Genomic DNA, 140,635 nt, shown 5'->3' with positions numbered 1-140,635 from the left:
GCCTGTGGTACTTGATTCCAAGATCTCAGCATCATGACCTGAGCTGAAGGCAGACGCTTAACCGATTGAGCCACCTAGGTGTCCCCCTCCTTTTTTTAAAAAAAATTATTGAAAATTGCTTGACAGATTACTAAGCAGGTCTGTTTTGTGATTTTTTTTTTTAAGATTTTATATTTATTTATTTATTTGACAGAGATCACAAGTAGGCAGAGGCAGGCAGAGAGAGAGGAGGAAGCAGGCTCCCTGCTGAGCAGAGAGCCTGATATGGGGCTCGATCCCAAGATCCTGGGATCATGACCCGAGCCAAATGCAGAGGCTTTAACCCACTGAGCCACCCAGGTGCCCCTGTTTTTTTTTTTTTTAATCTACTCAATCTCCCTGCATTTAATTGATAAAAAAATTGAGGTTGAGAGAAGTGAAATGACTTTGTAGGCTTTACAGTGAGTTAGTGAATGACACGAAGCTAAAACTCAAATTTTCGGACTCCTTTGACAATAACTGTGCCGGTCACCTGTTGGTGCCGTGTTTCACAAGTGGCTCTCTAGAGCAGGGTGGAGAAACCTCGATTTGTAGAATTTGTCAGTTTCTGGGGAGTAAAGACTTTCACCATGGCTGATTTCAAGCTCCCTGCCTGAAGTTGTTGAACATGAAGAGTTGGTTCCAGCAGGCTGCAGAGTCCCTGCTTTCCGCTTTTTCTTACAGGTTTGTAACACGGGTGGTCCCAGCCCCTCAGAAAGTAGCTGTTGTCAGAACGTGCTGAATTCTGGCAATGAAATGATGCACAAGGCTATAGATAAAAATCCCAAAGGAAGGATCTGCTGAAAATAGGACAAGATGGAAGACTTGTGTGAAGAGAGAGGGCTGTTCATTGTCATGTGTTGGAACCCAACGCCAGTGATAGCCCCCACAAAGAGGAGTTAATGAACCAGAAATACAAGTCCTTGGCAACTCCACTCTGTAACTTCTCTGATTTATTGCAGGTAAAATTAATTCTTCCTTCCTAGGAGTTCTCGTCTATCTCTACTCAGTAGCTTTTTTATTTTTAGAATTTCCTGAAAAATATATCCAAACTCCCTAGCTTGGCGGAGAGACCTCTTACCAAGGGAAGTTTCAAAGAAGGTGGGGTAGACTATAGGAAGAACCCAGGCTCTGGGGCTTGAGCAACTCTGGCTTCAATTCCTGCCCCACTGCTAAGTGCTGTGAAGTCTCAGGCTGGTGTCATAGCCTCTTAGCCTCAATTTCTTCCTTCTTAGATACCTTCCTGGTAAGGTTGACACAAGGGTAAAATAACATAAGGCATGTCGGGTGCCTAACTCGCCATCTGGCACGTGTTACAGATACGAGAAATACCTGTTCTCTTTTTTTATAGGTGACACATTGCCTGCCTGTTCAAATTGCCTTTCTATTTTTAAGAGCTTGCTTTCCTAGGAATGGATTAGTTCATTTACTCAGTTTCCTAACATATATTTGGAGACAGGACCCAATCTCTGGTTCCCTTGTCTTTACCAATGAGCGGTTTTGTAGAACTAGGACAGAGTTAAGCACTTGGGCTCAGGGTTCAGGGAGGCAAGGTAAGACCCAGTGAAAGGTGTTCTTAAATAAAGACCAAAGGGCTAAGGGGTGATAATGAGAAGCCTATTCATGGTGACATCTCACTGAAGGAAAGCTGTAACTGTGAACCATACTAGTGCCCCCACTAAGGGCTGGGTATTTGACCTACAGCCTGAAACCCTTTTACCTTCACATGAACCCCTTGGAGGTAGAACTATCTCCATTTTGCTGATGAGAAAACTCATCTTCAGAGAACTGCACACATTTACCCTATAATATTCCTTGTGCACCTGCCACGTGCCAGGCACCGTTTTGGGCATTATAGAGGCCATAGACCAAACAGACAATCCCCACCCTCCTGGAGCTGACATTAACAAGACAACAAACCAGATAAAGTAAACCATGGTTATGTTAAGTGGTGCTTAGTGCCCTGGAGAAAAAGAAAGCAGAGCAGGAGTAGGGGATGGAGGGGAGGCTGCAGTTTGATTTAAGGTGATCAGGGGAGGTCTCCTGGAGAAGGTGAACCAAGGAGGCCTGGTCAGGGAGTGGGCCGTGTGGGTAACTAGTTCAGAAACTCACTGAGATTACCAGGAAGTGACCTAGGGCACTGGAATCACTGTGGTCAGGCTCAAAAGCCAGTAGTCTTATTTATCAGGTCTCTTTTTCAAGAAACAGTACTGCAGGGGCACCTGGGTGGCTCAGTGGGTTAAGTGTCTGCCTTCAGCTCAGGTCATGATCTCAGGGTCCTGGGATCGAGTCCCGCATTCGGCTCCCTACTGATCGGGGAGCCTGCTTCCCCCTCTCCCTCTGCTGCTCCCCCTGCTTGCACTCTCTCTCCTTCTCTCACTCTCTGTCTGTCAAATAAATAAATTCTTTAAAAAAAAACAAGCCCAAAAAGAAACAGTACTGCTGCCCTCCAAGCAGGGTGTGTGTGTGTGTGTGTGTGTGCGCGCGAGTGTGTGCGTACGCACGCATGCATGCATGCATGTATGTATGAATGTGTTACATTTCCCTGGGCTGATCCTATCTGGACCCAAGATTCCCTACTGACACCTTCTAGAGGCTGAGGCCTCCCACAGTTGATTTTCATGGAAACTTGGCAACTTCCTAGTTGCCCTGCCCCAGCCCGGCTCCACATTCCTATGGCTTTATTTGTGTGCCTTGGAGCCCTGCCAGGGCTGGGCCTGGGACAGGTTGCCATGGTGATCTCCCACACTTTCCAGATAGAACTTCTCAAGGATGTTGCCCTTGGGCCTGAAATAGTTAGGGCCTGCTCTCAGCCCACAGCAGGATGAACTTTGGCCTGGTGAATCGAATTAGGAAACTGGACCCTAGGTGACAAAGCCTTCTGGGGAGCGTACCACAGCCCCCCACCCTTTAGAATTGGGAGTGGCTTTCCTTGGGTTACAGGACAGCTCCTCCCAGCTGTCACATGCCAGTTGTTCTCATCAGAGGCCGCCACTGAGAGCCCTGCTGAAACAGAATGGTTTTTTTTTTTTTTTTAAAGATTTTATTTATTTGACAGGCAGAGATCACAAGTAGGCAGATAGGCAGGGGGGTGGGGAAGCAGGCTCCCCACTGAGCAGAGAGCCAGATGCGGCAGAGGCTTAACCCACTGAGCCACCCAGGCACCCCTGAAACGGAATGTTTTTTAAGAGCTCAGCTTCGGGGCACCTGGGTGGCTCAGTGGGTTAAAGCCTCTGCCTTCAGCTCAGGTCATGATCCCAGGGTCCTGGGATTGAGCCCCGCATCAGGCTCTCTGCTCGGCGGGGAGCCTGCTTCCCCCACTCTCTCTCTGCCTGCCTCCCTGCCTACTTGTGATCTCTGTCTGTCAAATAAATAAATAAAATCTTAAAAAAAAAAAGAGCTCAGCTTCACTGAGGACAGTTTGCACATGACAAAATGCACCCATTTCAAGCGTACAGTTTGATGAGTTTTGACAGTGTATACACACGGGGAAGGACCACTGTGATCAAGTTATGAAACTTTTCCATCAACCCCCCAAAGTTTCTTCCTGATGCTTTGCAGTCATCCCCCCTCCCCCAGACCCCCTCCTTCAGGCTTCCTCGCCCACCTCTGGCCCCCGGCCCCTGCTGATCCCTCATCTGTCCCCACAGATCACTTTTGCCTTTTCTAGAAGTTCATATAAATGGGCGCATCTGGCATGTATACTTTTGGGGTGGCCTTCTTTTCTCTGTATGATGTTTCTGAGCTTCTCAGCCTGGCCCTTCGTTCCTTTCCATTGCCGGTTCCATTGTGTGGAGTGACTGTAGTCTGTCCTTTCTCTTGTCGGTAGGCGTTTAGGTTATTCTCAGATTTTGGTTACTACAAATCAAGTTGCTATGTACATTTGTGTATAAGTCCTTGTGGGCACATATCCTCTCATTTCTCTTGGGTAACACTCTGAGTGGAAGGGCGGGGTCACATGGTAGTAGAGGAATGCTTCGCTTTTTTAAAAGTTGCCAAACTGCATGTTTAGAGGCAGACCTGGGGGCAGCTGGGTTTTGCTGCTCAAGGGACTGGAACAACCTATGGCTCCCGAGTAGAATGTAGAAGGCATGCCCAGGCAGCAGGAGGGAGAGTGGGTCCTTTATCTGTAACTCACCTGCTTACTTAGGGAAGTCCATGGACACCTACTGGGAGGTAGCTGAGAACAGGCTAAGAGTCAGACAGGGAAGTGGCCACACAAAGTAACATCTGAAGACAATGGGATGACTGGGTGAAGGGAGATAGTGGGGACTTTAGAAAGATGTGGTAGAGGGAGGGGGGCTCAGGGTCACATACACCAAAATCTCACGTGAATTCTGGTTTTCAGTGATTAACAGTTCTCTTTAGGGCCGCTTGCTTTATTGTCCCATTTTCTACTTTGATCTCTCAGTTACTGTCCAGGAGAAAGGAAGACAAAACCATGTATTTGCCACTCTGTGCGGGGTACTTGACATACTTATCTCATTTAATCCTCTCAATGACTGGGTAGGGTCTGTGTTCTTCCTCTGGTTTTTGAAACCAGAAGTATTTCAACAATCCATCACAGAGAATCCTCCAAGGAGGGTGCCAGGTAGAGTTACTGTTATTCTGAGCAAAGGGATAGCCGGACCTGGGGGGTAAGGCTTGAGGGCTCTCAGTAGCTGAGAGGATGGAGAGGGGCTGGGAGATGAGACCGAGAGAGAGAGAGAGAGAGAGAGAGAGAGAGAGAGAGAAACAGAGAAAGAGATGGAGAGAGGAAACTCGTGGCCTGCGGAAGGGGAGAAGTTTGAGAAAGGAGCTGAAGGCTAGCATAGTGTGCTACCCCAATATATGAAGGTAGGAGTTCAGGACCTGCTGCCCCCAAATACGCTGCTTTGGCAGAGTGATTATTTTGAACTATAGGCACTTGAAAGATGAACCAGACTCTTACCACAGGAGAGGAGACTGGAAGTGACACTTCCATACCAGAAAAGCTATCGCATCTGCCTGTATTCCTCTAAGGGCCCGTTCAGCTTTCCTGAAAATCACTCATTCTCCCCTAAGAGGCCTACGTCCCCTCTCCCCTTTCCCTGTTAAGATGGTATTTAATCCTGAAGTCTACAGCTAACTCTTTGGTGGCTTTTTCCTCTGGTTAATCTTTCATTTAGGGATCTCAGCCAGGAACTCAGAAGTGTAAAGGGAAAAATTTTTTTCCTCCCCTACAGAGCCAAGATTTTTGGGACGTTTTCTCCATGATATACACTATAATTCCCTCCTCCAAACTTTAAGGAAAAACACACATTACTCATTGCCTTTGCAGTTGGATGTGTGTTGTATGCATGTTGTATGTATATGTGTGCATATATTAATGTGATTATGTGTGAGATTGATTTTAAGTGTTGGGTAGGTCCAAGGAGGCTTAGTTACATTTGAGTTACATGTAAATGGAGAAACAGAGAACAGTTGATTTGAGAGAGAATAATTTGCCCAAGATCACATATCTGGATCCAGATTTTTAAAAAATTTTAATTTATTTTTAACTTATTTGTTTTTTTCTAGAGAGAGAGAGAGCTGGGGGGAGGGTGGAAGAAGGAGAGGGAGAGAAACTCAAGCAGACTCCCTGCTGAGCATGGAGCCCAACACAGGGCTCTATCTCATGACCTTGAGACCATGACCTGAGCCGAATTCAAGGGTTGAACAATTTCTAGGAACTTACTTGGGTACCAGGATAAGACATCATCTTTTGTTTTGTAAATCCCAACTTTTTCATTGATTCCATCTGCAGATGGATGCCTGGTCCATATAACTTGTGAAGGACAAGAATATGTAATCCTAAAAGATGCCTTTTTAATGTAAGAATTATTTTGAGCTAAAGGCAACTAAGAAAATGGAAATGCAGGTGCCTGAAGTGGCTCAGTTGGTTAAGCGACTGCCTTCGGCTCAGGTCATGATCCTGGAGTCCCAGGATCGAGTCCAGCATCAGGCTCCCTGCTTGGCAGGGAGTCTGCTTCTCCCTCTGACCCTGCCCCTTCTCATGCTCTCTCTCTATCTCTCACTCATTCTCTCTTTCTCAAATAAATAAATAAAATCTTAAAAAAAAAAAAAGAAAGAAAATGGAAATCCAGGGAAAGGTCTCTATACCTTCCCCCTTTCTGCCTAAAGACAGGATATAAAATTTCCTTTATTTTAGACTCTTATCAGCCCAGAAATGGCACCAGAGTAATCTTCAAACAAACCTTATTCCATTAATTTCCCTCATTTATTTGTTTTCACACAGTTTTCTCTCCTTGGAAACCTGGAACCACTTTCCTATGTGCTGCCATTTCTCTAGAAATGTATTGTTCTTTGCTGAAGATGCTACATAAGCCTGAGTTCTAAGCGACCTCTTTGAGTTATTCAGCCCTGAGTTTCTCCCATGTATGCCTGAAATATACACGTTAATAAAGTTCTGTTTGTTTTTCTCTTGTTAATTTGTCTTTTGTTACAGAGTCTTTGCTGAGAACTTGAGATGAGAAGGATGGCAGAGGGAAAACTTTTCCTGGACTATACCTGACATTGGAAATCCACACATATGTCATCTGATTCATGGAAGCACAAACTAGTATTTGCCTGGGTAAGTCTGTTTAAGAAGCTCACATCCCCAAGACCTGATTTCTAGCTCTGTCCACATGTTGAGCCCCCACTAAAAATGGTATTAATTTTGTAATTTGTACTGTATGCTACCTGTGCAGAGAGAGAGAGAAGGTGAAGGTCTATAGCTTCAGAACTGGAAATGGGCCTGAGATAATTTAGCCTAATTCCCTCATTTTGGAATGAAGATCTGAAGCCCAGAGAGGGAAGTGCCACCCCCACCTCTTGCCCAATGCTCGGGCCTTCTCTGAGTTTGTTCAACCAGACTTTAGCCATTTTTTAGTCTCCCCTGTGAACTTTTTCAGTCTGTCCCGGTGTTATCATTTCCCACCCTGCCCCATGGCATTGGTCATTTGCTTCTTTTGCCTTCCCCCCAGCTCCCAAATTGCTATCATAGTGTCTGCATGGCTCCATTGTTTGCATATTGCCACACTCAGGCTGGGAATTTCCTGAGAGCAGGGACAATATCTAGCTCATTTTGGACCCTAATGCCTAGCGCAGTGCCTGGTACATAGCCAAGTATTCAGTGAATTTCCTTTTATTTAAATGTAACTCACATTTGTAAATGCCTAAACCTATGAAAAGTGTCCTCTCTTCTCCCACATCCCCCTTTTCCAACCACTGGTCAATCTCTTGTGTGATCTTCCAGACATTTTCTCTGCATATACTCAGAATACATGGGTATATACATCTTTAAAAACAGAAGGCTCATGCTGCAGAAATTATTTTTTTAATTTTTTTTTTTACCAATAAATGTTCTGTCCAGATTCCCTTTATCAGCTATCTATTGCTGTGTAATAGATCACACTCAAGCTTTGTGGCTTATAACAACCACCATTTTATTTGCGCAGGCTTCTGTGGGCCGGGCAGGGGAGTCCTTCTGCTGGTCTTGGCTGGGATCACTCTACAACTTCAGTTGGCTGGTGGGTTGCTTGGGGCCTCAGTGAGGAGGAGTCACTCTGCTCCTTGTGGTTTTATCTTCAAATAGGCTGCCTGGGTTTCTTTGGATGGCTGGGTCAGGTCCTCCCAGGCCTGCTGCTTTCCCTGGCTCTGCTCAGAAGTGAGGCTCAGGGCCCCTCAGGGGCAGATCCTGGAGCATACACAGTTCCGGGGGCCCTCTCAGTAGATTTTACTACTCTAAAATCAGGTATAGTGCCTTGGAAGTCAGGGGCCCAGAGCTTGAGCTTCATGAGCCCCCTAGGGCATCCATTTCTGGTCTTCTCTGCTCTTGTGCCCTCCGTGAGCCTTTATGGATTCCACTGTTATTCTTGTTCTTGGGAAGGGACAGGTGAGGGTGGCAGGGAGAGGGGCCTCTTCTCAGAGCCACACCAGCACTAAGCTTCCCTGCTCTCCTCAAAATCCTGGGGCTGGAAAAACTCCTCTTAATTTATTGTACATTCTTCTGAATTTATTGAGACATAAATTTTATGCACTGAATCTTTCATGACTTGGATTTTAAAATTCAACATCCTTCTACCCTTGCCTTCCTCCCCCGGTTCCCCCCCCCCCCCACCTCAAATATGGCCTTGGCCATGAATTTCAAGGTCCATTTTGAAACTCGAAAGCTAAGAATGGACTCTTTGTTCTGTTATATCCTCCATCACTTCCCAGAGGGAGAGCTTCAAATGCCCTAGCTGCCTCTTGATGAGGGGAAGGATTCAAAGATAAAATCCACATCGGATTACATTGTAAAATAGAAAAAAAAAAAATAGAACCTGCTGCATTAGAGCTGTTTATCTACATAAGCCTGAGAGCACCAGGGGAAATAATTTGAACTCTGCTCTCACTTGGGATAGAATTTATTTGAGCATATTTGGTGGGGGTAGGGTGGGGTGGAGCGATGGTGAGGTGAATGGATTCTCATAATCCCAACTGTAGGTGGATTATATTCCAGGGAGAAAGGTGACAGTGGGGAAGAAGCTATTTGGCCTCTCTGAACTCAGACATGGGGCCTTGGGTGGGATATGAGCAGTGGCTCTCTGCCCAGGGTGAGGCTGTAGCTGGTGGTGCCTCCTGGTGACACTGGGCAAGGTTAGTGCTCTGGGCAGAAAAGCTGGGAGGGTTGTAGCAACAGAGAAAGTGGAGTTCTTCCCCTGCCAGCAGCAGATAGGCCATAGCAGAGACAGACACATAAGTGGCAGTTGGTGGTGGTGTTGGCAGCTTGTGGGCAGGAACGGAGGTTGGAGTCACGTAGGCAAGTAGCAAAGACAAGGTCAATAGCTTAAGGGGGAGGATCAGGGCAATGGGTAGTGAGAATTGCAAGACGTTTTGGCACATGATGATTCTGTCCAACCCCCACTCGCCCCACCCTGCCCAGCACTAAGAGACCTGACCAACCCCAGCAGGGCTTCTAGAAGCCTACGGAGGAGTCTCTGGGTTGACCCAGCCCCCTTTTGAGGTCCTTCCTGGAAAAACTCAGGGCTGTCAAAAGAACTTACACTGTTCTAGCCAGAACCTGGCATAGGCTCTGACCTCTCTTTTTTAGACCATTTACTAAAACGGGGTTAGAATTCCTACTTCTGTCCTTTTCAGATGTTCAGGTATCTGCTACAAGTCAGGAGTGGCTTTCCCAGGGTCCTAAGAGCCATTCCTTTTGCAAAGTCATTGTCAGGAAGGATAATCTCCCAGCCTCTCCCCTTCCTCCTCCCTCATCTTTCCTTTAAAACACCCAGTCGCCTTTGCACAAATTGGAACAGAGCTCAGCAATTTTCCCAACTGTCAGTAGTCACAGAACAAAATCTGTTTTTACTGCTTTCACTCCTGTCCAGCTTTGTTTGACAGTTGCTAAGGAGGTGGCAACGGCTTCTGGGAAATCAAAGCTGCAGGCCAGATGCGGGGCAATCAGAGCTGAGCTGGGTGTCCAAGTCAGTGTGATGCTGGTGGCAAGAGGGAGGTGACCACTGGGATGGGTGCCTTAGGGCAGAAGTGGTTTGGGCAGTGTTGGCAATTACATTAGAGGCCATTCCAACAGTACACGGGGGCCTTGGTCCTAGGGGGCTGCAAGGTGTGTAGTGGGAGTGGGTCAGTGAGGGCAGAGAGCATGGGAGCCCCAGGGAGGAGGCAGTTGGTTTCCTGCCCTTCCACGTGTCAGCTGGTGAAACCCACAATCTTTCTATCTGTTGATGGGACTTCATCTGTGCACACAAACCACAGAAGCAAACCCCCCACCCCCTATCCCATGTGTCACTGTGGCAATTCTGGGACATTCCTGTTCACTCATGAATCCCTTCGTTGGGTATAATTTCTGAGGGTCATGGTCACTGACCTTTTGACTGAAAGAATTTTTCTTTTTTCCAGCAGGAGAGACAAGTTCCTTTTGAGGAGAAAAAAAAAAAATTGGTGAAAAGAACATTCTAGTAAATGGAAAATGATTTGGAAGGCTTTGCCTGCACTTGGCAAATATAAGGGGGCTCTCAGGGTGAGGTCAGACTTTTGGGAAATTAAGGAAGCTCCATTGAGGAGGGGGCAAAGAGAATTGGAAACAGAGTATGGGGGGGCGCCTGGGTGGCTCAGTCGTTAAGCGGCTGCCTTCGGCTCAGGTCCTGATCTTAGGGTCCTGGGATTGAGACATGGGTTGGTCTTCCTGCTCAGTGGGAAGCCTGCTTCTCCCTCTCCCACTCCCCCAACCTGTGTTCCCTCTCTTGCTGTGTCTGTCAAATAAATAAATAAAATCTTAAAAAAAGAAAGAAAGAAAGAAAGAAAGACAGACAGACAAACAGGGTAGGAAGCCCAGAACCCAGGACAATGTGCCAGCTCATCTGGGATGGGGTTGGGGGTGGAGGCTGGCTCCTTGGTTGTGAAAGAATTCACCCCAGGCAGAACAAAAGATACCAAAGTTTACTGAACACACAACCAGGGAGTGGCAGGTAGGAAGGCAAAGGAGAGACTGTCCAGCCCGGAGGCAGTGGTGAGGGGCCAACAGTTAACAGGGTGCAGTGAGCGAGGATGTATGGAATCTTCCCTTTTTTGATAATCTTAGGACCTGTTCTTGATTGTAATTGGTCAGCTAGGGCCTATGGCTATTTTGAAGTGGGTCATTTAATGAGCCTGTTTGCATCTGGGTCTGTGGTCACTGTGGGCCCTTTTGCCTTGTTCTATAGACAGGAGAGGTTCCCACCTGCCTCGTGGGGACCAAGAGTGATAATTTCTTTTTCTTTACTTATTATTATTATTTTTTTCCACGATTTATTTTAGAGAGGTGGGTTGGGAGGGGCAGCGGGAAAGGGAGAGAGAGAATCCCAAGCAGACTCTGCCGAGTGCAGAGCCCAATGTGGGGTCTTGATCTCACGATCCTGATATCATGACCAGAGCCGAAATCAAGAATCAGAAGCTTAACCCACTGAGCCACCCAGGTGCCCTAACAATAATTTCAAACCTGGATTTTGAGTAATGTTCAATATTTATATGTGGACTTAATGTTTGCGATATTACGTGCAGTTGACGATGTTTCCTTCTATATTTTTATGTTAAGATGAACTGTTGTTCCAGATTTTTGTCCTAGGTAGGTGGAGCCAGGCACATGCTAAGTGAAGTGGGGTACCCCAGAGTAAGTGGTGACTTGGCTGACACAAGAGCTGCTGGATAACTTTAGTCACCCTCCCAACCGATAATCAAAAATAAACTTTTTTTTAGATTTAAAGAGATATTTAGGGTTGAATGAAATAAGCAAGATAATATAATGTTGCACTTGATCTGTAGCTCATGAGCAGGTGGAAACTAATACATGGCTGTAAAATTCAGAACAGGGGTCACCTCTGAAGGGGCTCGTCCGGCAAAGGTTCGTGACGGTTCACGGTTGATAAAAAGGTCCGGCTGTTACCCAAACCTGGGTTCGCCTCTTGGTGGATGTTGAGCCAAAGACACAACTGAGCCAAAGAATAGCAAAAGGAGGGGTTTGGGGGCACCTGGATGGCTCAGACATTAAGCGTCTGCCTTCAGCTCAGGTCATGATCCCGGGGTCCTAGGATCAAGCCCAGCCTCGGGCTCCCTGCTTGGCGGGAAGCCTGATTCTCCCTCTCCCACTCCCCTTGCTCGTGTTCCCCTCTCTCGCTCTGTCTCTTTCTGTCAAATAAAATAAAAAACAAAAACAAAAGGAGGGGTTTGAGTTGCAGTGAGTAAAGGAGAACACCAGGGAGCTGTGTCTCCAACGCCAAGGCTGGGGAAGTGGGAAGCCAAGGGAGCACACAGATTCATGAAAGGACTTGCATGATAGGGAACGCAGCCTGGCTTTGGGGCAAAAGTCATCTTCACATGACAGAGTCCAGGTCTCAGTAGATCGAAGTCATGAGGCCAGCAAGGGTCAGCACCATCAGTTCCCTAGTTTTCGTTGGTCCAGTATCTGACTGCTCAAAGGGGTTCAAATTCTGCAGAGATAACTCAAGAATGTGTGTCAGGTCAATCTTTACCTTTGAATCAGCACTGGGGGGGGGGGGGCACCTGGGTCGCTCAGTGGGTTAAGCCGCTGCACTCGGCTCAGGTCATGATCTCAGGGACCTGGGATCGAGCCCCACATTGGGCTCTCTGCTCAGCAGGGAGCCTGCTTCCCTCTCCCTCTCTCTCTGCCTGCCTCTCTGCCTACTTGTGATCTCTGTCTGTCAAATAAATGAATCAGCACTGGGAGTTTTACCACTAACTTACTGTCCTTGATATTATTAGGTTATCTTCTGGCTAGATAGTGGCTCTTCTTATATTCTTTTGTTCCCTTACAATCGCTGACTACTGGGGATGATTCTTTTGCAATTTCAACATATCCCAGGAACTTCTGCAAGAAATGTGCTTTGGGCAAGTAGTGTGGGTTACGCATAGATTATGCAAGATGTCCAGGGGCCTAACATGACTTTTCTTATGTCAAGAAAGCTATGTCTCATCTTTCTTTTTCTGGGGACTCCTAACTCTTTATACTTGTTTTAGGTATTGGTATTAAGTGTTTTATATATTTGTCCAAACTCGTCACTTAAGACCTGTGCATTTTAGGGATGCCTGGGTGGCTCAGTGGGTTAAGCCTCTGCCTTCAGCTCAGGTCATGGTCTCAGGGTCCTGGGATCGAGCCCCGCATCGGGTTCTCTGCTCAGCCGGGAGTCTGCTTCCTCCTCTCTCTCTGCCTGCCTCTCTGCCGACTTGTGATCTCTCTCTCTGTTAAATAAATAAATAAAATCTTAAAAAAAAACAACAACAACAACCTGTGCATTTTTCTGCGTGCAAATTATACTTCAACAATAATTTTTTAAAAAACCTTAAAAGATGCTGTAAACTTCCAAATTTTAAATGATAAACTGGTTTGGGTTGCTAGTCCACATTCGTTTGTGCCGGAAATGCAGCAAAGCCCATTGCAGAGATGCTGAGGGTGAGGCAAGGAAAAATTTACTGGAAAAGCCGAGAAAGGAGAAGAGATGGGGAAGGGAGGACAAACCTCAAATCCATCTCCCCAAAGAGCAGAGTCAGAGATTTTTTAAAGGGCAAGTGGAAAAGGGTCTGGGGTAAGGGGGAGAGGAGCTACGTGATTCAAGATCAGATAAAAGAAGTCAGTAAGTAGAAGACGGTTATCTTCTTTTGTTGAGCTCAAAGGAGAGGTCAATGGTCCTGACTGGTTCAGTTCAGTCTGGCTGCAGCTACTGCTGCTTTTTTTTTTTTTTTTTTTTTAAGTACGCTCTACCCCCAAGATGGGGCTTGTAACTCACAACCCTGAAATCAAGAGTCACATGCTCCAGGACTGAGCCAGCCAGGTGGCCCCGGATGTGGCTTCCTCCCGTGCACTGCCCCCACCCCGCCCCCGTGTGGCTTCTTGATGAAAGCTTGATTTCCTACAACATAATTCCATTAACATTCGGTTATCATGGCATCAGGCAAGAATATTATCTTACGGGGCGCCTGGGTGGCTCAGTGGGTTAAAGCCGCTGCCTTCGGCTCGGGTCATGATCCCAGGGTCCTGGGATCGAGCCCCGCATCGGGCTCTCTGCTTGGCGGGGAGCCTGCTTCCCCCTCTATCTCTGCCTGCCTCTCTGCCTGCTTGTGATCTCTCTCTGTGTCAAATAAATAAATAAAATCTTAAAAAAAAAAAAAAAAAAAAAAGAATATTATCTTACAGGGACACGGTGACAGATGGCACTCCGAGAAGAGACAGAAATGGGAAAAAGCTCCTTTCGCTTACCTGTCCCGGTCACTCTTTGGTGACCAGTTCCATGAGCTCCCTTCCTTAAAATCAAACCTGGAGAAACTATGCAAGTCAAAGGGAAACAAAGATTCCAGAACCAATGGAAAATAACGAGGCTTCCCTCCCCTTCCGCCAGCCAGCCCTCAGCCAGCCCTGGAGGGAGGCCAGCTAGCCCTGGATGGAGGCTGCCTTGAACCTGCACTTGAGAGGGAGGGAGGTGCCCGCCGGGGTGGGGGTGGGGTAGGGAAGGCAGGCCTGCGATGGCGCAAGGGGGCATCTAGAGGAAAACGATTTTGCTTCCTTTTCGGGGACTTATTTGGATGACCGCCTTTGTGACCAGAACTTACTTGGTTTGATTTATGGGTCTACCTTGCCTGTCCCTTGAGTGGCTTAGGACACATCTTCAGGTTCCTCCTGCACAGGTACGCGTGAGGTGACGCTGGAGGTGCGAAAACCCTGAGAGGGTTAGCGTGCAAGCGGGAGCATCATTTTCTCTTCCCTCTTCCTCCAACCCCCAGGACTGGGGAATCAGCCCCCTTGCCACAGTTTCTCTGTAAGGAGCAGAAGTGCGTTGAAACCTCGAGCAGAGGAACAGCTTGGTGGGCTGGTGGGCAACCAGAAGATCCATAGTTAACCCGCGGCTCCTGGTCCCGGGGCTCTTCCCCTTCCCTCTCCTTATATTTTTTACCTACATCCATGTGACCACCACCCACTTGAAGCGGGAGGAGATTTCCATCAACCCACTCAGCATCCTGCATGCTTTCCCAGTCCACACCAGCCCCTGCCTGGAGGTAACGACAGTTCTGACTTCTGTCCTCTGTGTTGCCTGTTCTTGTGTATATAGTATGTGCTCTTGGGTGTGGCTCCTTTTGCTTAATATTCCATGTTTTTGAGATTCGTCTGTGTTGGTGAGTGTGCGATGTCTGTTTGTTGCTGTTGGGTCGTGCCTGCCCTGTGACCACGCCAGTTTGTTATCCGCTTATCTCTGGATGCCTTTGAATTATTTCTAGTCATTGGTTAGTACCACTCAGGCTGCTGGCGGACATTCTTTCGCAGGTCCTTCTGTGCACTCACTTCCCCTGGGTGTATACTTCGGGTTAGAATTGCAGAATGTGAAGGTAGGCATGTATTTAACTTTAGAAAAATTTGCTAAACAAGTTCCCAGAGAGCCGGTAGCATTTTATATTCCTACGGGCAAGATAGGGGCATTCTGGTGGCTCTGGGTCCCTGCTACCACCTGTCATTTTCAATCTTTCTAATGGAACCATTCTGATGGGTATGTTGTGGTATATCCTTGTGGTTTTCATTTGTAGTTCTAGGCTATTCGAGTCTGTGGGTCACTCTGTTCAGGGTTTTACTTTTTATCTGAAAGCCCTTACATTTTGTGTAGTGAAATAGGCCAATTGTTTAAGAGGGTTTCTGAGATGATGAGAGTGCTTTTACCAATTTGATTATTCCCAGCCTGGCCACCAGTATTTTCATAGCCTGAAGAGCGCGCGCGCGCGCGCGCGCGTGTGTGTGTGTGTGTGTGTTTATATCTCTTAGGTGTCTGTTTCTGAGAACAAGCTTTCTCTAGAATGTTCTTGGCAGATGGAGTCATCCTAGGGGATTTCACCTGTAATAAACTCTTCAGATTAAATATCTTTTCAGTTTCAGGAAAGGACTTTTTTTTTTTTTTTAAAGATTTTATTTATTTATTTGACAGACAGAGATCACAAGTAGGCAGAGAGGCAGGCAGAGAGAGAGGAGGAAGCAGGCTCCCTGCCGAGCAGAGAGCCCGATGTGGGGCTCGATCCCAGGACCCTGGGATCATGACCTGAGCCGAAGGCAGAGGCTTTAACCCACTGAGCCACCCAGGTGCCCCTCAGGAAAGGACTTTTTAAGCTCACATCTCACGCTCTGTCCAGAGCCTGTTATATAGGATAGAGAAGGGACAAAGGACACAGGGGAGCAGCTCCGATTTAAATAGAAACCTAGGAAGGATGAATTTCACTGGTCCAGGTCAGTTCCTGGCAGTGCCACAGCCACCTTGAGGACATCATTGTTAGATTAGTAGTAAATCTCATTACTCTCAATTACAATTCAAACATCACCTTCTCAGTGAGGCCTGTCCTGATTACCCTACTCAAAATGTAACATCCTCCCCCTCCCCACATTCCTGATCCTTTTTATCTTATTCTATTTTCCCTCATAGCCCTTACCATCTTGTACCATAGTTTAATCTATATATTATTCTCCTAATCCACCTTCCCGTATTCTTTCCGCTGCCGGTGCTGGGACCCTGAATTAGGACCTTTCCGTTTTGCTAGCTGGTCTCGGTTAGAGTCTGCGGAAGCTGGAGGAAGGGGGCGGCCAAGGAGGAGGGGGAGGGGAGGGGAAGAGGCGAGGAGGGGAGGGGGAGGGGGACAGCGGCCTTAGGGGAGGGGGAGGGGGCGGCCGAGGAGGATGGGTTCGAGGACTTGCTGCCTCCGGTTTGCTTCCTGGTTCCCTGAGCTTCTCCCCAGCAACAGATCATCACCCCAGTGTGGCAGGTCCTTTGCGGTGTTTGTAAACCTTCCAGAAGCAGGTTCCCTGCAGCCCGTGTGGGATTCCAGCAGCCGCCAGGCAGCACTTCCTCCTTAGAGGTTGAGTTTTCCTTCTGCCGGGCCTAACCTCCACCCAGAGTTCCCACTGCCCTAGGGGTGGGAGCTGCTTCCGGAAGTGGCGACCTCCAGGATATCTTGAAAGCCTTTTAGCATGTTAACCCTTTACTAACCCAGCGAACAGCTTTATTTACCTAGTTAACAATTCTTTAAGTTCTCTCTCTCTCTCTTTTTAATTAAAAGTTTACTTATTTATTTGAGAGAGAGAGTGAGCGAGAACACGAGAGGGGAGAAGGTCAGAAGGAGAAGCAGACTCCCCGCAGAGCTAGGAGCCCGATGTGGGACTCAATCCCAGGACTCTGGGATCATGACCTGAGCTGAAGGCAGTCGCTTAACCAACTGAGCCACCCAGGCACCCCCTAAGTTCTCTCTTTAATTATCTGGTGTGTTTTCTGTCTCTTGAAACAATCAGTGCATTGTTTGTTGTCTGCCCCCCCACCCCTAGAAGCTTCCTAAGGGAAGGGAGTTTGTCTTTTCCTTCACTGAGCTGCTCTAAAACTCTAATAAACTGCCTGACACTTTGTAAGTGCTCCATCCATGTTACTGGACTGCATGAATGGGTGGGTGGATGGTTGTTGGTTTACGATTTTATTTGAATTATTTGTTTGATGGGGTTTTCTATTTAGGTTTTTGTTAGGTCTGAGTCCAGATTAATTATAAAAGGAGGTTTGAGTAGGAGAGAGTGGCATGTTCTTTTTGGAGATAGGAGCAGTCCCCGGAACCTGGGTATTTCGACCTAAATTTCATCTAGTGAAGTTTTGAGGGGTGCTCCATGGATTGGGAGGTAAAAAAGCAGGATAAGGCTGCTGATGATAGGGACAGCCATGTATTACTCTGATGAGTGGTCACTCAGGGCATCAGTACATTGAACAGAATATATTTGAGGCAATCATTGGAAACTAGTGTTTTACAGTCAGGGCAAGATCGATGTTGGGAACCTTAGGGATGGAGATAGGAATAGAGATCAGTCTCTCCAGCAAGAAACACCAAGACTGCATGATGTCATGGTGGCACCTGGTCCAATCAGTAGAACCATTGCAGTGGTCTTCCCTGGGATCAGAGAACAAGTGAGTGGCTGAGATCCAACGGTGTCTTGAAGGGACACTCAGAAAGTCACTGTTTATGGAAATAAGTTTTTCACTAGTCTTTTTGCTAGTCTCAGGTGGAGTCTGACTTTTGGTTTGCACCTCCAAAAATTCTTTTTAAGATTTGTCTACTTTTACAGCATTGTAAACACTGTCACAGACCTCAGGGACAGTTCAGTCTGAAAATGTATTACCAGCAGCACAGATCATAGAGCCTTAAGTTTTGGCTTCCCAAGGAAAATTGGGATGGTGGAATAAATTTGGGTCAGGTTTTTTTTGGGGGGGGGAGATGATATTTTAACTTATAGGGAGATGGCATAGATACATGTTCAGTGCGCTGTCATCACTAGTGTGATTATGTCCATTAAATGCTTTAAGAAAAGAGTCTGGTCTGCTGGGTCTTTGCATGGGGTAGGTATCTTTGTATAGAGTGACTCATATAGCTATACCACAAATTCTGGAGCCCTGCTGCAGTTTATGGGCTCAGGAGAACAAGGTATGGTCTTTTCTGGCATGCATCTGAACTTTTCCTTTGGTAGTCTTGAAAATGGATCTGTCAGGGTGCCTGGGTGGCTCAGTTGTTAAGCGTCTGCCTTCTGCTCAGGTCATGATGCCAGGTTTCTGGGATAGAGCCCCACATCAGGCTCCCTGCTCAGCGGTAAGCCTGCCTCTCTCTTCTCCCACTCCCCCTGCTTGTGTTCCATTTCTCACTGTCTCTCTCTCTCTCTCTGTGTCAAATAAATAAATAAAATCTTAAAAAAAAAAGAGAGAAAGTGGATCTATCAACCAGGGTATAAACCGATGGCAGAAGTAGGGAAGGATATGTGGAAATGTTTTGTGGTGCTATGACTTACATTGCACAAAACCCATAAGAACTTGGCAGGAGCTTACAACTTTACAAGTACCTTTTTTTTTTTTTTTTTTTAAAGATTTTATTTATTTATTTATTTGACAGAGAGAGAGAGAGAGAGAGAGATCACAAGCAGGCAGAGAGGCAGGCAGAGAGAGAGGGGGAAGCAGGCTCCCCACCGAGCAGAGAGCCTGATGCGGGGCTGGATCCCAGGACCCTAGGGTAATGACCTGAGCTGAAGGCAGAGACTTTAACCCACTGAGCCACCCAGGTGCCCCACTAGTGCTTTTGAAGGTCTTTTTGTGTGTGTCTTTTTTTTTGTTCAGAGTGATTGGAGTAAACCAGGATTATTTTTTTACATGTCTTCTGACAAGACGACACAAATTCAGATTAATTTACATGTTGGAGTTTCTGCAATGTTTATTAGCCAAAGCAGCATGACTTAGGCCATTTACTATTTGTTGTGGCTCATATTTTAGCTAAACTTGTGTTTTGGGAAAAAAATTTCAATTTCTTCGGAAGTCTGAGGTGCACAGGGACCGTATACACTATGTTGAATCAGGAAGAATTTTGAGATTTAAAAAAAATGATCTTTCAAGTAAAATGAGCACCTCTATTGCTTGAAGTGGAGAGGGTTGGTCTCCAGTGGGGATTAGTATCATCGAGTTTCTTAGCAACAAAGACAGAGACAATATTTGTGCATAGGAATGGAAAAAAAAAAGCCACCTCATTTAATTGTGAAAGGGATTGATAGGAATCAACCTTAAGGAGCGCCTGGGTGGCTCAGTGGGTTAAGCCTCTGCCTTCTGCTTGGGTCATGATCCCATGGTCCTGGGATTGGGCCCCTTGTCAGGGCTCTCTGCTCAGCAGGGAGCCTGCTTCTCCCTCTCTCTCTGCCTACTTGTGATCTCTGTCAAATAAATAAATAAAATCTTAAAGAAAAAAAGAATCAACCTTAAGAAATTGAATGAATGTCGTTTGGAGGTGCAGGAAGGGACCAAGAGACACCATCTCAGTGGGTTTACCCTCATTGTGGGTAAAAAAAACCAGACTTAAAACTTAAGACTCTTGTCCAATTTAAAGTTTCTCATTCTAGGGCACCTGGGTGGTTCAGTCAGTTAAGTGTCCGACTCCTGATTTTGGCTCAGGTCATGATCCCAGGGTTGTCAGATCGAGCCCTGGGTCAGTCTTTGCGCTAGGTGTGGAGCCTGCTTGAGATTCTCTCTTTCCCTCTCCCTCTGCCTCCCACCCCACAGCCTGTTCATGCACCTGCTCGCTCCTGTGCACCTGCGAGAGTGCTCGATTTCTCTCTTTCTCTCCAGGAAAAAAAAAAAAAAAGTTGCTCTTTCCCCAGGCTTGGAATGTTGCAGGGTGGGTGCGATGTCTGGTAGGCATCTTCTCTTTCTCCTTCCACTTCCTCCCCCACTCACCAGCTGTTGGTTTGAACCCCTTGAGGGTGGGAGTAGGGGGAGGGAAAGGTTTTTCTTGGTGGTTTCAGTAGGAATCTGGTGTTGGTGTCTCTGGATGGAAGTCCAAGGAGGCCTGTCTTGTGAACTGATTTTGTGGATTTTTTTTTGAGGTCCTCTCACATTTTTTTTCAGACCTCCACTTATAGTTCCATGGAGAGGAGAATGCCTCTTCTGGCTGGCCACCCCAGTTTGGCTTTAGGGTTTGGTGGTCCAGTAACCAGCCTCTTTCTGCTGATGGCACCTGGCAGGAAACTTTCTCCATCAGATTTCCTTTTGGGGCCTCTCACACCCAGCAGTTCCCTTGTGGGTCTGCCAGTGGAAAGCACACGCCTTTACCCTGCTGTAGGTTAAATTTCTCTCCCTGGCGATAAATCCTTTACCAGCTTCTTTTCTACCCCTCTAAGGACAGTCTGGGTTACTGTTTGTGATGCCAGTCACCCATTCCTTGCATCTTGGCCCTAAAGCCACCCTTTAACGCCCTGCTTTGTGTTACCGAAGCTGGAACCCTGCAGATGGTTCTCCTGTGCGGCCGCCATGGTGTTAGGCCTTGTGTAGAGCACACTGGAGGGACATTTCCCTTCCCGATGCCTGCGTTCTTCTTTTCTCGCTCCTGTGATGCGTAGTGACCACTAGCATGTGGGACGAGGGCTGCTATGCCTAGTGAGTTTTAGAGTCACCCCCGTGGGCTTCCTGGTGAGTGTTAAGGGCCTCCCGTGAGCATCTTCTTAAGTGAGTGCTCCTGGCGCCTAGTGGGCGGCTTTCTAGACAAGTGGTGTCCTAGTGAGTCTGGTCCATGCTCAAGGGGGCAGTTTTCTGCCGGCCAGCCCTGGCCTGTGTCATCTCGGTGAACTTCTCTGCCATCTAGTGGGCCATGACACACCTCCTGCAGTGAGGTCTGAAGCTCTTTCACATTCGTTCTTTCCAGTAGGGGCTCTGCCTCCGTGCTGGGGCAAACGCTGGGGAGGGGGTGGCGCCTAACCCCCTGTTCTTAGCTCTTGAGCTTTCCCTGTTCAAATTACTGTGCGGTTCCTTTCTCCTGACTAGACCCGGACGAATACATTAGTCTTTTTCCTATTGATTTTTAGTAATTTTTTGTATATTCTGAATCTTAATACTATGTTATGTATTTGTCATATCTCTTTCCCCAGACTCTCACTTATATAAAAAAGCACACACGTGCAGTTTTTTAAAAAAGATTTTATTTATTTATTTGACAGACAGAGATCACAAGTAGGCAGAGAGGCAGGCAGAGAGAGAGGAGGGGAAGCAGGCTCCCCGCTGAGCAGAGATCCCAATGCAGGGCTCGATCTCAGGACCCTGGAATCATGACCTGAGCTGAAGGCAGAGGCTTAACCCACTGAGCCACCCAGGTGCCCTGTCACATGTGCAATTAAAAAAAAATAGATTTTATTTATTTATCTGACAGAGAGAGAGAGAGAGAGAGAGAGGGAGGGAACACAAACAAGGGGAGAAGCAGAGGGAAAGGGAGAAGCAGGCTCCCCACTAAGCAGGGATCCCAAGACCCTGGGATTGTGACCTGAGCTGAAGGCAGATGCTTAACCGACTGAGCCACCCAGGTGCCCCTACATGTATATAAGTTAATTTTTAAAAAAGATTTTATTTATTTGAGAGAGAGAGAGAGAGAGTGAGTGCAAAAGTTGGGGGGAGGGACATAGGGAAAAGGAGAAGCAGAAAGCAGGGCTCTGTCCCAGGATCCCAAGATCACGACCTGAGCCGAAGGCTGATGTTTAACCGCCTGAGCCACCCAGCCATCCTGAATTTTTAATGATAAAGACACCACTTCTGTATCTTCCCACCCTAAGTCAAGAAGTACAGCACTGTAAACACTCTGAAATTCCTCAGCGTGCCCCCTCCCCATTCACAATTCCATCTTCGGCTCCCTTCTTCCCACTCCAGATGACTAACCTGGCTTTTATAATGACACGATCCTCGCTTTTAGATTGTTGTATAGTATTTCATTGTGGGAATTTGTGACACAGAGTGTCTCCGTTTTACTGGTGGAGGACAACAGAGTTTTCCATACTTTTTAGCTATGAGGAGGGTCAAAGGATTTAGGTATCTTCAACCTCATTAGATAATTCCTAACTGTTTCCTGCAGTAGTTGCGCCAAATTACATTTCCATCCAAACAGGGATGCCATTTCTCTTGCTCTGCGGTCGCACTCAATACTTGTCATTACCAGATCAAAATTTATTATTATTATAATGAATACATTTTTGGCGAATTTGGAGGATGTGTAATGGTATCTCATGATTTTAACTGGCATTTAAAACTTGGTCATTGGTGTTGCCTTTTTCGGTGACATTATATTGAAGTCTCTTACCTACTTTTCTGCTGGGTTGTCTGTCATTTTCATACTGATTTGTAGGAGGTCTTAATTTATTCTATGTCCTAGTTGTCTTTGGTAGGTATTTTGTATTTCAAATATCTTTTTCACTCTGTGGCTTGTCTTCTCACTCTATATTATACCATTGACAAACAGAAGCTTTAAATTTTAGGGTTATCAGATTTATCAACCTTTTTTTTATGATTATTGCTCTTTCTGTGTTGTTTAAAGAAATCCTTCCCTACCCTGAGGTCATGACGGTATTCTTTCTAAATTTTTTTTTTTTTTAAGTAATCTCTATACCCAATGTGGGGCTTGAATTGATGACCCTGAGATCGAAAGTCCCATGCTGTACTGACTGAGCCAGCCAGGAACACTCTTTCTAAAATCTTTATACTTTTTATTTTTCATATTTAGGGTTTTGATGAATAGCCAAGTGTCTAGCACCATTTATTGAAAGACTGTCCTCTGACTGGTGGGTAATGTCACTATATCATCTCTTAAGGCTATTTAGAAGTTCAAGTATGTTTCCAGGCTCTATAATCTGTTCCTGTGGTCACTGTGTCTATTCATGTGGCATCTTTTTATGAATTTTCATTTTCTTATCTTTTTTTTTTTTTTTTAAGTATGCTCTATGTCCTTTGTGGGGCTTAAACTCACAACCCTGAGATGGAGAGTCGCATGCTGTGACTGAGCCAGCCAGGGACCCCAAATTTTCATTTTCTATTTGTAACTGTGCAAAGGAATAAAATGGATTTTTGTATATGTATTTTATATTCAGGAGCCTTGCTAAACTTTCTGATTAACTTTAATAGTTTATTGGAAGTTGTTTTGAATTTTCTATGTATATAACATTTAGGTAAATAGACCAACAAAACAGATTAGAGATCCCAGAAACAGACCGAAACTTCTAGGGACCCTTGATAATATGACAGAGTTGACAACTTCCAATCCTTGTAACTCGTATTTTTCTGTTTTGCCTAATTGGCCTATTGTGTTAACTAGGACCTTCGGTACAATGCTGAGAAGAAACAGTGATGCTGGGCATCTTGGTCTTATTCCTGATGTCAGACATTTCACCATTGCATATGATGTATGCTGTGGGTTTTATTTTAAAATAGGTATCAATGATCCGATTAAATAAATTGCCTTCTATCATAGTATACTGAAAATTTTGCCGTGAAAGGATAATGACTTTTACCAAATATGGTGGATTTCCTACATCTATTGATGTAATCCTATGATCCCCCTGCATTTGTTACTTTTTGTATTTTTAGTGCCTAGTAAAGGGCCTAGCACAAAATAGATGCTCAGAAAAATGATTTTTGGATGAAGTAATTAAATACTAGCTGAATAATTTGGGGGACTTGCAACAAATAAGTAATGGGGCCTTAAGATCTAGGACTTTGGGGGTGCCTGGGTGGCTCAGTGGGTTAAACCACTGCCTTCAGCTCAGGTCATGATCCCAAAGTCCTGGGATCGATTCCCATATCAGGCTTTCCCCGTTCTGCAGGGAGCTTGCTTCTCCCTCTCCCTCTGCCTCTCTCCCTGCTTGTGCTCTCTCTCTCTCTCTGTTAAATAAATAAAATCTAAAAAAAAAAAAAGATTTAGGACTTCAGACTTTTAGTCCCAATATAGTTTTTACAAGCCTTACCCCTGTCACCATGATTTGTCCTGAGGCCCTCATATCAACCTCCTAGCTGGGGAAATTTTTTTAGGAAACTGCAAAGGCCAGGTGAATTTCTCTTCTTCCTTCCTTCCTTTCAAGATTTTGTTTATTTATTTCAGAGAGAAAAAGAGAGCGTGGAGGGGGTTGTAGAAGGAGAGGCAGACTCCCTGCTGAGATCATGCCCGAGCCAAAGGCAGACCCCTTGACTGACTGAGCTACCCAGGTGCCCCAGCAAGGTGACTTTCTAATATTGTCTTGCTACTCTACTTAAAAAAAAAACAGTCTAGCCTTAGGAACAATGATACTAAGCTTACCATGAACCTTTGGATGATCGTCAAGGTTTTCTTGCCTATATGCTTGCTAAATTTCATTGAAATCCACTTTGGAACTAGAAAGTAGTTGGTAGTTGGTAGATGGCGGTTGGTGAAGTCGGGAAGAAAGTTTATGTCTTCATAAAGAATCTGAAGTTATTTATGTAGCGTGTGGGATCTCATGAGGCACAGGGAAAATTATTAAGGGACAATTTTAAGTGACTTTTTGGAAAAGGCTAATTACTCATAGTTCATTGTGTTTTATGGAGAGATCATCTGACTTACTTTTCCATATTTGTCTTAACTACTACAGCTATGATGATTAGATTAGACTTTGGATATAAAGGTGCTGGTAGGTCAAGGTATAACACATTCTCAGCAGATTTCTTTTTTTTTTTTTTAAAGATTTTATTTATTTACTTGACAGAGAGAGATCACAAGTAGGCAGAGAGGCAAGCAGAGAGAGAGGAGGAAGCAGGCTCCCTGCCGAGCAGAGAGCCCGATGCAGGACTCGATCCCAGGACCCTGAGATCATGACCTGAGCCTAAGGCAGAGGCTTAACCCACTGAGCCACCCAGGCGCCTTCAGCAGATTTCTTTTAACACAAGACATGCTCTTACTCAAGGTTCTTCTGTGGTCCTAGTAGTAGGGCCAGTCAGTTGTCCTAGAACTCGGTCGTAGATACCACGAGTACCCCGCTCATAGGCCCACCCTGGAGATGACTTGTAGATCATCACTGTGTGATGAGTGGCTTCCGGTTTCTCCCTGCCTGAAGGTGTCCTCAGGCTGCAGGAATTTGCTTGTCTCGTGCCCAGGAATACTGGAAATGTTGGGGAGTTAGTGCCCCACATGATGGATGCCCCAGTTAATAAGGGGTGGAGTTGGGGATAAATACCCCAGCCCCTGGGCCCTTTGGGTGAACAACTCTTTGTTCCACATGGTGAGATTGGGCCCTACCTAGCCACAGCAGTAGCCTGCTCATCAACACACCTTTTCTTTTTTTTTTTTCCTTTTTTTTCTTTTATAGCTTTTATTTACTTGTTTGAAAGACAGAGATCACAAGTAGGCAGAGAGAGAGAAGGGGAAGCAGGCTCCCTGCTGAGCAGAGAGCCTGACGTCGGGCTTGATCCCAGGACCCTGAGATCATGACCTGAGCCGAAGGCAGAGGCTTAAACCACTGAGCCACCCAGGTGCCCCCCCTTCTTGTCTTCCTCCCTTCCCTGTCTCACTTGTCCACTCCCCTGCTGGTGCTTCCTGTGATCACCTCTCAAATAAACCACTCATACTCAAATACTTGTCTTGGGGACTGCCTTTGGGGGAACCCAGCCGTTTTGGTCTTTCCATTCTGCCACCCAAGAAGCTGCTTTGGCTCCTTGCCATCCACTGAGTAGAGTGCAGACTCTGCTCCCTGGTGTTGGATGCCACCTGTAATTGGCCACGTATTGTCGCTCCCAACTCTCCCCTACCCCATTCTCTAGTTCAGCCACTGATCCCTACCCATGCTGTGCATATGCCCATTTCTGTGCTAGAGCTTTCTCTTTTCCCCTAAAGGATGCCTTTTAATTAATTACCTGCCAGTCACTCACTTCTCTGTCCTCCTGGACACAGCTCCCCAGAGACTAGCACACAGTAGGTCTGAAAACTATTTGTAGGACAAATCCATTGGTGATTGAGATTGTCATTTTAAGCCCATTAGACTACTAAGCTATTATAGAGTTTGGTAATAGCAAGGATTGGTTATTGGTGCTGGGATATAGGTACGTCTTGCCCTGTTGTCTGGGGCATAGATTAGCATCAACTTTCTTGGAGGCCAGAAAGACGTGACAATATCTATCAAAAACTTAAATATGGGGGCGCCTGGGTGGCTCAGTGCCTCTGCCTTCGGCTCAGGTCATGATCTCAGGGTCCTGGGATCGAGCCCCGCATTGGGCTCTCTGCTCAGCAGGGAGCCTGCTTCCTCCGCCCCCCCCCCCGTGCCTGCCTCTCTGCCTACTTGTGACCTCTGTCTGTCAAATAAATGAATAAAATCTTTAAAAAATATCATGCATTGGTTAAAAAGGATGAGGAATGGTCATTAAAAATCTTCAACACTGATGTTCAAAAAGCAAGTAGAAAAATATGAATAGTATGATTCTGTTTATATGAAAAGAAATGCACAGGTGGTTATATTTTTATATATACATATATGTATTTGAATGTATCAACAAGGACTAGAAGGATACACTCCAAACTGCTAACAGTAGTTACCTCTGGGAAGGGAGGTCTTGAGTGTGTGACACTGGAGAGGGGAATGGGAGACTTCTGCTTTTTATTTTAGGTATTTTTGTTCTGTTTACATTTTTTTTTTTTTTACAGTGAGAACATAGTTACTTTCCATTTACAGTTATAGCAGCAGACCTGTAACCTATTCTTTTTTACCAAGGACCCTTTGGGGGCACAAAAAAGGATCTCCACTCAGATCCCCTTGCAAATATTCTGTATTCAAACCAGAGCTCCTGGGGGCACCTGGGTGGCTCAGTGGGTTAAGCCTCTGCCTTCAGCTCAGGTCATGATCTCAGGGTCCTGGGATCGAGCCCCTCATTGGGCTCTCTGCTCAGCGGGGAGCATGCTTCCCCCTCTCTCTCTGCCTGCCTCTCTGCCTACTTGTGATCTCTCTCTCTCTGTCAAATAAATAAAATCCTTAAAAAACAAACAAACAAACAAACAAACAAACCCAGGGCTCCTGGTAAGCAAATAAATGGTAGGTACTAGTAGAAAGATAACAGGCTTTATCTGTAAAATGCATTTATTAGTATATATTTGATCTTCCTGGGTTGTTTATTATAAATAAACTCAGCGTTTATGAATTCATGGGGCATTGCTTGTTGGAAAATGTTACACACGCTGTGTACTTAATGGGGCATAAAAAGAAGGTGCCGCATAACCAATATGGCTGCCTCATGTTAGTGATGGCACATGTAATTGCTTAAGACTTACATGTTAAATCCAAATCACAATGTCTCCTGTGTGGGCGGGGAAGTACTTATGGGAGCTACGTCGATGGTCTCAGACTTCCCCAAGGAAGGAGTGTTTTGTGCATGTCTCTTGGCTGCTGTATCCTTTGAAATAGTAGGGTTTGGTCCTGAGTAGGATCTATGATGCATGCGAACTTGATTTACAAATGGGGAGATATAAGTGGGATAACATGAGCAGCTAAATGGACCTTAAGGCCACGGAACTCGGGAGAATAATCTGGGCTGAGGGCATGGATAGGAAAGAGAAGATCTTGGACAGTGGAGTAACCTCCTACCCGGTCTCCTGGCCTCAGGGCTCTTGACCTCTCCACAGCTCCTAGTACTCACCCCTTGTTTGCCAATGTCCCTGCTGCCCTTGGCTCCTTCAGCTGCCAGAGAACCTCTCTCTGCTGTTGCCTCTGCCTGCAGGATCCTTCCCCTGGGACATTACTACATGGCTGACACCTCTCACGTTTCAAGTCTCAGTTCAAATGTCACCCTCTAGAGATTTGCCTTGACACGCGACCTAGAATAACTCCCTTCTCAGTCCTGGTCTCTTACAGCCTCACCTTGTTCACATGCTGCTGTCTGAAATGGTTGGGTTTTAAATTGATTTTTTTTTTTAATTGTGGTGAAATCTACGTAACATGAAATCTACTACTTCCACCACTTTTAAGTGTATAGCTCAGTAGCATTGTACATTCACAATGTTATATATAACCATCACCTCTATTTCTGGAACTTTTTCATCATCCCACATAGAAACTCTACACCCGTAAACAATACCTTCCCATTCCTTTCTCCTCCCATTCTCTATCCTACTTTTAGTAACCTCTATCCCACTTTTTTAAAAAAATGTAGTTCTTTTTTTTTTTTTAAAGATTTTATTTATTTATTTGACAGACAGAGATCACAAGTAGGCAGAGAGACAGGCAGAGAAAGAAGGAGGAGGAAGCAGGCTTCCCACTGAGCAGAGAGCCCGATGCGGGGCTCGATCCCAAGACCCTGAGATCGTGACCTGAGCTAAAGGCAGAGGCCTAACCCACTGAGCCTTCCAGGCGCCCCTCTATCCCACTTTTTGATTTTATGAATTTGCCTATTCTGGGTTCCTCCTGTAAGTAGAATTGTATAATACTTGTCCTTCTCTGTCTGGCTTGCAAGATACATCTGTGTTACAGCAGGTGTCAGACTTTCATTCCTTTCAAAGGCTGGAAAATATTCTATTTTATGGATGTAGTACATTTTGCTTATCCATTCACCTGTTGATGGGCACTTGGATTGTTAATACCTTTTGGCTATTGTGAGCAATGCTGCTATGAGGTGTACAAGGATCTGTTTGAGGGGCACCTGGGTGGCTCAGTGGGCTAAGCGTCTGCCTTCGGCTCAGGTCATGATCTCAGAGTCCTGGGATCGAGCCCTGTGTCGGGGGCAGGGGTGTGTGTGGGGGAATCTTTGTTCAGCAGGGAGTCTGCTTCTCCCTCTCCCTCTGCGCTTGTGCGCTCTCTCTCTCTTGCTTGCTCACTGTCTCTCAAATAAATAAAATCTTAAAAAAAAAAAAAAAGGATCTGTTTGAGTCCTTGGTTTCCATTCCCTTGGGTACATACCTAGGAGTGGAATTGATGGTACAATTGTTTATTTATTTGCTTGGTTATTATCTCCCTTCCACTAGAATACTGACTCAAGTGCCTCCAGTAGTGCCTGACCCTCAGTAGGAGCTCAGTACATATTTTAGAAAGGAACACATTTGTCTGGTGAACTGAACAGGGCGGCATAATCGTCACCTACCTCGTAGGGCTGTTAAGAGGATGAAATGCAACCACTCACGTCCTAGCATGGGGCCCCGGCCTGTCATCACAGTTCTGTGTATGGTGGCCGTCCGTGAATGCTTCACAGCCCAAGTTCCTGACCTTCGTAACTGCTGTCTTGGCTTCTATTTACTTTTCTGTTGCCAGCATAGAGGTTTTTTTTGTTTTATTGTTTTTGTTTTTTTTTTTTTTTTTTGGTCTCCAGTTTGCCCAACACCATGAAGGCACGAGACATCAAAATGATCAAGACCCTGCACCTGTCCTCAAGCAGCTCAGAATCACATTAAATTCAGAACATTGTCCAAAAAGCAGACTCTAGAGGAAAGGTTCATGGAGGGAGTTAGCTTGGGTTTTAATTTGAGTCAAATTCATTTCACAATTCACAGCATGACTTGGGAGTCCTATTCAAAGTGGGTGAAGAGAAACAGAGCGCGAAAAGTCTCCCCCTTATTTGTATGCTTCTGCCACCTCTGATGATCCAAGGAAGACGCCAAATCCTGTGCTAGAAGCTGGCGCCGCCCTTCAGCTTTTCCCTTCACATGTTGCCTATCAGGTGGCAAGAAGCTGCTTAAGCTTTTGCCAACGTATAGTCTCATTTCACGCTTCTTGGAACTCTACTATGTGAATCTCTGGGGGGAAATCCGGGGGAAAGATGGAGAGATGGAGGAAAAAGAAGCAGGAGCTGTCAGGAATAGACTTCAAACCAGTATCGAACCACCAATGAGTTCTTATTAAGCACCAACAGTGTGCTGCTTATGGCACAGTGAGAATCAGGGTGGGGGCTGAGGGGAGTTCATGTACTGTTATTTTATCCTCACAGAGTTTATGATCAGGAAGGGGCAGATAGAACTCCTGGCTGAGAAACTCCCACAAGACAGAGATGTAGGGGCGCCTGGGTGGCTCAGTGGGTTAAAGCCTCTGCCTTTGGCTGAGGTCATGATCCCAGGGTCCTGGAATAGAGCCCCACATCCGGTTCTCTGCTCAGCAGGGAGCCTGCTTCCCCCCCACCTCTCTGCCTGCCTCTCTGCCTACTTGTGACCTCTGTCTGTCAAATAAATAAATAAAATCTTAAAAAAAAAAGATGTAAGTAAGTGCTGAGAGATAAGGTGGTTGCTGGTACACACTTAGACTGTCAAGGTGGGAGGGCTCATTGAAATATGGGCTAGTCCCTCATATAAAGGGGAGGGAAGTCTGAGGCTCAGAGAGGATAAGTGGTTTGCTTAAGACCACATAGCTAGATGCTGTCGAAGATCTCTGTCCCCCAACTTCTCTACCACAGTTTTTTTTTTTTTCTATTAAGCCACAGGTATCTCTGTTAATTGAACAGTCTAGCGTGACTCTGTCCAGGTTCTATAACATGAGTCATATGAAAAATTAAAAAATTTCTAGTAGCCACATTAAAAAAATACAAAGAAATAGGTGAAGTTGATTTTATTAACATTTTATTTAACCCAATGTATTTGAAATCTTATCATTTCCTCACGGAATCAATGTAAAATGATTAAATGAGCTATTTTATAATTTTTTCATTGTGCTAAGTCCGAGAGGTGGGTGTATGCTTTCTCCTTCAGCACATCTTTCTTTTGGACTGGCCACACGTCCCGTGAGCTATAGCCGCATGTTGGTGGCTGCTGTAATTGGCCAGCCCCAGCTAGCTATTTGAATTTAATGATTCATGTATCACATTTTCAGGGAAAATAGTGAAGAATGTGAAAGGTGTTGTATGGACATCACGGTACACTGACAAAGAGTCTGAAAGCTGGCCGCCTGGGGTTCGGATCTTGAGTCACCCATTTGGTAACTGTGTAGGCTCTGGCAAATCACTGACCCTCCTTGATCTCCGTTTCCCTAATTGGTTTACACGCGTCAAAGGGCAATTGGAGAGATCTGTTGAGCAGCTTACGTGAAATATACATGTGTGTAGGCACATACAGGTAGATCCACATCTCCGCGGGAACAGGATTTGCTAGGAGAACATCCGGCCCTCAGAGTGGTTTTTTTTTTTTTTTTATATTTTATTTATTTATTTGACAGACAGAAATCACAAGCAGGTAGAGAGGCAGGCAGAGAGAGAGAGAGAGGAGGAAGCAGGCTCCCTGCTGAGCAGAGAGCCCGATGTGGGGCTCGATCCCAGGACCCAGAGATCATGACCTGAGCCGAAGGCAGAGGCTTTAACCCACTGAGCCACCCAAGCGCCCCCAGAGTGTTATTTTTGTGTTCTCTAGAGCACAAATGATTTCAGAATGTTGTCCTGTGCTGAGCACTGGATGGATAATGAAACAACTTTATCAAGCATCTTTAGTATCCTACGAAATCAGTACAAAAGCAAGTGGGGAACAACTAAAGATGTGCCAGGATGTTGAGCTGGGAAAGCCAGCTCATTTGGGCAAAGTCGGGAGGTGCAAATCTCTCCGAGCCCCCCAATCTGTTTGCCTACTGGGCCTGACCCCAGCTCACAGCCTGCAGGTTTCTGACTGTCGGGGAGATCTGAGCTCTTGGGCTGGCAAGCTACATGCTCTTGTAATCTGCTATGTGAACATATTCTCTTAAATTTAGGATTCAGACTTAGATGGGGAAAGCTCTGCTGGGAGCTGGGTGGCCTCAGAGCCCAGCTGCTAGCCATCTTCTGATAAACGGAGAGCATCAGTTACCCAGGAAGGGAGGCATGTCTGCATCACCACCTGGCCGATAAAAATATGGAGTTCTGGAAAGGTTCAGCAATTAGGCCAAAATGAATGGGCTGAGAGTTGAACCCAGGTCGCCTGACCCTCAGGCTGCTTTAGAGATTAGAGGACTGAGTGTCGTGTACCCAGAAATTGAGTATTAGAGACATAGTCATTAAACTGAATGCAGTTAGTTGCTCTCCCTTCCTCAGAAGGCAGTCTGGAGGCAGCACTTTAAATACTTCTGTTTTTAGTTCTTCTAGTGGCTTCCCGTACAGCTCTAAAGATAGGTTTTGTGTGGTTATTTCTTAATGCATTAATTTTAGACATTGCTGTTGATTTCTTGTCGGGGGTTATAGAACCTCCTTTCCTCTCTTCTCGTTTTGATGTTATGTGGATTCAAGCTGCCTAAACCTCTTTCCTTTCCCCTTAGCTTTCTGCTGTTACCTTTGGCTTCCAGTAAACAGAATTTACATATGAGCATCATGTAAGTAGATCCAAGTAATGTGCTGATAGAGCATTTCCTTCTCTGCTCACTTAATGCCCCTAGAGGAGAGTGTCCCCAGAGTCAATTTCAAGTGGATTCTTCTTTCATACCCACCAGCAATGGTTTAAAATCATGACATGTTTTATTTTTGGATTGTGTCTATCCCATATGATCCCTTTCCCCTGGCATTTCTGAGCCTCTGTTTTCTTGTTGGGAGTGGCTAGTAAAAAAATTGCTGATCTTTTCTGAGCAATTGCCACATGCTGGGTACATTACTAAGTGCTCTACACATAATTAATCCTCGCAGGTACCCAAAAAGGAAGGCACAAGAGTTTCCCTGTTTTACAGAGGAGGAAATTGAACTGCAGAGAGGTTAAGTGAGGGAGCTGTGATTTAATGCAGACGGCCTGGCTTTACTTGCCTAACTGCTATGCCCTACCCAAGGGATGTGTGCCATTGTCACCATATCCCCAATCCATTCTCATCCCTACTCATTCCGTGTATTGCTTCCTTGTTCTGATTTAGATTGGTATCTTTGCATTTAGACCAGGCCTTCCTTGTCCAACTATTATAGTTTATTTTAAATAGACATCTTTGGGACTCCCATTATTCTGCTTTCTGCACCTGTGGGAGAGGTCCATGTAGATCCTGGAAGTGAGTTTGGAGACTTTTGGTCAGGGAATTCTGGTTTCTGGATACTGGGTGCATAGTTAATAAAGGGGGGATGTCATAGACTCTGTATGGCTGTGTTCCCTTGGCTTCTTGGACTCCTTGACTCATCGAGAGGGGTGTGGCCAGCAGAGGGTCAGAGAGTACTCCATAAAAGCATGGGGCCCGGGGGAAGAAGACCCTCCTGCCTGGGTCTAAGGCCAATGCTATTTTCTCCAAGAGATTTTAAGCAGTTTTTGAAAATAAACCCATCCTCAAAGCTCAGTGATTTGCTGCCACTTGCTGAAATGATTCAAAAGAATGTACGTTGAGTTCTGACTGTATGGTTGTGGGTGGCCACTTAAGGTCAGACCTGCTAGGCTGTCTCTGCAATGCCAAGGCAAAGGGTGCTCAACCTTCTCCAATATCTGTGTTATAGATCTAAAAGCAGATGCCAGAAATCCCTGGGGCATTTCCCAGAAGGAATTGGTGCTCTGAGAGGCATGACCCCTTGCCCATGTGGGTTCCTCACCTAGAAGGGGCTATAGAAGATTGAAGCAAGGACACTAAATCATAATGAGGAGTTGCACTGATGGTATGTCCACGTAGGCTCTAACTAGACTGAACCTCCTGCAGACTGTAGCTGTTAACCTGTGCTCTGTACTGCCTACACCCCCAAATTTTACCTGAAGCACTGGAGGATAAACAGAAGCAGGCAGATCCTGGAAAGAAGTTCACACTCGGAAGAAAACAATGGCACAGAATGAGTTTCTAATATTTTATGGCCTTCAGCACACTGTAGTCAGTACCATTTGAGGCTCTCTTAACATCCCAATAGAAAATCCACAGTATTTCAGGCCTGAAACCCAGAGTGCAAAGTTAAGGGCAACCATAGCCACTGGAAAGTGAAGGAGAAATCCTGGAAAGGTAAGAGTTATAGAGAAGAGGAGCCACAAGTTCTTTATAAACTCTTTCCTAATCTCTGGCTGACCAGTAAATTGCACATACAGAAGAAAGACTACAAGCAGATCAGGTAAGGACACAAGAAGTAAACTGATATTTGATCTGCTTTTCCAAAGACAATGTGCTTTGAATCCAAACTACTTAATTACCTGGCAAAACAACAATCACAAAAATCAGCACTCTTTAGAGGAATATAACAGAATCCAGAGTGTCCATTACATAACATCCACAGTGCAATCCAAAATTATTTGACATGCAAAGAAGGAGAAAACGTGATCCATTTTCAAGAGAAAAGTTAATCAACAAAGATTGGCCCTGACATGAACAGATAATGATTTTAAAGCGACTATTTTAGCTATGCTCTTTGCTATAAAGGAAAATATGTTCATAGTGAAGGAAAAGATAGGAAACCTTAATAAAGAAATATAACTATAAGAAAGAACCAGATGGAAATTCCAAAAGTAGACAGTACAATGTCTGAAATGCAAAAAGTCATCTGAGACTCAAAGGATCATGAAGTGAGGGTGCCAGTTACCACTGTTGAATGAAGAAAATGAGCAAAATAAATGGTCCTGGATCAAGGAACACAGAGAATAAGGGAGGCTAGTTTGGCCGAGATGGGACAGATGTCTGTGGTAGCTTTTAAAACATTCAAAAGTCATATTTTATGTTTCTGTTTAAAATATAATGCAAGTTTATTATAGAGATTTTGAAAATACAGATAAGAGAACAAACATCTCTTGTAATCCTACCACCTAGATAACTCATTGTTGACATTTTGATGTTTATTCTCCCAGTCTTCTAAAAATATATATCATCTTTATTTTAATCAAGTACATTCACACTCTATATACTATTTGAAATCTGCCTTTTGATGTTAAAACCTATCCTGAACATCTTTTCATAGTATCATGTTTGATGCTATGACTGGATTGTAATTATATATTAAGTATATTAGAGTTATGTTTTTCATATCCATTACAAATAATTTTCCCAGTTGGTTTTGCTTTTTTTTTTTTTTTAAGATTTCATTTATTTATTTGACAGAGAGAGAGAGAGAGATCACAAGCAGGCAGAGAAGCAGGCAGAGGGGGAGGGGGAAGCAGGCTCCCTGCTGAGCAGAGAGCCTGATGTGGGGCTCGATCCCAGAACCCTAGGACCATGACCTGAGCTGAAGACAGAGGCTTAACCCACTGAGCCACCCAGATGCCCTGGTTTTTGCTTTTTATACAAATTATGGTGTACCTATGCTTTTCTCAGTTGGCAGCAGTTCAATAAAAATAAGCTCCTGGGTGACACAGTTGGTTAAGCAACTGACTCTTGGTTCCGGCTCAGGCAGTGTTTTCAGGGTTGTGAGATCAAGCCTCCTGTTGGGCTCTGTGCTCAATGTGGAGTCTGCTTGAGATTCTCACTCCTCCCCCTGCCCCTCCCACTTGTGGTCTCTCTCTTTCTCTCTCAAATAATACATAAGTAAGTCTTAAAAAAAAAAAATCAGCTACCATCTCTCTGGGTAGTCATCTGTTAAATGGCATTTCCCACATGGGCAGGGTCCCTGTCTGGTTTGTTCATCTCCATATTGCCAGCACCTAGCATATCGCCTGGAGTGAAATAGCTACTCAATAAAAATATGTGTTGGCCCATCAACTAACTTCTCACCTGTGCCCCTGAGGGGAATGCCCAAGGTACCATCACTGTTTGCTGGTTTCCATTGTTGCCGAGTAGCTAGTCTATTTTTGATCTAATAATTCATGCTCTTTGGCCAAGCAATTCCTCTTCTTGAATCTATCTGATTTTTTTCAGAGATGTAGGCAAAGATCTATATCAAGGATGTCCATCTGAGTTTTATTTATAATAAGGAAAAATTGGAAACATTTTCAAGGAATGTGGAAATGATACATAATCACATGATAGACAAACACAAATATGGGGTTTTAGAATGCTTTTTGGGAATGTGAACAAATTCTTATGATTTGATGGCATATGAAAAGTCCAGAAGGTAAAATTATAAGAGTTCCCAACTCTGTTAAGATCAGCAGGAAATAAACCAAAAAATGTTAACAGGTGGTGTGTGAATTGGGAATGCTTTCAGCTCTAAGGAACTGAAAATCTGACTTATGGTGCCTGAAATACAGAGGGGTTTAGTTTTCTCTGATAGGTTGTCTAGAGGTTTGAGGGAGTGCCATCGGGAGTTTGGTGATATTAGGTATGGCATCTCACAATGCTGTTTTCTTTATGGTCACAAGATGGTTGCCCCAGCTCCAGGCATCATGTCCACATCTGAGTCAGGAAGAAAGAAGGGGAGTAGCATGGTGCCTGAAGCATCTGTCCTTTTTATTAGGTACCTCTAGAGCCTACCGAGGTGCCCCAGCAGATTTCTGCTTAAGCCTCTGACCAGAATTGGGTCCTGTGGCTGTCTCTATCTACAGGGGAGCCTGGAGAAGGGAGTATTTAGCTTCCCAGTTTCCAGAGTAGAGGCTGCAACAGGGAAGGAGTAGGAATATCTGTTATGTTAGTTAATAAACAGTGTCTTCTACTCTGCTTATTTCTGGGTGGTGGGCTTATGACCATTTTTGCTTTTCTTCTTGGTTCTTTTCTGTGTTGTCCAGTATATCTGCAACCCGCCTTTATAATTTCTATAACTGAAAAAAGGTACAACAGATATTCCTTTAGAAATTCCTTGTGAAGTCGTGGGCTTCTGTCTCTGGAAGCATCTGTATTGTCATCCATCACAAATGTGCAAAAACAAGTGCTGAACTCTGTGGGAGCCGGACTGACTCATCTGTCTTCCCCCCGCCCCAGCCCCCACTTAGGCACTGTGCTAGTTCCTTGGACAACCTCCCTTTACCCAATTCTCACAACAGCCACCTTTTCCAGAAGAGATATAGGAAGGTTGCATAATTAAGTTGCACACAGAATAAAGCAAAGCCAAGTCTGTGCTGGTGGCACCAACCTTAATTTTGTATATTCCTTCCATGCAGCAAGCTCAGTAAAGATTGTGTTGAATGAATGCAGAGTAGATGAGTCATTTGGATGTACAATTTTTTTTGGATGTAATGGATTTCATAAAAATTTCTAAAAACTATGCTCCTCAAAGAATATCACTCAATAAATGACTATCCAAGCTACAGACAGGAAAATATATTTTGTGAAACATCATACAGATGGGTATGCAATTTTTTTTAACTACAGCTATTACTTGATAATGATTTCTTGTAGCGTATCTATGTTAGCACTAATTTTAATCAGTGCGATCGAAAAAAAAGCCCAGACTGTTCTAGATTGCCTGCAAGAAAAGAACTCGGCTCTCTTGCCTTTGTCTAATATCCTTGACTAATATCTGGATAAAAAAAGCTTACTATGACTCCAGATGAATGGTAGTAGAACTGCCTGTACCCACCGAACTTGATGAGTCATCAAGATTTTGCTAACTTTTTCATTTATCTCCCTCATTCTACTTAAAAAGAAAGAAAAAAATCCCCCAAACCAAAAAAACCAACAAATGGGAGTATTTTAAAGAAGCCCAGAGACTGATTTCATCATGAACATTTCTGTAATTGGAATTAAAAGGCTTTTGAGTGGCCTCGTGTTTCTTTCTTTAGATCTGCTCACATAGGAAGCAGTGACGTGCGAGTCGGCCAGCTCCATGACCTGAAAGAGGCCCAGGAGTGGAGGGCACGTTCCTTCCAGGCTCTGCAACTTGTTTTGCTCCCAACCCAGGGCCCTCCTTTGCTGAAACTCCTCTGGCCTTAAGATTTATACTTTTTTTTTTTTTTTTCCAAATGCTGAAAATAAAAAATATCTGGCTTCCTCTAGCTAGAGACATCTGGGGAGTGTTACTTCTGAAAGTATTTTTGGCATGAAAATGTCACCCAAGTTGCTCGAAGTGATTTGGAAATTTTAAGGTATTGAAAGCATCTGACTAGTGCGGTGGCTGAGGCCGAGTGGGTAGAGGTTAATTATTACACTGGCTGGTCATTTCCCATTAGGATTCTTGCTCCCTGTGCTGTGTGTTTATTCTTAGGTCTTAATGCTTTAGGTCAAGGATTGCTCCCCAGGCTGGTATGCGGAAAGTGGCAGAACAGGTACCTGTAGGGGACGAGTGGCCTGGAGGTCAGATAAAGGGGGGAACCCGCTGCCATTGTTCCCCTAACCCTGCCTGGCTCCCTGGAAGTCCAGCATGTTGGCAGACCACAGAGGGCTCCTGGGGGATGCTGGGATCCTGTGTTCGCTGATGGGCTCTATCAGATAAGAGACTGCGAGGTCCTGCCTCTCTGAGTCCCACGCAAGGTACCGGGGATCAGGCTAGAGCAACCGAGATGTTTCCCAGGATGAACCATTACAAGAGGAATACAAGAAGTGAGTGGGAATTGCAGCTAAGGAGGAAACATAGGGGTCCAGCAAGCAGGTGCTGAGAATAGCCTAGGCCGGGGGGTGGGGGGGCAGGAGGCCATTGGGAACAGGCTGGGAAGGGGAGAAGAACGGAATGTGAGGGCCAGTGGTTTGGACACTGCTCGGGGGTGGCGTGGTAGAGCAAAACATCCTCTGAACCGGGACCCAGGGATTCTCGTTCTTGTCCTGACTCTGCCACTTACCGTTTGGGCACTCAACAACTCAATGATGCTGTTGCATTTGACCACAGGAGAATGCTGCCTAACCTTTGAAGTGTTGTACGCACGTGACCATCATGACCTCTGCCCACCTGCTCCCTGGGTGGAGATGATCTCATGGAGGAGACGCGAAAGTGCTTTGTGTTACGATGAAGTACATACATGAGCATGTGAGCCTGGTATGGGAATTAGCAGGAAGAGCACGGATACTGTGCTTCCTGGTCTCTTGGAAATGTGTGCCGTTTTGCAGTGACTCATGAAAGAAGCCACGTCTCCTCTGAGATGCCAAGTACAAGAGTGGGAGCAGGGGCTCCGATACAGCCTTCATTTTCACAGTTAGGAGACGAGCTAAGCAAAAGAGAGTGAGGTTCGGGGAGGTAATAAAACTCTTAGGGTCAGCTAGAAGGGCCTTCAAAAATGACCTTTCAGGCTTCTTGTTTTATAGATGGGAGTGAGCCCCAGAGAAAGAAAAGAATTGCCCAAGAGCACACAGTGAGGTGTGGCTTCAACCCTAGGCGTGTGTGTTTTCCAGCTCTGCACAATTCCCATGCTTGTTCCCAGCCAGGGACAGTCATGTTCCCCTCACACCCTTCGCTGAACAGGGGGTCTGGCTCCCCCAGGCAGCCTGGAACGGGATCTGCGGGGTGTGTAAGTTAACCCGCCATGCTGCCTCCATGTGTAGTGGGCGGATGGAGGAGGCATTCATTTCATCCTCGAGGTCAGAAGCCATTTCAGAAATCAGAGGCGGGGGTTATCTCCTGGTGGTGGGAGTACTGATGATTTTTATTTTATCCTTTATAATGTTCAGGGTTTTCCAAAATATTGCAACAAGTATTTATAATTTTATAAACCCCACTCCCTCCAAATCTTATTATTATTTTTTAAGATTTTATTTATTTATTTGATAGAGATCACAAGTAGGCAGAGGCAGGCAGAGAGAAGGAGGGGGAAGCAGGCTCCCCACCGAGCGGAGAGCCGGATGTGGGGTTCGATCCCAGGACCCTGAGATCATGACCTGAGGCGAAGGCAGAGGCTTAACCCACTGAGCCACCCAGGCGCCCCATCCCTCCAAATCTTATTTTGAGAAAGAAGGAAATGGGAGGGCTGCGACATGCCCAGGTCTGGATTGAGGTCCGCTGGGCAAGGCCAACCAGTATCTGTCACACCAGTATCTGTTCCCCGAGCTGGGAGAGGTCCTGAGGTCGTCCACCTCTCCAGCCTGGCACGCAAGGCTAGCCAGGCAGCATCTCCTCACCTCCTGAGATGTCCTTCTCCCAACACCGCTGCCAAATTGAACTTGTTTATCAGGGTCCAACACCAGTTCTGCTAGGTCCGTGAAGGTGTTTTAAAGCCCACCTTCCCCCACTGGGACGAGCATCTTTCTCCCTCCTCTGACCACTAGTGGTACTTTCTTTGGATCCGTTTTGTCATCCTTATCTGCCTTGTCCTGGAGTCTCTTGTGCCCAGGTCCGTCTCTCCTGCTGGGCTGAAGCCTTGCGGGTTGGGCCTGCATATCATTTATCTTTCTGCTTCCACTGATCTCCCCGGCCTGACACTGGGGCTCAGATCAATGTTCACTGAACTGAAGCCAATTGAAAATACAGACTCCTAAAGGAGGGTATGGCCATCCAGCGGTTTACAGCAGGGCTCCTCACCCTCGGCGCCCCTGCCCTTTGGGGTCCGATAATCCTATGGGGTGGGGAGCTATGCTTTAGTAGCATCCTTGGCCTCTACCTACCCGATGCCAGCAGACACCCCCGGTTGTGACAAGGACATGGCCAAATGTCCCCCCGGAAGACAAAGTGCCTCCTGTTGAGAACCTCTGGATATGGTTGATACAGGGTGTTTCAGAAACAACCCCTTGGGGTAGGCATTCCCATTTAGCAGATGAGAAAGTCAAGGCTCACGCAGAGTTCGAATGGGGAGTGGAGTCTTGCCCATCCAAAGACCCCGAGACCCCCCAGAACCCCGGTAATGTCTTTAATTCTGCGCTTTGGCATGCCCACTCCACTCTCACCCCACCCCCCGCCCCCCTGTCCTGGGTTCCACCCTGTCCCCTTCTCCGCTGCCTGCCCCCGTGGCCAGTGCCAGGCTGTGACCTACTGGTCGACCCCGTTGGTCCACACAGCCTAGACCACAGGTGGAGCCTCAGCTTGCACTCTCTTCTCCAGCACCTTGGCCTCCTCCCCGTGCTTGAACACGCTGATGGTGACCTGCCCCGTCTCAGAGCCATACTTATTCTTGACAAAGACACCGTAGCGCCCACTGTCCTCACTGTTGACCCTTTCGATGGTGATGGTGACCTCCGAACCCCTCACTTCCATGCGGTAGCGGTCAAGGAAGGTGACAGGCTGGTCATTCTTCAGCCAAGAGATTTCAGGGGTAGGGTCTCCCGAGATGACACAGGTCAGGCACAGGGTCTGTTAGAAAAGACAGGAAGGGAATGCTCTGTCTCACCTCCTTATAATCATACTTGGCATTCACCTTCACTCCCCCAGACAGCTCCCAGTACAAGTTGCTCCTGGTGATAAATTTATTATGGGAGTTCTATTATAACCCATAAAAGGATAACATTAAAGGGAGAGATGTTTTATTTTAATCCCACATCCTCCAGCCTCAAGATTTCTACAGGAATGCTTACTAGTTAGAATTTCCATCATTACCCTAGCAATCATCTGTCCCACACTGGCCTGAATTTTGCTTTATTGCTTTTTGTTGCATATATGCCGTTATGATTTTACCATGCAAATAAGACTATATTGCTTCAATAAGAAGATTTATGAACTGGGTTTGAAAATTCTCGAATAAACTCTAACACAGAGCACTACAGTGTCAGGATCGAACATGCTCTGGAACTGAGCACAGGCAGACTGAATCTCAGCTCTGTCCCTTCAAGCTGCGTGACCCTAGGAAAGTCTCTTGACCTCTCTGGGTCTCAGTGTGCTCCACTATAAAGAGTGACTAATGGTAGTACTAATATTCTATTTCCTGTGGCTGCCTTGATGGTTAAACAGACTACAGTATGTACACGTATATGGAACAGTGTCTGGCACAAAGTAAGCACCATACAGACATGAGCGATCATTTTCTAGAACAGTAGGCTTGCATACTTTCAGGTCAAGAGGGGCTTTTAGGGATCATGTAGTAGAACTCCTATGGGAATGGAAATGGAAGTTCACAGACAGAAGTCTGTGATGCCCAGGGCCACCTGGAGAGGTGGGGTGAGCACCCCCACGGGCCTGACACCAGGCTCAGTGTGACCAACAAGGTGGGGTCACTCGGCCTGGCTCTGGGGAGCTGGCTCTTTCCGCCCTTGAAGCCATGGTGCTACTTTGTACCGTGATCTCTGATGGGTACAGAACTGTGGGAGCACAGGGTGGGCCAGCCGGCCACGGGCTAGGGTCGCTCACTACCTTGTCTTCCATGATGGTGGCTACATCTGGCAGGCCCCTCACCACTTTGGCACGATCTGGAAGGGGAAAGAGAGACTCCAGTGATGAATGGTTTCCCGCCGGCTGCTTCCCAGAATCAGGTTCCACAGAGCTGGGGGTTACTTTTAAGCCCCGTTTTCTTTTCTCCCTTTTCATCATTTTGGGTGGAAATCTTTAAATTTGCATTACGTGTTTCCTTGCCTTTCCCAACAGAAGATGGGGGACATACTGCGCTTGCGGTATGGATATGAAGTGATCCCGGTAAGGACCGGTACCTGGAGGGGACGGGGAGGTGCCCCTGCCCTCAAGAGTGGGGAAGGAAGAACTGGCTGGGGACACGTGATGAAGCTCAAGGAGGTGGATTTGGCGGGGGCGTTCCGTTTGCTCGGCGGCCAAGCCACGTCCCTCTAGGGATGGGCCTGTGTCCCAGACCAGGTGAGGCCTCAGTGTCCCCACCGGCCAGAACCAGCTTCAGTTCGGAGGCTGTCCCTTTCCCCAGGCCTCACCCAGAGAGCCCGCCCAGCCTCATTGCTGTCTGTGCGGGCCTTTCAGGCCCCAGCTACTGCCCTTGACCTTGTCCGTGAGCCTGCTCGGTCCACACCCACCATCTCCCCGATCCCTGGACCCCTTATCCATCCATCATCAGGGATGCTTTTGGGCTGCTGCTGCCCACAGCTGCACAGACCCCGCGGGGAACCAGGACTTCAGACGCCTGCCGGGAGGTAAACTCATGGGAAGGTGCCCCAGACCCAGACACGGAAAGACCAGAAATAGGAAGGGACTTACTCTTCTCAATGATGGCCAAGGCTCTGAAAAACAGAAACGGGAAAAAGGCTCGAGTTCCATTTGTGAAAGATCAGGCCTGCCCCGGGCAGGGGTGCAGGGGTGACGAGGGAAAGGTGGAGCTGGCCGAGGCTCCCAGGACGGGGTCCTGTACCCAGCTTGTGCCATACCCCCAGGGGCCTATGATTCACCCAAGAGATGCAAAGAGCACTTACTTCAGTCTCTGGTGCTCAGCCAAGGCGTCGTCAAAAGCTGCCAGAAGGAAAGAGGGGGAGGGGAGGGGAGCGTCAGCCCCTCAGCCCCTGTGACCTGCAGGAACAGGGCTTCGTGCTGACTGTTCCTCGGCTGCCCTCCCCGTCCTGTGTTCTCTCAGGCAGTGCCCGCACTGGGTGGGGAGACAGGAGTCCCCTTCCCAGCAAAGACATAAGATTCTCTAAGCAGGTTTCTCTGTGGACAGACAGGTGGTCATCTCACCTTGTCCCGAGAGATCCGTTGAGAGCTGCCGGGTGTCCTTCCCTGCGGCTATCTCCAGGGTGTATTTGCCCTTGTCTGAGTCTTTGGGGTCCAGGATGTGGAGCCAGATCTCATCCAGGGTGGTTCCAGCCCTTACCCGGTCACCGCTCTCCAGGCGCTTTTCTCTGGGTATAAGGACAAAGAAATGTGTGACTTGGCTCAGCTCATCCTGCTGGCTGGCTGTGGGGCTACAGGCACTCCCTGACCCAAACTCCTCTCCTGGCGTTTTGTTTCCAGATCTGTGGGCTGGCCAACCATCCATCCATCCATCCTTCCATCATTCATTCGTTGGTTCATTCATTTGTTCATTCAGCAAATCTGTGGCACATCAGGTATGTTCCAGTGCTGAGTCTACCTGTGACATGTCCTTCAGGCTCCCGGGTCAGTGCCTACCACCTCCCCCACCCTCGGGGGTCACTTCCCCACCTCTTCCTTCTCGTCAGCTTAAACCCTTCCAGCGTTTCTTTGAACAATCATCCTTCCCCAGCCCTTAAAAACCATAGAAACTCCCTCCTTTCTTTACTGAAACGTCATTCCTAGAGACACTTGGTCCACGTCTTCAGTGTTGGGTCACAGAGGTGACACCTCTGGTCTCTGTCCTTAGGCTCAGTAACTCTAGTTGGGAAAGGAGCCCTTGGCTTTGGCTCTCACTCATTTGACAAACTTGACCAAGTCAGTCTAGCCTTCTCCATAGGGCAGGGGCAGTAATGTCTGCTCTGCGAGGCTGAGGCATGCAAATGACAAGCAGCCCTGGGAAAAGAATGCTCTCAAGCTGTCTGTGGTCACTTAGCTAATGGCTGAGTCTCTGTGGATAACTTATTCATCCTGCCTTCATGCCCTGGCACTCAGTCAGTCGTCAGCCCCACAGGTCCCTCTGCCTGCACCTCTCCCCTCAGCCTCGCTGCCTGAGTTGCCTAGGGCTGCAAAGACCCATAGGGACACCGTGACTCCCCTGACCATCTGGTCTTCCTTCCCTCCCCCAGTTCCCAGATGCTGCTTTTAGACAATGATCCTTCTGTGGCCACGGACGTTCAGGAAAAATGGTTTTATCACCAGGGTTCTGACCTTTGCTGGGGAACCTCCCTTCTCTACCTTTAATTGCTGTCCCCTTTAATTGCGACTCCCTCTGCGGACAGCACGACTGGTGGGAGACCCTGTGTCTGCCAACCCCTTGGGACTGGGCTCTGGGGCAGATGCCCCCTGTCCTTACCCACCCTCTACCCTCCCTGGCCTGGCTCGGGCTCCAGGGAAAACCCAACTTACTTGTGGAACCAGGTGGTTCTCATATACTGGATGTCAAAGTACTTGACCTTACTGAAGATCCGGATCCCCTCCTCGGTCCCCTGGATCTTCAGTGGGGTCGCAGAGAGGGCTGGGGAGGCAAAGGAGAAGAAGGCCAAGGTCCTTTGGGCAGCACATTCTGGGACCAGCCAGCTCAGCCCTGCTCTGGGGGTGTGGTTGGGGGGGAGAATGTGGCATTGCGAGGAGGCAAGGATTCTTTGAGGTTGGAAATGAAACCCAGGCCCGGTAGCCCAGGCTGGCTGGAGGGGCTCTGGAAGCTGTTTGCCTCAGGACAGGGCTAGTGAAGCAGGGAGTGGGGCTTGCTTACCACCAATCCTGCCCAGCTCAGTGAGGATGGCATCCATGACTGGAGGAAGACAGAGAGAATGGTCAGCTGATGTAGGGACCTCCCAGGGATGTGCCTGGGGTGGGTATATCCCTGGGAAAGGCTGGTGGAACCATGAAGAGCTCAGCGCACAGGGGGCGCAGCAGGATGACTCCCATGGCTTGGGGGTGGAGGGGGTCTGGGGCACTCACTGATTGATGGGGGAGGGGCACACCATGGAGGAAGGACAAATGGGCCAGCCTGACAATTTTCTTGAGGCTGGGCCAACCAGCCTGATGAGGAGTCTGGGCCCAGCGTGGGGCGGGGGAGTGAACTCTGGTTTTGGCTCACTGTGGTATACTGCAGAGAATGAGGGTGTCGGTGTCACAGACCAGGCCCCTGCCATTGACCAGCTGTGCAGCCTTGGGTAGGTCACTTAGGGTCTCTGTTGCCTCCAAGTGATATGGAGATCCCATAAATTTGACCCCACATCTTCTGTGTCCGTGTGATCCCCTGGGTCTCTGTGGCCCATGTCTAACCTTGCCAACTCCTACCTTCCCCTGTGAGGTCCAGAATCGTGTCATCCTCCCCTCGGTCATCAGAAACCGTTGCTCTATAAACTCCCTTGTCCTCTTTGGACAGCTGGAAAGAAGGACGAGAGATGACATGGTGTCAGCATGGGTTCTGGAAGGAATACAAACCAGCCTGGACTCCAAGCCTGCTCCTAACTCTGCATGATCTCAGGCAAAATTCCCCCCTTTCTCCTCTCTGGGCCTCAGTTTGCCCATCTGGAATGGGTGATTGCTGAGGCTCCTTCTAGCTCTAGAGCTCTTTGAATCCAGGTTTGGGTCTTGTCTGGGCCTCGGGGTGGGGATGAGGGGGAACCGAGGGCAGAAGCAGATACCCCGCATTTGGAGTCACAGGCAGCTGAGCCAACCAGAGCATGTGATGAGCTCTCCTTGCAGTTGCCTGAGCTGGCCTCCTCCCTGGGGGTCCCTGGATGGAGGGACCCAGGGACCCCTCTGCCCTTGTCCAAAAGGAAGTATGTTATCTTTGGCCCAGGAAACAGGGCTTCTTTCTGGCCCGTGCTTGCCATCCCCAGATGAAGTCTGAACTAACCCTCGGTCCAGCAAGAACTTGGGTTGGACTTTGAAGCCTCTCCTTCAGGCCTTGGGAAGTGCTCTCTGCTTCCCTGTCCCCTCCAGGGGGCCCTCCCACCTTGACCGTCTCTATGTCTCTATCTCTAGGTAGTGTGTTTTGAGGCAGAATCCAAGGCAGAGATAGCTCTTAACCTGAGGACAGAAGGGCTGAGCCCCACTAGCCCTCTCTTATGTCTCTCCACCCTTTCCCCAGGGAAGGTTCCAAAGTTCCAGCCGAACCGGGGGGAGCATGATTGGAGTGACTTCTGAGCCCGCTCTCTAGCCTTGTGTCTTGGTGTGTAAACCTTCGGGGCCTCCATTTACTCATCTGTAGAATGGTGGCGTCATCCTTGCCTGGCTATGCACTGTAGTTGCTGTGGGGATCAAGGGAGGTAACTCTTGGGAAGCCAGAAAGTTCTGTGCCAATTGGACAGACTGTTAGAACAAGCCTCAGTAGCTAGGAAGAACCTACTTGTTGATAATCTCTGTTCAAGGAGCTTGCACTGTGGTGACAAAGGCCAAGTCCTGGCTGCGATTTGGGGGGAAAGACCCTGAAATCATTATTTCCTTCCTAGTCAGCAAACCTGCATGTGCTCCAGTCCTCCCGGACACCCCGTGAGGCCACAGAAACCAGCAGCAGGGCAGAAAAGCATTGAATGTTTGAGAACAAGCCTTGCGCTTCTACTGTAACCAGGCCACCCTCCTCTAGAGGACAGGAGGAGATCGTGGGCTGGAGATCGGGCCTCCAGCCCTGCTTTGCTCTGTCCAGCCCTGCCCCACAGAGAGAGCCTTCCTGTCCCGGATCCCAGACTGAGGGTGGACCAAACTGTTGGTTGACTGAGGTAGGACCAAACCTTTGAGAGACAGCGTCCCTTCTGACCCATTCATGTTATAGATGGAAACCAAGGTCACAGAAGGACAGTGACCAGCCCCAGGCCACACAGTGGCAGGCCCAGAAATGGAATCCAAATGAAAGGAAAAATCAGTATTACTGTTTCTGACTTTATTTGAAATTTTGCTATTTCCTTCTCCATGGGCTTTTTTTGTGTGTGTGTGCATTAATTTTGATTTAAAAAAAATACTGCCTGAAATAGTAACTTGATTACTGAGTGTTCAGTGCCCCCTTACATTTTGTGCTCGAGGTGAGCACCTCACTTGCCTCCCCCTGGCCTGCTCCTGACTCTGTGCCTGGTGCCCTGGGTGCTGCCAGGGGGGTGTGAACCCTGAATCGGGAGCTGTACTTTTTTTTTACCTCCTCGATGCACAGAGTTCCCACTCCAGTCTCTGGGTCGTACTGACCGTCTGGTGTCTCTCTCTTCTGGAAGAACCACTGGAAGTGGGTTTCCTTCTTGGTGTTGGTCGCCTGAGGGGGGTGGGGAATGAAGAGAGACTCCCTCACATTTTCTCTTTTTGAGTAAAAACTTATCTGCTCTTCCCCTCCCCCCCAAACCTGACTCTCTCCCACCCCTGTACTCTTAGCTAATTCCTTCCCAGATCTCTGCTAGTCCTTCCTCACACCGTATCTCCTCTGCTGGTTCCGCATTCTGGATTTTCACTAATGGTGTTCCCTACGCCTTTTGCTCACTTCCCTACTCCATTTGTCCTTGTAAGTCCCTATGCATTTTAAGGAAGCAAGGAAGATGTCACCTCCTCCAAGAGGCCTTCCTTGAAGCACCCCAGAGTGCCTCAATCATGATTAACTGATTTCTTGCACGTGCCTGGATCACAGCAGGAGGCATGCTGTTTTCTAAGGATCCTGACTCAGACCCCTGGGCTCTGAGAGGCCCAAGGAAACCCCACGTTGTCATCTTTGTATGCCCAGGGCCGTGGGGAGTCCCTGGGGCCTAGCAGGTGCTTTGCGGTTTGCTGAATGGATAGGATTCCCGGAGGGGGGCGGGGGGCGCTCTCCCCTGCCCTTCCTGCCCTTCCCCAGTCGACTGTAGAGGCTGCAGAGTGCTGAGAAGGAGCCCCAGCTTTGGAGTCAGACCGATCGCGTTAAAACCGTGCTCTAGACTCTTCCCGCTTGGGTGTGGTCTGAGCTCTTTCTCCACTTGTTTTCGGATCCATGCCCATCTCACAGACGATCGTGAGGCGGATGAATCCCCGAGCACAGGGTCTGACAAGGCTACTAATAAACATCAGGGAATCCCCCTCAATCTACAGACCCCTCACTTGTTCCCAGATGCCCACGCCCCCACAGAACCCCTTGCCGGAGCAGCCGGGAGATCTGGCCGGAGGCTGATCCAAACCACACTAATTCGGCTCCGTGGGCTCTTGCTGGGGAGGGGGGTAAGTTTTGTTTTCCAGTTAAATGTGGTCTCCCTGGGGCTACTTCTCCTCCGGGTCAGCCAAGCACAGGAACTCGGGAAAGTGGGCAAGGACAGCCACCGGGACGAGCCACACGCGCCCCGCCCTGGGACGGGGGGCGGGGCTGGAGGCGGGGGCGGGGATTTGCCTTGCAGGTCAGCAGCACTTGGCAGTCCTCCGTGACCTTCCACTGCAAGGGCTCCACGAAATGCGGACCTGGGAGCGCAGAACAAACACGCCCACCGTCAGGGCGCCGCCTGGTGGCCAGGTGGGGGGCAGCCAGCGGTGGGGTGGGGAGCAGCTAGCGATTGCAGGCCCCTCAGACTCGGCCCCCACCATGGCAGGGACTGCGGGGACGCAAGGAGGGGTGCGTAGGGCGCGACATTTAAGGAGGTGTTACTCTCAGGGTTGGATCGACTCTCGGAAGTGTCGCTCTCTGTTTTGTTCTTGCACGGGGACAGAGCTGGATTGCATGGCAGTGGCTCCCTCTGGGACCAGCGGAGCTGAGGGATGGATTAGCCCACCTGTCCAGCACCCAGCAGGTCCCCAGCACGGAACACTGGCCTCTTTTGAACGCCCCCCGCTACCGGGGGGCGCTTCTTACCCTGTTTTCTCTTCCAGTCTCTTCTCTTAGCCTCTGCTTTCCTCAGAAGTTTGTCAAAATCTGTGAACACAGAGGGGCGAACTGGCCTGAGTGGGAGGCGCGCAGGTCCGGAGAGGGGCAGCGGGAGGGACAGAAGGTCCCTGGCTAGAGAGCGGAGGGCTGAGGTCTGGCATGTGGGGGTTGGGCAGTGGGCGTGGCTGACCGTCATCCACCAGCGCTAGGGTGATCTGGTTTTTGGCTTTTCCATCCTGGAGCTGGGCGGTGTACGAGCCTTTGTCATCTTCCGACAGGTTCTGGATGATCACTTCCACCAGGCCCTTCTCTCGGACAAAATTGATTTTGCGGTTCTGGGGAGAATAAACCCGGAGAATCTTTTTTGCCCTTTTCCTGTCCCAGGGGATTTGTGCTGTGGGGCACAAATCAGAGTGTACTTGGACTTGGGAGGTGGTATGTGCGGAGTGACAAGCCTTCTGAGGCCGGGGCAGGGTCCTGGGAACACCTGCGGGGCCCAGCAGGCACAGGAAAGAGTCTTGGGTGCTTGAATTAATTGCAATTAATAACAAACCCCTGCCCCCCACAGTGCCACATTCTCTACTTCTTTCTACAAATCCCTGTAAACGTATGAAGGATAATATGAAAAATGCCTGTGAACTTGCTCCCCAGAATTAAAACTCACTTACATTTTGTTGCGTTCTAACAGTTTTTAAAAATTTTATTTTCCACATTTAGGATTGTATTCCCTCTGGATTTATTTGTATGTATGATTTGAGGGAGGCAGCTAGGTTTATTTTATTCTTCTGTAGGGACGACCAATAGTCCCAATGCTGTGCATGGCAGACCGCATACTTGGTCACACATCCTCTACCATGTGCCAAGGTCATGATTAATCTTTACGCAGAACTTTTGGATCAGTTTTCTCATTTGCTTCTTCTGATTCTGGGACAACCCACTATCACTGTACAGATAAAGAAACTGAGGCACAAAGAGGTGAAGGGCACACAGCCCACAGGAGGTGGGTAGGAGTCCTGAGCTCCCTTTTCTCTTTCAGAACCAGTGCCCCTCTCTGTAATGCATTTCCTCTGATGGTAACTTTGCCACCCAGAGTTGGAATGTGCAAATAACCAGATGTCATGATTGAATCTCTCCTGAAATCGAAATTGCCATGTTTGTAAAAACATGATTGATTATGGGCAGTTCATGGCTCAGTCTAATAACAACCTATACACATGACCCCCTCACCTCAGGAAAGCAATGTAATACCACAACTGTCATATGAAGAAGAAATAAAAACCAAATAGAATGTATTTCAATAGTAGCTGCTCAGACATAATCTCACTCATGTACATTGCTTTATAATGAACTGGTTTGAATTTAAGGGAAGTTGCTTAAGTAAAGCAAGAAGGTCAAAAGCTATTTGTACGAGAAGTAGAGGAAAATGAATGAAAGAGCATAAGTAAAGTGGCTTAAAGGAAAAAGTCTCTGTTCGGTGTATATTAAAACTGTGCAGGAGCCTCTGGCTGGCTCAGTCAGTCGAGCATCTACCTTCTGCTCAGGTCATGATCTCAGGGTCCTGGAATCGAGCCCCGCCTCGGGCTCCCTGCTCAGCGGGGAATCTTCTTCTCTCTCTCCCTCTGCCCCTTCCCACTGATTGTGCTCTCTCTCTCTCTCTCTCAAATAAATAAAAATAAAATCTTTAAAAAACCCACAAACTATGCAGAGTCCTTTGTATTTATATTTCTAGGTTAGGGTCTAGGCTTGGATAATTATGAGCATGAATGTAGGTTTTTAATCTTAAGAATGTACGGTAGGACATTCAAAAGTTGTGTGTCGGGGGGCATGGGGATTCTTTATCTGTGGGAGAGTCCCTTGCATTGGTGGGCATCTAGCCAGGAGCCTCCCCCACCACCAAAAGCCAGGTGTCCCCACCTTCACGCCATCCCTAGGACAGCCAAAGCATGTGGCTGTTTCTGAAATGCCCACTAGGGGGCGGTGCTGGGCTGTGGCGAACCACCGCCCCTAAAGGCCACGTCCCGCGCAGAGGAACCTCCCAGAAGCAGTCTGAACCCCCAGTTACCGGCGAGCTGAAGATCTCCTTCTCATTGAAGATGAGATGCAGCTCAGCGGCTGGAGATAATTTTTCTACTTCCAGCCACAGCCGCACCTCTCCTTGTTCAAGGATGTCGACGTTCCAGCCCGAGATGAGCTTGATCGCTGGGAGGCAGAGGACACGGAGGGGGTGGGTGGGGCACCCGTCTCCCCACCGCACTCCCAACCAACCCCACCTTGAGCACACCCTGGGCACTGAAAGGGCAAAGTGCTTGAGGCATCTGAAGGCCGTGGGGCTCACTCATGTTGCACTGATTTATAATGACCCGGTTTGAATTTAAGAGAAGTAAAGCAAGAAGATCAAGAGCTATTTTGCACAAGAAGAACGGGGAAGTAGAGGTTTAAAGAATCCAGAATCTGAACTACTAAGGGGCCAGTGATAATGATTATAAGGAGACGAAACCCTGTCCCCGCCCTGCCGGCCACCCCTTTCCCTCTCAGGGACGGCTGACTCCCTGGGTCCCTGACCCTCCAGCCCCATGACTCTCCCGTCCTCTGCCCCTCAGCTAGGTTCTGGCTCTCCGCCCCATTCAGCTCTGCTCCGGACACCCCAGTGGGCCCAGCTTACTTGGGTTTCTGATCTCATGGCTCAACTTCTTCAGCTTGCCCAATTCTGGGACAGGAAGGAACAAGGGAGAAGAAAAAAAAAACAAAAACACAGAGAATGAAATGCCTGGGCAGTGGGGTCCATGCGGGCCATCCCAAGAGACTCCCCCCGCCTCAACCTGGAGTCACTTGCTGCACAGGGGGTGATGGTGAGCGCTGTGGGGCTTGGCCCTGGAGCACTGATGGGGATGGGGGGATGCTGCTGCGGGACACCCTGAGATCAAGGGCCACCTCCTCCGAGAAGTGTCCACCCGGGGCCAGGCATCACGTTACCTCACTTGTCCTCACACAAAGCTGCGGGGCGAGCGCTATTGTCCACCACCGCCCCTCACTCCAGGCTCACTGGTTCCTGAGCCCCAGGGCTCACCCACCGTACTCTGCTGTCCCATCTTGGAGGGTCTGGCCCCCGCCCTGAGCACTTCAGTCTACAAGTCTCTAGGGCAGCTCGGTGGTGTGCTGTCTCTTCGCTTACTGCCTCTGTGGGTTAGGTTTGTAGATTTGTCTCTTCTGTTAAGCTGAGCTCTGGACCTCTAGGAGTGTCTGCACATGGCACATAGTAGGTGCTCAATAAATATGTGTTGATGGGGGCTCAGCTGTTAAGCATCTGCCTTCGGCTCCGGTCATGATCCCACAGTACTGGGATTGAGCCCCAGCATCGGGCTCCTTGCTTGGCAGGAAGCCTCCTCCTCTCTTTCCCACTCCCCCTGTTTGTGTACCCTCGCTCGCTGTGTCTCTCTCTCTCTGTCAAGTAAATAAATAAAATCTTTAAAAAAATATGTGTTGCTAGAAGAATTGGCAGGGGTAGAGCCCATACTTCGTTTTCCCTTATAAGCCCCAGCATCCTTAGTATGAGTCTGGACTCGTGGCAAGTAAAAACAGAATAAAACAAAACCCAAAACATATCCTGTGTGTGGACTGCTTTGGTGTGCCTAGAACATTGTATCTGAGTAACAAAACCCCGGGGGTTATGATCGCCCCCTTACAGATGAGCAAACTGATGTCCAGAGAGGTGACGTAACTTGCTCAGCATAAGAGAGCCGGAGAACAATGGAACTGGAATTGGACCCTGAGCCTGTCTGGCTTCTGGTTCTTCACAAAGTCAGAGGGTCCCCTAAGCAATCAGCAGGGAAGGCCCTGGGCGGTCCCCCAGTGACTCTGGAGACAGCAGAGCGTGAGTCTCGTCAGTGCTCAGCACTGGTTTCGGTTCTGCTTAAATCATCAAACGTGGATGACCCTTGAGTTGCAGCATCTACTCTCTGGTTTGCCACAGTCCCCACTGCTCCCTGTTGTCATCCTGGCTGCTCAGACCAGCTGCCATTTGCAATTTATGCTGACACTGCACTGTTGCATTTCTGGGGCTCCAAAAGAAGGGGAGGAAGTCTTCCAAAGTCCTTCCAAAAGAAGGCTTTTATTGGAAGTAGAAAAAGAAGGAGAGACCGGAAGGACGTGAACTCCACCAAGCAGGGATTTTTGACTGTTGCCCTCCCTGGTGTAATGCCCAGTGCCTAGGACAGTATCTGGCTTAGGGTAGTGCTCAATGAATCCTGATTAACGGCCTGGCTGGCTGAATGGGTGGGTGAGGGCCTACTTCTCTGAAAATCACAGCTGTATTAATTTTTGTTGATTCTTGCCAGCCTCTGGGGCCATTTGCATCTGGGACTCTTGATCGAGGCCTCTCTGGGGAGGTGGTAGTAGAGGCATTACCTTCCTCTGTCAGCGTGTGACTGGCCGAGATGTCTTCATCAGCATCGGTGACCACGATGGAGTAGGTGCCCAAGTCCTCAAGGCCAGGGTCTTTCAGGATGACCTTGGATCTGGCAGACAGAGGAGAGTAGAGCCTCAGTGAGGCGCCTTGTGCACTGGAGACCTGGGAGCCGAGGGCCCCGCATCCCAGCCACAGCTCCGGCCATGCTAGGCAGTAGGGATGGTTGCCTCCTTGCATCCCTGTGGGGAGCCCTACCCAGGGCAGCTCTGGCTTGGCCCCTTCAGTGGCCCTGTGGGCCAGGCTCTCTTACATGGGGCAGCTGACATCTGGTCCCAGGCCCCTTCTTTAACAGATGAGAGTGCTGGGCCCAGACAACTTTCAGGAGCAAGTCTCCATTTGCAAGTGTCCAGGCTAGAGACCAAGGACTTCGTGTTTCCCTGGAAACACAGGTGCAAAGGCACACAGCATTCCTTGCGGAAGGAGAATCGCTAGTGAATGTTGTCCTTTCTGCCCTTAAATTCACTGTCCCCTCCTTGCTCCCTAAGGTGGTACGTGGCATCCTTGGTGAGGGACCGGGCAGCCTCTGACAAGCCCGTTATCCGTGAGTCCTGCCAGGTACTCTCACCCATGAGCTTCTGCAGACTCACCTGCGGACCAGTTAGACACCCCCTTCCCCTCACTTACCTGTTAGCCTTCTCCTCGATCTTGACCCTCTGGGGGTCTGGCGGGCCCTTGTAGTCCTTGGACCACTGAAACTCTGCTGAGTCAGGGGCCTCGGGAGCTTCGAAAGCCAAGTAGATAAAGCCTTCTTCATCCACACCAACCTTGATCTCTCGGGCATCTGAGGGTAGGATTCAAGGGCGGGAGCCAGGGAATATTTAGAAGTGACAAACCAAGTCATACACCTTCCATGGCTGCCCATGGCGCTTGAATAAAATACTAATCTCCGTCCACTTGCCATGGCCTCCAAGGCCTTGTGATCAGCTTCTTCTCAACTCGAACATCACACCTCCTCAGGGATGTCCTCCCTGACTGCTCTGGCTAAAGTAAGCCCCACTCCGCCATACCACCCGGTTCATTTCCTTTATAGCACTTACTAGCCTCTTGGATCATCACCTTCACGTCATCATTTCTGTGCTTCCTGTCCATCCTGCCCCTCACCCCATGCTCGAGCAGGCGCCTTGCTTTCTCATCACTGCTGTGTCCCCAGTACAATGTGGGTGTCCCCCAAGATTTGTTGAATGAGTGAATAAGTAAAAGAATGGAAAGAGAATGTGCTTTATAGTTTGCAGAGTTGAGTGATTCCGTCATGGACCAGCCGTGTGACTAGATCACTCAAATTCAGAGCTACAACAAAATCAGTTCTAAGGTGGGGGCGATGATCCCTCACGCAGGGGCTTGTGGGGAGGGCCAGGGCCCTGTGAGGATCTAGCTCAGCACCTGGTGTGTATGGTAGGAGAGGACCTCAGGACTGCAAGAGAGACAAAGCCTCATGGGGCATCTGGAATGTAGCTGGGTATTAAACATTGAGGAAGAGTTGTGTGAATTTATGAATACAGCGTATGAAAGAAAGGAGAAAGAAGTGCTCATATCTTGGGATCCCAGAGAAAGAAATAGGAGTGGGGCATGGGGGAGAAACAGGCAAGAAGGAAAGTCAGAGCTGGGTGACATGTGGCGGGGGGCAGCGGGAGGGGGTCCCCTCTTGCTATAGATCCACGTGCTCCTCCTCACCCTCCTCTGACCTCCTCCTGTCCTAGGTGGCACAGCCCGGCCCTATGGGGCTAGCACCTCTGCCCGTCCCTACCTGGCTTGTCTTCCAGGAGTATGGGGTCGGTGGGCATGGATGGTTGTCCCGGACCTGCCGAATTCACGGCCTGAACTTGGAACACGTAACTCTTCCCCGGCTGCAAGTCAGAGATCTGGGGGAGGTGGAGGGGTGGGCAAGAGTGACCACAGAGGTCGACAAGACCAGCCCTCCCTCCAGCCCATGGCCACCCCTCCCTTGTGGGACTCAGCAGGGTGCAGGCTGCCCCGGAGTGCACTCCCCGGTCCCAGGTCCCAGTTTGTAGTGGGTTCCTGCATGGGGATTGCCTCTCACCCCCGTGGGCCCTGGAATTCTGCCCGCTCAACTCATCACCTGCCTCTCCACAAGAAGACACGCTCCCTTCCTGCACCCCAACTCTCCTCCATCCATCACCCCAGAGAGAAGCCAGGGGACTATCTCTGACATCTTTTTCTGGAGCCCTATACATCTAATCAGCGAGTTCACATTTTATTTCCCTAACATGTCTTGAATGTGACTTCTCTACGTGTTCCAGCCATGGCCCCGATGCAGGCTTCATTTCTCCTCACCTGGATTAGTCCAACAGTTTCCTAAATGCTGTCCCTGACTCTAGGTCCTTCTTCCAGTCAACCTTTCCTTCTGCCAATTTTTCTAAGACGCCAGTCTGTGTTGAAACCTTTCAGTGGCCTTCAGGGTAAAGTTCAGGTTTTGCAGTTTAGTCCCCGAAGTCTTCCTAATCTGGCCTTAGCCTCCTGCGTTCTTACCTCTCTGGGGGTCCCCTTTACTCCATGGCTCCCTCCAGGTGTCACGTTCATCTCATCTGTTTCCCTTTTTATAGCTCCCTGCCTTTGTCCTTGCTAGCCCTCTCCCTGGAATGCTCTCCCTTCTTTCTTGGTCTAGCCAATGCCAACTTGTCTTTGACCGCTCAGCTCAGGCAGATCCGAGGATTCCAGGAAGGGCCTCTTACCCTCCTCCATGGAACCCCCAGAATCCTTTTGGACCCCTTCAATGGTACAGTGCACAATCTGATAATTGCCTGTTACCCTAAAGACCAAGAGTTACTTAACTCTTTCTGTCTAAGACCTGGTTCCAGACCAGGCGCTAAGTTGGTGTCAAGAGGCATTTCGTAAATGACCGAGTGTATGCCAGCCAACGATCCGCACTGCAGAAATGGGCCAAGTAACCGAGGCTCGCCCAGCCCTGGCCTGGGCCAACCTATGTGGGAGGCAGAGGGACCATCCATCTCGCGGGGCTCTCTCGGGCCAGCTGCCCGGGGGTGGCTGATTTAACTGCGGGGAGCCTGGCCCCGTGGGGCAGAAACCACAGAGTCTCAGAGCATCGCCCTGGCTAAGGCTTGTCTTCCCTGCTTCTGTTTTAGGTGGGTTTACTGTTATTTTTTTGGAAATGAAAGTTTTTTTCCCCCAGTATAAAAGACATACACAATTGTTGGGAAAATATTAAAGCAATAAAGAATATAAAAGGAAGGGTTATAGCTCCCCTGGCAGCCCCCTCCCCCAGAGATGGCCAGAAATAACAATTTTGTAAAGATCTGTTTAGACTTTGAAATGCACATAAGCCGTGAGAAACGTGGAGTGCACACTGTTTGTTAGGATCTTCTTTCCGCATTATTTTGGGCGTCTCGAACTTGCCTTCTTTCTTCTTTGGCGCTCACTGATGGGATGCACATGTGTGGTCTTGAAAACCCCCCCACCCTCCTGCCCGCTGGAAAAACACCTCAGCAAAGTGAGCTGGAGAAGACATTTCTCCTTTCCCTAGAGCTCCAGAAAACAAAATCCAATCCACATCACAGAACAGTCCCCCCTGTTCCTCAAACACAGGCAGGCCGTGAGTCAGGCTGGCTGCAGAGCTGGGCGCTGGGGTGGGGTGGGGTGGGGTGGGGTTGGATGGGTGCGTGGGCGGGGTGGCCCCCAGGAACCCGGAGGTCTGGATTCTCACTGATGGTCTAAAGTAGTGATATGTATCCGCTAGGAACACTGCAATCAACATTTATTTTGTTTTCCGGCATGGACAATTTCTGTGAGTTAGTGGAAGTTAAAACGACCACCCCAGGTGAATAAAACCGATGATTCTGCTAAATTTCTTATTTATCCCAAGAGTTGAGAGTTTCTCATTTAAATTAAGAAATAGCTATCTGGGGGGCGCCTGGGTGGCTCAGTGGATTAAGCCGCTGCCTTCGGCTCAGGTCATGATCTCGGGGTCCTGGGATCGAGCCCCGCATCTGCCTCAGCATCCCTGCTGAGCAGAGAGCCTGCTTCCCCACCCCTCTCTCTGCCTGACTCTCTGCCTACTTGTGATCTCTCTCTCTGTCAAGTAAATAAATAAAATCTTAAAAAAAAAAGAAATAGCTATCTGTGTTGATGTTTGTTAATGTATGAAATATATATGTAGTATATTTTCTAACATGAGTAGCCTACTTGTATTCTGATTTTTTTCTTAGCCACCTAAGATGGATATATTTTCATGTCAAAACATACCTGCAGGTCCAACCCATTGTCCTTAAAATACCATAGTCTTTATACTACTGGGCACAGGATTCCGTCTGAAGGATACACTGATTTATTTAAGCGAAGCCCCTACAGATGGACATTTAAATTGTTTCCAACTTTTGCCTTGATAAATAATGCTGCAGTGAGCATCTTTGCCCTTAGGTCTTTGCCCCATTTGTTTAATTCTTTCCCTACAATCCAATCCCAGAAGCAGAATTCCTTGCTCAAGGGAAATGCATGTCCAATGCTGACCCACCTGGCTGATGGGGGTTTCGGGAGGAGCCTGCCCGGCCTGGAGCAGGTTAAGACAAGCAGCCATCCAGCCAGCCCGACTGTCACCTTACTGTGCGACCCTGGGTGGGGCCCTTCCCCTCTCTGGTCCTCCGCTGACATTAAGTGAGGGCAGCGATCTCTGAGGGTCATGCTGGCTCTGATGTTCTGTAATCCTGCCATGTCCAGTGGCAGGGAAGGCTCGGCGCGCGGGGGGGGGGGGTCAGGGGGGGAAGGGGCAGGGACTCACCCTCAGGTGGGTGCCAGAGATGAGGTCTGGGGTGACCGGCTTCCATTCTTCAGAGCCTTCCTCTTGGACACTGATGCGGTAGCCCGTGACGGGCCCAGCCCCGGTGTACAGTGGGCGCTCCCACTTCAGCATCAGGGAGGTGGCCCGCACCTCGAACGCCTGCACATCATACGGGGGGCCTGTGGGAGATGGGGGAGAGGAGGAGTGGGCCAGCCAGAGAGGTGGGCAGCGAGCTGGGTGGTCAGTCACGAACCCTTGTCAGTCTGTCAGTTACAACCAGGCCAGGAAGTGCCTGTTCTGGGCACAGCGGGGACCTGGCAGGTCTTGGCTTCATGACAAAGCTTGGTCTTGACCTGGGCCTGAGATAGGGTTAACTCTTCAAAATGTGAAGGCGTGACCTCCAGAGTCAGCTCACCGGGGTTCGTGCCCCAGCGTCACCTTCTCAGGCTATGGGGACTCTGGGCAAGTTATTCGGTCCCTATGTTCCTGTCTCCTCATCTGCAAAGTAGGGATAATAATAGTTCTTAAAATCCAGTGCTGTTATGAGCATTGATGGCAAAACTTGTGGAATCTGTTGGCACTTGGTAAGCACCCAACAAATATCAATTGTTCATAATTCTTGTCTCAAGCATCCCACATACTAATGATCTGCCATTCGCTTGAAAAAACCAGCACTGAGCTGAACAGAATGATGGAAGGTTGTGATCCTTCCTCCCTAGGGAGGAGGTGAGGGCTCATTTGGGGAAAAGCTAACGGGGTTGTGGGAGTGGTGTGCAGGGTGAGGGTCACCCCAGCGGTATGCCCTTGGGGTTTGACATTGGTCTGTGGCCAGAGCCAGAGCTCTGATGGCGTGTTGAGCTAGGGGATAATTATTGCTGAGGTTACAGAGCCAGTAGATGGCCAAGGTCACGGGTCCTCTAAGGCAGGGTTAAGACTGTCTGTGTCAGAGGTTACGGTGTCTCTTGGTGGAAAGGGCCAGTGGCCTGAGGTCTGGGACCAACAGAAAGCTCAGTGTTGCTCATCTCACTGGTTGGACTTGGGGCGGGGGTGGGGCGGGGGCAGGTGCTGGACTTGAGCATCGTCGGACCTCTCACCTGGTTGGGGCATCGTCCACTCTTTGCACTCAAACAGGCTGCTGGGCGCTGACAGCTCACCAACCCCTGCCCAGTTTGCTGCCCGGGCACGGAACTCATAGAAGTGGCCTTCACGAAGGTTACTGACCTTGAAGAATAGAGACAGACAGTGAAAACGAGGGCTGGGACCGAAGGGGAAAGAGGTACGGTACGGTGGCAGGGGAGACATCAGAGCAGGAAGTCCAGGGGGCCTTAAACAAAATTGGTCACGTGAATCTGCACTTAAGAATTAGCCAGATTATCAAGCTCAGGGAACCTGAGGCCTCTCTTGGCTTTAGGACCTCCAATAGTGACCTCTGGTCTCCACCTGCCCAGGCCAGTGGCCCCATTCTGGGCTTACCTTGCAGACCCGGGTGGGGATGGGCTGCTGGTTGACTGGGTGCCAGTCCAGCTCCTCTGAGTCATGCTGGTCCAGGAAGTAGCCCAGGATCTTGCCACCTCCACAACGTTTGGGGGGTTTCCACCCAATGACCATATCATTCTTCCCACAGTTCAGGAGCATGAAATCGTATGGGGCAGATGGCGTGGCTGTGGGGAGGAAGTAGGTGAGGACTGCTGCTTCCTGGGGGTGGCTAGATCTGGCAGGGGGTCCCCAGGGAGCCAACAAGCCTCCCCCAGTGGATGCCCACCCCTGCTCGGCGGTGGGGGTGGGGGGTGGGTGGGTACTCGCTTAGCCAGGGGCATTTGCTGGTAACCTTGACTCTGCTCCCTGCAGGGCACCTGGGTCCAGAGCTGGTCAGATATTGCCCTATGATCTCAGGCCATTGTCCTTTCCTCCCAAAGGAAAGGGGGAGGTCAAGATCTGCTCTAGATCCCCTCAGAAGACGTACGGCCCCTTGGCCTCTGGGGTTACACCCTCCAAGATGTGATCTATACGCCCCTGCTCTCTGCCCAGCCCGGGGCTGCCCCCAAGAGACTTGCAGTCTGCACCTGCCCTTCAGACTTACCCAGAGCCTGCTTGACCCTGATGGGTTCAGTGGCTGGTGAGCTCTCGCCTACCCCAGCCTCGCTGACTGATCTGATGCAAAACTCGTACTCCTTCCCCGTCCTTAGCCCGGGAACTGTAAACCTGGAAGAGACATGGGCAAGCTTTCACGGAAGGCCAAACAGCTTGCAGACATCCCTGAACTTTCTAGAACAACTTGTGGGATAAGTGGCCACCAGCAGTGGGATTTGAGGGTTTGGGACTAGCTCTTACCTTAAGATATTGGCCCTTGCCCCCACAGTGATGCCCGCATCCTAGAGGGTGATGTTCTTAAGATTTGAAAGGCTGGAGGAAGGTGATCAAAAGGGACAAACTTCCAGCTCTAAGAGAAATCAGTACTCGGGGTGTAATACACACCACAGCGACCACAGTTAACCCTACCGTGTGATATACGAGAAAGCTATTAGAGAGTAGATCCTAAAAGTCCTCATCACAAGGAGAAATCTTCTCTTTCTTAAAAAAAAAAAAAGATTTTATTTACTAATTTGAAAGAGGGACACTTGGGTGGCTCAGTCGGTTAAGCGTCTGCCTTCGGCTCAGGTCCTGATCCCAGGGTCCTGGGATTGAGCCCCGCATCGGGCTCGCTGCTCAGCGGGGAGCCTGCTTCTCCCTCTCCCACTACTGCTCCCCCTGCTTGTGCACTCGCTCTCTCTGGCATATAAATAAATAAAATCTTTTTTAAAAAATCTAATTTGAGAGAGAGTGAACGAGAGAAAAATACAAGTGGGGTGAGGGGCAGAAGGAGAAGCAAACTCCCCACTGAGCAGGGAGCCTGAGGCAGGAATTGATCCCAGGACCCTGGGATCACAATCTGAACGGAAGGCAAACACTTAACCAACTGAGCCACCTGCATGCCCCTCTTTCTTTCTTTTCTTTCTTTCTTTTTTTTTTTTTGTATCTATATGAGATGACGGATGTTGACTAAGCCTCTGGTGGTCATTATTCCGTAATATCTGTAAATCAGACCATCATGCTATCCACCTTGAACTCACACAGTCATGGCTCAGGGAGCCAGCCCCAGACCTGTGCCACCTGGCACATCTCCAGGACTTTGGGCCTCGTCCCTGAAACACAACAGTGACCCTTATTCCGAGTGCTGTGATTCTAAAGCCTGGCGTCCTTTCCAAGACCCCCAAGGAGAACTGTCAACCAGAGACCTACATCCAGACAAGCTCTGGTTTAGAGAAAAATGTCCTCATCCTGTCCCTTCTGGATGAAACCCAAAGGGCAGACCCCCTTCTCTCCTTTCCCTTATCAACAGCGTCCTGCAGCAAAACTGGCCCTCCAGGGAGCTTCTCCCAGCCAGGTGTCCCTGATGAGACCCGAGGACCGAAATCGAGTGCTGATGGCTGACAGAGAAACTAGTTCCCTGCTCAGGGACGCGCACTCCAGTGGGGAACATGCCTCAATAAGAGGGACGAAGCACCAAGGGGACAAGGATCAGGGAGGACCGGAACGGGTGAGGCCAGGGGTGGCTCCCTGGAGACTGGCCCCTGTGGACCCCAGAAGGTGACGATGACAGCAGTGACTGCAGCCACAGGCACACATCTAGCCACGGCTCCCCCTGTCATCTATGTAAACTCGGGCCCTCGTCACAACACCCCTGTTTTGGAGATGAGGATGAAGATGGATGTTGGAATATTGGGGGGGGGCCTCGAGGGATCAAACTATCCCATTTCTTCATTTTACAGGTGGGGAGGGCCTCCCCCAGAAGGAAAGGGGCGAGCCGAGAGCACACAGCCCGTTAGGAACAGAGTCGGGACCACAGCCCAGGCCTCCCGAATCCCAGCGCAGAGCTGCCCTTCTGTTACTCATCCACTCAGACCTTCGGATGCTGTCTGAGCACCTCCAGTGAGAACCCAGTGCTGTGAGGCCGGCCGTAGGGCAGGGAACCGGACCCCCACAGCCCCACGGGGCTCCCTCGATGTCTTCCCACAGGCAGCACTCGCGGGTGGTGGTGGTTGACTCTTTCCAGCCATGATGCATGTCACCAACGGCATGCACGCACAAGTTCTCTAGACATTCCAGAGGAGCCCGTGCCCCCTCCCTCCACACCATGTGTGATACATGTCCCAGACGTGCCACTCCCTTCCAGTGACTCCCTCATGGAAGCACACCAAATGCAAGCCGGGGGGAGATGTTCTAGGGACAACCTGATCAAATCTGTCAGAATTTGTAAAAACTTTGATGATTCTCCAACCTGGGATCTTTAGCAATAACAAGTCGTGAGTGACCCCTCAGAGCTGACCATGAGATGCCAATGACTGGTGGGGTTCAAGCTCCTGTCCCTTTTTCTGGGTCAGATGGTCAAGGGGCTCCTGGCCAAGGGGGGCGCCCAGCTGACTGTGCTCAGGGCTCAGCCAGCCGGCTGATGGAAAGGTGGGGAGAGCCTTCGCCACCCAAGCCCTTGACCCCACCGAGCCTCAAAACGTGAGCCCAGAAGCCTCGAGGTTCACTGCCTGCAAGCACCAGGGGCTTGTGAGGTGGGAGCTTCAGCGGGGAGGAGAGTGTGGTCCTACCCAGCTGAAAGCGGGGGCTCTATGGCTCCCCCAGGCTTGGGGGGGCAAGTGTCAGTGCAAGAGCCCCAGGTGAGGGAGGGGTGCAGGCAGAGCCTGAACCCTGGCCTCCGTGGCCGCATCCTCTGCCTCTCTCTGTCTCTAAGCTCCTGGACGGACGAGACTCAGTCCATCTCCTCTACAGACAGCACGCCCTCAGCCAGTGTGTGCTGAAGACAAGGTCGTCCTGGCCAAGTCCCAGAGTCTCCATGACTAGCTAAGGGAGTCTGGGCAAGTTACTTAAGTGCTCGATGCCTCCGTCTGAGAACTCAGAACAGTGCCCAGCCGCGCACTGCGAATGGCAGGTGTGGGCAGTCCTTGCGGGAGGGGTGGGGCAAACTCACTTGCGGCCCTGGATGGGCTTGTTGTTCACTGTTTGCCACTCAGATGATCCCGCCTCCCGGGAGTAGATGTAATAACCCAGGAGCTCTGGGGCATCTTTCAAGGGCTCCCAGGTCAGGGACACAGATGTCTGCGTGTCTCGGAATGCTTGAACTTGAGCTGGAGGAGGGAGAGTAGCTAAAAAACAGAAACGTGGGCTGTGGGAGGATGCTGAGCAACCAGGCCCAACAGACTGGGGAGGAGAGGGGATGGGAGTGGGGAACGGCTGGGAGAACCCCCCCCGCCCCTCGCCATCCAGGGGGCTGGGACGGGGGTGGCAGTCATGACCTGGGAGCCTCGGGGTTGCCCTTCCCAGGCCCTGTTAGTCTCAAGTCCTCTCCCCTCTCGCCTCCAAATATCTCCGCTTCCTCACGAAAGCCTCCATTCATTCATCTTCAGTCTCCGGCCCTTTCTCCTCCCCGGCCACTCTTTTTTGCTTTTTTGGTGTTTTCCCATTTTTGTATAATAATCTTACTTTTCTCATACAAGTAAATGCTTTTTCTTGTTTGTTCCCTTCCCTCCCATTGGCCCCATCTCCTTTCTTTTACTGACCTGTACTAGAACTTTGCCCTAAAACTTCCTTGTGCTTCAGAGACTGTGATCACACATTCAATCATAAACCGCTCATAGGTCAGACCCCGAATCATGGCTAAATGTTAACTGCGCCAGAATCAAAGGAAAACATCACTTGCCCACCAACCCGTTCATATTTGCTATGAATGTATATATGTATATATACACACACACAAATACACATATAATACATATGTATATATGTACACACACACACATATTTCCTATATTATTGGAACAGAGCAAATCTAGGACTTTGCTATCTCCCCCAGATGGACCCCGCAGCCCACCAGGCTCCCCTGGGCTCGGTAGTGCTGCAGCTGGGCTCCTTAAAGGGCCGTCAGTCGTGACAACTGCAAGGAAACTTCTGATCAGATCTTATCAAAACTCAAAGAGCCCCAGAATCCGGAGGCCTCAGGAGAGGGAGGGGCCCCGGGAGTGGGGACCAGGATGGAGCTGCACCTGGGAGACTCAGGTGGGGGCGGAGGTGGGAGCCATAACCAGGCCTTGGGAACAACACATTTGGCAGCTGAGGGCAGCAAGGTTTGCGGGCAGGCAATGACTCGCCCAGGCCCATGCAGTGCGGCTGCTGAGAGGCGTCCTGCCTGGGGAGCCATTGCTTGGGGTCGGACAGCGTTAGACCTGAGGGACCCCCCCCCGCTTGGCTCCTCGCTGGACCGGCTGGATTCTACAACATGTGAATTGTTGACCTGGAAAAAAATCCCTGAACTCTCACGAGCTCCCTACCTAGAGAGATGCGATTCCTGGTGTTCTGAAACTTGACAGTTCTAAGGTCATGTTGCTTTGCCGTTTCAAGATAGGAAGAAGGGGTCAGGCACAGGGAAATGAGCATGGCTCTGTCCCCGCGGGCAATGGGGCCCTGGCCCTGGAGGCTGACAGCCTGGCCTGGCCTGGCCTGGCCCCCATCTCTGGCATCACATCAGTACCTGGCTTCCCCCTCAAGGCGATGGGCTCGCTGGGCTCCGAGGGATCGCTCATGCCATACTGGTTTATGGCTCGCACTTTGAAGACATATGACTTCCCTTTCTCCAGATCCAAAAGGGCGAACCTTGGGGATTTCACAGGAGTGTCTGTATGGATGGCCTCCCAGGTGCCACTACCTATGACTGACTGTGACAAAGGAGAGAAACACGCATTGGTGAAGCAGCTGCCTGGGCCGGGGCTCTGGGGGTTCTCATTCACTTCTGACCCCCGGCCCTGGCTGCCTCTGAACACCGAGCTCTGGACCCTTCTGCCTCCTCCACATCTCTGCTTGGTGCCTACCGAGCACCTCACATCCGCCATGTCCGGAACTCCACTCTGGATTTTCCCCCCAAACCACCCACATTTGGTTAATGGGACCTATCCTTCCAGTGGCTCAGGCCAAAAAAAGCCTTGAAGCCATCCTGGACTACTTCCCTTTGTCCCTCCCACCCCAAATAGGCTCCAGCAACAAATCCATTTGACCCCACCTTCAGAATTTATCCAGAATCCCACCCTGGCTTACCACCCTGATGCCCTTGCTACAACCTTGATCTAAGCCACTATCATCTTTTGCCGGAGCTACATCACTCTTTTCTCCAAACGATGGTCGGAAGGATCCCTTCACAACACAAGTCAGATCACCGTCCCTGGCTGCCCACAACCACCATCTCCCTCAGAGCCAAAGCTTCTCCGTGGCCTGACCCGTGCTACCTGTCTGGTCACATTCACTCCCCGTTTACCCCGTGCCTTCCTGCTATTCCTGATGGTGTCAGGCCCAACTCCTGCCTCTGGGCCTTTGCACTGGCTTGTCCCTTGGCCGGGGATGTTCTTCCCTGCAGAAATTTCCTTTAGGTTTTTATTCAAAACTCACCTTCTCAGGGAGAACTCCCAGCCTCTAATCTAAAATGTTAGCCACCCCTTCCCTCAACACTTCCAACCCCTTCCCTGCTTTTAGTCTTTTGCCTTTATGCCTACCACTAGCTAATGTGCTAAGGGTTTTCCTGAGTTATCTCCTTTACCATCAGTCCCCAGACCCCTGACTTAAAGCTCAGCTCCATGAGGCAGGGGTTTGCCTGTTTTATCCACTGCCACGTCCCCAGGGCCAGGAAGAGCCCTGGCACATGGGAGGTCCTCAGTCTATGGTTGGGGGACCCATAAATGAGAAAATGAATGAATTCTCATGATAACCTTGAAGGGGGGGTGTTTATTTCCCCACCAGTGAGAAAACTTGTGCTCAGGGAGTTTAAGTCCCTTGGCTGAAAGTCATGCATCTAATAACTGGTGTATTCGGTATTTAAGCCCAGGTGTGGGTGTCCCCAAACCTGTTCACTCTCCCCAGCATAAGAGACCCAAAAGGTAGCCACAAATCCTGCATCTCTGGGCAGATAGAGGGTGACGAGCTGAGGGCGGTGCAGGTGCCAGGAAAGACCCAGAAGCACTGGGGGAACTCGCTGACCCTGCGCCGCACCCCCCCTGCTGTGCTTTCCCCTCGCAAGGCCCACCCACCTGTCAGGAGTCCAGAACCCAGCTCGGCCACACACACACACACAAAAAACAACAACCCCCTCCCCACAAAACCGCAATAAAAACCAGCAAACATTGCTGAGCACCTCCTGTGTGCCGGGTTCTGTTATAAGTCCGTAGGTGCCTTACTTGGTCCTTGTATTGGCTCTATGAGGTGTGTATAGGTTATTATCTCTCTTTTACAGGAGAGGAGACTGAGGCACAGAGGAACTCCATAACTTGCCCAAGGTCACACAGCTAGTAAGTAACAGAAACAAGATTTGAATTCCCCCCACCGCCCCCCCGCCGTGAGTGTGCCAAGAGCGGCCCGTATGAGCAACCCGAGGCGGAGACTCCTCCGTGGGACTTTCACTAACCCTGTACTGCCCGCCTGCTGTGTGCCAGGCCCTGTGCTGGGTGCGGTGAGTAATAAGAAGCAAACCTCCCCTTTTCCTTTAGCGGGGTTAGGGCCAAGAATGTGTCCCCGGGACGCATTTTCAGGCCCGGAGCTGCTGGCCCGGCTGCGAGCGGCGTCTTATTTCATCCTCCATTTGACGCCGGAGGAAACTGAGGCTCAGGGAGCTCAGGAACCTGGCTCGCACAGCAGAAACCAGGATTTGAGTTGATCTTAACACCACACTGTTTTTCACCCTGCCAGCTGCCTCAGCTCCGCTATGAGATCTGCCCTGCATGCACGAGCGGCCCTCACCCCCAGACACCTGCCCCTGCCCCATCCGGGTGGGAACTGCCTCCAGGAGGCCCGCCCCTGACCCCCTGCTATGGGAGGGCTGCCCATTGTGACCCTGGCTCGTGGGTACCCTCCCAACATGGCCATGGCCAGGAATTCCTGCTGGACCTGATGTGTGGCCCCATGCCAGCCAGACCCGGGGGCGGGGAGGTACCCAGGAAATGGTGGATCGTACTGTTGTCACTGTCGTCTGTATGTCTTAATTCTGGGCATTTCCATGAACAGCCCCAGGAGCTGCTGCCAGTCACTGGCCGCACAGGGCTCAGGTCACTTTGGAAGGTCTGCCCCCATGGAGGGCTATTCTCAGCCCTTCCAGGCACGGACTCTCCTCTAGTCTCTGAAAGCCACCCAGGGACACCGTCTGCTGTCTCTCAAGCTGTCCCCCTGCCCATGCCCCCCATGCCTCCCATGAGCCAGCGTGTCTGCTTTTCAGCCCAGCCTGGGGCTGGGGCCCGCGGGGTCTCTGTACCTTCTCCAGAGTGTATGTCAGGGGAGCTCTGCCCCGAGGCCTTGGCTCCTCCCAGCTCAGAACCACGTAGGCCTCACGGATCTCACTGGCATGGACGTTGGTGGGGGGCGAGGGGATGGTCACAAAGTCTGGAATCAGAGTCATCGAGGAGGAGATGGGGTGGGCCCTCAGAGACCCCTCGTTTCATAGAAAAGGAATGGGCCCAGAGAGGGGCAGAAACTTGCTCCTTGTCATCCAGCAGGGCCAGGCAGAGCCAGGGCCACAAGCCATCTCCCGAAGTCCTCCCCAGGACTTTCCCCAACATGCCACCTCCTCCACATGGGCCATGGCAAGACGTGAGGACCCTGGCCTCCTCCAGATGGATCTCACCCGCCCTCACCTCCCCATAGGAGGCACCTCTCTGCCTCTCTGCCACTTTGTTTCCCCGAGTTTCCAGAAACATAAAGGAGGCTGACTCATAGCTCGAGGCAGAGTGTCAGGAGGTTCACACATACCTTCAAAATCATCTGTGTTGACTGTGATCTTGTTTCCCAGGTCAAAGGAGATCTCTAGGGTGGAGAACGGAGCACGTTGCGGGAGAAGCAGGGGGTGCAGGGTGTGTGGGTGGGGCCGGGTCAGGGAGGGTCAGGGTAGGACCTGTCCACTCGGGGTGCTGATTCCTCACCCTCTTCCCAGTCTTGACCTTTGGGCCCCTCATCGTGTGACCTCAGGCAGGTGCTCTCTGAGCCCGCATATTCTCCGGGGTCCAAAGTGGAACACTGCTGTTCTAGACCCTGAGAGATGCCCTGTCTCCTTGCGACAAATGGGGACAGAGGAGAAGTGATGGGCCTGGGGTCGGATACCTAGGGCAAGGCGGAGCTGGGAGGCAAACCCAAGTCAGGGTGACCCCTCGAGGCTGAACGGGTGGTGCCTGCACCCCCCCCGCCCCCCGCCATCTCTCCCAGCTCAGGGCTCCTGAGGCAGGGCTGTTTTTCTCCTTCAGGGTATCTGAAGAAGGTGCTGTGGTCCTCCCTCAGATTAGCATCTCCTGTGGACAGATTTGTGTTTCTTCCATCAGACTAGTTGTCCCTTCCCCCTCAGGCTAGGGGTTCCTAAGGACAGCACTGCGCTCCCTCCAACAGCCTAGGGGTTCCTGAGACTGTGTCTCTCTCATCAGACTAGCAGTTCCCGAGGGCTGTGCCTTGTCTCCCCCCATCCCTTGGAATAGGGCTTGGAATGGAGGCTGTGCCACCTGTGTCCTGCATGCGGCAGTCCTCAGAGTGCCTTGATGGATGCTCTAGAATGTTCCTCAGGGCCTCTGCACCCACCTGTCTTTCTCTGGTCTTCATCATGGTCTCGCATGACAACCAGTTCTGACGCCTTGGAGGGGAGGCTGCTGCCTGCTCTGCTGACGGCTCGTACCCGGAACCGATAGCTCTGGCCTTCCAGAAGTCCTTGGATGGGGCACCGACAGGTCTCACCAGGGGCCTCGTGCCAGGGCACCCACTGCCCAGACTCGCCCTGGCACCTGGGGGAGAGAGGCCCTGGCTTCAGCCCCTGCCCCCGACTCACACCTGCTGGGTCTGAGCCCCTACCAAGGCCATTCCTTCACCCCAGGCTACCAGTTCGAGTCCTGCTCTCCTCTCAAAACCTCGTGGATGATAGAGCTAGGATTTTACCCAAGGGCTGCCCACTCCCTAGCTTGGCGTGCAGTCCAGACGGACCCTCAGAGTTTGGGCTCCCTGTGCCATCCAGGTACCACTGTCCTCAGGCGGTACGCTGGTACCTGCTGCCGGCTGGATGGGACAGTGGGCTCGTGGGGTCTGAACCCTGGCTGTACCACTGAAAAGCAATGTGACTTTGGGCAAAGTCATCACCCCATGTGCCTCAGTTTCCTCATCTGTAGAATGGGGCACCACAGAGTCCCCTGCTGCCCTGGAGAGGATCGCAAGGACTCAGTGAGGTTAGGCACGCAGCTTCAGTACCTGCTGTGAGCCCTCTCGGAGCAGGGCCATCTGTCATCTCAGACTAGGGCCAGGACCTGGCAGCTTGTGCAGGGGGGTGGGATGTTCCGGGCCCTCCCCTCCCCTCTGGGTCAGTGCTGTCCTGTCTCTGTCTGTCACTCAGGGAGGAAGGGAGCCAACATACCCACTCAGGCTCACTTCCAAGCACTTCATGTTTGCCCCTCCCAGGGTCCACACGGCTGACTCCAGTGGTAGAATTCCAGGTATCGGAGGTGACAGATTTGGAGGTACGGATGCCTTTCTCTTGCCTCTAAATCATATGACCTGGTCTCCTTCCCACCCGGTTCTGAGGCTAGGCATGGGGCTCCCTCTATCCTGTGGCCCCCGCTCTTATTCTCACGACCAGGCAGAGGTCTCCCCTGGGGGGCTTGAGGTCTCCTCAAGAGGTCTCCTCCTCTTGAGGGCAAGAGGCTGACTCACAGCTCGATGGAGTAGCTGGTGACAGGGTGGCCCCGGGTGTCGCTGGGTGGGGTCCAAGTCAGGATGAGGCAGTCTCTGTTCACATTCAGGCATCGGACATTCAGAGGGGAACCTGGGGCCCCTGGCTTCTCGGCTGCTGCATCTGAGACCCAGAGCAGGGGGTAGGGGGAGGGGAAGAGGAAGGTTCCTCACTTGGTGTCTCTTTGGCCACGGACCCTCCCACTCCCTCCCAGCAACCACTTTGGGGGAACCCTCCAGGGCTTGCTTGTGGCCTTGAGGACAAGGACCTGAACAATAGCTTCCTCCCTTTTTAAAAAAAGATTTTATTTGTTTATTTGAGAGACAGAGATCACAAATAGGCAGAGAGGCAGGCAGAGAGAGGGAGGGGGAAGCAAGCTCCCTGCCGAGCCCTCCTTTTTAACAACAGCATCTGAGAGGCTGTGGGAGTACCAGTCATTAGGTGTCCATTGCACTCTATGCCCCTGAATGATCAGTGTAATGAAACTCGGAGCCCTGTAGCATCCCTCCATTTTGTGGTTGGGTAAACAGAGTCCTCAGAGGAGAAGTGACTTGCCCAAGGTCACCAGCTAGTGAAGTGGCAAAGTCAGGATTTGAACCTGAATCTGTTTAAAGACCAACAGGCAGAACTTACCAGATGCTAGAATCATCCCAGCCCATGCTCAGCACTGCCTCCACAGCTCCCATTAGGTCTGAGACTCAAGCTGTATCTTTTTGGAGGGTCATAGGATGCCAAAAGGATTCTTAGAGACTCTCACTCAACACCCCAATTTATAATAGGGAAACTGAGGCCCCAAGAGGGCAGGGAAACTTGCCAAAGGTGCCGCAGCCAATCTGGTTGCTGGGCTCCAGCTACACCTTTTACCCTCCAACCCCCCACTCACCTCTCACAAACACGTAGGTGCTCTGCTCCTGGAGCCCCAAGGGGGAAGGCACCTGGACAGTGTAGAGCCCCTCATCCTCCTTGTAGGCGCAGGACACCTTCAGGGATGCCTGGCGGTCTTCGTAGAGGATCTGCCGGCGTCCTGAGGGTCTCAGTAGTCTCCCTGAGGAGAGGAAGGGTCCAATATGGGCCCTGGCCTTACCTGGGTACCCTTAGATGGTCTGGGTTTAGGCAGCAGTGTGGCTGGTGTGGCTGGTGTGGGTGGTGTGGGTGGTGGGGCTATAGCCTGAGGCTTAGCCGGGGAGTTGGGGAGGGGGTGGTGACCCCCAGGGCTCTGCCAACGTGGCCCGGAACTCTCCTCTGCTGAAGGTTTGGGGAGTGGGGCCGGGTCCAGGGAAGGGGACAGTGGCTCAACACGGGAGTGAGTGTTTAGAGAAGTGGTCAGAGGCCCAGGGAGGAGTTGGAGGTGCTGTGAGAAAGTGGAAATGAGAGACGGGCCCTTTTGTGAGGTTCAGTGTCTCTGCATGGGGGCTGGGGGGTCACTGTGGGTGTTGGGGGCTCAGTGGGTGGGGACTGTGAGTTCAGCGAAGGGAGTGGGGGCTTGCTGAAGGCGTGGAGGCTCGGGAAAGGGGCTGGGGGCTCGCTGAGGGAGTTGGGGCATCCGTGGGGAAGGTAGAGGGCTTGTCGAGGGGCGTGGGGATCAGTGAGGAGAGTGGGGACTCAGCAGTGTAACCAGTATAACGGGGACCCCGTGAAGGCCTCTGGGGCTCAGGAAGCGGGTCCTGCCCTGAGGCCACACCGAGGCCACACTGTGGGGCCATCCTGCTCCGTGTTCCCCTCTCCTGTCAGGACCTCCATTCTAGAAGACCTACAGGTTTGGGAAGACATCTCAGCCTTATCACAACGGTCTCTCTGGGCTTCCTCTGGCTTCCCCACTCTTCTGCCTCCCCCGCCCCCCGTCCCCAGCCCCCAGCCCCCAGCAGGTGCGGTCTCCCTAGGGGTGCTTGCGGGCCACTATGCTCCTTGTCCTTTGGCTGCAGGCCTGGTCACAGGTGGGGAAGGAGGTTCAGACATCCTTCCCCTCCCTGGCTATCAGAGTGGCTGATAGGCGGTGGCTGTGACTGCGCCTTGGCCTCCCCCTGCCTCCCAGATGAAGAGCAGCGTGGTCCCTCTCTAGCTTCCATCTCTGCCCCTGAAGGCTGAGGACCAGGATGGAGTGGGGGGCAGGGGGCTCACCATCTTGGCGCCACTGGATGTTCTGCTCAGCATCCAACACATCTTCCGAGAACACGCACGACAGGGAGAAGGGCTCCTTCTCTCGCGCAAAGACTGGCTTCAGCACTGACGTGAATTCCACGTTGGGGACCAACATCAGTCCTGGGGAGGGAACAGAAGTGAGGGCAGCCGTCTTCGGAGGCCACCAGCCTGGCCTGGGACATTCCCACTCCTCTGAGTCAGGATGCATAGTTTCTAGGGTGGTCTTAACCAGGAAGGAGGGGCCCGGTCCTGGGGGTGGGTGGAGGTGGGGCCGAGATTTATGTAGGTGGAATCAGTTGAGCCAGAAGAACCGTTATCCAAAGGCCATGTCCGTTTGTCTGTTTGGCTTAGCCTTTCTCACTCAGCTTTGGCGCCTGGATAGCTGGGCGGTTGGAGGCCGCTCTGGGGTACCTGGGGACCCCCACAAGACAGTCTGCAAGTATGAACAGCTCATAGGCAATGACATGCCTCTGTGGGCAATGGTTGGTTAATATTCTAAAGGGGGCTATGGAAGAAGGTATGTCGAGGAGCCCAGACACCCTCTTCCCCGAAGGCCGTCACTCCCTGAGCCTCCTTACTTTTAAAGATCTCCGAATCGAAGCCAGCGTCCTTCCCCACGTAAGCTGAAAATCCAAGGCAAATGGAGTTTGAGAAGGTTCGGACCTCACATCCCTATTAGATTAGAGGCATGGCTTTGGCTGTGGGTTTGAGTCCTGCTCTATGGGTGGGTGTCCCTCTGGTTGCTGGAAGTTCCTTCACCCCTCTGGGCCTCTCCTCCTTTCTCGGTAACGTTGGGGCAGTGGCTCCTCGCTCCTGATGGTGGGGTTCTGAATAAGTAAGTTCACATGAACGAAGCCCTCAGCCAGAACCCGGCACAAAGTTAGTGCTCAATAAATGGTGATTTCCATCCTCTGCCCAGACCCACTTCCAGGATCACACAGTCTGCATAGAGGCCGAGTCTGGTCAGCATGGGATTTCTGGTGGGGACAGCGAGCAGGGGAAGGGCAGCGCTAAGATTGGGGCCATCTGGGGGCTTAAGGGTGATATCCAGGGTGATGTCGACACAGACCATCAGAGCCTAATAATAGCTCTCGTTCACGTGGGACATATTAACTCACATATTATCCTCACAGTGCCTTGTCTGTTGGTGCCATTATCATCCTCTTATACAGATGAAGAAACTGAGGCATAATCCCCCAGCTAGTACCCCAGCAGCCTGAAGCCATGATGGGACTGGTCCCTCGTAAGGCCCTTCCTGAGTGATGCCTGGAGGGGGCTGAGAGGCTGCCCAGAGTCACACAAAGTCAGTGAAAAACTCAGGATTAGAACCCAGACCTCCTGCTTCCCAACCCAGGGCCTTTTATCAGTTGCTATGGAGATGAGAGCAGGGGAGGGATGGTAATGACTGTGAGTGGATCCCCTTAGTAGGAGGCTGGCTGGAGTCTGAGGGTGGATCCCAGAGTTGCTGGCCCTGATGGAGAGAGGGATAGGGGTCTGGAAGAAGGGATGGGAAGGATGGGTGGACAGAGGGAGGCAGGGCCCTGATGCTTGACCTTGGTCTTGAATCTAGGCACAGCCTATAAGGGCAGCCCAAATTCCAGAGAAAGCCGGACTGGCAGAGGGGACAGCTGCCTTCCAAGAGCTATTTGGGGAACAGGGCAGATGGGGGGAGAGGACTGTGAAGGACAAGGTCTGGTGAGAGGCAGGGAGGGGGCTGGACGCCAGCCTGTCTGCTGACCAGGGAGTGTGTGTGAGTGCGTGTGTGTGTGTGTGTGTGTGTGTGTGTGTGTGTGTGTGTGAGTGCATGTGTGTGTATGCAACCTCTCTCTCAGGGGCCCTGAGGACAAGGCAGCAGTCTCCCGGGCCCAGAGGCATGGCCTGCTGGCTATGCTCCGCCCTCCTCATGGTGTGGGGAAGAGAGAATTACGGCTTCCCCAAACCTACTACAGGCCACGCTTTACCTCTACCATCTCATTTAATCCACCTGAGCACCTGAGCGAGATTGGGGGGAGACCCCCTTTACAGTTGAGGAAGCTCAGAGAAGTGAAGCGAGGTGCCCCAGGCTCACACAGCCGGCCAGCGGCAGAGCCAGAATGTGGACATGGGTCTGGCTGACTCCCGAGTGTCTCCCCTGCCTTGTGCCATCATCTCAGATGCCCCTGGGGGAACCCCACCAGTCGGGAACTGCTCCATTGGGAAATGTGCACCAGAACCCAAATGCGGCAGTGAGGTCCAGAGGGGAGTTGGGAGGGCTCAGCCTTTCCCCCTGAGGAACCCCTCAGGAGGGATGGCAGGACCAGGCCACCCTCCTGGGGGCCATAAGCTGGGTCCTGACCCCTAGCTCAGCCCAATGAGATGAACACGCCTTTGGAGATTGTTGTATGGGTTGTGCAATCTGAGGGACTCTCCCTTGCTCCGTAGGCTCCAGGGAAGTGAGTCTCTTTGGCTGTCTTGGTCACCCAGTCCCAGGCCCAATAGCCCTGCATTAAGGGGCCGTCCTCAAGTCTGAGCGCAGATACACATCCTCCTCTGCTCACCCTGGGTGTGCTGCGGGCTGGCCTGGCTGGTGGGAATGGGAGTGCTTACTTCGGACAAGGACTTTGGCGAAGGAGGAGGCCTGGCCATAGGCATTCTTCACCTTCACCGTGTATGTGGCTGTGTCCTCCACGGTGCATCTGAAAAGGAGAGAGGAAGGACCCCCGACACTGCTGGGCTCCATGGGAAACTCAAGTCCCCACGTGTGGGTGGGGGAAGCAGGCATTCACATGAAGGCTTGGCGGGGGTAGTGGGGGGGACTTTAGGCTTTGATTCAGGCCCCAGCTCTGAAAAGCTGTGTGCCTTTGGACTGGCCACTGCCCTTTGCTGGGCCTCAATGTCCTTCTCTGAAGAACTAGGGACATATCACCAGCCTAACCCAACTCAGGTGAAAGTACTGTGAAAATATGATCGTCATTCCTGAGTTGGTAGGATCAGACAGGTCAAGTGACTTGCCCAGAGTCACACAGCACCCGGAATTTAACCCAGCTTCAAGGTGACAAGTTCGCTCCCAGGCATAGCCTCCTGCCCTGTCAACACCTCCAAATCAGAATCCTGGAGCAAGAGCGGGGCACGGACTTGGAGCAGGAGCGGGGCACCCCTGCCAGTCTGTGCTAGAACTGGGCCAGATGCCCAGGTGTTCTCAGTCTCAGTCCTCGGTCTCATCACTAGTCAGGCCAACCCCATCTCATTCCCAGAGCTTGTGCCGGGTCCATTCCAGGGCTATACTGGGGACAAAGAGAGTCATTGGGTTGTGGCCATCTGGCCCCATCAGCAAGCAGAGAGGCTCCTTGGTATCCCCGCTCTTACCCTGACTGCTCGGGGTGGGAATCTGTCTTGCTTCAAGGACTGGGCCCACCTGCATCTCCAGGCAACCTTGACCCTGTATGCCTTCCCTGATTGCCCAGCCCATGGCCCCTGCCCTTTGTGGTCTCCTTTGGTCAGATACTTATGTCCATGTCTCCCCACTTTGCTTCTGGAGGGTAGGATCGATGTCCTGTCCAGATTTGCGGCTCTGAAGCCCAAGTTGGTTGAGATGGAGGGATTGGTGTATTGGAAGGAACCCAGCTGGGGGGAACGGCCTCAAACTCAGGTCCTGCCCTATACAAGCCATGCAGGACCCTTCATCTTTTGGAGCCTGGGTGTCCTTTACTGCACCACGGACAAGGCTTCCCTGCGGGAATGGTGGTGGGCAGCATTAATTGTATGTGTGTGCGTGTGGCCCCTCACATAGGGCTTGGCACCGGCAGGTAGTCAGCACGTGGTGGCTCATGGGAGCCGTAATGTGTGCTCCGGTGGGGGGCACTGTGCCCATAGCCCCTGATGCCCACACTCCATGTATGCTGCTTCTGCCTTCATTTTTTTTTTTTTTTAAGTAGGCTCTGCACCCAATGTGGGGCTTGAACTCACGACCCTGAGATTAAGACCTGAGCCCATATCGAGAGTCAGATGCTCAACTGCCTGAGCCACCCAGGAGCCCCACTCCTTCTCCCTTCAAAACCATGCTTAAGACTCACTATCTCCTGACAGGCCCATCTAGCTCTCTCCGCTCCAACCGCCTCTCCTTGCTCCTGTGCTTGTGTGTGTGTGTGTGTGTGTGTGTGTGTGTGTGTGTGTGTGTGTGTGTGTTTTCTCTCCCCGGCAGGGAGCACTCTCAGCATTCCGTCCGTCCAGCTGGACTCTGGCTCCGAATTTCTTCTCATGTATTCCAGGGCATCGGAATGACATAAGAGTATCTGTTAAATGCTGATTTCTAGGCCCCATTCCAGAATAAGACCCACTTGATCTGACTCTCTGGAGGCAAGAGGAGGCCCCATGTCATGAATCAGTGTTTTAATGAGCACCCAGATTCTTCTGAACAAGAGGCTGACTCAGTTAATAAGGATTTGAAGTCCTGCTCTGGCTTCGGGGGGGGTTGGGGCCTGGGGGTCATGGGTCTCTCTAGGGGTGACAGTCTCACCTTCTAATCTCCAGCGTCAGGAGCCCATAGTTGTTGGTGATTCGGTACTTCCCGGCGGGAAAGAGGCGGGGATCGATTCGCATGTCATTTTTGTACCTGTGGGGACACAAAGGTCTGTGGCAGGCAGTGTGGCTCTGAAGGGGAAGGACCCGGAGGCTCTCAGGCCTGGATTCCAACCTCAGCTTTGTGCTATTTCCTTGTCTATGGGATGCGAGACAGCACTTTCTCTGCTCTGAACCTCAGTTGTCCTCATCTGTGAGAAGGGAGTAATAAGAGCACTGAATTCGTAAGGTTGCGGCGACAATCTAATGCAGTAAGATATGTAAAGCTTTTCTCTAGTGCCCCAAGCACTGTCCACGCTCCGGGGTTCATTCTCCTTCTGGGAAGGGTTGGGGGACAGAGAAGACGCAGCCTATAATTAGGGGCAGCTGCCCTCTGAGGGGGTTGCCACAGAAGTTGCCCCATTCTTCCTCCCCTGTCAGCCTCTCAGGAGGGCGTTCTTTATCTCGGCTCTCATTAGGGTCCTTTGAGACAGCTGTCCTTCTGAACAGAAGACTTTGGAAATTTGTATCAGAAGCTGTTCATTGGTCTCCAGTGGCCATTCCCTCTTTCTTTCTTTCTTTCTTTCTTTCTTTCTTTCTTTCTTTCTTTCTTTCTTTCTTTCTTTCTTTCTTTTTCAAGTTGGCTCCATGCTGGTTGTGGAGCCCAACACAGGGCTTGAACTCACCACCCTGAGATCAAGACCTGAGCTGAGATCAGGAGTCCAGGAGGCAAAACCGCCTGAGCCACCCAGGTGCCCCTCCCTCTTATTCTAAAGGAACAGAATTCATCACTGAGCCACCCAGTGTGACACCAACTTCCTGATGTCTTTTTTTTTTTTTTTAAGACTTTTAAAATTTATTTGACAGACAGAGATCACAAGTAGGCAGAGAGGCAGGCAGCGAGAGATTGGGGGAAGCAGGCTCCTCACTGAGCAGAAAGCCCGATGCGGGGCTTGATCCCCAGACTCCTAGACCATGACCTGAGCTGAAGGCAGAGGCTTAACCCACTGAGCCACCCTGGCACCCTCCTGCCCTCTTTCTACTAGGTGTGGCCATGTGACTAAGACTTGTCAACAGAAAGTAAGCACAAGTGCCATGTGGCCGCTAGTGTTGACCCTTTGCCCCCTTCTATGTCATAGTTCCCTCCATGTGACGGCAAGAATGTGGCTGAGACGGTGGCCATCTTGCACAAGGAAGCCCAGGGCTGTGCCCTCCAGCAGTGAGGGGAGCAGAGTCTGTGAGCAGAGTCACACAACTGCCCCACCCTGTCCAACTCAGGCACGCAGACAAAAGAAAAATAAACTCCTGTCTTATTAAAGCTATTAAGAAAATCTCCGTGCCCCGCCTGCGTCCCAGATCATTCTGGAGTCAGAATTTCTGGGGGTGGGGCTCTGTCCACAGCTCCTTGTCGGGGTTTGGAGGCCTAAGGAGTCACGGCTGGTGAGTGAAAGTCTGTGAAGCCTGGGAGGCCTGGGTTCTTGACCCAGCTTGCTGTGTGACCTTGCCCAAGTCAGTCCCCTTCTCTGGGCCTCTGTGTCCATGAGGCTGTTGCCGGGACAGTCAACCCCAGTGGTGTTTGAGATCGAAGGGAGGCCGCAGCCGAGAGAGGGCACCCTGGGCTCAGTGCATCACCTTCCTGGGACTCGGCTCCCCCCCACCCCACACACACCCTGTTTGTGTCCATGGCAACCAAACAGTGCCACACCCACACCCCATCACCACCCCCCTTCCAGGCTGCACCCTCTTCTGAAAGAAGCCCAACTAAGTCTTCTTCGGGGAGGGCAGTGCCTAATCTTGACAACCAATCTTTCTACCAGTCCTAGGCCTGGGGGCCAAAGTCATTTCCCCCTGCCCCCACTTATCAGGAACATTCCAGACACCTCGGCCTGGCCAGCTTCCAACTTTCAAAGGGAAAAGCAGCAGCCGCAGCTCTGGGCAAGGCCTGGACAGCCAGAGACCTCGGTGTTCATCTTGCCTCTCGCTGGGCCCCCGTCTCCCACCTCAACGCAGCCCCTCGAAGACACAGGCTGTGCAGCTGACCCTACGGGACAGCCAGTCATAAAACCGTGCCCAGATGACAGAGGCGAGGCATCAGGCCCACAGCCTGGCTCAGAGAGGCCCTCATAACACAGTGAGGTTTTTATTATTTATCTCAATGTTTTTTTCTTCACAGATTTCCGTATTGGGTTTTACTTTTGAAGGCTGCTGAGCCTGGGAGACTGATTCCGGTATCATCTAGAATCATGGCCAGGGCCTACCTCTACCACCTTAATGTGGCCAGACTGGGCCTTGCCTGACTTGTCCTGTTGTTGTCCCTGCATTCAGGAAGTGCTCAATAATTGCTGAATGAATGTACTCGCCTGATGAGCCTGGGTGCGCCGGGATCTTCCTTTTGACCCGGGGGAGGGTGTCTGCCAGGAGCTGGGCAGAGCTTGGGGGCCAATGCCAGGACAGTGCATGGCCCTGCCCAAACCGACCGGCCGATGGCGGAAAACCGGATCCCCAAAACCAGGAGCACCGGGGGCCACCTGCGTCGCTCCCGCTGGAGGGGTGCCTGGCCTTGCTTCCACCACTTACCACACTCAGCTCCCTGTTGTGGCAACACTGCGGGCAGGGTGGACGGGAGTCTCTTCTCTGAGAGGCTCCTCCGGAATGCCTTAGATGTGGGCCTCAGTGCCAGAGCTGGGGAGGGCAGGGCGGGGCCACCGGGCAGGACAGCTGAGGCACTGACCCCCTCCTCAACCCAGGCCAGCTGGCAGGAGCAGTCCTCCTACCTGGCCAGCCGCTTGCAGCCAGGGACTGCCTTGGTCCCCATAGAAATCCAGTGTCCAGCACGAATTCCAGCTCCCTGCACCCTTTTGTGAGTGCGTGTCATCTGGCAATGACCAGCCCCGAAGCCCGCTTCCTTGATGCCTCTCCTGATTGCTCCTGGCCTAAGTGCTTTCTCTGTCTCTGACTTCTGAAGCATTACGTGTGCCTCAAGGAAGCACAACAAGCCCAATTTTCACTTTCGAACTCTCTAGGCCGGTAGCAACACCGATGGTTGGGAGGCAAGAGACCCAAGTTTGAATTCGGACTCAAACTGGCTGTGTGACCTTAGACAAGTCACACTACCTCTCTGACCCATGGGTGGCCCCAGGACTCAAAGGAGAAGAAAGTGATGGGTCAGTAAAAGTGGGTTCAAAGATACAATGTTGCTTTTTCTTTCATGATCTCTGTTGTTTGTGTGCTTATCCTCTTCCTCCTGTTAGACCACAGCCTTATTCACCCTTAAGATCTGGCTTACGTGTCACCTCCTCTGAGATGCCTTCCTGGAACCTCCGGGGGGAGGCAGCCACCTCACTGTCTTCATCTTTACTCTTGTATTCCCAACTGCACCCATGAATGTACTTCTCTGTATGGTGACATTTCTCTTTGGGGCTGAACGTTCTTTGAGGGGAGGTTGTGTCTGGTTCATTTCTATGCCTTAGTGCCCGAGTCTGGGTCTGGGGCCGATCGCTCTCCTGGTAGCTATTCGTTGAAATCCTCTCCTTATCCCTCAGCATGCCTGCCCCCGGGCCTAAGACCCAGAGGGAGCCCCCAAACAGTGGGAGACACCGGCCACCTCCCCTCTGCTCCCATCCCCTCGGTCAGCTTCTGCGGTGGTTACACTCCCAGGAATGGTGTCTTCTCCTTTCCCAGCCCCTCTCAAGCTCTGAGGCTTCCCTGTAAGTGTGGCATTAAATCTTCACCACACGCAGGCTGGGCAGGAGGCCTTCAACCCATTTTACAGAACAGGAAAAAGGAACAGGACGGGAGAGGCTAAGATGCGGCTGGAGCTACACCCTGCGTTAGTAGAGAGCGAGGTCTGGACACAGGGCTCTCACTGCAGGTCTGAGTTCCTCGATGGGGGGCCCCTGCCCTCCCCGCCTCCCGTTCTGCTCCTCTGTCCCCTGCCCTGCTTCCCACCATCATCTTCCAAGCCGGGAGACGCCCAGCTCAGAGCAGCTGCCTTCTGCCGCCGGAGTCATATTTTCACAAGTGCTGGCTCCCCAGTGGCCCCGTCTTCCTGCCCCAGGCTGGCCGGGAGGAGGCTAAGAATAACCCATCCTGAGCCTTGGAGCAGCTGCTGCTCTCTGGGGGGGGGGGGGTGGCGAGCTCAGGGTCTGTGGGGTTGCAGCTTTCCTAAGGCAACAAGAACTTCGGGGGGGGGGAGGAAGTGGGCTCCTGGAAGGGAGGGGCTGGGATGTAAAGCGCACACGCTCAGTTAACCCTGGAAGCTCAGAGCCTGGGGGCAGGTGAGGACCCCCTTCTCTCCTGCCGCGGTGGCTTACCAGGTGACCTGGGGTGGAGGTGAGGCCTGGACAGTACAGGTCAGCAGGACCGTGGCATGCTCCCAGACGGCGTGGGAGCGCAGAGGGATCCAGAACCAGGGCCCCCGGCCGGAACACAGCTCCCTCAGCTCCTTGGCCTCCCGGACCTTCTCCTCTGTCTGAAGGCGGGAGGGGATCTGTGACTCCCATGAGCCAGGGGATCACATCTCCCCATCTTTGCTGTCACCATCCCCCCTGAACACTCAGGCTCTGGGAGTGTCAGCTGAGCGGCAAGGTGGCACAGAGGGCAGGGTGTGGGCTTTGGAACAGCTGGCTTGGGGTCAAGACCAGATTCTGCCACTTCCCACCTGTGAGACCATAGGCAAGTTCTCAGTTTCCTTATCTGTAAAATAGGGGTGATAATAATATTCCCCAACCTTCCTGTGGGGTTGTGGTAAGGATTAAGAGAGTCAGTATGTGAAAAATCATGGGCAATGAGAAAGCCCATGTGAGTGTTAGCTATGCTCTCCTGCCCCCGGGGAGGGGGCTCCGAGGGTGGCTTCAGATCCCTGATGTTTGTCAGGAACAGTATTTCCAGAAGGTCACTTTACAAGCCCTGTCTGGTTTAAAATCCCCACTTCAGCCCGGAGAGTGTGTACACTACACACATCTGTTTTACAGGTGAGAGAACCGAGGCTCAGGAAGGGTCAGCTGCTTGCCCCAGGTCACACAGCAGGAGGGCGGGGACGCCGGCCTTCAGACCCAGTCCCAGACCAGGGCCTGGACTCTTTCTGGGATGTCCAGCCACCCCTTGGGAGGAGGGCAGGAGAGGTGGGTGGCCCGCAATGTGTTGCAGTTCCCCAGACCCCCTCACCCGCCGCCTCAGTGCCTTCCGGTCGCGTCTCTGGCGCAGCAGCCACTGGGTCTGCAGGAAGGCGATCTCCGTCCTCTCCCAGTCGTTGCCGAAGCCCACTCGCTTCTGCCCCCGCTCCTCCAGCTCCACGGCGGAGATCTGGCGCTTCAGCTGGGACTCCCTGTGCAGCGGAGGCCGGCAGCGGCCGAGGGCCCAGGGTTCATGGGGGCACCCCGGCCAGGGCCGCCCGGCCTCCCCACGCCAGCCTTGCCAGCTGTACTTTAAGGTTGTTGAGGACAAGAGCAGCTTTAAATCCTCTCTTGCCTCCAAAATACCTGAATGCCCTGTTTTCAGTAGGTGCATAATAAGTACTATGGCTATAGTTCCCAAGGCCCTTTCACAAGTCTTTGTTCCTCTTGTCTTCACGACGACCAAAGGGACAGGAGTAGTCCCCATATTTTATAGGGCAGGGACTTGCTTCAAGCTGCTAGAACCAGGAACCGGGCCTTCTAACCCAGGACTCGGCCTCCCGATGCTCTCCGGCAAAGCCCCGTGGTGAAGTGTGGCTCCCGCCCTCTCCCACGCGGGTGGGCCTCACTACTGTCTGGGGACCCACCCAGAGAGTGGTCTCAGCCCCTGTGCTAGATGTAACTCTGGGCAGAGTCTGTAAGTCCAATGTGGGAGACTAGTAGAGGCAGGGGATTGGCCCTTTCTCAGCCCAGCGCTGTCTGAAAAGGTCACCTGACTTACCGAGATGTCTCTGAGGAGGCCGTCAGAGCCAGGGCGGCTGCGAGGGCATAGTCTGCGGCGCTGAACTGATACTCTTCCTCACTGCCCGGGGAAAAAGGAATTAAGGCCTGGTGCAGAATTGCCTGGAGATCTGGCCCCAGTGTCCCTGAGCTTAAGGCAGCATCTACCTAACCGGTCTCAGGATACTAGCCGGCACAGCTGTGCCTTCCCCCTCAGACTGGGACTTCCACAAAGCAGGACTGTGCCTCCCCCCTCAGGCTGGGATCTCCACAAAGCAGGGCTGTGCCTCCCCCTTCAGACTGGGACTTCCACAAAGCAGGGCTGTGCCTCCCCCCTCAGGCTGGGATCTCCACAAAGCAGGGCTGTGCCTCCCCCTTCAGGCTGGGACCTCCACAAAGCAGGGTTGTGCCTCCCCTCTCAGGCTGGGATCTCCACAAAGCAGGGCTGTGCCTCCCTCTTCAGATTGGGACCTCCACAAAGCAGGGCTGTGCCTCCCCCCTCAGACTGGAATCTCCACAAAGCGAGGCTGTGCTTCCCACCTCAGACTGGATTCTCCAGAAAGAAGGGTCTCCAGACGACAGTGTTGAACTTCTTACCTCAGACTGGCTTATCCGGAAAGCAAGCTATGCACCCCCACTCAGACTGGGGACACTTTGGGGTGGGGCAGTGGCCTGGGTGGGGTTCCTGATGATCCCACCTGCTGCGAAAGGTCCTCCTCCGCACTGAGGAACCCATGTGCAGGCTGTGCTGCCGCTCCTCCTTGTGCTCCTCCTCCTGGCGGTGTTCCAGCCGGTGGACCTCCACGGCCTGGGGGGGCCGGGGCTCACCCACATTTCCAGGGCTGTGGGGCAGAGTCATGGCTTCGAGAGCAACAACCTGCCAAGTGGGGTGCATGGTCATTCGACCAGGCACCTGCCCATCGCTTCCCCACGTGGTCCCAGGCATCCCTGGGAAGCTTGTGGGGTGGGAGTTCTCGATCCAGGGGGCAGACAGCAGGGAGGCCAGGGAGGGGCAGGGACCTGGCCAACAGGACAGAGACAGGCTTCGCACTCTGAGCCTGGCTAGTGCATCAGTCCTTGCACTCTGCAGCTGCGTGAGCAACAGCTCTGCCCTCCCCTTACCCGTGACCTGGGCAAAGCCTTCCCTTTTCTGGGCCTCCACTGATGAGCGATCCAACACTGTGGTGTCCGAGGGCTGCTCTGTGACCCAAGATGGGCGGATGTCCTCGCTCTTCCTGCACACGCCCACCCAGCCCTACCTTGGAGCCTTTGCCTGCACTGGTTGCTGCTCTGGGGGGAACTTTCCCCCCTTCTGGCCTGCTAAGCCCCACTCAGGCTTTACAGCCCAAGCCGAGAGATAATACTTCCGCTGGTGCAAGGGTTGGGGTGGGGACTCTGGGCGTGGTCCCACTTCTCATTTCAGCTACAGGTGTGTGCCCTTGGGCAAGACTCTGTGACTTAGTTTCCTCATCTGTGAAATGGGTCTACTGACTTTCCAGGATGGTGCTCAAGGTTGGAAGAGTGCTAGGAGCATAGCAAGTGCCATGGAAGTGTTAGATATTAGCATGATTTTTCGGAGTAACCCTGATGAAAAACTACCCGCCACCTCAAATTTTTCTCTCCTTTAATCCCCCCCCCTTTTTTTTAAAGATTTTATTTATTCATTTGTCAGAGAGAGTGAGCACAGGCAGACAGAGAGGCAGGCAGAGGCAGAGGGAGAAGCAGGCTCCCCGCCGAGCAAGGAGCCCAACGCGGGACTCGATCCCAAGACCCTGGGATCATGACCCGAGCCGAAGGCAGCCACCCAACCAACTGAGCCACCCAGGCGTCCCTCTCCTTTAATCCTTTTTATGCTTTTTCTGTCTGCACTCTGCAGTCTAGCTCTGATTCAGAAAACACCTCCCCTTATAAAATTATTTTGTATTTGTACATTGTCACGCTCCAACAAGACTATAAGTGAGTTAAAAGTAACAACAGTGAGTGTTTTCAGTGTGCTGGCCCCATTATCTTCCTGTCTTACTGATGAGGAGGGAACGTGCTTGTCTAAGTTCACCCAACTGGTTGAGGCTGGGACTATGAGTGGCACCTGACTCTGAGCTCTCTTGACATCCATGACACATGTCTACCCGAGACCAGGCCTTGACTGTGGCTGGGCACACAGTGGGCCACAGGGCCGTTCTTCTCATAAGGGCATCATGATGGAGGGCTCCCCCTTTGTATTCCCGAGGCTCAGGTCTGGGCCACAGGTGGTACCCCATCAGGGCTGGGTTCAGTGGGTGTGGAGGGAGCCTCGGGGATCGGGGAGTGACTCTATGGGTGTGGAGAGGCAGGCAGGGAGAGTGGGAGGCCCAGGAACGAGCTGTTTTGGGTTCTCGCACAAAGTTCTTGCCCCATTCTGGGCCGTGGTGTCGCAGCTGGTCTCCGAGGGTCCCTCTGGTGCTGAGGCTCTAGGATTTGGGGCTTAGTCCCTGGAGTGGCTTCCATATCTCCTTCAGGTGGGAGTTCAAGGGGGCAGGCCTCTGACCCAGGAGGGTCCTTGCCGGGCTTAGACCTGATGTTGTCCTTGGCCCCAGCCTCCCTGAAGGTCCTCCTGGTAGTGGTGGAGTGTGTGTGTGTGTGTGTGTGTGTGTGTGTGTGTGTGTGTGTTTTATTCTGACCTGGATGTGCACACGGCACCTGAAGGACCACTTCTCTAAGTCCATAGCATGGGAGATGGGCCCACTGGCCTCATCAGAGCACCTTGGCCCCGTGGGCCTGTTGTGGGGTGTCGGGGGGACAATCTCCATGGGCATTTACCCCTTCTAGTTCCTTAAAGTGTGTTCCCTTTCAGTTTCTGGATTACTGCAGAGTGTGAGCCAGAGCCAAAGCCTGCCCCTAAGCCTCCTTGGCTTCCTGCAGATGACCTGAGCCGAATGTAAGAGGACTTGGGCTTCCCATGTGCTCCCACCCCCGAGGAACAGGGTCTGCTTGTTCCCAGAGAATGACTGGCCCAGGCTCATTCTGTGCCTCCTTCCTCACAGCCCCGAGCTGCTCTGGGAACCGGCCTCGAAGGAGAGGCCCCCTCCCCCCCACCTTTCCTGGGACACCGTGGCCCTGGCCCCAGCAACTGAGGAACGTTCGCTGGCATCAGCTGCTGGCTCCCTTCCCCGTATGCTCTGTTCCTGATTAGCACTGTAGCGGTGGGGGGGGGCGGTGACTGGCACCCATCCCTGACCTCCTGGGCCTCCCGCAGCCAGACCCCCCCCACCCCCAGCTTTAGCAGATGAGCCACCAATTATTTTTAAAGCACTGACTGCTTGGGATCAAACAGCAGTGGGAGTGAAGCGGCACGTGTTCCCGGCGGGGAGGGGTCGGCGGGGTGTGGACCGTGGGGGAGCAGCCCCACTGCCCTCTCCCAGGTGTACAAGGCCTGGGTCACGGGTCCTGCGGCATGGCCTCCCCTTCCTCCCCAGCCCCGGTCTGCTTTCCCACCAGGCCCTCCGACCAGGGGCAAGGAGGCCGAGCCCCTTCCTCAGGAGGGAAAGGGCAGGGCACAGAGGCTGAGTGACTGGCAGAGCCCGAGGGCAGAAAGCTGAGTCCCAGGGGCCAGCCGTGCTCTGCCAGCTTCTGAGTCCAGAATTCTGACCCTGCCGCCGAGTGGCCGAGGCCACCCCTTCCCTCTCCGGGCCTCGGTTTCCTGCCAGTGAGCCTGGGCTGGACGCGTGCCCTCCTGGCCCTGAGAGTCAGGCCTTGAGGGCTTCCTCCCTTTCCCCGCCTGCCGGGTGGGCCAAGCAGGCCTCCGGAGGCCAGGAGTCCGTTAGCTCTGCCGGGCCTGCCAGCTCACCCTGGGCCCGTCCACTCTGCGGGCATTCCCGATTGCCTCTCCAGCAGCTGTCACATCACAGAGGGCTCAGCGCAGACGACGGAGGGCCGCACAGAACAGTGAAGGGACGCGGGTCGCCATAATCACCTCTGATTGTCACTCGGGGGTGCTACGCAAGCACGTGTGTACTTTTTCTTCCCAAAGTCCTCAGGCTCCTTTCCCAACACACACACAAACACACACACACACACACACACACACACACACCCCACTTCCTAATGGAAAACTGAGGGGCTCACTTTCTGAAGGTGTCCCTGCCCACCCCTGATCCCTGGAGGGGACTCACAGAGGCAGCTGCACCTGCTCAGGCGTCTCTGGGGAGACGATTCCAGAGGATGAGCCGGACCTTGGTTTCTTCTTGCCCTGGGCTCAGCAGGGACGGGGAGAAGAATGTGATCCTGGAGCCTGCGTGGGCCTTAAATATAGCAGCGCTGAGACAGTTGATGACAATGGATGGGAACTGTCGGGGGGGGGGGGCAGAGAGGAGGGGCTGTCCCTCCAGGCCAGCCCCGCTCAGGCGGCAGCAACAGGTGGAGCCCTCCCCACCCCCACCCCAGCCTCCGCACAGGGCTCCTTCCCTCAGCGGGATTCCTTCTGCCCAATTCTAGAGCCCACACTCCCACCCCCAGCCCCAACTGAAGTAGAGAGAGGAGCTCAGGCCTGGTTGGAGGGAAGGCAGCTATGGGGTGGTCTCCCCCGCTGCTGGGGTTCTGATTGGCACCTTGGGGCAGACACCCAGCGTCTCTGATCTGATCCCCCCGGGAACAGTGGAACTCTTCGTGAAGACAGTGGAAGGAATGTGACCTAAAACCAGTGCTTGTACCATATCACTGGTCAAAATGCAAGCGCCTTGCTTCTCATGCTAGGCCCTGTGTCACACGGGGTGTGGCCCGGGCAGGGGCCTCTTCCTTCATGGGCAGCATTTTCGGGGTTCCCGAGTGGCCACTCTGTCTTCCCAGCCTTTGCCACTCCCCCTCCTGAACCTCAGTTCTTTCCCCTACGTTCGTTCACGCCCACCCTTTGTAGGCAGAAGGGAGTAACACCCATGGTGTGGAGGAAGCTTTCATTTAGGTGGGGAGACAGGCAGGAACAAAGGCGGGGGGCGATCAGGAAGATACCCCTGAGCCAGGTCTCTGGGGTTGACCAGGTTTGAGGAAGGGGGTGTCAGCTCTGGTCCAGAGAGCACAGCTCCCCTCCCTGGCCTCCTCCTGGGGCCTCAGGGGGCCGGCAACACCATTGCTCTTTCTAGTGTCTCAGGGACTGCTCTCCAGAACCGGGCAGGGGGTGGGGGAATGCAAGTGAGCTCTTCAGCTAAAATCTTAATCTCCTGCCCTATTTGAAACCCTCTCTAAGCTCTCCTGCTTCTCCCCTATCCTCCCTGGGGGCAGTGTTAAAGGCCTCTTCTGGGGAGAACAGTTGGTGTCTGTCTTCCTTCTTGTATGGAGCCGACCTCAAAAGGACTTTCCAAGACCCACATGTATACACTCTCCGTGAGGTGTGAGTGCGAATTTGTACATACAGCAGGGCGGTGTGGGCTTCCGAAGCCGCAGGAGATGGACATTTAAACTGGTCCTGTGACTGCCTTCCCCCCAAGGCAGCCTGGTAGAGGGGCCACCGCTACTAGCCGTAGGACCTTGGGAGAGTCACTTCAACCTTTCTGCCTCCGTCATCTGTACAGTGGGCTCCACGATGCTGGTCTTCCAGGGAGATTGAGAAGATTGGATTAGGGCACGTGATTGCCCGGCTCCCTGGAGACCCTTGCTGGATGAGAACGCCACTGATGATTTCACAGCTCTAGAAATGCTGAGAGCCTACCCTCCTTCTGTGTGTGGGATTCCCATTCAGCCCAGTGATGCCCTCCTTCCTCACTGGGGCAGTGCTTGGGGGAGGTCCGGAAGTGTCAAGGAGCACACAGCCGACCCTGCAGGTCACAGGGTCAAGCAAAGGTGAGACTTGGAATTCTACAAACCTCGGTTGAAATCCCAGCCTCTGGCCCCTGCGCTTCCTAATGGAGGCCTGGCCTCCTCTCTGGGCTAACTTAGTTTCTTTGTTGGTGAGTTAGAAGTAAGTTCTAAAACAACAGGAAGCTCGCCTGCCTGTCTTGTCCACTGCATCCCTAGCTCCGAGAACAGCGCCCGCCCTACAACTAGCCCCTTCATCTATGCTTGCTGAAGAATGAATGAATGAATGAATGAATGAATACCTATCTTGCAGAATGGTTGTGAGATTCAAATGAGGTTAAGATGCATAAATTGCCGGGTACAGTAGCTGGCTCCTCATGATGGCACCCCTCAATATTTCCTTCTTTCTCCCCTTTCCTTCTCTTCTCCCTTGTATTGCCTTCCCTGGAAGTATGAGCATTAAGGACAGTTGTTCAAATTCACGTACCCAACACCTGGACCGTCCACGCCACTATTTCAGGCAGCAGCCTTCCTTTCCCCCTGCTTCTCTCCCCTCCCTCCTTCTGTCCCTCTCCGCACTCAGTTAATTCCGCTGACGGTTCTTCTCAAAATGCATCATCCTTCTGCCACTTCCTCCTGAGAGAGGGAAAGGAAAGTGGCCTTGAGGAGCCCAGGGGCTGAGCGTGGGGGCCAGGGTCTCAGGGCCGTGACGCACCAGCCACAGCAAGTGAGGACATTCCTGCCTCTGCTGATTGATTCTGTCTCACTTTCTGGAATGCAGGCTGGGGACAGCCACAGGGGACCAGACTTGGCGGTGACACATGGTCACGGCCTCCTTGTTCAGGCTGATGCTCGGACCTGGGACGGGCACAGAGAGACCCAGCCTCTGGGACCCAGGAGGAGCTCTAGTCTCATGGGCCCTATCCTCTGAGTGGGAACTCAGGCAACCCCTTTATGTGCCTGGGGCCAGGGGCGTGGGAGGGCAGAGGTCTGCAGACTTCACAGGTGGAAGTAACCCCTGAGTAGCCTTGCCCTGCACCCCCATCCAGGGGCTGGAATAAGGGCGACTCCTGGGAGGTGATTTGAAGCAATGAGTAGGGAAACTGTTGGTATGAGGACCTTGTTCCCTCCACTTGCCTGAGAGGCATCACCAAAGGTGTTTATTAGAAATACAGATTCCCCAGGAGCCATTGATTTAGCAGGTCTGGGTGGGGCTGGGGAAGCCGCGTTTTTCATACGTTCCCAGGGGATTCTCACAATGCGGCAAGTTTGGGACACCAACATGGGCAAGTAATCTCTCTAAGCCACATTCTCCCTCGCAAAATATCAATAATGCAAAGTTCCATGGCAGTTTACCGGGAGGATGAGTGAACCCCTAAGCGACACGGCTGAGTTCCTCCTTCTTTTTTTTTCCCTAAAGATTTTATTTATTTATTTGACAGACAGAGATCATAAGTAGGCAGAGAGGCAGGCAGAGAGAGAGGGGGAAGCAGGCCTCTTGCTGAGCAGAGAGCCCGATGTGGGGCTTGATCCCAGGACCCTGGGGTCATGACCTGAGCCAAAGGCAGAGGTTTAACCCACTGAGCCACCCAGGCTCCCTGAGTTCCTCCTCCTTGCTCACAGTCCTGCTAGCGGCCTCCACATCTGTTTACTCCTGCGAAGACTCCCTCGGCAGGGCTAGGTGGGGCAAGGCTAGGCAGATTCCTGGTAATGGGGTCAGGGCCCAGGACACTCGGGGATGCCAATGCCTCTGCCCAGAGGGGCTTCAGGCCCTTTGCCTTCTAGCTGCTTCCAGTCCTATCTGCCGGCCTGGGCTGCCTGCTTGGGAGGCCAGAGACCTGGGGTTACCCCTTCATGGGGCCTGGGCTGCCTGCTTGGGAGGCCAGAGACCTGGGGTTACCCCTTCATGGGGCCTGGGCTGCCTGCTTGGGAGGCTCACAAGGCTCAGAGCCATTCCTCTCCCCCCTTAGGCACTCAGGCTCCACCCTCAGAAAGTCAGGGAGTAGCTGGGACATCTGTCACCCTGAGGAGCTTAGAGAGCTTCACGGCCCTTTTATGGCCTTAAAAATAGATATATCTCTGTGACTCCCTGTCCCGCTTACCTGGTGAGAACAGTCCGGCTGTTAAGTTGTTTTTCATTACTGAAGATAGTCAACCTTTGGCCAAGTTCACCCCAAGTGACAGGAAGTAGAATTGTTTGCAGTGTGGGGGAGGGGAATAATCACTGGGCCACCTTAGCAGCTGCTGAGAGAGCAGCCGAGGTGGTCAGGAGAGTGGCCCACCCCTCTGCTATGGAGATATTGGATCTAGACCAGTGACCCTGAAGAGATGTTAAAAATTAATAACAAGCAGATAAGAGCACCACCAACTGGTGCTGTGTTGTGGGGGGCGGTGAGGAAGAGGAGGGAGACACATCTGGGTGCAGAGAACGGAGGACACTGTATACTCGGGAAGGTCATGCTGAGGCGACAGACTTTGATCTTGTTTCTCAGAAATGTTCAGGAGAGGTTTTGGGACAACAGGGTGGCGACAGGTCCTGGCCCCTTAAGGACCCCGTCGGGGCCGCCTTCCTTTACGCTCCCCCCATCTCATCTCTGAGAATCCACACCAGTGTGGGAAGCTCCTTCTCGTGAGGAGGACGGAAACGCTGGGTTTGAGCTCCAGCGGTGCCCCGGCTTCAGTGGGAGGCCCCTAGCTGGGTCCCTTCTCTCTGGACCTTGGTTATCTCATCCTAGGGTCATCTGAGAGGTGAATGACACAAAGGACATGTCAGCACGCTGTAAATACAAGCAAGGAGACATTTCCTTATGGGACAGCGGCCACGGGGGCAGGAAGGTAAGTGAGCGAGCACCGAGTACCGAGCACCTAGCACCAAGTACCGAGCACCAAGTACTGAGCACTGAGCACCGAGCACCAAGCACCTCACTGCCTCTGCTGAGGTGTGGGGAAGGAGATCTTCTGGGAACGCCACCGCACTCCCAAACAACTTCCCCCTGCAACCTCAGGGAGAAGGCTTCATTTGTCTTTGGACCCTGTTTCCAGAAGGCCCTGCCGTCCTTCCACCTCCTCCAGGTAGTCCAGCCCCTCTGGACCGGCCTCGAGCAATCCTGAGAAAATCAGGATCATTTGAGCCCACGAGAAAATGCCCCATGTGAAGCCACCCTGAGCTGGGGGAGTGGGTCGCTCACCGTGTGGCCCAATTACAAAAAAATCACAAGGGGACGTAGCTACATTGATTGGGCACTGCCCACGGGCCAGGCCCCATGAAGCACTTTATAGACATTGTTAATGTCATCCTCACCACAACCCCGTGGAGTCAGTGTTACAATCCCCATTTTACAGGTGAAGAAACTGAGGTTTTGAGCAGTGATTCATTTGTTTGAAGTCATACAGCTGTTAAGTGGTAAGGTGGAAATTTGAACCCAGATGAGCTGAACCCAAGGCTGAGTTTTCAAAGTCTTGAAGTGCGTACTCTTTCTTGGGGGCCGTGTGCCCCCCGCCCAATTCCTTACGAATCCGGCTCTCCAGAGAGGGTCTACAGCTTCTGCGGGCTGGAAAGGCCTGTGTGTTCTCCCTCATGGGCAGACCTGATTTTCCCCTGGGGTAAAGCCTCTGGCAGAGGAGCCAGGTTGAGACAGTGTGGATTTCCAACAGCGGCTTGGTGGGGACTGAGCCCCAGGCCACACCCCTCCCTGGATCTTGCCATCGTGCTACCTTGGGCCAAGTTCTGGTTCGGCCCAGCCTGCTGTGGCATGTCCTTTCCAGGCTCCGTTTCTCAGGAGGAGGTAGAGACCTCACTCTCTGTCAAACTAGCTTATGAAACTGGCTGGGAGTGGGGTGGAGATCTTTGTGTCCAGCCTCTTAGGAGCTGGCGGCGCTGTATCTCTGTGAGGTCTCCGTGCATTAACACTCGGCACTCTGATGGTCCTCTCCTGCCCCACGGAGCTCATCTGCACGTGCTGCACACCCAGAATCCTCCGGCTGGAGTCCTTATCATGCCTCTTTGCTCCAACACCTAGCTCAGCCGTGGCAGAGGCCCTGGGTCCCTCTTTCCTCTGGTTCTTTCAAGAGAATTCCCCTGAGGCAAGACTGCAGAGCATGTGGCAAGGTTGGGAGTGGGAGTGATGGCCAGCGATGTGAGCTTGGGTGGGGACAAGAAGGAAGCCCCGACCTGCCCTGTTCTCTGCTCAGGCCTCCCACTGCACGGTCAGGGCCAGGCCTCTAAAGAGAGAGTCCAGTTCTGTGGGCGGCTCTAGGTCCAAGACCTGAGAGGCTGGGCTCTGGGCCTCCATCCCAGACTCAGGACCCCCGTCCTTGGGACAAACGAGGGACTCCAGCAGGCTCCAGGAACTTGGTTCCTGGTCTGTGGGGGAACATGGGAGGGAAGGAGTGTGCAAAGGGAGGGAGACTGGGAGGCCCTCAATCTGGACAGAGGCGAGGAGGGGGAGCTGGCCCTTTAGGTATGATGGTGTCCCCGGTTCCCCTCTATGTAGTACCCTGGGGTCAGGTGCTCTGTCCGTGTGAGCTCCCAGAGGCTGGTGGAAGAAATTTGCTTCTTGGGGGTCCTTCATATCCAAGGAGGTCACCCCTTGCAGAGAAAGGCCATCTGGGATATGGGTTCCAGCTGGTGCCTTTTTCTGGAGCTGACCTTTAGTCCTGCGGTGTTGGGGACTGGAGGGTGTCACAGGTGGGGAGTCTCTGCCAGAGCCTTCCCCGCAGGTCCCATAGGAAGGCCAGCGGTCTGGAGCGGTCTGAGGGGTGTAGGAGGGAGGCTGAACCTCAGCCATGGCCTGTGCAGCGTAGCATGGAGTTTTAGCTTCGGGGGTTACTTGGGGCGCATAGGACGGGGGCTTGACTTCAGGGGCTGCCTGGGGTGCATAGGACAGTGAGGAGAGCGTCTGCTGAGGTGGCGCTCCAGAGGCCCGGAGAACGGAGATGTCTGGCTGCCCAAGATAGGCGATTTCAGACACACTGTGCCGTGGTGGGGCTCCTGGGGGCTCCCTGGGCCCGGAGACCTTGACTTGGGAGTACTGGACGGGCTGGGCCAGACTGCTGGGGCTGCTCAGGTCAAAGACGGGGATCAGCACATGCTCCTGGATGAACCGCAGAGGCTGGAAGGTTAGTACTCGCTGGACGTTCTGTGCGGGGACAACAAGTCCACCCATTAGGGCGCGTTCTAAGATCCCTGAGGGGCCGCGGGTGGTTGGGTCCTCCATGGGGAGGCAAGGGGGGATGGGGTAGACCACTGGGGGGACTTTTCAAAATGCACATGCCGCACATCCGGTTGGTTTTCCAGAGACTCCTCTCAGTTCTGGGCCTCCCTAAAGGTAGAGGCCGTCCCTCCTAATGATCTAGGAAGTAGGTGACTCAGATTGGAGGTTGCCTTGGGGTATACTCTCAAGGTGGTGGCCCACACAGCTCCTCACTCACGGGTCCCTAAAACCTTGACGGAAGGGGCCAGTCGTGAAATGATAGCAGACAAGGGGAGGCCAGGAGAGTTCTACAGGAGAGAGCTCATGTGGGCTTTGACATTGAGCGAAATGCCCTCAGGCTCCCCTGTCCTTCACATAATAACCAAGAACCAGCTCCTAGAGCCTCAGACCCGTCAGATCCGGCCTCTGCAGCAGCCGACCTGCTATGTCAGCAGAGAGCCAGTGCGCGCCGCCCTATTGGGGCTGCCAGTGGGACTTGGGTGCTTTATATGGGGCTTAGTCCGCACAGGGACCCCTCAGCCCCTCGCAGAGGCAGAGGCTCTCCCAGGTCCCACATTACCTGCCTGATGTGGGTGCTTTCAAGACAAGTGGGTTTCTACTCCAAGCCCACTAGTCCGATCACCCACCCTTCTCCAATACACCCTGCTGGGCCATGTCGTCACTGACTTTAGGTTGGAGAGGAGAAACGAGGCCTAATTTTCTGCCCCGTGTGCTTATTCCTGCCCTTGAGGGAGAGCTAGGGGTCCCTGGGCCCGTATCGTCTGCTGGTTTGGGGCTCTGCTCCCCCTCCCACCCCTGGACCTCTTTTGCCCCAGGTGCAACTGCTCACCAGGGAGTTGGGAGGCGGAGGCGGCTTGGAGACGTATCTGTAGCTCAGGTAACAGAGCACCGCGACGACGAAGCCCATGGAGAAGAGGATGGCACCCGAGAAGGAGTATGTCCACGTCCGATCTGGGGGAGCACAGGGGCCAGAGCAGGGAGACTGAGGCCAGGTTCTGGTCTGGACCCCGTCCTGTGTGGATGCTGCAGGCTGGGTGCTTTTCCTCCCTGTCCTCTCTGGCCAGGCTTGGAAAGTCCTTTCCTGCCCCCAGGGTGGGTGGGGCTGGGTCAGGAGCACAAGGAGAGGGCCGAGTACTAGATGTCTAAATATCCAGAATTTATAAATCGTATTCGTATACTCAGTAACATACGTGTATTCTCCTGCCCTGACAAATACACTTTTGATCACAACCTGGGAGGCCAGGTTTGCGTTTTGAATTCTTGGACTCCTTGGGGTCCTCTGCTGAGCTGTGGAGGGACAGGGAGAGCCTGCCATGGTCCCCTGGCCCACCTCGGCCCCATCCCTCCCTGCCAGGGGTCTCGTGCACGTGGATATGGACCCCTCTGCCCACACGGCCAAGTTCATCCATGCCCTTCAATACGGAGCTGCCTGTTGGCCGCCCTTGGGGTTGAGGTTCTGCACATCAACAGAGGATCTCCTCCCTGGGGGAAGGATGCAAGGAACAGATCCGTTAGACTGGACACAGGCGCAGGACATTTGTTCAGAGAATTTTGGGGTCCCAGGAACCCAGAGTGTGGCCTAGAAGGGAGGTCACAGGCTCTAGTGGGACCTGTGCATTTTGACTTCAGACTCCTCTTTATCTTGTCGGGAAGGCCATGGCCAGAGTAAGGCCAGAGCGGAGCCTTCTAAACAGTCCTCTTTTGCCTGGGTCTGAGGTCAGCGTGGCCTCCCTGCAGGGGGCTCTGGGCAAAGGCAGAGGGAGAGAGGTGGCAACGGGAGGGGCCTGCCCTCCTTGCCCCGCTGCAGAGGAACGGGGTGGGGGGCAGGTGTTGGGGAAGACCTTGCTCTGGAGGGAGTCTGGGGCAGCACCGCCCTTTCTCAAGGGGAAGCAGAAGGACGACTGAGGGCTTCAGTGTGGAGCCTTCTCCCTGTGGTCCCGCATCTTCGGGATGGCCACAGCCGGTTCTCGGTGTAACACACTTCCTGCCCCCGTGGGACTGGTCGGGGGCGTGGGGTGAGGAAGCTATAGTTGGGTTTTTGTTAAAACTAGTGACTTGCGTTCTTCAGGGGTTTGGACTCTCCAGGCGACCCTCCTTTCATTCCTTCTGGTGGCTTTGGTGTGGGGTGCTGGTCACCAGCTGCCAGTGACCTTGGCAATCGCTGTGAACCCTGGGAATCGCTGCAGCTTCCACTTCCAGCTCCTCCCCAGCCCTCGAGGCTTGGGCCTCCCTGGGTCAGCCTCCCACTTCAGTGACGCCCTGTCCCCCCGTCACTTAATACTTCCGTTGCTACTCCAGGAAGGAGACACAGCCAGAAAGTCTCTACGTGACATGCCTAATGGTATGGGAAAACCAGCGCTCCTCTGGCGGGGTAGGACAGGGACTCGGACCACTCCCATATGCCACTTCCCCCATGGGAAGGCAGGAAGAAGTAATGGAAACAGTTCTGGAGTGTGGGGTGTTGGAGATCTGGTTCAGCCACCGTAGGCTGAGAAGCCTTCTCTCTGCCGCGTGACCCTCTCTGGTCTACTCTGTATTAAAAAGAGTAGCCAGTAGTTATGGAGCTCTTAACTGTTTGCACTGTGTGGTGTGCTTTACCTATGATATCCCACCAAACAGAGAGGGCCAGAGGTGCTCTCTTCTTAGGGATGATGAAGCTGAGTGTCAGAGAGGCTGAGTGACTTGACCAAGGTCACACAGCTCCTCGTGGGAACCAGGCTTGTCATGTACATCTACAAAGCTCCCCTCACAGGCACTGCACAAGGATGCCTTAGTTGCCTCATCTGTAAGAACTGGATATGGGGTGAGAGTCCTTTCCAGTATCAAGATACTAGGATGTTACTCTGTGACATGCCTAGGAGTAGACATCCCAAGAGGGAAAGTGGGAATTCTGGACTTTGGGCATAAGAAGAGACCACAGGCTATGGAGTCAAGGGCAGGATATATCACTCCGAAGTGGAAATAAGAGGAATAAATGTGCAGTAGAGAGGTCTAGCTGTGAACAAAATTGCAAGGTGCGGTTTCAAGATCGGATGAACTAACTGGGTTCACTGACCAGCTGTGTGGTTACTGGTGAGCTCTCCAGCCTCTCTGAGCCAGAGTTCCTCCTCTTGGGGATGAAGCTACCCAACCTACAGGGTTCTAATAAAAATTCAATGGGACCATATATGTAGAACATTTAACACAGTGTCTGGCAATGAACTGGGTACTTAATAAATGGTAGGAACTGTTATTCACATACTTTATTTTTAAGGATGACGTGTCTTCTCTATGTCAGCAAGAACTAGCCAATAAGAAATGTGATTTATATGAAAGCAGCTATGGTCTTAGGGAAAAAAAAAGTATCACATCAAGAGCTAGATCACGTAAGAACAGAAGGATAGGCGTGGAGTGGTCTGCATGTTGTCAGAAAGCAGGGTTGGGGGACAGGCGGGGTCAGGAATGGGCAAGATTTTTCCGGTCCCTCCAGAGGAGAGGGTCACAAATCATATACAGGCTCCCAGCGTGGTGCCTGCAAAGTCAGTTTCCTTTTCCAGTTCTGCTCTTGCCAATTTCTATTCTGGTCTCTCCGGTGGCACTTTCCCCAGGAAGGGCATGCCTCGTGTAAGTGGCCAGTGCCAGCTGCTCTACCCGGCACCTCTTCCCCTGAAAATTCATGTACTGGACTCGGCTGGAGAAGTCAGTCTCTTGTGAGCTCTTGGGGCGACTGGTGAGTTGAGTTTCTGAACAATACCAGGGACCAGAACCTATGAGATGACGATTCTACCAAGCAGCACTTGACCCTAGGACCCTGCCCCTAGCCGCCACCTCGTCTCTGTTCATCAAAACTGAAATCGCCTACTGACATCATTACTCTGAGGCTGATGACTAAGGAGGAGACTCTTTTTTCCAAATCCACCCGACCCACTACTATCACTTTCATCTTCTAAACTTGTAGCTCTGAGCATTACAACATTTCTATCTCTGTGAACATGAACGCTAATAAAAATATCATATGCTGCTTAACGATGAGAGTCGAGTTTCAGTGTGCTAGAGGAAGGGAGCGTGGGGCACCGTCTCCCTGAGCCGATGACGCAAAACGATTTCTACGGTAGTGCCGTGGTGCTCCTGAATCCAGCCTAGTTCTATGCTTCGCCACCTGCATGTCCTTGGGCAAGTTACTTAACCACTCTGAACCCCAGCTCCCTCAGTAAAACAAAGCAATAATCACAGCCGTCTTGTAGCTGGTTCATGAGGATTGCATTTAGTGGTGCCTGGTCCCTGGTTAGCCTTGCAGAAATGTTAGTTCTCGGGGTGCCTGGGTGGCTCAGTCTGTTAAGTGCCTGCCTTAGGCTCGGGTCGTGATCTTGGGGTCCTGGGATCGAGCTCCACGTTGGGCTGTCTGCTAGGTGGGGAATCTGCTTCTCCCTCTCCTTCTGTGCTCTCTCCCTCTCTCTCTCTTTCTCAAATAAATGAATAAAATCTTAAAAAAAAAAAAAAGAAATGCTAGTTCTCATCACTGTTACTACTCTTTGACTTTGGAAGATATTGAGGGAACTTTTCTCTGCTTTCCCTTCTGCAGATTATTTCCTAGGATATCTCACCTGGGTTAATATTAAGCAAATTTGCTTTGCCAGGGTACACAGAAAGCTGGCCAGGGACAGGAAACCCAGTGGGCTGGAGGGCGGGGATTCAACGTGTTTAATGATAACCCATCGGCTAACTCAATGACGGATTAACGAAGACTGACTTTGGTAATGCAGTAATAATCCTGCAGTTGTGTGAGAACCGCCAAACCTCACCTGGGTTACAGGGAAAGAGAGCACAGGGCGGACATTTGAATTCAGGAGTCCCGCCTCCCTCCGGTTTCCGCTGAACTTACCTGGCAGTGTCTTCACTCGGCACACGTAGGGGGCGCTCTCTTTGGACCAGTTTGGAACAAAAATCATGGTGGTCCCAAGGAACTCTGTGTCAGGGGTCAGGCCAGTGAACTCGTAGTCTCTCTGCTTCCCTCCAAGGTGCTGAATTAGACAGAGAACCCAGAGTGACTCCTCCTAGACATCAGTCTCCACTTGGAGCCCAAGTCAGCCTGCGCACACATCTGCCTGGGTCACTGTGCTCAGTACAATGGTGCCACCAGCTACCCAAGCCAAAAACTGGTGGGTCGGTCCATAATGCTCTGTTCCTATTTCCCTACCTTCTCCGCCATTACCATCACCACCATCACCATAACTACCACCATCACCATAACTACCACCATCACCACCAACATCATCATTATCCCTCCTTCTTCTAGCTCTTCTCCTCCTCCTCCTTCTTTATCAAACATCAAAACCCCCCGACTATCCACCCCTCTCTTGCCTTCCTCATCGCTTCTGCCTTAACTGGGCCTCACCATCTTGAGTCTGGACTCCGTCAATGGCTTCCTCACTGGTCACCTGTCTCTGGTTTTGCCCCCGTCTACCTCCATATTCATCCTAGTGCCAAAGTGATATTTCTAAAAGAATATTATCGTTCCAATGCTAATTCCAATGCTCCCCTATTTAAATCTTTTGATGGCTTGGCCCATATCATGAGATAAAACCCCGGTCGCTGTCTCCCTGTCCACTTCTCTCTCTCTATGGCCCACCTGGCCTATGGGCTCCACCAATGCCGACCACCCGTCATTTCTGCTGCATCTTGCCCGTTGAAGGAGCCCTTGCTTCTTTGCAGTTGCTCCTTCTGCCGGAACTAGTTTTTTTTTTTTTTTTTAAATTCTCGCCTTCTGGTGTGTCTCTAACCTCTTGACCTTGAACACCTCTCTTGGCTGCCTTGTTCCATCATTCTGGTACTCATCCTACTTCTCTCTTCGGTCTCAGTGCCTCAATTCTGTTGTTCTGCAAGATTTACTCTTCATCCAGTTTTTTCTCTCTCACTTACTCTCTCACCGAGTGATCTTATCTGGCCCCATGGCTCCTGAGATCACCAATGTGTAGAAAACTCCCAAACTTAGCAAGAGCTGTCAGGTTGGACGTGCACTTCAAGCTCGCTGCTGGATGGCACCCTGCGGGCATGTCTAACTCAGCATGTCCAAACGCGCTGATGTCTTCTAGAAGTCTGGGTCCCGCCCCCTCCCAAACCTCAAACCTGCACCTGTGTGTGATTCCCTAGCTCTGTTCATAGCATCTATCTTGTTCCAGTATTCAAGGCCCAGAACTTGAAGCCATTTCTGGCAAAGCCCCCTTCACATCTCTTCTATCTAATTGGCCTTAAGTGACCCATAAACCTTTCTTTAAAGGGCCAGGAGTTGTGCTCTTGGACGTTTAAAAACTAAGAATTTTCTTCTTTGGTTTTTTGCATTTCAGGTACATCTTCGCCTTTCTGGGCACATGGAAGCCAGGGTTTAGGGTAATTTTTATTTTTATTTTTCGAGGGTGGTGTAAGTGGGTGAAGTACAGAAATAGATTTCATGCCTTATTGTTTTGTGTCACTCATATGGTTGAAAGGGCACACATTAAAGATCATGTGACACAATCCAGCAGAGTTGCTATGGCCCCAAATTCCTCCTTCCCCAGATGTTGTACTGCCTCTGGCCTGCTTCAGGCCCAGTGATTTCCAGCCCCTACTATTGCAGTGGGCCCTAACTTTCTACCCTGATCTCTCTTTCATTTTCACATTTGATCTCTCTTCTTTCTGCTCCCAGTAATTTATAGCTTCTTTGGATCAACCCTCCCTAAGCAACAACTATAAACTCTGGCCAAAATAAAAACCACCTGTCGGCACTGGAGTATAAGCAAAAGCAGGCAGATATTAGAGAAAGGAGGCAGGGAAAGTCATTGGGTGAATTTCTCGTCTTTTAGCTTGAAAGCAGGCCTTCACCTTGTGGGATGGTTTAAACCTAAATAGAAACCTTGTAATCTTACTGGTTTGAAAAATAAGAAGACAGAGTTCTGGGCAATCCTAACAGCTAGAAAGCGAGGGGAGAGACCATAGATAGGAGAGATCCACAGAGAGGGAGGCCCAAGTTCTGAGTATAAAATTGGCCCAGATCCCAGCCTGGCCCCTAAAGCAAGTAGGGTAAACTCCGAGAAGCCCAGGTAAAGGTGAAAGAATGGGACTGAGATTTTGGAGTTTGAAGTTCAGCCAAATTATCTACCTGCTGAAACAAAACAAAACAAAACAAAACAAATCAATAATCTTCAGAGGACTAGAACAGAATCCAGAGTCCCTCAACTATACCATTCACAACACCCAGGCTACATTCCAAAATTGTTAGACATGCAAAGTAAGAGAAAACATAATCCGCATTCAGGAGAGAAGACAATCAATGGTGACCTACTCCGAGATGACCAAAGGACTGGAATTAGCAGACAATGATTTTCTCTCTCTCTCTTTTTAAGGTTTTATTTATTTATTTGAGAGAAAACGAGACTGAGAAAGCGCCAGCAGGGGCAGGGGCAGAGGGAAGGGCAGATGGAGAGGGAGCAGGGAGCCTGATGAAGGGGCTTGATCCCAGGACCTTGAAATCATGACCTGAGACAAAAGCAGATGCTTAACTGCTTAACTGACTGAGCCACCCAGACACTCCTGGACAATGATACCCTAGCAGCTAGTATAAATATATACTAGTATAGTATACTACTAGTAGTATAAATATAGTATACATAGTATATATACTATGTATATATACTATGTATACTATATTTATATATATGTATGTATATATACTATACTATACTATACTAGTATAGTATATACTATACTAGTATACTAGTATACTATACTATAGTATAGTATAGTATACTATACTATACTATATATAGTATACTATATATAGTATAGTATAGTATACTAGTAGTAGTATAAATACAGCATATAGTATATATAGTATAGTATAGTATACTAGTAGTATAAATATAGTATATAGTATATATAGTATAAATATAGTATATAGGATATATAGTATATATATAGTATAGTACATAGTATATATAGTATAGTATAGTATACTAGTAGTAGTATAAATATAGTATATAGTATATATAGTATGTAGTAGTAATATATAGCATATATATTATAGTATAGTATACTAGTAATAGTAGAAATAGTATAAATATGCTCAAGGAAGTGAAGGAAAATGTGCTTAGGAAGGAAAATGACTAGGAAATCTCACTAAGATGTAGAAACCATGAAAATTGGGAACGTTAGAACTGAAGAACATAATATCTAAATAAAAATCCCACTTGAGTGGTCTTAATAACAGATTGGAGTTGAGAGAAGAGTCAGAGCACTTGAAAACAGTTTAAGAGCATAAGAAGAATTAGCGGTGATGGTCACATCATGGAGCTGTGCACTTTCAAAGGGAGGATTTTATGGGATGTGAGTTATATCTTGAAGTGAAAAAGGGCAGAGATGTCAGAATGCTGTCTTCAAGAGATGCGCTTTAAATATAAGACACAGTTAGAGCGACAATACAGGGAGGAAAAAAGATATGGCAGGCAGGGGTGCCTGGGTGGCTCAGTGGGTTAAGCATCTGCCTTTGGCTCAGGTCATGATCTCAGGGTCCTGGGATTGAGCCCCACATCGGGCTCCCTGCTCCGCAGGAAGCCTGCTTCTCCCTCTTCTTCTGTCCTCTCCCACTGCTTGTGTGTGCTCTCTCTCTCTCAAATAAATAAATAAATAAATAGAATCTTAAAAAAAAAAAAAAAAAAGACGCACCAGGCAGATTGTGAGTGTGAGAGGCTGGAGTGGCTCTATGAATCACAGGTATTCATATAACAAGCGGACTTCACTGCAAAGAATAGCACTGGAGGGAAAAAAAGGACATTTCATAACGATAAAAGGGTCGATTTATCAGGAGGCTGTAACAATCAGAAATGTGCATGTGTTCGAGAACAGTGTTTCAAAAGGCATGAAGCAAATCTGCACAGAATTAGGGGGAAAAGAGACCACAGTGCTAGCTGGAGATTTTTAACTCTCAGCAATGAAAAGAACGATAGATCTTCTCCAAACCGGGAAAGACACAGAAGACCCGAGTCACACGATTAGCCACCTTTATGGAACGGATATTTACAGAGCGCTCCGCCAGACAATTGCAAGACACACATTCTTTCCAGGTGCACGTGAAATGCTCCCCAAATGGGCCAGATGCTGCGCCATAAAGAAGAACCGCAAACATGCCGAGTGTGTTCTCTGACCACAAACTGAATTACGTTGTCAGTAAGATATTCGCTGCAGCCCAAATATTTACTAATAGGAAGTGTGATAAGGTCTTGTCCTGCTCAGTAATCTCTAGTTGCTCCCCTGACTACTGCCATGGATGGAACTTCCTCTGTCCACCACCCCAGACCTCCACCTCCCAGCCTGTCCGCCCAGGCTTACCTCCCTTGCCTCCCCTACACCAGGTCTCCAGCGTCAGGGTGGGTAAGAAGCACTCCCACTGCCAGTTAAAAACTCAGACCCTAGAGGTGCCGTTGCAGAACTGCACTGAGTAGACTGGAGGAAGGCCCAGGCCCCTGCATTTTAAATAAATATTGCTAGAGATTCGGATGCCATTTGGGACCAGGTTTTGAGAAACTGGTCTGCATGTCTCCATGCTCCAGCCAGGCTGGGCAGTTTTGTGCTTTCCAGGAAGCTTTTAAGTTTTCCTGCTTCTCTCTCTCCGATCATGGTGGGGCAGTCTAGGGCAGGGAGAGAAAAATGTGGGCTATGGACCGTGCTGGATCTGAATTTTGACTAAGCTCTCATTTGCTGACCAATCTGGAGCAAGTGCCTTAACCTCTCTGAGCCTCTGCTGTCTCATTCAGAAGACGGAGAAGGTAGCCCCTACCTCACAGGGTTGTGGTGAGGGATAAATGATAGAGTAAGCATGTATTATCGACTGCCTCACAAATTGGTATCGGCACCAGAAAGTTTTTCTGGAAGTTTTTCCAGAACCTTTGGGCTGCCATCTCCCCTCCCACCTCCCTGCCCCTGCTCCACTGCACACAAATCTTTATTTTCCTCTATCTATAGCTATTTAAAGTCTTATTTAACTCCTTTCCCATCTACTAGATTATAAACCTCTTGGGAATAGTCATTCAATGGAATTATGGACCCCGGCGCATGCAAAGGAGAAAATATATGTGTTCTGGATAGAAAAAAAAACACCTCATCTATTATTTGACCATTTATGCCCCTGCCTTCCACCTTTCATTGTTGGTGATCTTAAGACCCTGCCTGTATCCACTTCCTGCCAATGGAGGAGAACCAGCAAAAAGAACTGCAACAGTAGAAATAGATTTCAGCATTTTCCAAAGTGGACATCTGAAGATGCGAGTAGAGGTTGCTCTCCAGAATATTATAAGGCATTAGGCAAAAAAAAGTTTAAAAATTATGCAAAATAAAAGAAGTTTCTCGTCAAGAAATTTGAGAGATGTCGTATTCAATGAAATGACACTGGAGTCTTGGCTTTGCAGGACTTGTCGGAGACTTTAGCAGGATCTTGTCTGTGTGATCTACAAGAGGGAGGGCTGTGTTTTGGAAAATGCTAATTTATATAAAACATCTCCTTTCTACTTGAAGCCATGCAGATCTAATTGACGGAGAAATGAGTTCCCAGGGAGGGATGGACCAGAGACACATATATATTTACCATTTGGTAGGTGTGGTTGACCTGGAGCTCTAAACGGTAGAACAGGTCAGGGAAGATGTCCTCCAGGGTGAGCCGGTGGCCATCCCCTGCTCGGATAGGTGTGGAGGTGGGATGGATGATCATCTGGATGGATCTCACCTTGGGGATACAGGTCACATCAGGTGGTTTGATGGTAGCTGGAAAAGGGAGAGAGAAAAGCAAAAAGAAAAGGCTGGAATTAGCCAAGAGTTTCTGAGGTTGCCCTGGACCAGGGAACATGACTGACCGCCTCCCCTCTCCTCCAACCCCAACCCCACCTACACTTCTGAAAAGAGCAGCTAGACAAATAGGCGAGAAGAGTAAAGTGCTTCTAGCAACCGATGTTTGGGTTTAAGGCTGGCAAAGGGGTGCCCAGAGGTGAATGGGCAGAACCCAGGGAGAGAGGCACTGGCCTCCTAGATTAGCCATGCCCCTGTCCCTGCCTCCACAATCCCTACTTTGAGTCCGCCCAGAGCACCCTTTCCCTCGGTCTATTGGCAATGATAGCTTTGGGGACTGACGGTTCAGCAGCATAAACTAAGTAATGTTTGGGGCACCCCAAATTATTGATTTGGCCTCAAAGGTCAGGCCCGAGACTTCAGTCTCTCTCAAGATGTGATCGTCCAAATAACCAAATAACCTTTACTGGTTTATAGACCCTCTTAGGAATTTGATGAATGACACGGATCTTCTCTCCCCCAAAATGTACCTACACAAAAATTTTGACTTGATTTTGGGGATTCATGAGCTGTACTCCCCCTGAAGCGAATTTATAAAATTCCCTCAAGGGCCCATTGATCTCTGAGATGGATGATATCGGAGCTAGAAGGATGGTCACTTCAGTTTTGTTTACAAAATTGAAAAACTGAGTTCAAGTCCTCAAAAAGGGAATTGGGGACATAAATTAAGATAACCTCCACAGAACAGATCGTTTTGCAGCCGTGAAATGTCAGGTTGCGGAAAAGTACTTAACGACGTGGGTGAATGTTCCTGAGGGGCATTGTATGAAAACCCCCCAACCAATCAGGTCACAAAAGAGTAGTGACCATCGATAGCAGCTACGGTGATGTTTAAGTGTTCACATTCTCTTGGGCTTCTTTCTTTTTTCTTTTCTTTCTTTCTTTTTTTTTTTTTAAGATTTTATTTATTTATTTGACAGACAGAGATCACAAGCAGGCAGAGAGGCAGGCAGAGAGAGAGAAAGGGAAGCAGGCTCCCTGCTGAGCAGAGAGCCCAATGCAGGGCTCTATCCCAGGGTCCTGGGATCATGACCTGAGCCGACGGCAGAGGTTTTAACCCACTGAGCCACCAGGCACCCCTTCTTTCTTTTTTCTTTGTGCATTTCTATATTTTCCAGATTTTCTATGACAAATATATATTAATTGAATAAGCCAAGAAAAAAAACAACTTGTTTCATTTTCTTTTCTTGGAAAGCCACCTGGCTGTGAAGTCCCTTAGTGAACACCACCGCCTGCTTGGTTTGCGTGGGGAGTTTGGTGACTCATATTCATTCATTCATTCATCAGTTACGTTGTGGGCCCTGCTCCATGCCAGACCCTATGCGAAGGCCCGAGAACGCGGGATTCCACACCCCGACTCAGAGGCAGGTGGGATACAGGCAGGCACATACCATCTCTGCAGATGGGGATGGGAGCTGTGAAGACAACGTACAGCTGACCGTGACAGAGAGTCGCAGGCGGCGACACAGTGAAATGAGGTCGTTGGGGCCGAGAGCGGGGACGCCCACTTAGGAGGTGATGTGGAAGCCCGGACCAAGACTAAGGATTAGAAGAGTCAGGGCCAGAGTAGGGCACTGAGTTAGGAGCCCTTGGCTGGAGTCGAGAGGCCAGAGGAAGGTGATCTGACCTTGGGAGGCCAGGATGGAGCTGGAGAAAGACGGCTGGCTGCGCGCAGATGCTCTCTAGTTGGGACGACCTTCCCTAAAAGCCACATCTCGAACTGTCCCCTGCCCTTCGGGGCCTCCCCCCGCCCCTCCCCTGCAGTGAGGGGTGCCCACTCACTCTGTTGCAGCGAGGTGAACCGCTCAGTCATCTTGGTGACTGACCGGCCTCCCGCGCTGATGGCAGTTACCCGGGCGTAGTAGGGCTCCATGAATTTGCCCGTCTCCACGGTCAGGTTGCAGGATTTCCGGGTGATCCGCTGGCAGCCCTCCTTCACCAGCCACTTTCTCTCCCCATACCTGTAGGCACGGGAGGGGCCAGAGCACACCTTGGATGATTGGACCTGGCACCAGGCCTGCGGTTTATTAATAATGATATGATATCTAATATTTACTTAGCACATTCTGTGTCCCAGGCCCCTTCTGTGACTGATCTGTTAGTCCTCACAATGATCCCATGAGGTTCAGACATGGTTCTCCCTCCTTTTTGAATAAGAAAGCTGAGGTTTAAAGAGGTAAAATTGGGACCGGTGTGGATTTGAACCCAGCCAGTCTGAATTCATATTCTGGGCTCATCGTTACCATAAGCCTTCGAGGCAGGCACTACTATCTCCGTTTTATGAATGAGGGAACTGAGGCTCAGAGAGGGGAATTGACTTGCCACAGGACGAAATGGCAGGACCGATGATGGAACCCAGGTTAGCAGACCCCTAAGCCCAAGCCAACCTCCTCCTCTGTGTAGGAAGGGAGACGAGAAGGAAGAGAGGCATGGGCTTGAGCCCTCATGCCTATCTTGTTCAATCTACCTAACGATCCTATGATGGAAGTCCTCTTGCTAGGCTTACTTTATGGGTGGGGAAACTGAGGCTTGGAGAGATTACCGCATTGCCCCAGGTTATAAAGGCCAGAGCTGGCAGAAAAGCCTGGGCAGTCTGACTCCAGAACCTGTCCTTTTAACCATTATTTTATCCTCCTTTTGCAAAAGAAACCACAAAGGAGCAAAACTCTGTCTGGCAGGGTCTGGTTCAGGCTGTGTCCCATCGTTCTGGGGGTGGGGAGAAGGGAAACATAGGGGAGAGAGGGATTTTCTTGGAATGGATGGCTTCAGAGCAGAGTCCAAAGAGGTCGTGTGGAGAGGGAAGCCTACGTTTTATACTCCACGCTGTAGACCAAGTCTGGGACGCTCTCCAGCCCGCTGTCCCACGTCAGGATGTTTTCGAAGTTGCTGGACTGGAATTTTACGTGCTGAAGAAGATCTGAGGTGTTCTCAGCAGTGTGAGCTGCGGGAATTGGGAGCAGGGTGAGCAGACGGGCACAAGGATCCTGCCCCCAGCCCGCCAGCAAGCCCTACGACGGGGAGGGCGGGACCGGCACCCACCAGGGACTCTGGGGCTGGCCATCTCTGTCCTCCTTCGCTTCTTTTTAAAATTTTTATTGCGCTATAATTCGCAGCCCATAAAATTTACCATTTTAAAGCTTGCATTTCAGGGGTTTCTGAATATATTCACGAAGCTGTGAAACCATTACCACTATCTAATTCCAGACCATTGTCATCACCCTACAAAGGACCTCTGTGTCCATTAGGAGTCCGTCTCTCTTCCTTCCCTCCCCCCAGCCTGAAAGCAACCACTAAGCTGCTTTCTGGGTCTACGGATCTTCCTATTCTGGACTTTTCAGACTATTTGTATGAAAAGTGTCTTTTGTGTCTGGCTCCTTTCACTTAGCACAATGTTTTCAAGATTTCTTCATGTAGCGTGCGTCAGCCCTTACTTCCTTTTCATGGCTGAATAGTACCCTGCTGTGTGGCTATTCTGCAATTTGTTTATCTGTTCATCAGTTGAGGGACATTGGGGTAGTTTCTACTTTTTCGGCTATTATGAACAATGCTGCGGTGAACGTTCGTGTGCAAGTTTTTAAGTGGCCCTATGTTTTCGGTTCTGCAGGGTGTAGAGCTCAGAGTGGAACTCCCAGGTCGGACGGTAATTCTGTCTGACTCTGTGAAGAACTGCCCAGAACTTCGCGCTCTTTTCCAGAGCGGCTGCAGCCCCTGTGTCCCCCTGTGTCCCTGCCGGCCTCGTGTGAGCGCTGCGTCTACTCCATGCCCCTGACCACACACTTGGGGTTGTCTGTCCTTCCCTTCTGAGCATACCTGAGGCGGGCGCCCTCACCCATGGGATACTGGAAAGACGCTCAACTACACACTGACCCTTCAATGAAACACCAAAGAATGACTTTTCTCCGAGTCAATAATTCCAAGCAAGGCTGGAGAGGACGTTTGTGAGCTCCTGCCTCTCTGTGGGCTGAACCAGTCCCTGCCCGCCCTGCACAGGGAGGAAGGCAGAGCACAGACCTCACTGGGGGAGGGGGGCTGACGGAGGCCACAAGGGAGGGGCCTCTGCCCCCTAAGCGATCTTGAACTATAAATGAGAGACTTCACTTATGAGACTATTTTCTCCGCCTTCCCAGCGTGGTCTGTGGAAAGGAAGAGGGGTTGCAGGAAATTGGCGGCCAGAGCCGGCAGTTGGCTCTGAGCATGCTCAGAAGGGCCTGGCTGGCTGGGGTGGGAAATAAGCAGGTGCGGACCTGGTTGGGTCCCCAGTTGTGTCAAGGCCTTGGGGCCTTGAGTGCATATGTGTCTTTGATGTGTGTGTGCCTCCCTCCACCCCGGACATAGTCATAACCACCACCAAGGCCAAGGTGTAAGGGAGCGGATCGTTATTTACTCCCCACTCCAAGCCTACATACAATATCTCTCAAGAGGGGTCCAAGGGCTTAGGAGGCCCCTGGGGATGGGGAAGAGTGTTTGGACAGCCCAACCCTGCTGTGGATCCACTGGTTAAATCTAAGGCCACATTCCTCTTTGAATCTGAGCTGGTCAGCCCCAACAGCTATAGAAACCTTTGTGTTTCAGGTTTCCTGGAACTCCCAGAACAGGGCCTAGGGACGTGTAGAGGACACGTCTTACTGCCTCTAGCCAAAGTGATGGCTATGCTACTGAGCCCTCAGGTGTGGCCGACTTCTTGTTTGGCTTTGAGTCTGGGCAGAATTGGGGTCTGTTCTGGATTCAGGGCTTGGTCTTAAGATGAGGGAGAGAGTCCACCTGAGGTCAGAACTGAATGGTGGCTTCCAGTGGGGGTGATAAAGTTAGGGCAGGAGAGAGGGAGGGAGTTCGATTTGAGAGAAGGCTGGGGTCTATCTGGGGCTGGGCTTAACTACCGCTAAGTGGTGGGTTAGGGGCAGCACTTGGAACGTTGCTGGTTGGGGTCAGTATCCTGGCGGGCTAGTTGTGGTGGGGGAGCCTGGTGGCTGGGGCTGGGACATGCTCAGGAGGTAAGGGGCCCAGGCTGGAAGGAGGTTGGCATCATTTTCCATGAGGGAACTGAAGTTGGCTTCCAGAAATGGAGTAGGTAAATCTTGGCTGGACTCTTCTTTAGGGGAGCATCGAGGGCTAACAAGATCTCTCCCTTGGGGCACATGGGTGGCTCAGTTGGTTAAGCATCTGGCTCTTGATTTCGGCTCAGTTCATGATCTCAGGGTCCTGGGATCAAGCCCTGTGTCGGGTTCTGTGCTCAGTGCAGAATCTGCTTCGGATTCTCTTTCTCCCTCTGCCACCCTGCCCCCTGAATTTAAGTGTTCTCTCTCTAAGAAATAAATACATTCTTCAAAAAAAAAAAAAAAAGAGAGATTTCTCCCTCTCTTGCCCTGCCCATTCTGCCCCCCACCCCAAGCTATCATGTATTCCTCAGCCTGCATTGTTTCTGCACTTCCTGGGTGAAAGTCTACATTGTGAAATCCTTAGGGACACTTGTGTTGTCTAGAAACTGACAGACTGGTAGCTTCTATGAAAGGAAGTTTCCACATTCATTTGGAAAAACAATTTTATGTCAACAAGTTAGGAAGATAAGGCAAAACAAACAAAAATAATCCAAAATATTCTCTAATCAGCCTGAGAATGCCAGGGCAGGGGAGCTCTGGGGCCCCGAGAACCTTCTCGTCTTGTAACAACTCTTAAGGTTGTTGCTCCTTGGTCCCCAACCACAAGGATCCAGAGCCTCTAAGATTTCCAACCAGAATGGAGTCTTTGGGGAATACAGCAAGTCTTCCTCAAGGGCCCAATACGTTGGGAATGCCAATGCTGGATGCCGGAGTTGAACAGATTTGAACGACCCAGACAGCAGCGGGAAACACTGAGATCCCACCAGCTGACAAAAAGGACAGCAGCAGAGAGGACTGGGAAGCTCCGGCCCCTTATGGGCTTCATCCTGCCCTTGAGCTAGAAGGGGCCTTGCAAGGACCATCTCTCCCCGCTCTTCAGACAATACGTTCACTTCCCGAGAAAGTTCCCTGAATTTTATTAAACATCTTGGGGAGCAGAGAGCCAATCTGGGATCTCACGTATCCATCTGAAAGTTCTCTACAATGTTAAATCAAGAAATCCATTTTACTGGATTTGAAAACTATGCGCTTTTGTCCCGTTTTCAAAAGGGCCCTGATGTTTTAAGATCTTTTAATGCAGCAGACCTGGCCCTTCTGGGAGAAAATGTTCTTTTACTTTATTTCTTAAAAATTTTTATTTCCATTCGATTTAATTAACATACACTGTATTATTAATTTCAGAGGCAGAATTTAGGGATTCATCAGCTGCATATAATACCCAGTGCTCATTACTTCCAGTGCCCTCCTTTATGCCCATCCCACCAGTTACCCCATCCCCCACTCACCTTCCCACCAGCAACCCTCAGTTTGTTTCCTAGAGTTAATGCTCTTTTATTTATTTATTTATTTATTTTAAAGATTTTTATTTATGTATTTGAGAGAGCAAAAGCGAGCACAAGTGGAGGAAGGGGCAAAGGGAGAAGCAGGCTCCCTGCTGAGCAGAGAGCCTGACATGGGGCTCAATCCCAGGACCCTGTAATTATGACCTGAGCTGAAGGCAGACGCTTAACCGACGGAGCCACCCAGGTACCCCAGTTAATGCTCTTTTAGATCTAGTGTGAGGGGTCACAAGAGGTTCCCCACAGGTGGTGGAGAGAAACAAAGGGCGCCCTCAAGTTTTGCCCATCCGTCCTTCTCCCCATGCCCTTGTTGGACCAGTGCCGACCAGAAGCGGAAGAAGGGATGGTATAACTATCAGAATTATTCCAGGGGTCCAAGGATGTCTGCCTCCCTCGAGCCAATTCTCCATCCACCGAGGTGAGGGCTTCTGGCACCCCAGTTCTGACAGTTGGCTGCCTCTCTAAGTCTTGAGGTTAGTTGAGTCTCTGGAAGAAGCCAGATCTGAGGGACCTTCTCATTCTCCCCAGTACCCTGAGGTGTTCCCCAGTTATCCGGGGAAGCTTGTCCCCCAGAGCAGCGCTGGTGGAGAAACTGAAACTGGCTGTCTGGAGCTCTGTGTGTGTGTGTGTGTGTGTGTGTATGGAACCCTGGGTGTTGGGGGAGTTCTGACCACAGGGCAATGGGCACTCACCGGCCAGGGATCCCGCGGCCAGGATGGTCAGTAGCGTCCTCATGGGTCCGGGCTCAGAGCCCTCTTTTGGCCTTGGCTCTGGGCTGAGGCCAGATGGAGGGCCGGGAGGCTTTGCCGCCTCGGCAGCACTGGGCTCCACCTGGCCACGCCACAGGGGCGGGGAAAGGAGGGGGAGGTGGGGCCTGAGCAGGGGGAGCGAGGTGCAAAGGTGTCTGGTCTGTGTGCTTCGGAATTCCAAGTCCTGGGCAGGATCCAAGGGAGTTCCCTTCCTACATGCAGAAGACAGTAACAGTGACAGGCCAGCTCGTTTATCTGGTCTGGTGACTGATTTTACCCAAGACTCTTCAGTGCTTTATCAGGAAGCTCAGAGGCAAAAAAAAAAAAAAAAAAAAAAAAAAAAAAAAAAGTGCAAAAATTTGATGCTGTGTTTCAAAAACCTGCAAGATGCATGTGACTTTTGTCCCTGTGATTTTATTGTTAGGAATTTTTCCTGAGGACAATAACTGGAGCAGGCAAGGGCACAGAAAATGTGTTCCAGAATGTTCCTTGTTAGCAAAAGAAAAGCTGTGGCTGCCTGGCTTTGTTCTGGCAGGAGGAGACGGTGGATGTTTGCTGCTCCTCCTTGTGCCTCATAGCAAAGCAGGTTCCCCATGTGGGATGATGGCCTACGGCTTTTGGATGTAGCAGGCTATAATATCCTGCAATCTGCATTTAAATTTTTTCTTTTGTGTGTTGTAAATGTTTTCTTTCTATCAGCTTTGAGTCTTTGGTAAAGTGTGTTTGACAAAACAGCCAAATCTGAGCTGTGCTTTGCGGGAATGAAGGTAGGGCTCGTGGCAGTCATTTCCTGTAATTTCAGAAAATGATAAGAATGTGGGAACATTCAGGCATCATTTCTAATAGTAAAAAGGAAGAGCCTCTATGTCAAACAATAGAGGGTTGGCTAAATGAATAATGGTTTGTCCACCCAATGCAAGATGAGTACAGTGTTGCATTTGAATAGCGCGGGAGAAAATGTTAGGGGCCAAAGATTCCCCATATTTTGTTAAATGAGAGGAAGCATGGCATATACTATGTACAGTACAAGCACAGTTAAAACACACATTGGGGCGCCTGAGGGGCTCAGTCGGCTAAGCGTCTGCCTTCGGTTCGGATCATGATCCCGAGGTCCTGGGATTGAGCCCTGCATCAGGCTCACCACTCAGTGGGAAGTCAGCTTCTCCCTTTTCCTCTGAACCTACACAAACCCCACCTATACTCTTTCATAGATAAATAAATAAATAAATAAATAAATAAATAAATAATAAAGTCTTTAAAAACTACCCACATACACACATAGAGAAAAAAGTCTTAAATGTTAGGACTATAAAAGGAAAATATAAGTGCAATTATATCTGGGAGGTGGATTAGTAGAACAATAGGTGGTTCTTACTTTCTTTCCATGGCACAGTTGCATTTTCTAAAGTTCCTCAAGGCAATATATGGTTTTATATATAAAAAAAAGCACCATTATTGAAAAAAAAAGGCATAAGGTAAGTGCTGTTGTCTAGACTGATCCAACCATCTGCAATTTCATTTTCTCTTTCTTTGAGAGACCATCTCTTCTTCAAACATATACAGGAAGGAAATCTTTCATGGAAGATGTTACTGACACTTCAGCTCAGCAAAGCTTGACCCTAAAGAACTTCTAGTGCTCTCGACCTGCACTTTGGGATGATCTAGTATTATTCTACAGGTACCAAGATTCAAAACAAAAAGGAAAGACTCAAACTAAAAGAAAGTTTAAACATCAGCACCATCTTTGAAAAATCCTAACCCAAAATCTCAACCTTACCCCTAAGGCCCAACCACTAATGGTAACCCTAACCCTAAAACCAACCCTAACCCTAACCATAACCATAAAACTAACCCTAAACCTAACCCTAACCCAGTTTAAAACTAAAAAGGACAGACTAAAAGATGGCAACATCTTTGAAAAAACCTAACCCTAACCCTAACCCTAACCCAGTTTAAAACTAAAAAATGACAGACTCAAAGTTATGGCAAGCAGAGACATCAGAAACATCGTTGAAAAAACCTAACCCTAACCAAACCCTAACACTAACCCGAACTGTAAACCTTACGCTAACCCTCATTCCTGACACTAACCCTAACCTTAACACTAATCCTAACCATTAAACCCACCTCAAACCTTCCCCAGGAAGGTTTCCCCTTCCTGAATCTCACCCATCCTCATGTGTATCACACATTTTCCCCGTTGCCGACTTTGGAGACAAAAGGTGTAACTTGCTCTCCTTGATATCTCAGCATCTACCGTGAGCTGGCAGAAAGCAAGTGCCGGGTCATACTTGCTGAATGGATGACTATGCTGGGGGGAGCAGGCCAGTACTGGTGGTGGACACCCCTAAATTGTGGAAAAAGCATGTCCTAAAATAACAAATACTCGGGAATGTGACTTGCTTCTGTCCCTTCCTTCAACACCCAGGGATGTCAGAACCTGTTTTGCAGAAGCAAGAACACCAGAGGGCAGTGGGGTGTGTGCTGGGGGAGGGGAGAGTGTCCCTGGTTGCTGACTCAGCAGGGAGAGAGCCTGAAGGGGGTCCCTGATGGTTCAAAGATGGCGAGAGCAAGGGGCTAAGCCCTGGCAGCCCCAGGCCTCTTCTTAGAGACGAGCTGGAGAATCAGACTCACTCTGGAGTCCCGCCCCAAGCCTGCGCTGTGTCAATCAGGGACATTGACTTAGGGTGCCAGGTCGGGAGCCTGGGTCTGCTCCCCAGCCTGCACCTGACTCCAGGTGACCTTGGTGGGTTTTGTCTCCTCTCTGGGCCTCAGTTTCTTTGTTTGTAAAGGAGGTTGGGTCTAGAAATCCTCTAAGGGTCCTTGGAGTTTGAGCGGTCACTTTGGGGTTGGAAACCTCCCCTGACGTCCAAGTATTCCCTTCATGGCCACTGTCAGTGACATTAACACAAATTCATCTCAGCCTTTATTGACTCCACTTATCATTTCAGTTTGCTCTCAGGGTGAGGAATTCCTGAAGCTTATTACGTGCTTAGAAGAACATGCTTCTTCATCAAAACATTAAGGAGCTCTGTGTCTCATGCTAGAATTGGGTGTCCAGCTTCCTGTGTGCCCCGGGAGCCAGGAAGTGGATAGAACGTGGGCTCTGGGCACATAGACCCGGGTTCGAATCCCCACTCTGCCACTGAACCTGAAGTGTGCAGGTGGCTTAATCTCTGACCCCCAGGTTTCTCATCTGCAAAAGGGAAGCGGAAGTCTTTATTCCTCAGTGTTGTTGGGAGGATTGAACATGCCTGTGTCTCTGGACAGTCTCTGAGGAGGCACTCTCATGGGAGTCTCCTGTTGCAAAATGAGGAACCAAGGACCAAGGGAGGGCCTTTAAAAACCTTGGCAACAACTTGGACTCCTGGGCGTCTGGGCATGGGGTTGGGGGGAGTGATAAATGTTCTCTTAGGAGTCTGAGTTTTCTGTCGTTTCTGCGGCCAAATTCCAAGGGATGGGAGAAGCGAGGGCATTGATCCTACAGATGAGGCACTGTGGCTGGAGCAGGGTGTGGGGGGCATTCCATGACCGGGCCTGGAGCTCAGAGATAAGAATTGGGGTGCGGGGAGTCTGAGCCCCTACTGGAATCTGGCTGCTGAGATGTCTCCATAGCGCCCAGAGAGGCCGAGGCTTTCTGTGGGGTGGGCTTTGCTTTGCCAGAATGGATAGGACTTGCCCTGGAGGCATCGGCCCCTGGACAGGGGCCTCCCACCACCTGCTGGTAATTTTTCCTACCACAGCAGGGTACCCTGAGATGGTCTTACCTTGAGATCCCTGCCTCGTCCTCCTCATCCACTTAGAGAGGCAATGAAGCGGGGTAAAAAAAAAAAAAAAAAAAAACCTCTTGATAATTTATAAAAAGCTGTCAGACCTCTGCATTCCGTATCATCACATGCCAAGAGGTGGGGCTCCCTGGGCTGGAATGGGTCCAGGCACCAAGCGGGATCTCTTGAGTAATGGACTTGAGGATCTGACTCACTCATTTAAAGTCTTTTTTTTTTAACGCCCCCCCACCAACTCTCATCCTGTTAACCCTACTTGGTGCACACAGTGAATGAATACAAGCTGCAAGCAAATAGCCATCGATCAGGTCCCAAATGATGGGAAATAAGAAGTTACAATTAGGGGGTGAAGGTACTCTGTTGTCTCCCGTGTCTGCTCCCTTCCTCACCATTTCACTCATTGAGCAGCGTTGATCCCCTGCTCCCCCCCCTCAGAGCAGAATCTGGGCTGAGGGAGGGCGGTTATTCACTTGCGACAAGAATTTAAGATGTGGGATGGTGTCATCTACTATGCAAAGCTCTGGCTACCTTATATGGAACTGAGCCATAGCCAGCCCATACTGACTTCCGTTCGTAGGTCAATTCACTTGTTCATTCCTTCATTAATTTATTCAACACCAAGCCCCCACCCCATGCCAGGTGCTAGTGCCAGGAAGAAAACCGTCCCTTCCCTCAAGGAGTTCTCAGGATGTGACGCCTGCTACCCTAACCCTCCCCTCTCCCAGCTCCAGGAACCTGTGTGATCCAGCGGCCCTGTTAACCCACCACTGGCTGCCAGGTGGGCAAAAAACAGTCCAAGAGTCCCTCCAAAGGCGACCTGGCATTGGAGGGCAGGCTGGGAGGTGACTGGGGATCACTTGGAGAGGAACTTCGGCCCTGTGTTCTGGAAAGGACCTACCGCACATCTATTCAAGGGTCAGATGCTCCGACCTGATCACGAGTTGTAACATGCACGATCTGGTCTCTTTGTGAGTTGGCGAGGATATTCGGTTACAAGGAACTGGCAGCCCAGGTTGCTGATTTAAAACTATGGTGCTGGGAAGCTTGGGACAGGGTAGCAGCTGGGCCTCAGGAATGGACGGGATCCAGGGTTTATCACTTCTCATCTCGGCAGTCCCCCTGGCTGCCTCGTTCTTGTTTCTTCTGCACGCTGTGCTCTCCTGTTCCTTGGAGAGGGAAATGGGGCCACAGCAGGCTGGAACTTATCTGTTCTAGATCCAGGCAGCCAAGACTTCTGAATTCCACGGAGAGGGACTTGTTGGATAGGGTCAGCTTGGGTCTAGCACCAGCCCTAGCCCCTATAGATGATGGCGATCTAAAGGCACCATGCTGGTCAGTTACCAGTCGGTCCTGGGAGAGTTGCTGGAATCCAGGAGCTTCTTCTCAGCAGAGATCTACTGGAATGAGTTTAGGTTTGCCAGGCTGGCTGCAGAAGGCATTTTGTATCTTTCCCCAGACCATCATTGCAATAGGGTGAGATGCCAGGGTCGTGGGCACAGTGTGGGCCTCACTGTAGCTGGTGACCTGGGTGTTCTTCCCCCGACCTCGAGGTACTCATCTTTCTCACGCACTCAGCTCAATGGATTCCAACAGCACAGATCAAGGACTCTCAGCGGGGAGTGGCCTTCTGCATAGGACTGACAGGGTTGGGGGATACATTCCCCAGCTCCTGCTCCTGGACGAACAAATCTGGAGAGTCCCACACTGAACCCCTTAAGCCCTCCTTTAGGCGGGGACTGAGCCCCAGCTGCCCAAAGCGGTGATATGTTTGATTACGTAACAGGACAGGCTGCCTTCCCTCCCTCCCTGGCTTCCCACTCCCCTGTTGGTGCTTTCTGGAATCCCAGCACTGCTTTATATGTCCACATCCCGGTCTCTGGGTCTGTGGCTGGGGACCCAAGACAAGACCCTTGTGGTCTAAGAGCTAGATGAATGGGGAGGAGCTTTCAAGAAATAGGAACACACACATCTCTCCATGCAATCTTGCCATTTTCTCTAAAAATAGAGCTTTTTATTTAGAACAGTTTAGGGTAAATGCCCAAGACCATTAGAAAATTATTTAAATACGATATCAACACAGAACAAAATTAGACATGGATACAAATACCTAAAAACAGTGCATAATCTCAGGGCACTAAAGAATCACAGTGTGGCTTTAGCCTAGGGTATCCCCCACCCATCCTTCCAGCTGGCCCCAGAGTTCATGCTAGGCAACCCCGACCAGGTGCAGGAGAGGGGTCTGTAAACAGTTAAGGGCTGAGCGCACCTGACAAATTATGACATTGAACATCGCACTCTTTCCTAATGGTTCCCGTGGCTTTTTGTTAGTGACTTAATGATGATAAAAGAGCTGGCATTGAGAATTACTGAAAAACTCAGCCTCTCTCAGAAATGAAATTTTGAAAGCAATGCTTAAAAAAATAACAAGATTTAAAATAAAAATGACAAGGTTTAAGAAAAGAGATTAAGTGGTTCCTTCACAGAGGCCTAAGACAATAGTGATGAGAGCTTGTAGTTTTTCGAAATTACTTCCATGCAGCAGCTCATCTGGGTCCCAGACGCCCTTTCTCTTCTCTGTGCTTAGGGACGCAGACAAGCCTCAGCTCCTGAGGCCATACACACATGTGTGTCTGCCTGCGTGCGTGTGTGTGCATGGATGTGTGAGTCCCAGCCGTGCTGAAGGCCTCTTGCCAGCTTTGTGCTCCCGGAAATCCTTGCTGAGGATCCCCGCATTTTGTTGACATGGCCAAGGGCACATGGGTTGGCCCAGTTGGCCAGAGACCAGACATCTCACCCTTATGAACATGCAAGTGAGTTGACATTTGTTTGAAACAGAAGATAGGTATTCAATTAAAAAAGTGGTTTGCTGGGGACCTGGGTGGCTCGGCTGTAAAGTGTCTGCCTTCGGCTCAGGTCACGATCCCGGAGTCCCAGCATCAAGTCCCACATCGGGCTCCCTGCTCAATGGGGAGTCTGCTTCTCCCTCTGCCCCTCACCTCACTTGCACTCTTTCTCTCAAATAAATACTTAAAATCTTTAAAAAAAAAAAAAGAAAGTGATTTGCTGACTTCTTGAGCCATGGAATCCCCTAAACACCCTCACACAGAACGCCGTGGGGGTACACCAGGGCTCAGGGAGGCCGCTCTGCTTGAAGTGGGGGATCCTATGGCCCATGGTTCCCCCTGCGACTGGGACTCCTTCCATGAAACCCAGGACCGTTTGGGAACGTGGCTTGAGAAGCCCTGGAGCAGATGCCCTTTTCTAGATCTTTCATTTAACGGTCAACCTTCATATTGCCTTCAAAACAACACAGCTCCGTGGGGAAAGTGGCTACGAAGACGCTTTCTTCAGAAATGGAGAAATGTAAGTCCTGGCAGTTAAATGGCGGGGCCCAAGTCACAGAACCATGATGGTTCAGAGCCCAGCCACAAAATGACAAAAATCCTGGTCCCTGTGGGTACAGACTCAGCTCTGCTTGTCCATATGCTGGTGGGGATGGGTTCCCAAGGCAGTGGCTTGAGAACACCCAGCACCACCCCCCAGGTAAGGAGAGCCCCTTGTAGGGGCGCTGACCATACCGACTCCATCTTTGGCCCTCCGTCTTGTTCATGTTCGCTCCATGACTTCTCTTGAGGCTCTGTGTTCTGGGCTCTTGGAGATTCATATACACACCTTAGAAATGCCCACCAGGGCCGGGATGAGGGTGGGAGGCTTGTTTTGGCCTCCCATGAATCTTTAGAGATAACATAGACTTTCCCCTTCCTGACGTACAGGTGGTGCCAGAGGATCTAATGATAAGTTAGCTGTCAAGGAGGTGTGCTCCAGCCCTGCCTGTGTGCAAACCCTCTGCTCTTACCACAATGCCCTTCTGAATGTCCCCTGGCTCTATTATACCTGCGGACTGAGGCCTGGATTTTGCACAGAGTAACTATGCCTCTGCACGGATCACCCTTCACCCAATCCCCCCGTCAGTGAGTTACCCTGAATAAAACTGTGCATAAACTCTATGCAGTGGCCTTCTTCATCTCCTGGTCTCGAAGTGCCCTTTTAGTTTGGGGGATGCTTTACTGCTTCTCCCTCACCTTTTAACATACCCGCTGCTAGAAGATGCTGGATTCTTCTAGCATCTTCTAGAATCTTCTAGCAACTTCTACAACTAGAAGGGAAAATGGGACTTCTTTATAATTAAGGAGTCTGTCTAAAGTGCTGTCAATGACAGGGATCACAGCCCAGGAGTCCAATTCTCTGCCGGTTCCAACCCCAACCCCAACAAAGCAGATCCCTGGAAGGTGGATCGTTTGGTTCCTTCTTTTCCGGGAAAGGGGAGAGGGGTCAGGGTCCCTCTTGGCTGGGCTCTGGCTTCTGAGAATGCAGTTTCCTGACGAAGAGGAGAGAGGAAGTTAGGGTAGAAGGCAGGAGGTAGATCGGAGGTGAGACCCACTAAAAGGTGAATGTTAGTTGCTCAGAGTTTAGGGGTCACAGGTGGGAGATGCCAAGGAGTCTTCTCAGAGCCTGGGAGGATGGAGAAGCCTACCAGCCACCATGCAGAGAGTACCAGTGATGTGCCAGGCACCACACTACACGTCTCTCTCTTGGGACCCTCAGCAGTAGGTGAGAAAACCCAGGTAGAATGAGGGAAGGTGGCTTACCCAAGGTCCCATGACCGGTAAATGGCAGAGCTGGGATTTGAATCCAGGTCATCTGATCATAAAAGGTATGTAATTCCATGAGTCAGAGGCTGGGATTTGAATAATGACTACCCTCTCCCTTCCTCTCCAACATCCCCTGCTTACTTGATCTTTCTTTACCAGGGCCCACCCGAGACAATTCATGAACCAGGAGGCTGAGACCTGCGGGTGGGGGAGCTCAACAGGTGCCAGAGAAAGACACGACAGTGATAAAGATGTGCTCCCAATTCCCTCCCCCCAGATCCAGACGGCCCCATGTGGTGTCAGGACAGCCTCTGGTGTCCACTGTGACCTGACTTCACCAGTTTCATGGTGGATGATTCTGTTAGGGATGATTCTCCTAACTGGCCTGTCACTCCAAAAGGCAGTGGGGGTGATAAGAACACTCAACCAACCTCTGACCTCAGCCCATTCTGGTCTCCACCCCTCCCGCAGCTCAGCCCAAAGCTGGTGAGTCAAAGACGATGCGGTGGCTTCTTACTGCTCAAGGCAATTGACAACAACCCTGGGGTTTCTGAAATGCTTCAAGAGCCCTCCGTGTCCTCAGCGGTGATGCTCCCAGACTCTCAAGTCTCAGTGGCATCTCGGTCCTAGGTCCTAGGAAAGCTCAGTGGCACCAGACTTGGTGGGGGGCGGATCTGGGGAATGGCTCACCTGGCCATATAATGCCCCAGGGTCTGACCTCTGACCTCAGTCTTCTGTAGGCTCCCGGCCCCCCAGCTGCGAGGACTGTCATCCTCAATTTCTGATTCCCTCCCTCCTCCCTCTCCTCTTCCTCCTCCATCTTCACTTTCTTCCTCCTCCTCCTCCTCTTCCTCTTCAGGGTTGCTGTCCCAGCCAAAGGTCAGTGTGCAGAGAGAAACTGGGGGCTCCCCAGGGAGCAGATCCAGCCCTGGTGATAAAGAGCCCCAGCTGGCCCAGGAGGAGAGGTCATCTTTCTGGGGATCTTCCAGGAAACTCAAGTCCTTGGAGAATTCAGGCAGTGGGAGAGGCTCCTGACACCCGTCCCCACCTGGCCCTTGGCCTGGTGTCTTCTTGGCCAAATAGCAAGAGGACTCAGACTCATCCCAGGGGGAGGAGCCCCCCGCGCTGGCCCAGCTTCTGTCTGAAGCATCGGTAGCAGACCAGCCTTCGACCTGGACGGGAGGGCTCCAGGTGTCCCCTGCCTCAGAGTTTCCCGGGATCTGGTGCTCCTGCCCTAGGAAGGAGGGTGGTTCAAGGTAGGGCTGAGAGCTGACATTGTCGTCTGCGTCCTCCTCATCGTCCTCCTCCTCAGCACTGTTCTTCTCTGGTCCTGCCTGGATGGTGGCTGCGGTCCTGACTCCGGGGCTTGGCCGGGCCCTTCTGGTCAGTTCCTTTTGGGGACAGAGGATCAAGGTATCCAGGGGCTCAGGACCACTGGGATGAGGGGTTGCCATGGGGTATCTGTATCCAGAAAAGTCCTGATTTGGGGAGGGGAGAAAAGAACAGAAAATTGGGCTTTCCTGAAGGACAGGTTCTCCTGACAACAGACCCCGAGACAAGGAGTCAAATGTAAGTAGTTCTTTGGGGAAGTGATCCCAGGAAACACCAGTAAGGGAAAATTCACCAGGGCTGGGGGAGAGCCACCAAGAGAGGCTGTCGTCAGGCAAGTTACCCCTAGGGGGCAGCTGGAAGCCAGTGCAGCCCACGTACCTCAGGGCACCATCGGGTGAGGGGTGGGAAGGGTGACAGTGATGCTGGTTCCCCAGCCAGTCACGTGCACCGGCGCAGTGGACATCAGAGGCCAGAGGAAGCCCCCCGGGGCAGGTGCTGGCTGCTGGAAGCAGAGTGGTGACTTTCCATGTAATGAGCAGGTGGAGGTGTGTGGCAGAGCACAGAATGTCTAACACACAGCTTGTAGTTCAGATGGGATTTCCCTGCAGGTCCCAGAGCTAGGGACTTAGAAAACACTTCTGGGCGGCAGGTACCCAAAATCCATCCTCAAAGCCATCCTGACCCGAGGGCCCACTGAGCTGCACCTACAGCCTAGCCAGCCTCACCAGGCCCTCATTCGAACAAGTCAGACCCATCTGACCTCTCCAGCCTTTCCCCTGCCCCAGCTTCTAAGGGAGTGACTCAGCAGACAAGTGAGGAGATTCCGGGGTCAGCCTAGGCAAGACTCACCCTTGGTTAAACTGTGAACTAAGTGCTGGGATCCTTCTAAGATTTCCCCTTTTGGCATCACCCTCTCTCCCTCCCCCTTTCGGGCATCCCTCCTGAGTCCCAGGGCTGGGGGTTCTGCTCTCAGCACTTGACAAATCCATAGCAGAGAGGATTTCACTATGGGGACTTAAGGCACGTCTCCCTCCCAGGTATATTTGCCATTTGAATTTGCTCCCAAAGGAATGAATTACTAATGGTGGAAATCTAGATGTGAAGATAGGAGATTTTTGCAGTCTGGACTAACTGATACTCTATCTGACTCATGTCTTTAAGTGCAGACCCATTTCCTTATTCTTCAACACTCCTCCCCCTCTATTGCACACACCCAGTCTTGCCGTACCAGGGCCCATGGCGTCTTTGTCCGCTGAAACCAGGGGTTCTCTCTGAAGCTCTTCCAGATCACAAAGCCTATGGCAATGACCAATAGCAGGGGAAGCAGAAGTGGTAACAGCACCAGGAATGCCCAGCTGGCTCCTAAGTGAGGAAAAATAAGAATTACAGAAACATGGGGGCGCCCGGGTGGCTCAGTCGGTTGAACATCTGACTTTTGGTTTTGGCTCACGAAGTGACCGTCTCAGGGGATCATCTCCTGGGATTGCGCTCAGGAGTGAGTCTGCTTAAAAGATTCTCTCCCTCTGTCCTCCCCCCCACCAGTTTGTGCACGTGCGCTCTCTCTCTCTCTCTCTCGAATAAATAGATAAATCATTAAAAAAAAAAAAAGAACGGCAGAAACAATGACCACGGCTCCCATCTCTAACCATACGTGTGCTGTGGGCTTCACATGCATTATCCCGTGTAATTCTCATAAGAGTAAACCCATCCTACAGACTATGGAAACCAAGATTCAGAGAGGTGATGTAAGTTACCCAAAGACACACAGTGAGTGCAGTGGAGCTGGGATTCTAATCGAGGGGAGTCTATTTCCAGACTTAACGCTCTTAACCACCATAGGATGGAGATAATAAGTCCCAGGGGGGGCAGGGAAGTCCTCACCTCTGTATCACTTGGCACTCACCGGGGGCATCCAGGAAGAAGCAGTTGGGCTTGGAGAACTCGCTGTATTTAGGATCACCAAAGGTGTAGATGGTCCTGGCGCTGAGGCAGTAGTGGCCACTGGCAGCCGGCTGCAGGGGGATCTGCACTGGCTGGCCATGGAGGGTGACTGGAAATCGCGTCTGTTTGGAGAGATGGCAGGGGGTGTGGGCAGACCCGCTGTGGGGACAGGACAGGGTGGGGTGGGAGGATACTCCTGGGATCCCTGCCTCTTCTTTCCCTGCATTACAGTCTAAGCATGAGGAGGCAACATTAGCAACATTAGGAGAATGTTAGCTTCTCCTCTGAGTCTTCAAGTAGAGAAGGTGAGCACTCAAAACCACCTTGTCCCTCAGGGTCACCTTTGTGGGCACCCCCCCTGCCCCCGGGGCCTGTAGGTCCCCATTTTGGAGGCCAGATTCCTCAGGCTTCCCGCCCTCAGGGCCTCCCAATGTAGGGAGCATCTCAGTCATTTGGTCATTACGGACCCAGAAAAGTCCAGGGCTGCCCTGCCCAGTCCAGCAGCCCCTGGTCCAAACTGAAATGAGCTCTGAGTGTAAAATCCACATCGGCTTTCAAAGACTCTGTGCAAAAGGGATGTGAAACCTGCCAGGAACTTTGATATTATTGACATGTTGAAATGATAACATTTTATTGGATGAGACGAAATAGATTATTAAAATTAAAAGAACTTGTTTCTTTTACATAATTTAAGGAGGAACATTTAACATGACACCCGTGGCTCCCACTACATTTTTACCCAAGGGTCCTGGAGACAGGGACCGTGTCGGAAGAAGATCTAGGGTCCAGAATATATGAGCAAGTGGTCAGGAGTGTGAATGTTGGGGGGTTCCGTGAAAGAAAGAAGGAATAAGAAAAGGGGTTAGTAAACTACAGCCCATGAGTCAAATCTGCCCTGCCATCTTTTTTTTCCGCACATCGCATTTCCCTGGAACACAACTATGTCCATCCAACCGTCGTCTGTGGCAGCTTCCCTGTGTTAGAGGCAGAGTCCACTAGCTGGACAAACCACGTGACCCTCAAAATAAGAAAATATTTGCTATCTGGCCCTTTACAGAAGACGTTTGCCAACCCCTGCCATCAAGCAATGTGTACAGACACACACACGTGCGTACATGAGAAACAAGTCTGAAGCTGGATATTTGTGGTAGTCTCTGGGCACTTTAAGGTTCTTTCCAAGAATGTATCTGTGTTTTCTGATTTTTTTGTTGGTAATGAAACCAGTGGCTTGGCAAGCAGGCCTCCTAGGGCCTATCATACTTCAATCAGCTTTCATTGGACAAAAAGGGTTTCATAATTGAAAAAATATATATTGGATAGAAAACGGGTGTGCTGTTACTACCTATAATGTGCACAGGCAGGACATCTTATACTTGGCTTCTTAATTGGAGAAGGGTGGCGGCAGGGGAGGGGTGGTGCACAGGCCAATCAGGGCCTGACTACAGAGTTAGGGGTGAGAGGTATGTGGGGAGGGCTTCCTGGAGGAGGTGTGCAAAAAGTAGGCAGGCAGGGTGAGAGGCACTGGGGTTTGGTGGGGCGGTGGGGGAGGGTCCAGCCTGGGGGGCAGGAAAGGGGCTTCTTACCTTGTTCTTGATTCCCTCCTTCCAGAAATCCACCTCATACTTCAGATCCGGTCGGGGCATGCAGTGGGGCAGCTCGTAAGTGGCATTGATGCTCAGGACCTCCTCTGTCCGAGTGACTACCAGGGTGGGTGGGGCTGGCTCCACTGGCAGAAACGGAACAGGATCTGTCAGCATCCATCCCCCTGCCTCCAGGCAGGCCTGCCCTCCCACCCTGCCCCCTGCCCCCACCCTCCAACTCAGAGAACACTCCTGAAAAGGCAAAGTGGCTCTGGTGTTTGTTAAGCACCTACTATGCCTCAAGAGCCTTAAAGTCATTTTATTTCAGCTTTGCAATGACCCTGGGAGGGAGACACCACTATTCTCATCATTTGGAAGGGCAAACTGAAATGAACAGGCCAGGCTCACAGCTCACCTGCCTTTCCTCCTGCTGGCCCCTGCCCCTGGGTGCCTGCACGTACCACGGGTCTGTCAGAATCCTGTCCCCTGGCACTTCCTACAGTTGCTGACACATCACCACAAAGAGGGTGGCTTAAAACAACGCACATGTGTTACTTCCCAGATCTGTAGGTCAGAGTCCAGGGACACTGATAATATATTAAGCCCTGAACAGGAAGCTGGAGGGAACGGGGATCTTGACCTCCAGGAGCTGAAGGAAATTCAGGGGGCAATGAAATATGCAACTATCAAAACTCAAGAGAGTAAATGACCAGGGCCCCAGCCGAGGGTGGCGAAAGTCAGGAAGGCTCATTCCGGCTTGGGGGTGTGCTGTGGGAGAGTCAGGAGAGCTTCAGGGAGGAGGAGGAGGAGGCAAACACACAATTAATAATTATAAAAAAGTAACCTCCTCGCTGTATCTTTCCTTCCACCCTGATCGCTTCTCCCTGTCCCCCCAACTACTGGTTCGTCCTTCGCTCTTCTAGCCTGCCTGGCTGCCTGCGTGCCTATCCTTCCTTTCTTACCAACCAACACTCCTTTCTTTCTTCCTGTTCCTTCAGACTGTCTTCCTGCCTTTAGGCTAGCCAGCCCCCCACTTCCCTGCCCTCCTTCCTCCATACCCACCCATTCTTCTTTACTTTCCATACACCGTTCCTTCTTGTCCTTGTTCCCTTCTGTCCTCCTTTGCCTCCCCCTTTCCTCCTGTCTTTCCACCTCTTTCCTCTTCCCATCCTTCTATCCACCCACGGATCCATCCATCCGCCTTTCCTTCCTGTCCTCCATCTTCCCATCCACACGTGCTTCCTTTCCAGTTAGCCTGTGTCTTTCCAGGCAGCCTTCTTCCTTCCCCGTCTCTGCTGTAACCTCCTGCACCCCCTCCCTTCTCCCCTTCTTATCCATCCACCCAGCCACCTTCTTGTACCCAGGTTAGCTCTTCCTTTCTACTATCCCTCCCTGCCACCTTCCAGTCAAGCCCTTTCTCCTCTCTCTCCAAGCCGTGTTCTGCTCTCACATATTTTGAGAAGACTGGGCAGCAGGTTACAGATCTCAGCTCCGAGGGGCTATTGTCTGAATATTTCTCTTCTCCTTCTTACTACCCCACCTCACTCTTGGTCTGGTCCAGTACCATGGCCAAGATTAGAAAGATCCAGATTCTCTTTCCGTCTCTACCCCTCATTAGCTGTGCATCCTGGCAAGTTCCTTAGCTTTTGTGAATCGTACTTTATTTCTTTTTTTTAATGGGTTGATGAAAAGGAACCCCACAGGTTTGTCATTAGGATTAGAAATAAAATACACTGGGAAGAGAAAAGTACTCTCCTGGCTCAGTGTTAACACTGGTGATTTCTGAATACGGTACCTGTGGGGGATGCCTTCCTCTCTAGTTTTCTCTCCTTCGCTCCCCCGCCCCAATTTCTACAGTGCACAGAAGTTACTTTGGAAGCTGGAATTTAAAAATTGTTTATTTTTTTAAAAAGATTTTGTTTATTTGAGACAGAGAGCACAAGTGGTGGTGGGGGGGCGGTGAGGAGGGGTAGAGGGAGAGAGAGAGAAGCAGACTCCCTAGCCCGATGCAGGGCTTGACCTCAGGACCCCAAGATCATGACCTGAGCTGAAGGCAGATGCTTAACTGGCTGGGCCACCCAGATGCCCCCCAAAAACGGTTTCTTAAAGAGAATTTGAACATAAAAAATAGGAATAAATATATAAAATGCCTTGCATAGTTCATGACTAAGGTTGTGCTTGCTAGACGATAAAGAGCATCGCTAGAAAAAGATGTAAATGGAATGGCTGGTGCTGGCGGAAGTCCCCTAAGCCACTGCCATGAAACCAGGCTACGTGTGGCTGTCCTTGCTTTGGGGACGTGGGAGACGGTGGCCAGGACAGCAGTGCTACTTAGCCAAATTTCCTGGACAGGGAGTCTCCCACCAGGTCCCTTAACCACAGACTTACCCTCAAAAAGGTAATCCAGGTACTTGGACTCCACCATGGGGGACCTGGTGCTGGCAGAAGCCGCCCATACACGCCCCTTGAACTTGTTGTACAGGTCCTGTTTCTCCAGGCACATCAAAGAACACACCAGCTCTTTGGTTCCTTCGCACTTCCGCACTTTTCTCCACCGTCTGGGGGTCGCAGCGCTGAGGGAGGAGACAGGGGAGTTTGGGCTGTGGACTCAGCCTCTGGGATGCGAGGGCTTAGCAAACAAGTGCTCCCTTGTTCCTCCATCTGCCCGACTGTCCATAGCAACCGGTTCCCGTGTTCTTCATTCAGGCCTTTCAGGCCACCTGCTGTATGCCAGGCATCGTGCTGGGTGCTGTGTGGCTGTCAGAGGGGACACGCACGTCTGTGATGCCAACCTGCAGACGTCACCGGGGTCCGAAGAAGGGACTTTCATACTGGGCATTATTCTTGGGGAACTTACAAGGCCTGACAGGTCCTGCCCTCGGGAACTTCCATTCTGGTGGGAAGGGGAGAAAGACAATCATCCCACCAGCGAGGTGAACCCAGGAGTGGGTAAGGGCAGCGGGAATGGGGAATGGGGGAGGACTGCTTTCCAAAGGTAGGCCAGGAAGCTCGTTTTGAGGCCTTGATAGCAAGGAAGTCAGGGTAGGCCCGCGGGAAGGAATGGAAAAACAGAGCCTACAGTGGGAAGGAGTTTGACCTGTCTGGAAGAAAGCTAGGAGGCCAGCGTGGCGGCAGGCCAGTGGGCAAGGGAGGGAGACGTGCGCACAGGCTGGAGAGGTGGGGGGAGGGGCGGATGGGTAGATTAGGTGGGGCCTCCACATCCTGGTAAGGAGCTTGTATTTTATTCCAAGTGTGCTAGGGAGTCACTGGGAAGTTCTGAATAGGGGGCCTGAGATGATCTAATTTCTGTTTTTAAAAGATCACTCTTGGGGCAACTGGGTGGCTCAGCTGGTTGAGCATCTGACTCTTGGTTTCGGCTCAGGTCACGATCTCAGGGTTGTGAGATCAAGCCTCACATGGGGCTCTGTGCTTAGTGGGGAGTCTGCTTGAGATTCTCTTCCTCTCCCCTCCCCTTCCCCTCCCCCACTGGCTCTTGTGTGCACGCATGCTCTCTCCCTCTCTCAAATAAGTAAATCAATCTTAAAAAAAATAAAAGATCACTCTGATAAATCAGCTGGGAGGCTGCAGCAGTGGTCTAAGGGAGAACGGCGGTGAGGTTGGCGAGAAGGGGCTGGACTGGGGATATGTTCTGGAGGTAAAGCCGGCAGGACCTGCTCATGGATGGGATGTGGAACACGCGGAGAGGAGAAGCCACAGTCACTCCTGGGTTTGGGCACTGAGCAATACATGAATGAAGGAGGCTGAGATGGGTATGGCAAAGCGAACAGATTTTTGGGAAGAATTCCTCGGTTTTGTTTCTTGGTGGAGCTATAGCATGTAAACATTAACAATAATAATCAAAACAACCCTGGTGTGGTTATATTAATATGAGACCAAATATAGACTTCAAAGTCCACAGAAATATGAAAGATGAGAAGAATCACCACATAATGAGAAATTACTTCATTTCTCAGGAAGATATAAAAATTCTCTCTTATCTACCTGCTAAATACCCACACACACTATATGGCAAAAACAGACAAAACTGTAGGACAAAACAGAAAATCCACAATCATCATGAGAGATTTTTACTCAGTAATTGATGATTGAACAAAGAAAAAGAAGCAGTAAGTATGTAAAACACACAAAAAAAGAAAAATGTAATTATCAAAGTTGCATAAATAGAACTGAACTAGTTGAGCCACACATGAAACAAAATATGAACAAAAATGTTAGCACAGAGTTCCCTTGGCTAAGGGCTCATTTTTATGACTGCACTTAATCTTAATTACCTCGTGAAAGGCCGCATCTCCAAGTACACTCATGTCAGGGGGTTAGGGCTTCAGCACACGAATATGCTGGTGTACAACTCAGCCCATGTCAGGGCTATTATGAATTAAACTGGTAGGAATGCTCATGTACAAGTCTTTGTATGGACATAGCTTTTCATTTCTTGTAAATAAAGCATTAGGAGTAGAATCTGGGAGATTTGGCAACTGAAGGTGAAACATGACAAGAAACTGTCAAGCTGATATCCAGAGCAACTGTACATTTCCACCAACAACGCAAGAATTCCATTTCCTTCACATGCTTGCCAACACTTAGTATTGTCAATCCCTTTCATTTTAAGCCTTCCAGTTGGTGTGTGGTAGTGTTTCATTATACCTTTGATTCACATTTCCCTAATGACTAAGGCTATTGAACATCTTTTTATGGGCTTTTTGGCCATTCGAGTATCTTCCTTTGTGAAGTGATGATTCAAGTTTTTTTGGGGGGATTTGTCTTATTATTATTAAGATGCAGGAATTCTTTATCTGTTTTGGATACTAGTCCTTTTCCAGTGTATATATATGGAGAATTTTTTTTTGTAGTAGCTGACTTTTTCATTTTCTTCAGGCTTTTTTTTTTTTTAACAGTAAAAGTTTTAAGTGTGATGAAATCCAGTTTATTAGGTATTACGGACTAAATTATATTCCCCCCAAATCATATGCTGAGGCCCTAACCCCCCCCATATGACTGTATAGGCCCTTGGAGATAGGGCCTTTTAAGACGTAATGAGGAATAAATGTGGTCATAAGGGTGGGGCCCTAAACCAATAGGACTTATATCCTTTAAGGAAGAGAAAGGGATATCAGGCACGCTCTCACACAGAGAAAAGGCCACATGAGGACAGAGAGAGAAGGCGACCATCTGCAAGCCAAGGAGAGAGGCCTCAGGAGAAAGAACCCGCGGACGCCTTGATCTTGGACTTCAGCCTCCGGAAGTGTGAGAAGTAGGAGTCTGTTGTTCAAACCCTCCAGGCTATGGTATTTTGTCTTGGGAACTCTGGCAGACTAAGACAGATTTTAATACCATAAATGGTACTAAGGTAAGAAATAGCTAAAAATGTGGGAGCGGCTCTGCCACTGGGGAATGGCTAGAAGCGGGAAGAATTTTCAGGTGCATTCTAGAAATTCCCGGAGTGCCCTGAAGAGACTGTTGGTAGGGACAGGGAGTCAAAGGCGGTTCTAGGAAGAACTTGGATGCAAAGGAAGAACGTCTTAGTGGAAACTGGGGGAAAGGTGATCCTTGTTACAGAGTGGCAAAGACATTGGCTGAATTGCGTTTTGGTGTTTTGTGGGAAATAGAAGTTAAAAGTGATGAACTTGGATATGTAGCTGAGGAGATTTCTAGGCAAAGTATTGAAGACGTGACCTGGTTTCTCCTTACTTCTTACGGTAAAAGGAGAGAGGAGAGAGGTGTGTAGAAAGCACTGTTAGGCCAAAAGGAACCAGAACCGGAAAATTCTCAGCCTATGCATATGGCAAAAAAAAAAAAAAAAAAAAAAGAGAAAGTAAGTTCTAGAAGGAACACCAAGGGTGAGGGTGTGGTTGGGAAATTTGAAACTTGGAGATCATGGATGGGACTCATGGTTAACTTAATCAGCCATCTCAGTAGAAGCCAGAAACAGAGATGGGATTAGAATGATCTGTATACCTACCTACCTGCTTACCTACCTACCAGTCTCACCCTGTTTACTGAAAAGATTGAGAGCAATAGCTAAGTGGAGATCAGCACAGCTAGCACATACATTGTTCTTTAAAACCATTTTCTACTAAATGGTGAAATGGCTGATTCAGGTTTTAGGTCGGGATTCTGCAAATGAGCCTGGAAGATCTTGGTATAACAGCAACAAAATAACCAAAATTACTAGCATCAAATTAAAAGGACTTGGAGGGTGCCTCGGTGGCTCAGTGGGTTAAGCCTCTGCCTTCAGCTCAGGTCATGACCTCAGGGTCCTGGGATGGAGCCCCACATCGGGCTCTCTGCTCAGCAGGGAGCGTGCCTCCCCCAACCCCTGCTTGCCTCTCTGCCTACTTGTAATCTCTTTCTCTGTCAAACAAATAAATAAAACCTTTAAAAAAAATAAAAATAAACATAAAAGGACTTGGGACTGAACTTGAAAGGATTTTTCACTGCCTCCAAATGGGATGATTCAAGTTTTAATGCATAGACAAGTTGTATTAGATTGAGACGATCAGCTACGTTTAAGTACTAGAGTTCATAATGATAACAAAGAAACCAAATCAATCACCTTTGGGAGATGACAGAGAACCAATTCATGACCTTGGAAACTTGCACAAAAAAATGAAGCATTTGTCCTGTCTTACCTATCTGAAAGGTACACTGAATGTCAAATACTCTAAGAGAGGAAGCATCTTTTTGTAAAATAATTCCACTTAATAAGTGAAAAAAATCATACAATTAGAATATCATCATTTAAGAATCCTCACAGGTGTTCAAAAAGTGTAAAAGAGAAGGACAGTATTACAAAGGTCTGGAGGATGGACTTTGACCTCTAATCAGCCCTTCCTGGCTCCACTATTCTCAGTGGCGTGACTGAGCAAACCACGCTCAGGGCGCCCCCGTTTTCTGCCTGCAGACGGCAGGTGTCACACCCCTCCTCATGGGGCTGTGTGAGAATAACTTTGGTTAAGTGTGGACACAGTGCCTGACACATGACAAGCACACAGTTCATGTTAGGTGTTTCCTGCCTCCTGATACATCCCTGTACAGTTCTTTCTTTTGAGAGCTTGCTGGCAATCTGCCCTTTTCCAAACTAGGCCTCCCACCCTCTTACTCACATCCGGATGCTATAGAAGGAGGGACTACGACAGAACAGGAAGCATGTAAACTTTGGGGTCAGACAGGCTGGGGTTTTTCTTCTGGCTCCTTCCCTGGTTCCCTCGGGCAGATCATAGCCCCTCTCTGAGCGCAGGTTCCTGGTCTCTAAAATTGGGGGAAGTGCAGGGCTCAGTCGGTTAAGTGTCCGACTCTTGATTTCCGCTCGGGCCCTGATCTCAGGGTCCTGGGTTGAACTCCCTGGTGGGCTCCACGCTCCCTCTGTTCCTCCCCCTACTTGCACCGTCTCTCCCACAAATAAATAAAATAAAATCTTGAAAAATAAAATAAAACAGGGGAAGTGCAGACCTGTCTGGGTATACAGGGAGAAGGAAGTGAAACATTCATGCGAGACGTTAGAACTCAGCCTGGCACAGGTGGGTCCTGCGTACTCGGCACGCACCTCCCCTTCCTGCTTCGCCCTCCTCACCCGGCCTAGAGGAGTCCTCTTGACAACCTGCTTTCATCATCTTACTCTCTTACGAAAGAACCTCAAGCGATTGCTATCTGTGTGCAAAGATCAGCAAATTCTGCTTCCATGTTCGGATTTCTCTGGATTAGTTATGGTTGCCTGGAATGCCAGGCTGAGAAGGATCTCAAGGCTCTGTAGGGAAAAGTGTGATCCTCTGGGATGCCCACCACAGGCTCTGCAGGAGATACGTATGCCCTCCCTTTTCAGCTAGAACAACTCCAAGCTCCTCATTCAGGTCCTGGAGAATGCCACCACTGGGTCCCTGTAGCTCTACTCAAGCCCTGTTCCAACTCTTCTCAAAGATCCTCCCGAACTACCCTACGACCCAGCAATCACACTACTGAGTATGTACCCCAAAGATACAAATGTAGTGATCTGAAGGAGCACGTGCACCCCAATGTTTATAGCAGCAATGTCCACAATAGCCGAACTATGGAAAGAACCAAGATGTCGATCAACAGATGAATGGATAAAGAAGATGTGGTATATATATATACAATGGAATACTATGCAGCCATCAAAAGAAATGAAGTCTTGCTATTTGCAACAATGTGGATGGAGCCAGAGGATATTATGCCAAGCGAAATAAGTCAATCAGAGAAAGACAATTATCATATGATCTCTCTGATATGAGGAATTTGAGAGGCAGGGCGGAGGTCATGGGGGGAAGGGAGGGAAAAAATGAAACAAGATGGGACCAGGGAGGGAGACAAATCACAAAAGACTCTTAATCTCAGGAAACAAACTGAGGGTTGCTGGGGGATGAGGGATGGAGGGATAGGCTGGCTGGGTGATGGACATTCGGGAGGGTATGTGCTATGGTGAGTGCCGTGAATCGTGTAAGCCTGATGATTCACAGACTTACACCCCTGAAGCAAATAATACTTATATGTTAATTAAAAACATAAAAAAAAAATCCTCCAGAGCCCCAGTAGACCCAACACCTGTGCACTGTTCCCTAATCAGCATCATTCCCCCACCTCCAGACCTTTATCAACACAGTCTCCAAACACCTGCCACATGCTGTCTCCCGTGGGACACAGAACCAGGAAGCTGATGACACCCAGTGCAGGTGTCCCAGACAAACCCCTCCAGCCTCTGCCCACCTCCTCGGGCTCCCCAAACACGACCGGAGGCTCCCCTCTACCTTTGATAGGCCACAAAATAGGTCACGTTCTGGGAGTAGCCAGGCCCTGGGAGCCATGTCAGGTACACACCGAAGTCCCGGGAGAGCAGCGTCACGTTCTGGGGAGGGGGGAGAAGGGGCTTCCCTGTGGGAGAGAAAAGAAGTCATGAAGCCTGGAGCTCCTGGCCGGTCTTGACACGGGCCATCTGGAGCTGAAGAGCAGTGTGGTGGGCAGTCACGTGCTCAGTGAGTTTGAGAAGCAGGTGTCATCTGGGGTAGCTAAAACACGGGCGACATGATGTAGGTTGGGCACCCGGGGCCAGGATTCCGATCACAGCCATGCCACTAACTGCCTGTACCGCAGCCCCTTCCCCTCCCTAGGCCTCCTCGGCCCATCTGGCACCTGAGGGTTTCAGGGGAAGACCTCCAACAGGAACCATCTAACATCTACCGAATTTGCTGGACTCTGGGAGGGAACAGCCCTGAGGGTCACAGGAGCAGAGGCTCAGTTCCGTTCTTAGCCATGTCCCTGGAGCTTGCCTGCCACGGTCCCTGACCGTGAGAAGATGAACAAAAAGTATTTGTTGAATGAATGTGAAATTTTGTGAAATTCGGATCATTCCAAAGGCCTCCCAACTGGTCTCCTTGTTTCCAACCTTGTCTCTTAGGTCCGTTCTCCATAGAGGGGCAAGGGCTAACGTGAAAGTCGGATCATGTCGCTCTTCTGCTTTAAACCCTCGAATGGCTTTCACTTCGTTCAAGGCTAAATCAAAAGTCTTTATAACCCTACCCCCACCCCCAAGACCTACCTAATCCCACCCACTGCTCTCCCCGTGCTCCCTGCTCCCAGCCACACAGGCCTTTCTGCTATTTCTAGAGCATGCCAGGCACGCTCCCCCTTCAGGCCTTTCCATAAGCTGTTCCCTCTGCCTAGACTAGTCCCCCTCCCTGGATCTCTGTCAGGCTCGCACCTTTGCTTCCTTCACATCTTGGCTTAGATGTCACCGTCTCAGTGACCTGGCCCCTACGTCTCCTCCTTGACACGTCTTCCCCACTGCTAACCCTCACCTCCTGAAATATACACCTGATTACGCCTCTCCCCAGTTCCATGTCCTTCCCTGGCCCTTAGGATAAAGTCCATGCCCCTTATTGAAATAGGTGACAGGCCATCTTGTCGACCTCTCCCTGATAGCTCCCCAGCAGGCTCCCCTGCAGCCAATCTTGGTTCCTGTCCTTCTCAAACAACTACATACTCTTGGGTGACTTTGAACCCAGGAGTCTTTGACTGCCTGGTGTTCACCGTTTAAAAAAAATTTTTTTTTTTTTTTTTGGCCATCTAATCTCTTAAAGACTTGATTCAAATGTCAATTCCCTGACATCTCTAAGAAGTGGTAGTGAGGGTGATGGGGATGATGGTGATGACGGTAGCAGCTAATGTGTATTGTGTCCTAACCATTTTCTTTCAATCCTCCCCACTTCCCTAGGAGGTAGGCACTAACCGTGATCATCACATTAGAGATGAGGGAAACAGAAGACTCGCCAGGTAATAAGTTATAGAATCAGAATCCAAAGCCAGACCTAGTCAACTCCAAATCCTGAGCTCTTGACTACACTTCCTTCCTGAGGGTCTCATGGGGCTTTGTTCAACTTTATCCTTCCAGCATCTCTGAACTGCTACTGGCCAATGACATCTGTGGACCACTGTGTGCCAGAAGACTCAAAGAGGAATATAATTCCATTCTTGCCCTATAGGAGCTCATGGGTCCTGTTAGAATTCAGCTCCCTGAAGTATACACACAGGTCACACGGTGTATATTTATGTGTATGTATGATGTGTAAATTAAATGTGTATTGATGATGGAAGTCCACACCAGTTACAGAATGGAGTGAGGGAATGGGGAGGGGGCAGGTCTACGGATGGCTCTTGCCTCAGCTCCCTCCCCCTGGCCTTTTAACCCAAATATGGGTTAAAATATGGGTTAAATACAGCTTCCACCTCATCCTGGGATCCCCACTTGGAACTGGATCACTGGGGTGCAGATGCTGTCACTGTTCCCAGCTGTTCTAGCCGGTGAGCCGCAGAGGCCAAAGTCTGTGGATTATAAATGATCTTGTGGGCAGCACACGCCCAGAGCAGAAACAGCAGCTAGAGTGGTTACCGGCTACTGAGCCCTCGAAGGGTGGGAGGCACTGGTTTGACACTTGCTGCACAAAACCTCATTCCGTCCTTAGGACAAACCGCCCTATGGGGTGGATGTCCCTCTGCTTCCATTCAGGGGACTAGACTCAGAGACAGATGATAAATAATTTGCCTGAGGCTATGCAGCCAGTTTGTGTGGGGGTCAAGATTTGAACCTGGATCTGACTGTGCTTTACCCTAAACCATCACAGGCCGCGGTTTGTGTTGGGTACATTAAATATTCCTCAGGTAAAAGTGTAGTTAGATCCAGATAGGGAAACTATTGAAGTTGACAGTGAATCAGGGGGACAGACAATCCCACCCCACCCCCACATACACACAGAGGCACTGTCCTTTACCAGCTGCAATGACAGCTCCTGCTGTGGACGTGCCAGGGGCTGGAGCATCCATGAGCTGACCCTGGTGGACTGACGGTCTTCCTCCAGCTGCCCACCCCACGGCCAGAGCCGGCCATGCTTGCTTCAGCTTCAGCTTCAGGCTTCTCTTCCTGCGCTTTCCTTCTTGGGTTACTCCCCTGATTGCTCTGAGCCTCAGTTTCCCCATTTGAACAGGGAGAGAACAGCCCCTACCTTATAGGACGGTGGGGTTGTGCCACTTAAGTAGGGGAATAGAAGTTGCTCAAGAAACGTTGGCTTTTGATATTAGCATCAGATGATGCCCAAGGGCCCTTCTTGCTCTTAAACTGTTAGCCTGAGACCAGGAAGTCCAAGACTGGGGGCACTATTGGACCTTCTCCTGACTGGCTGGGGTTTGGTGGTTGGGTCCCAGCCTGGGGTATTTTGTACCCTGCCTCCTTATTTACCAGTGGGAGACCACAAAAGAAGTCGGCTTATTAGAGTAACAGCAGCGCACAGATTCCGCTCAGTCTGGGCGCTTCTGAAACCGTCCGGCCCGAGGAAGGGAAGGGGACTGCGCAGGAGGGCAGGACTTCCCTTGATAGCGAGGATCCAGTTTCATATTAATGGATCCAGTCTCGTATTAATGCAGGGGGCAGCGCCTTTAGGAAACCTTAAGCAGCACTTTATAAACAGCGCGGCTGCTTTTCCAACTGCCACTGTCTTTCCCTGTGCACCTGGAGCGGAATTGGCATTAGGAAACTGGATCAGTTTCGTACGGGAAAGGAATTTCAAAGCCTTGGGTCTGTTTCGTCCCAAGTCCCAATTCAGAAGACGACGGGAGGTGGGTGGGCGGGGACGATCGCACCAGCTCGGCCGGCTGCGGGCCGGATGCGGCCCCGTCCCTCCCTCCCGGCGCTCCGCCACCCGGGGTGGGCGCCCCGGGCCGCCCCGCGGCGCCCGCCCGCCCCGCGGCGCCCGCGCTTACCTAGAGTGGACTGCAGCAGGCCCAGCAGCAGGGGGACCCACCGCCCGGCCCCCGCCAGGCCGGCTCCAGCGCTGCCCGCCCGGCGCGGCCAGGTCCCACCTCCCGGAGCCTCCGGGCTCACCCACCGGCAGGTTGCCGCGGCCAGCAGCCACTGGGAGGCCGATTCGCGGGCCCGGGGCGGGGCCGGGCGGGGGCTTTCCCCGGGGTAGTCCCGCAGCCGCGAGCGAGGCTGGCAGCCGGCTCCGTGCGCCGCCCCCGCTCCATGACCGCTGTGGCTCCTCTGTGCCCGCACTGCCCTTTGTTCAGCCGGATCTGGGCGCTGGGGGTGGGGGTGGGGGTGTCGGTAAATCCGTACATGGGAGGAGGGCGGGGAAGGAGAACTGCTTATTACCAATAACCGCAGTTAGGAGTTCCAGTATGGGCTTTCAAAGAGGACTAAGAGAAGTGTTCAGAGCCAGTTTAACAACACAGCTCCAGACACCACTGGCGGTGTCGGAGCGAGGTCTATGCATCAGATACTAAGCCAAGCCCTTCCCACACACTGTCTACTTTAATCCCTCTGAAAATCTGGTGGGTCGGTCCTGTTACCGTGTGCATCCTTCACACCGGGAGTGGCAGCCTCCAGAGCTAACGGACTCGTTCTGGGGGAGGCAGGAGCCTCCCACACCACAGCCCTGGTGTATTACCCCGCACCCCAACAGTAATCGCCTCCGAGCAAGGACCAGCCTCTCCGCAGAATAGTCTACTGTCATTAAAAAGGATGTTGCCCAGGGATATGTAATGACTCGGGGATGTTTGCAACATACTCAGTAGCAGAAAAGCAAGTAGCCAAATACGGCTCCATTAACAAAAAATCTGCATGTCACATGGGGCACCTGGGTGGCTCAGTCAGTTGAGCGGCTGCCTTCGGCTCAGGTCAGGATCCCAGGGTCCTGGGATTGAGTCTAGAGTTGGGCTTCCTGCTTGGTGGGGAGCCTGCTTCTTCCTCTCCCTCTGCCTGCTGCTCTGCCTGCTTGTGCTCTCTGCCAAATAAATAAATAAAATCTTAAAAAAAAAATCTGTACGTCCATAGGCATGGATAACAGATCAAGGATCTATACCAGCATGTTCGTGGTTGTTAATTTCTGGGTGATGAAGAGATATATATCATATATATAGAAACCAAACATGAGCAGAAAGAATAAATTTAAATATATAGTCATATAAATAAATTTAATATAATATAATTTAATATAATATATTATAATATTAATAATAATATTAATAAATTAATAATATTAATATAATTTATTAATATTAATTTTAATATAATTTAATAAATTTAAATATAATTTATTTAAATTTATTCTTTCTGCTCATGTTTGGTTTCTAAGTTTTTCAATAATTTATCTGTATTGCTTTTCCAGTCAGATTCTGAAAGGAATTATTGCTCTCCTTTATTAAATGTTCTTTTTTTTTCTTGCCACCACTCTCCAAGGAAGTACGGCCTCCTCTTGACAGCTGAGGACACTGCCATTCTGAGGCCCAGAGGGCTGACGCAGGTGCTGGATTCTGGGTTCAGGCCCAGGCCCGACTCTACCACCACAGCGCCTCTGGGTAGCTTGCTTTGTCATCTCTGGGGATCCGTGGGTATCTGACAGGGCAACTGTGGGTCAGCTGTGACCATGCCCGTGAACAAGGAGCAGACACAGAGCAGAGAGAATCCTGGGCTCATCTCCGTGCAGGATGCTGGCTCTCAGCTTGCAGCCCAGCAGCTCTGGGTTGAGAGAACGAACGTGTTTTCACCGAACACGGTGGATCTCAAAGTTGCCTTGAGTTTGGTCTTGGGTGAAAACATTCAGAAAGTTGTGGATGGCTCTGAGATAGGCCTCATGACTTCAGTTCAGTCGGCACTTCTTTTTTTAAAATATTTTATTTATTTATTTATTTGACAGACAGAGATCCCAAGTAGGAAGAGAGGCAGGCAGAGAGAGAGGAAGGGAAGCAGGCTCCCCGCTGAGCAGAGAGCCCGATGTGGGGCTCTATCCCAGGACCCTCAGATCATGACCTGAGCCAAAGGCAGAGGCTTAACCCACTGAGCCACCCAGGCGCACCCCCCCCTTTTTTTAAGCAGTTAACACTTCTTCACAGGGGCTCACAGGCACCATATTTGGACCTCAAACAAGGAAGATGATTTCCTTTTGAGTCAGAGACTGGGTCTTCCACCAATGAGCTGCTGCTCTTTCAGGCCCCGAATCCCACTTGGCAATGGGGACAGGGCCGTGGGGAAACGTCTCTATCTACCACTTGTTCCACCCACTTGGCTTGTCTGAACCTGGCACCTGTTCTTTTGACAGAACCTGTCACATGCTTGTTCTCCCCTGTGCCCCCCCCCCATCTCAGGTTAGGAAATCGTGTGTCTGGATGCCTCGCTGTATCAACATGAAAGGACGTTTTGAGACCACAAAGGTCAGGCTCATTGCCTGAAATGAATCTTGAAATGAAATGAAATCTTGAAATGAAATCTTGAAACCTTCAGAGAAGTCCTCTTGGTTGTAGGCCAGAAAATCTCAGCCAGTGACCACAACCTAGACTCCACACGGGTCCTCACTGTGCTGCTTCGGCTTCTTCCTTTTCTTTTCTTTTCTTTTTTTTTTAAAGATTTTATTTATTTAACCAACACCGATCACAAGTAGGCAGAGAGGCAGGCAGGGGGTGGGCAGCGGGGTGGGGGGGCAGGTTCCCTGCTGAGCAGAGAGCGTGATGCGGGGCTCCATCCCAGGACCCTGAGATCATGTCCTGAGCTGAACGCAGAGGCTTAACCCACTGGGCCACTCAGGCACCCCCTGCTTTGGTTTCTTTCCACTCTCTCAAATACTGAAAATGAGGCCATTCTGGAATAAAATGAGCTTATTTCTATTCTCTTTATTGATCTCTTTATTGAAAACAGCCCTTGATAGCATTAATCTTTATTTGAATCCTTGTTACACAGCAAGTGCTATCGTTTACATATATTGTAGTATTTGATCCTCACAACAACCCCACCGAGGTGGGTGTTAGGATCCCTTTGCACATATGAAACTCTGGGAGGTTCCACTGCTTACCCAAGGTCACACAGCTGATTAGTGACGGGGCTGGAATTTGGACCTTGGTCTGGCTGTCTTCAAAGCCTGTGGGTTTGAACTTCTGCTATTCCTCCTCCAGATGGTTAAGGGCAGACAAAAATAAAATTCCCCAAGCTTGATCACTTCCTGATTTGCAAAGATCACAGCATTAAACCCTCATGAGTGCTAGGATGTCGGCTCCCTCCTTGGACTGGATTCTCAGGTAGAAGCAGCGGTGGGAAGGTGGAAATTGGGAAATGTTTCACAACTGGGTCTCGGTGGGCGGGAGGAAGCCCTGCTTGGTAGTGTATGTGGAGGTGTGACTACGTCCTCCAAAGTCCATTTCAGTGCGAGGTCACTGAACAGAGTTGTGAAGAAATGCTCCCAGCTGGTTATGTAAGCCTGCTTTCCCACAGGTAAAAGAACTATCACCGAGATTCTCCGCCTTTAGAACAAAGCGCATCCCAAACCCTAAGTGGCTTTTGGGGCTTCTGGTCCACAGCCGGGGGCTCAGGATCTCTTACACAAAGTCAAAGTTTACAACATGGCCTCCACCTCCCCTTTGGACTTTTCCTCCAGTTCTGCAGGCTCCAGCCTCACGGATAGCCCTGCTGGTTTCTCTCCCTCTCCCTTCTCTCCTCCCTCCCTCTCACCCTTTCTCTTTCTCTTTTTCCTTCTGTCCCCCGCCTCACCTCCCAGCCTT

General features: G+C 50.7%; 3 protein-coding genes across 4 annotated transcripts; all 3 read right to left on the bottom strand.

The window, feature by feature from the left end:
• Window positions 1–39,075: 39,075 nt before the first annotated feature.
• On the bottom strand, window positions 39,076–88,572 carry MYOM3 (myomesin 3). 2 transcript variants are annotated; one of them, XM_080800647.1, is made up of 38 exons: window positions 88,519–88,572; window positions 86,417–86,493; window positions 82,967–83,145; window positions 82,270–82,350; window positions 81,541–81,700; window positions 80,688–80,845; window positions 76,334–76,429; window positions 74,425–74,513; window positions 72,417–72,461; window positions 71,818–71,958; window positions 70,583–70,744; window positions 69,681–69,822; window positions 68,565–68,764; window positions 67,752–67,805; window positions 67,258–67,385; window positions 64,501–64,684; window positions 62,944–63,118; window positions 60,007–60,128; window positions 59,400–59,587; window positions 59,021–59,147; window positions 57,927–58,105; window positions 54,921–55,035; window positions 53,801–53,957; window positions 53,116–53,225; window positions 51,374–51,418; window positions 50,774–50,910; window positions 48,902–49,046; window positions 48,700–48,759; window positions 48,244–48,311; window positions 47,041–47,151; window positions 45,204–45,291; window positions 44,653–44,691; window positions 44,307–44,415; window positions 43,005–43,168; window positions 42,746–42,782; window positions 42,534–42,556; window positions 41,730–41,785; window positions 39,076–40,736 (listed from the first exon to the last, which is right to left on the bottom strand). In XM_080800647.1, the coding sequence occupies exons 3-38, from the start codon at window positions 83,125–83,127 to the stop codon at window positions 40,446–40,448; spliced, it is 4,347 nt and encodes a 1,448-aa protein (XP_080656773.1). In that variant the 5' UTR covers window positions 83,128–83,145; window positions 86,417–86,493; window positions 88,519–88,572; the 3' UTR covers window positions 39,076–40,445. The 2 variants fall into 2 exon arrangements, with proteins under 2 accessions (XP_080656773.1, XP_080656774.1); XM_080800648.1 differs by lacking the exons at window positions 86,417–86,493; window positions 88,519–88,572 and adding an exon at window positions 86,092–86,200.
• Window positions 88,573–91,383: 2,811 nt separating this feature from the next.
• Window positions 91,384–111,341, bottom strand: IL22RA1 (interleukin 22 receptor subunit alpha 1). Its single transcript, XM_080803201.1, has 7 exons — window positions 111,221–111,341; window positions 106,901–107,033; window positions 105,875–106,053; window positions 103,836–104,011; window positions 98,106–98,244; window positions 94,074–94,195; window positions 91,384–93,169 (listed from the first exon to the last, which is right to left on the bottom strand). Exons 1-7 carry the CDS (start codon window positions 111,261–111,263, stop codon window positions 92,219–92,221), a joined length of 1,743 nt encoding a protein of 580 aa, XP_080659327.1. The 5' UTR covers window positions 111,264–111,341; the 3' UTR covers window positions 91,384–92,218.
• A 5,698-nt stretch (window positions 111,342–117,039) lies between these two features.
• Window positions 117,040–137,446, bottom strand: IFNLR1 (interferon lambda receptor 1; the record flags this gene model as incomplete). Its single annotated transcript, XM_080801727.1, has 8 exons — window positions 117,040–121,192; window positions 122,275–122,408; window positions 122,950–123,109; window positions 124,571–124,713; window positions 126,956–127,140; window positions 133,348–133,471; window positions 136,850–137,168; window positions 137,438–137,446. 8 exons carry the CDS (start codon window positions 137,444–137,446, stop codon window positions 120,401–120,403), a joined length of 1,866 nt encoding a protein of 621 aa, XP_080657853.1. The 3' UTR covers window positions 117,040–120,400.
• Window positions 137,447–140,635: the final 3,189 nt, after the last annotated feature.

This window comes from Martes martes, assembly GCF_963455335.1.
Source record: "Martes martes genome assembly, chromosome: 4".
In the NCBI taxonomy this organism is placed as follows: domain Eukaryota; kingdom Metazoa; phylum Chordata; class Mammalia; order Carnivora; family Mustelidae; genus Martes; species Martes martes.
Note: the sequence above shows the minus strand (reverse complement) of the source record. Positions and strands in the feature narration are given on the sequence as shown.

Coding starts and splice junctions, on each gene's coding strand:
- IL22RA1 (XM_080803201.1), bottom strand. CDS start 111,263: ATGAGGACGCTACTGACCATCCTGGCCGCGGGATCCCTGGCCG. Junction 98,245..103,835: donor TCAACCACACCTACCAAATG/GTAAATATATAT, acceptor TGTCTAATTCAG/CACCTTGGAGGGAAGCAGAG. Junction 93,170..94,073: donor CTCCGCCTCCCAACTCCCTG/GTGAGCAGTTGC, acceptor GTCCCCGCACAG/AACGTCCAGCGAGTACTAAC.
- MYOM3 (XM_080800647.1), bottom strand. CDS start 83,127: ATGACTCTGCCCCACAGCCCTGGAAATGTGGGTGAGCCCCGGCCCCCC. Junction 58,106..59,020: donor GTGGACGATGCCCCAACCAG/GTGAGAGGTCCG, acceptor CATCTCCCACAG/GCCCCCCGTATGATGTGCAG. Junction 51,419..53,115: donor TCACACGCTGACAGAGGAAG/GTAATGCCTCTA, acceptor TTCCTGTCCCAG/AATTGGGCAAGCTGAAGAAG.